Source organism: Triturus cristatus, chromosome 3_2, assembly GCF_964204655.1.
Source record: "Triturus cristatus chromosome 3_2, aTriCri1.1, whole genome shotgun sequence".
NCBI classification, from domain to species: Eukaryota; Metazoa; Chordata; class Amphibia; order Caudata; family Salamandridae; genus Triturus; species Triturus cristatus.
The window spans coordinates 546,664,148-546,808,326 of NC_140584.1; positions in this window are offsets into that span (position 1 = coordinate 546,664,148).

The following is a 144,179-nucleotide window of genomic DNA, read 5'->3' on the forward strand; positions in this document are numbered from 1 at the left end:
GGATGTACTGACAATCTTCCTTTGTGCATCTCTGTACTGCAGGGCACCACCTGTCCATCGTCCGTTCCCAGACCTTGCAACCATGCAGGAACACGACTGCATCAGACGGTACCGCTTCACCAGGCCACTGATTGCGGAGTTGGCGGAGCAGTTGGTGCCACATCTGCTACCTGGCCGCACATACCCTTACAGCACTGACCCCAGAGGTGAAGGTGATGGCAGCCCTGCACTTCTTTGCTACCGGTACCTTCCAGTACACTGTGGCTACTGCTGGTGGTATGTCGCAAACGATGTTTAGTCGGGTGCTACGCGATGTCTTGGAGGGGATGTTGCAATTCCTCGACCTGTATATCAAGTTCCAGAGCCCAGGTGAACTCCCTGAAATTAAGGATGCCTTTTATACACTGGGGAGGATGCCGAACGTCATTGGATCTATTGATGGGACACATGTTGCCCTGATACCACCACAGGCATATGAGCCGGCATACTGGAACAGGAAGCACTACCATTCCATCAATGCTCTGGTGGTCTGTCTTGCTGACATGTCGATCACACATGTGTGTGCATGGTTCCCTGGTTCAGCGCACGATGCCTACATTATGAGGAGTAGTCGCATTGTAACGCTGATGTCACAGATGCCAAGTCAGCGTGCCTGACTTGTCGGTGTGTACTGACTGTTTCTCATTGTGTGTGTTTGTCACTGTTGTATTCTGCACTCCTACAAAACTCAGCTACTTGTTCATTTTTGTGTGTGTAGGTGACTCTGGATACCCCAACATGCTGTGGTTGCTGACACCCCTCAAGAACGCTGTGACACCAGCCGAGCTGCGCTACAATGAGGCACATGGTCTGAGCAGGAGGGTGATTGAGCAGACATTCGGCCTCCTGAAAAGCCGGTTTTGCTGCCTGGACAAGACCGGAGGGGCCCTCCCATATGAGCCTGCAAATGTGTGCAAAATAATACTGGTCTGCTGCACGCTACACAACATGGCGGTGCTGAAGGAGGTGCCTCTCATCCAGGATGACGATAACGACGACTAACCTCCGGCACCTGTGGAGGATCCCAGCCTGGGCCAAGATGCCAGTGATGATGAAGATGATGGTGACGTCCGCTCCCAGCTCATCAACAACTTCTTCACCTGAATGTGAGTTTCCAGGGTTGTTATGTGAATGTATGGAGGTAGCCTGGAATGTGTTGCTGTCTGAGTGTGTCTGTGTGCCACTTGACTGGATGCGTGCTGTGATGTGTCCATTCAGCTGGTGTGTACTCCACAATAGGGTAGTACTGCTACTAGTGTTTGTGTAGGTGTTTTGCAACATGTTTTGTGCATGTGTATTGCATTTCTCTCCTGTTCTTCTGTGCTTTTGTCTGTATCTTGTCTGTCCTTCCCAGGGTACTTTGCCTGTTGTGTGGTCAACACTGACCCCCAATACCCAGAAGCCAACACCAGTGTTGAAGTTGAGAATTCCCATCAACTGATGTACCCCACATCCCTGGACTTCCATTCTCCAACACATTGTGAAAGTGTGTCCACTGTTACGTAGAATTACCGTGCAACTAGTGTGGAATAAACGTGTTGCTGATGTGTAATGAACCTGTGCTATGCTTTGTTATGTGTGTTGTCTGTCTTCCCACATCTGAGTGACATCTGCTTACCTCACCTGTGGACTTGTTACCACTGACTGGGCTTGGTGTTGTGTCTGTGCTTGTCAATGTGTTTCAGGTCAACATTATTGTGTGTGTGATTGTGTGTGATGAGTAACATGGCCATGGTGAGTATGTTTTGTGTTGCCATAGTGGTGTGTCTCCCTCACACGTGTCACATCCCCATGACTCACCTTACGTTGGTCACATTGTTGCAGTATTTGGCATGCACTGTGTTGTGTAGCAGATCGACATCTCCCTGAACATGACAGGTTGGAATCACAACAGAGGCAAGTAAGGTGTACTGGTGAGTTTATTTACAAACATGTGTGAGAGAAGTGAACAGGATGGTGGGTGCTGTACAGTGGTTTTGGAATCCAAAGTTCGCATTGCAGTTGGAAATGCTGGTAGATGAAATGTCCAGAGTAAAGTCCACAGTCATCTGATACATTGGCCCAACATGAACCTTCCATGTCATGTGGGCGAGTTGTGTGCGATTGGACAAGGTGAACGGGTTGCGCACAAAGAACATTGTCCAGAACATGTTTGGAGGCCCTGGGGGATGTGCTGGGACATCTGTCTCTCACATGTCCTTCTTAGGATGACCCCCCTTCTTCCGGGGGGAGGATCCTCATGTGCAGGCCTCTGCGGTGCAGGGGACTTTCTGCCAGAGTCCTCCTCCCTCCCTGTGGCGCTGGCAGATGGTGTTGCGACAGATGTTGTGGGCACACAGGGGGGTGTGGACAGGTTGGTGTTGATCTGGCAGGGCATTGTAGTATGTCCCGATGCACCGCAGTGATGTCATCCCACTTGGCCTCTATGCGGGCATGGTGGGAGACCTGCTCATGTTGCATGTCCTTGAGGATCCCCACTACCTGGCCAAATCCTCCGGTGCTATCCTGGTACGCATCTAAGATGCGTGCCAGTTGGGGGTCATAATGCAGTCCAGACCCCTCTGCAAGGCGCTCCCTATGTCTCCCACCCCTCCCAGCACCCCTCTCCACACGGGCAGGACCAGCGGCGGTACGCACAGGTGACACTGGGACCCGTTGGGTGGTGTTGCTGGTGGTGTTGGCTGTAGCTTCCGGGGGTCCTGTGTTCCTGTGCTGTGGGTGTTGATTGTCCTTGGTCTGTCTGTGTTGGTGGGGGTGCCCTGTCGGTGTCCAGATGCTGGAGGCATGGGTACAGGGGGGGGCAGATGTTGATGCTGCTGGTGCTGCATGATGGCTCACACCGGAGGGGCTAGGTTGGTCGTCAACATCCGAAGAGGACAGTGAGAGAGCTCAGTGTCCACCAGAGTCTGGGACTGGGTATCCTTGTCATTTGGTGCTGAGTGCCCAGCACCACCTGCGTTTGGAAGAGACACACAATGTGATTTATGTTTCTACATGCATCGTTGGTTCACAAACATGACATTTTCTACTTTTCAAACAGATGCTTGCCTGTACACTGCTTTTTCCCAGCTTGTCACGGACAGAGTTTGATATTGTTGTTGGCCATTTCCCTGCATGGCCTTGTGCTCCCCACAACAGAGCCCAGTGTCAGACATCTTGTCAGTCCCTTCCCACTCCCTGTGAGGCGAGTATGTTTCAGTTTGATCTTGCTGGGCCATGTGGGTGGGTGTAGGTTGTCTGTGACTGCGACTGCGACTCCCACCATACTCTTGGCTACACCCCCCTTCCCAGCATGCCCATGCTTCCTCCCTCTTGACTCTGCATCCCTGTGAGGGGGTGTGACAGCAATGGCAAGATGGCTGACTGTGTAGTCCTGATGTATGATGTTGGCCATTTCCCAGCATGGCCTTGTGCTCCCCACAACAGAGCCCAGTGTCAAACATCTTGTCAGTCCCTTCCCACTCCCTGTGAGGCGAGTATGTTTCAGTTTGATCTTGTTGGGCCATGTGGGTGGGTGTAGGTTGTCTGTGACTGCCACTCCCATCATACTCTTGGCTACACCCCCCTTCCCGGCATGCCCATGCTTCCTCCCTCTTGACTCTGCTTCCCTGTGAGGGGGTGTGACAGCAATGACAAGATGGCTGACTGTGTAGTCCTGATGTATGATGTTGGCCATTTCCCAGCATGGCCTTGTGCTCCCCACAACAGAGCCGAATGTCAGACATCTTGTCAGTCCCTTCCCACTCCCTGTGAAGCGAGTATGTTTCAGTTTGATCTTGCTGGGCCATGTGGGTGGGTGTAGGTTGTCTGTGACTGCGACTCCCATCATACTCTTGGCTACACCCCCCTTCCCAGCATGCCCATACTTCCTCCGTCTTGACTCTGCTTCCCTGTGAGGGGGTGTGACAGCAATGGCAAGATGGCTGACTGTGAAATCCTGGTGTTTGTTTGGCTACAAGTCCCAATTGAGCCCTTGTGCTCCCCACAGCAGGACCCAGTGTCAGCCATCTTGTCAGTCATTTTCCACTCCCTGTGATGTGGGCATGTTTCAGAGAGTTCTTGATGGGCCAATCAGGAGGGTGTGCATTATCTGTGACTACAGGCCCCATCATGCTTTTGTCTACACTCACTTCACCTGCATCCCCACTATTCCTTCCTGACAGTCAGCTGCACTGTGAGGTGGTGTGTTTGTGGTGGCAAACTGTCTGGCAGGGTGTATTTGGCTTAGTGCCACTCGCTTGCTCTATTGGTTTGTAGATTGGTGCATGTCATGACACAGTCCCCAGTCACTATGAGATGGCAGGTATTGTGTTTGTGTGACTGGCATACACATCTTGCGCTGATTATCCATTGGTTAGTGTAGCTTTGCTTGCGGTGCATGGTTTCAATGTCCCCTTGCCACACAATCTTGGGTATGTTGTTTGTGTACTCACCAGGCTCTGGGATGTCTGTTAGGCCATGGACGCTCTATAGTGGTAGGATGTCCCCACCTTCTCCTCCCAGGTCCTGAAGTAGACTGGTTTGGCATGAGGGCCACCGCTGGTGCACTGACTCAGGGCGTGATCTTTTTTGATGAGTTTCTTGACCCTCCTGCGCACGTCATACCACCTGTTCTGGATGTCCTTTGTGCGCCTTGCTGGTGCTTGTGCGTTCACCTTGTTCACAATCCTCGCCCACATCTTGGTTTTCTGTGAGATGGGGGTCCTTTGAACCAATGTACCAAATAAATGTGGCTCTACTCTGATGATCTTGTCTACCAGCACTTCTAACTCACTATCTGTGAACTTTGGATTCTTCTTTGGAGGCCTGGTGATGGGTGGTGGTGGTGAGTGATGTGTGTGTGAGGGTGCAAGTGATGGTGGGTTGGTGTTGGTTTTGCTGTGTGTATGTGTGTGTGCTTTTGTATGAGGTGCTGATGGTGTGTTAGTTGTGTAATGAGTGAGTTGTGTGTCTGTGGTTGCTATGTGTTGGTGTTTGCTGCTGGCTGTGTCTCCTGTTTGCAAGGGATGATGGTAGTGATTGTAGTCCTTTATATAGTTGGAGTTGTGGGTGTGTCTTTGTCCCATGTTTTTTTCTTTAGTATTTATTGGCTTTGTCATTGCGTGTTTGATCCTTTTTTTGTCTTTTTTCCTTTGTGTTTTGTAGGCATGAAGGAGACGTTCATGTGACGGAAACGGACGCTGCTGTTGTCTCGTGCGGGCTTCTCTGCCTCGTTCAAGCTGCCTGTCTTCTGTGTTTGGTACGCGTCGGTCGCAGCATTCTCTATTGCTTGTGTGCCCGGTTGTCTGTGCGTGTCGGTCGTGCGGCTTGGTCTCCGTGCGAGTCGGTCTGGTTTTACACGCATTGCATCGTACTGCGCTAATCGTACATCGCGTGTACGGGTCGTCGGGTTCATTCCGGGTTCGTGTTGGTCGGTGAAAATCGCGTCGGTTTTCCGGCCGGATCACTATTTCCCCTACGGCTCGGTCGTACGGCTTGTATTACGTACGTGTCAGTTGTAATTCACACGTGTTGCATCGTACTGCATGGGTCGTACGGCGCTGATCAGTGTCGGTCGGTATTCGGTCCGGGTCCGTGTCGGTCGGTTCGTTTTGTGGCCGGAATCGGAATCGGCCCCGAATTGTTTTGGGGATATGTTGTGGCAGCCTTTAACTACTGCAGGTTTGAGTGATTCATAAAAACTGTCATCTGATCATTAGCTTCATTTCTTTTATTTACGTTATTTGTAGAGAGCTCTGTGAACAGACTGGTGCCCTGGCGCTGAGGCATATGCTACCTAAGGGAAGAACAGAAGTGGTAAACTGCTGTGGGCACTTACTACTTGGGAAACAGCCAGGTCTTCAAGGCATTTCTAAATTTCAATAGGTCTGTGAGCTCTCTCAGGCTGGGCAGAGGTTTATTCCACATTTTAGCCGCTCTGATTGAGAAGGCTCCTCCGCCTTGTTTAACATTTTGAAGCCTAGGTACCTTGATAATTTTAGCCATGGCAGATCGCAAAGATCTCCCCGCAGCATAGCATTTTAATCTATGTTGCAGTATCACAGGGCCCCTATCTTGAAGGGCCATGAACACAATACACATGAACTTAAAGAATATCCTTTGCTCAACGGGTAGCCAAAGGAATTCCCTCAAAGCAGAAGAAGCTGAAGATCTTCTAGGTCTGTATAATGTTAACTTGACAGACGCTGTCTGACGGCTCTTAACCATATAATTCGGGAAACCAAGAAGCAGCGCACTGCAATAGTCGAATTGACTAAGTATAACGCTCCGTGCAATTGAAGTTCTGACATGCATAGGTAGCACCGCGATTACTTTTCTGAGGCCACAAAGCAGGGTAAACAGACACTCGCAACCATATGGGTGTGCTTCTCGAGAGAGAGAGCTGATCGTCAAAGGTGATGCCAAGATTACAAACCGCCACAGAAGGACACATCTCTGTCTCCAAAGGTAGTGGCCAAAAATTAAAAGGACGGGACATCGGAACTCTGTTTGCCGAACAGCAGAGGGATTCTGTATTACTCCCACTCAGTTTAAGGGAATTTGCATTCATCCATTTCACAATATCTGCCATACAGGACCGAAAAGTGTTCACCACATCCTGCTGATTATTGTTGAAAGACAGCATCAATTGTGTATCATAGGCATAGTTAATAACCGTAATATGATGTTGTTTTATTAAAGTGGTTAATGGCTTCAGATACACATTGCGCAATATCAGACTGAGTGCTGAACCTTGTGGCACTCCATGTTGAATACATCTAAAGTCAGATTGATAAGATGGCAATGCAACTTCCTGACATCAGTCCTGCAGATAAGATGTTATCCATTCTAACATGGTACCAACAACACCCAAAGACACAAGTCTCGCCAGCAGGGCGTGGTGGTTAACCTATCAAAAGCTGCTGATAAATCAAGCAGAATCACTACAGTAGATTGTCTGTTGTCTGCCCTCAGGCATATTTCATTTCAGCCACTCAGTATAGCTGTCTCCGTGCCATGGCCAGACCTAAAACCAAATTGTTCTTCTTCCAACAATGATTGTGTTTCTAAGTAGGAGGAAACCGTCTTACCAACATAGCACTCCAATATCTTAACAGGAAAAGGAAGTAGAGAAATTGGCCTAAGGTTGCTTAGAACTGCCGGGTCTGCAGAGGTCTTTTTCAATAATGGCATTACTATGGCCTTTTTCAGCAACAAGGTACCACCCCTAAATCCAGGGATTGATTGAAAAGTGGTCTCAGAGGTGGCTGTAACTTTTCGACTATCTAGAGGAAAGGGGATCTAAAAGGGGTCCAGACATAGTGGTCATTGCAATGCTGATTTTTGTTTCTCAGCAATATGTTCAAAACTGTCAAACTGACAATTACAGAGAATCTGTCTAGAGCCATTTTTTCGACCAAATGGCTCTGTGCCATTGTTAAGTAGAGAGGCACCAACCACATTAGACCTATCAGTCGGGGGCAGTCTGTCTCCATCTCAAGAGACAGCAGTATCATCTGAAATCTTGTTAACCTTCTCATCTAAAAAAACTATTAACTCATCACACAGTTTCTGTGAAGGAACTATCTTGCTTTTTTAGACAGTGAGAGTTAGAGAGACCTCGGAAAATATCAAAGATCTTTTTTGCACACTTAAATGCTATTAAAGATAGTACTCGTAAATGTGCTTTGGTAAATTCTCAAAGTCGTAAACTGAGATGTTTAGTGTAAGTCTTGACCAAACGTCTAAGTTTACCTTTGTGAATCGGGCTCTACTTCTTTTAGGAAATGAAAATTGTCACAGAGCATTTTTTGTGTCACCCACAAATCACGCCCTGGGCAGAGGAGAGGGTACAGCTCTCTCTACTCAGGGAATATTGCAAGAGGAGGGAGGCATGGATGGGATAGCGTGGCAGCTGCTCAGTTACTGTGTTTGCTTGACCACACCGCGAAGCGCAGTGAGTCTTGGTTGCTCACAGCATCAATTTCCCATCCTTCCCTCCTTGGTACAGAGAAGGCGCTTTTAGCAGTAGATGGTGAGGATTGCCATTTTGTAGATTATCGCTGGGAGCGACTGGCTCTAAAGAAGAGATTTGGCTAACAGGTAAAGAAAACAATAGAAAATGCAGGGGAGAGGGAAGGAAAAGCGATCTGGGTAGAATAGGGGTAGAAATCGTTTATGGTTGGGGAAGTGAACGTTATTTACTGTTAGATTGTTGCTTAGGGCATGTGACACATCTGAAGGATCGTACAACGTGAACCCATCTTCCTCCAGAATAAAGCGCCCTTTAATAGCACAATATGCAACTGCACGTCATTCCTCCCCTAAACCTTAGTTGACCAATTCCTAAACCGTCATGAGAGGATCTGTGCATGCTCGCTCCCCAACCTCCATGTAGGTTGGACTGAGTACGAAATCTGTGCCGGATTGCAGCTGGGGTACCTATTGTAAGCATACTGCAATGCACTAGTAGGTGGCTCTCTGTATCTATGCAGAGACTCTTCCTTTTTTTGTGTGCAGATTTATATAGCGCGAACTCGACCCGAAAGTATCGGAGCGCTTTACGTGAGCACCGGTTACGTTACACAAGGACACTTTCTGTTTTTTGTTTTGTTGAGCACGGGGAAATGAAGTGATTAGCACAGAATCACAGAATGTGGACGTGACCCCGAGTCTCGAACCTTGGTTTCCAGCACCAAAGTTGGCAGCGCAGCCCACGGACCACATCCTCTCCTCTTTTGCCACCGTAGACGTGTTGCATCAAGCTCCACAACACACCTTTGTGAGCTAAGCATGTCAACTGAGCACATCCTTACAGTTTTGCAAGGATTCGAAAACGCGGATGGAGGCAGCGCGCGCTGCACTCTGGAGCAGCCATTAGAAGCGCTCCTGCATGATTCAGCCGGCTATTACCCTGTCGGTCTGTCCGCAAACGCCCAGCCAAGTAATGAATGTCTCTAGAGTTTCCAATTATTCTGAGTGATGCCTCGGCAGGCATCGCCGAGATAAGTAAAGGATTGGCGACACATACAGTCTGAAGAGCATCCAAGTGATTTTCCGTTATTTCCCCCTGATAGTCAAGGAAAAAACACATACCTTTCTTTACGGAAGCAGAATCATTTGACAAACAATTAAATCAATATAGTTCAAAGGCCCGAGCGTGTCCAACGTCTCCTATGTAGCGTGCAATATCGGGAAAATAGGCCAACACTTTTGACTGTTTAAGAGGATTTGTTTAACAATTCAAATCTTGTTTACTCGTTCTGTGACTGTGGCTTACATTTCTGCGGTTATCATGTAAAATTATACTCACAGGAAGCAGTGAGTAGCTCTCTTCCTTCTTCCTAGCTCCTTTCGAAGGAGAATCCTTATTAGCTTACATCAGGGTTAGGACAGAAGCTAGAAATTCACCCTCATTATGCCAATTAAAATAGATACGTAGACACACAGGGGCACCCCATATCCCCCCCCCCACGCCACCGCCTTCTTTCCCGATTTCTCCTGCGTTTTGTGATTAAAATGTAATGACATCTGCATCTCCTACATTCAAAAAGCAGGCGAAGGCAATAAGAGAAAAAGCATGACTCTACGACAAAACACCAGTGAGGTCACTTTTGTTGCTGGACATTTCATTTCTGAGTCATGTGGCAATGAGGAATTTACCACTTGCTAGCATAATTGAAATCCACAATTTTACCCAGGTACATCTGGGCAGGTCAAACCTGGGGAAATCTACCAGGAGGAAAAAAGCTCAGTAAAGTATAGGCCTGCACCATGCATGGAGTGAAGGTGGTGTAATTGCGGCTACAGATATTGACCAAAGTGATCTCTTAAATTCAACACCCCAACTTCTAGATTGGCCCTTGGAAAGCCAGATGGCGCTTGACAGGCCGGATGGACCTTTGCCACCGTGGTGAGAATTGAGCTGGAACAAAACACAGGTCACGCAGATATCCTCAACTGCCAGATCTTCAACATTGAGTCAATGATGAGAGGTTGAAAAAGTTTTCAAAACCTTTATTTAGCTTTAAGATTTTGTAAGCTTGTTTATCTTTATTCAGATTAGTCACATTTATAGTAATATTGAGTAAAAGGTTGATTAGTGACAGTATAAATTAATACAGAGTGTTCGCTCAAGGAAATTGTCACTAACTAGCTAAAGAACTTAATCTACCCTAAGGTAGGAACCGTGAAGAGTCCCTTCCAGAAAAGAGCAATATTTTTGGAGCATGGATAAATACTTAGAACTTCTCATAAAGAGTCGCTCTGGAAACTCAGCCGAATTCCCACAGCTTCAGTAGCAACCGTCAAAAAATCAGTGATAGAGGAATGATTGTGCAGTATCATTGATCGGAGAAAGTCAGAATAAAGAAATAAAATAAAGTCACCTTTAGCAATACCTGTCAGTAACAAAGGATATAAAAGAGCGATTCTCCTGTAATAGAGCCATAAGGCGTCTCCATCTCCTAACTCCTAAATCACTACCTAGAAACACTTATTATAATATAAAAACACACAATAATGTAACAAAAATAAGTAGGTTTCTGAGTCTCTCGGTTAATGGAAACCGCTCATCCTATGGTGTCGTCAACATCCATTGCTTCTCCTCCAATTCCCATGGTAAACATTCACTATGGTATATAGTAAAACAGTGTTGTAAGTACTAAAATGTGGAGGAAAGTTCTCATGAGAACCTTCTTACCTAAGCTAAAAGCTGTGTTCAATATCCCATTGTGAAGGCAAAGGCTAGTCAGATGCACTGAAACAAATCTATCAATAATGATCTAGTTAAGCATACATATAAAATATATAAACATTATTGTTCATTCTAGCAGTCTATTCATTATGAATCCACAGCAAGGTTCATTGTTCACATGAGATGATTTAAAACGGTACGATGAGTCTAAGGGAACATCATTTTGAAGTCAGCACATTCTTTAGCCAGATACTGGTGCAATTTATCATGTCTATTACCGAAGACATAGGGGCCTCAGCTGCCAATTTTAACAACTGCATAAAGTCAGTGGCATTCTGGATGAAAAACAACTATCTTCAATTAAACGGGGTCAAAACGGAGGTTCTGATGTTTGGTAATAATCATCCCACATGGACCCATTCATGGTGGTCTGAAATGTTGGGATCATGTCCCTGTCCAGTTGATTCAGCAAGGGGTCTAGGTGTCATAGTTGACATTAACCTGTATTTTAATCTTCAGGTTATTAAGGTTGTGTCATCTTGCTTTTGGATGATAAGAACCCTTAGAAAGATATTTCATTTTCTTTCATTGGCCGCACGGGAGCAAGCTGTGGTAGCATTGATCCTATTTAATATGGACTACTGTAATACCTTTTATTTATACATAAATAGGGCCTCCATCAATAAACTACAACTGGTGCAGAATAGGACGGCAAGACTGGTCTTAGATATTCCAAAATATCATTCAATCTCGGCTGCCATCAAGAAATTACACTGGCTCCCATCAGAAAAAATAATTTTGCTTAAAGCCCTGTGCAATGTGCACAATGCATTACATAATTCCTGACCAGAGCGAATCAGGCATATCTTTCAACTATACGTCCCCACTAGACAGCTGTGATCGGCTAATAAAAATCGGCTGGTTGGTCGTAGGTATAGGAGGTCACGATGGGGAGGAAGGGCTTTTTCAGTCTAAGCGGCTAAGCTTCTGAATACTCTTCCTCCATCTATTTCCTGTGTAGAACTACATCTTACTTTTGGTAAGGCCTTGAAGACCTGGCTTTTTGCCTTGTAGAAATGGCATATGAAGATTCTTTGCTCCTATCAGATAGTAGAACTGTTTGAAGCACCTTGACGCCTTCGGGTATTTGTGAGCGCTATATAAAATGGTCATTCATTTATTCATTCTAGGCAAAAAATTCCTAATAAATGTTTATTTAGCGATGAGCAAGAGCCAAAAGAAAAGGCTTGGGCCGTGTTACAGGGGCACATTTAAGAATTATAGCCTAGTACAAAAAAAAATGATTTGCGTTATTTTTCATATAAGTTTAAAGCAAGCAAATTTTCCATACCGTGATTTACATATGCATTCTTTAATCAGAATTAAAATGCAGCCTAATGGATTCCTACTCATTATAAAGCAAGCACATTTTTACTACATGTTATTTTTCTATGTGAAAACATTTCTGCACGGTTTTAATGCATTTTACAGTGCAATTCTAACATGGTCTGCAAGTTGAAACTTGCTTTTAAAATGTATTCCTTGCAGTGTCTATGGTGTTTGTGCTCTGGTGGCCATCATGGCTCGCAGGTGGAGGGGCGGACAGGTCGCAGAGAGGGGGTCGCACATATTTAAAAAAAAACATACAAAAGAAAAATCTGCCTTTGAGCCTGCTCCCATATTTCTGCTCCTGCTCTTCTCCGTCTCGAACGGAAACACAGCCAGGCCCCACTGCCCAATCGCAACACTGCAAGGCAGCGTTGTGATTGGTAGGCACCCAGGCTCCCCTGACCAATCACAACGTTGCAATGCAGCATTGTGATTGGTTGTGAGCATCCTGGTTCGACGCTTAACCAGGGGATAGGGGCCTGGGCTTGTTCTCCACTTAGGCTGTAATGCAGCCTGCATGGAGAACAGGTAAAGTGCTCATAACTGGTTTGGGCAATCAAACAGTCATTGTGCACTTAGGAGTGCTCCCCTGCCCTGCTCCGAGAGTAGAGCACCCCGCCCAGTCCGTCTGCCCGCAAAGCAGCACGAAGCATAAAATGATAATAACTCAAAGTGATTATCATTTTATGCTTCTTCTTTGCACTGCTTAAAAGCAGTGGGGCGATGCCCCTCTGCCGTAGCGGAAGAGCCACCACTATGTTTGTGCTTTTATAAAAAGAGGGATTCTTTAATTATATGAGGAGCATTACAATTCCACTATGAGGTTCTCTGAGATTTGGCATGGGTAAAAAGAAGCATTATAAAAGACTTAAAAAGGGACAGAAAAGGAATACTAATCAAACAGAGAGGCATGATAGCACCATTAATCTCTTTGGTAGGAGGACCGACTTTTCACCAGGGTTTTCTAAATGCTGGTGAGCTACTGAAATTTAGGGACCTTCCCAGGTTCTGTCCGGTCATCTTGTGTGGTTGTTGGACTTGAAAACAGATGGCAGAGGAGAGCCTACTTGAGGGGATACAGGTGCTGGTTCTTCTACCAGCATTTGCCCTATGAGGAGACTGGTTGAAGTTGAATGCAACTCATATTTTCACTTTCAGTTTAGGTTTTCCTATGGCTTGAAGGACGACAGACATCAAATATTTCCCCCAAATCCATTTTAGGTCCAAGGTTAGTTTGCTGCTTACTACAAGTACTCTCTACTTTTAGCTTACTGCATGATGTGTTCACAAGGTTGATGCTGTCGGGTAGATAAGCAGTAATTGTAATGTGGGAGTTGACAGTCAGAGAGAATGCAGGCCACAACGTTACAAGGAGGGAGCTCAACATTAACCTCAATAAGATCTGGGATGGAAAGCTAGAGGCAAAGAACTAACGGACAAGGGAAAGATACAGAATACATTCAGAAAGTTAGTTTCCTAGATAAAAGCTTAGTAGACAAACACTGCTGCGTACTTAGGTAAAGAGAAAGGGGAGAGGCTGGAAGGGTCACTGCCTCTGCAGTGAGGACAGGCACAAAGCAATACAAAGTTAAGGAACTGAGATATATGTATCTATTGACAAATCAGTGTACAAGGAGAGATGAGTAAAAGGAACATGGGTAGAGAAATTATTGGGGTTACTCGGAAATACTGAAGACTCGAAGAGACTGTCACTGCCTCAAGGGAATAGACAGGAGAAAGCACACACACAACGCAAGAGCCATAGCATGAGTGCAAAGACAAGGGTAAAGCAAACAGGAGATGGTTCAACAACCCAGAAAGACAAGCAGGAGGCAAAAGCTCCTATTCAACACAGCTGACAGAACATTGACTGAAGGTGACAGGCAGTCAACAAACGTCTGTAGGACAATCACACACAGGAGGGTACATGCTTTAATACAGAGTACCTGAACTCAATCATTTGCTGCTGAGATTGCCCAAGATCTCCTACACTCAGCTGATACAAAGAAAGCAACTAAATATCAGAATGTAATTGAGGATATGATTCAAATCTTGGAATCGAACATGGAATGGTTTTAGCTATCATTCATAACATAAAATATGGAGCATGTGATAGGCTCTAAAGAAGTAAAAAAGGTCAAAAACATGACCTCACGGGTCCCCGGACAGTGCAGCCCAGTGGAGAGGTGACTAAATCCTAACCATTGTCAGTTAGTTAGGAGGGTTTTTGTGGTAATTTTTCAGAAGTGCCTGGGCAGTCAGGATTTACTGTGCTAAGACTGTGTCTACCGGAGTCATTTACCTCTGCTATCCTTGTGCTTAACCTTACTATTGGAGCCAAAACTGTACACACTTGGCTCTAATTGTAGCATAGTTGAGCAGTCTATGACTTACTTGGGGTGGAATTGTGTGGTTAGAGACTCATCACACAACAGTCTTTAGGTGACAAGTAGCAAATCACTGTCCATCCACTTTTATTTGAAGAAAAGTAAGTACTTTAATTTTATCACACACAATAAAGAAAATGGCTCACTGTACGCAAGTTAGGAAAGGGTGGTTAATCGGGCACTATACCGGGAGCAGTACACTCCCCTCTGTATGTTATGGTACAGTCTTTTCTGGTGCAGTACACTGACCCTTGGACGTGTGTGGAAGAGAGCACTATGGTGCCTGGAAGGGGGATATTGTCTGGTGCTCAGGGTATTTTCAGTCTGGCCAAATCTTTCAGTTAGCCCTACTCAAGAACAATTGTGTTTCCCCTACGGGAACAATGTCTGTTAGACCTGACAGCCTTTTATATGTGTTCCTCCAAACTTTTTGCCTTATCACCTGCTTTGTGCTGAAATTCGTTTGTGATGGCTTTAGGACTATGCACACTGTACCACGGCTAACCAGTTCTAAAGTGTGTGTACTCACTCCTTTAAACAAGGTAAAACTGTCTTACACCCAGTGGCACATTTAATTTGCTTATAAGTCCCTAGTTAAGTGGTACTACCTCCACCCAGGGTATATGAATTTAACGCCACTAGTGGGACTACAGCACGTATTGGGCCACTCACTTACCTAGCCCTTTAAAACATGCTTCAGGACTGCCATTGAAGCATGTGTGCAGTTTTTAACTGCCAATCTGACCTGTCAAAATAAACCTTTTGCCAGGCCTATACCTCCCTTTTTAATACATAGGTAACCCCTCAGGTAGACCATAAATAGCCCACAGGGCACAATGCAGTGTATTTAAAAAGTTGGAGATGCACTTTTAATTTTCATATGTCCTGATAGTGAAAAACTCCTAAATTCGTTTTTCACCAATGTATGGCCTACCTCTCCCATAGGATAACATTGGATTGCCTTATTACATTTAATAAGTTCTAATTTTTGGTTGGGAACAGGGAAAAATGTCATGTTTGGTCTGTAACCTGCACCTGGACACTTCCTGAAGTGACTTCTACCCTCCAAGTGGCGCCCATCTGTCCTAGACCCTTAGAAATGGTGCTAAAGATGCCCAAAAAGCCAAAAACCACATCTTAGGACTTAAAACACGTTTTCACTAAAAAGTGGTCTCAGAACCAGCAGGAGAACGGGATCTACATGCTCATTGATTCGACCATGGTGCATCAATGGACTTCACGGTTGTACCTGCTACGTTCTTCTTCTCAGCAGCAAATCCCGTTAAGTGGCTCCTCGCAGAAAGGTATCCTGCCTCGTGGAGCCCTCGTCGGCTACAACCTGCAGCTTTGTCCCACTGGAGATTTTTGACTTCCAAAATAGTGTCAAGTCTGAATATAGAAATCTTCACCGCAACTTCGTCCACCGGCTCCCTGACAATGATGCCTCCTCTTTGGACATATAAGTCTGAAGGTAAGCCAATATTGGGCCCATTCTGACTTGTGCATCCAAACCATGCTCCATTGTGGTTGGCCATAACTTTGACTTTTCTCGTGTCTCGCGTGACAAGATGCTAGTAGTTGGTGCTTTGAACTTTTAGGAGCTAGTTGTCTTTAAAAATTCATAACTCAGTTTCTTCTGAATGGATTTCATGTGTTTTGGTATCATATTATTTATTAAAACTTTTCCTATTTTTCTAAATTGGTGTTGTATTTTTCTTGTGTTGTATTTTCACTGTAACACTGTTTGAGTGTTGCAAAATTACTTTCCACATTGCCTCTACGTTAAGTATGACTTCTTTGTGCCAAGCTACCAGAGGGTTAAGTACAGGTTAATTTAGTAACGTTTATAGTTCACCCTGACAGGGATCGTGGTTGCTGCTTACGAAGGGTCTCCACTGGCCTTAATAAAAATAAAAATATATATTATATTATGTTTTATTTTATTTTAGGAATATTGTTAGTGCTGTCCAAGTAAATCACTTCATTAAAGTGCTTTACAAAAAAAGAAGACTGATAAATATATAAAATGTAGATGTCCCAATGAGCTAGGGACTTGTATAACCTATTACTAGGAATGTTAAAATATTTACATTAATGTATAATAAAAATTGGATAGAATATTGCTAAGTGCACAACGACTAACATAAATATAAACAATAAGACGAGAGGAGAACTTCAACATCTTGCTTTTTATGGTATTCTAATAACATGTGACCCTTGATCATCTAAATAGATTCATTTTTTCATCTTTCTTGTTGGGAAGACGTTCTCTTTATTGCTGAAAGTAGTAGTAGTATCCAGTAAGAGCACTTTCATTCCTTTCTTAATTGTCTAGTATAAAGGGTTTTCCCCTAAAATATCAAATCCTAAATATCATCTGACCATGATATCACGAATACAAAAATATTGTGCACCAAAATGTGGAAGGTAAGTATATAGTCTTTAAGTGCCTTACCATAACATTAAAGTTTAAATTATTGTTGACTTTAATATTGTTTATTATTAGGGTGTATTATTGTATTGCATATTTGTATTTTAATTGTTATGGCTTCATTTTTTTAAAATAACATTCTTGTAATGTATATTTGGCTTTGGGTTGATGGGTTTTCTGAGAGATTGTTGCATAGTGTTTTTTAAAGTTTTTAAAATTCTTTGTTGTTATGTCTTTTCATTGATACATATTTGCTTAAATGTTTAATAAATTATTATATGTATTTAATATTAATTGATTAATGTGTCAATTATGCTGCATATTCGAATTGTTAATAATTGTTTACATTGTTTAGTCATTTTTACATTTTGTATTTTATTTTAATTTTTAGCCGTTGAATTTATTGGGGCACTGCATGGGTAGTGTTTTTTTAATGTATAATAATTATTGTTGATTTATAGGTTATTTAAAAAATAAGTTGGTTTCCTATGTTAAAATATAATATATGTTTATAAATTATGTATTAAGATGTCAATTTGGCTTGTGGAGTATTGAACCCCACCGTCCCAACGGAACTAGAATTAGATGGAAAGGGGATAAAGCTGATATCTTGTCCAACTCCATTATTAACAAATGTGTTAATGATATTTCCGTTATCTTAGAGAGTAAAGAACCGACGGATGTAATTATTCCCAAGTTTATTAACATTAATATTACTATTGATGCAAAATTTACTATGCTTCTTAAGGGAAAGTCGTGTAGGCAAAGGGGATGGTTCAATCATGCCAGCACTATTGCACTTAAGCGTCTCAAAGAGGCACTTGCTGCAAAACCTAGGGATGTAACTTTGGTTAGGGAGCTTAGAGTGACCTATCAGGCTGCAGTCAACAATAGGAAGGCCGAACTAAGGCAAGACGCTTGGGACAAGTTAGACCAGGCGGCTGAAACTTCGGATTCCTCGCTTTTCTGGGCAACAGTTAATTGTCCCTTTCTTAAGAATGAGGAGATGCCTGAACTGACGGCAAACGTTAGTGCAGAATGTTGGGTCTCCCACTTCTCCATGATTTTCGATTCGGACAAATCTCTGGATGAAGGTCCAGGTGACTGGCCTGCTATTCCTCTAGATATATCCACTTCTGAGGTCCAGGATAGTATTTCTGCTAGCAAGGGAGGAAAGGCCCAGGGGCCAGACGGGGTGCCCATTGATGTCTATAAAAAAGAACCAGAGATCTGGGGCCCGTTATTAACAAACGTGTTTAACGCAGCGGTCTGCTTTGGTGTCCCACCCTCCTGGGAGGAATCTATTATTATACCTATCTATAAGAAGGGAGAAAGGAAGGATGCTAAAAACTACCGTCCAATCTCCCTTCTAGATTCCTCCGTGAAAATCATGAGCAGGGTGCTCCTGGTTAGACTTGAAGAATGGGCCGATTCTAATAACATATTGGCAAACTCCCAATATGGTTTCAGGAAGGGTCGAGGGACAGTAGAACAGTGCCTCAACCTTGAACTTCTTATTGGGAAGTATACGAAGGCCAAGAAAGGTTCTCTTTTTCTCTGTTTCGCAGACTTGAGCAGTGCCTTCGATATGGTGAATCATAAGATTTTATGGGAGAAACTACTAGAAATGGGGGCACCGGAGGGCATTGTTCATTTCTTGGCCCGGCTATACGCCAATCTTAGATCTAGTGTCCGCTACGGCCCGGGAGGGGAGTGCACCCCTAAGTTCCCTATTAGACGCGGTATTAGGCAAGGGTGTGTGCTCGCCCCCCTACTTTTTACACTCTTTATCAATGAGGTTGACTCTGTCTTAAAGACCGTAGTGGCTGACACCCCTAAAACCCTTGACTCCCACGTCCCTGTTCTACTTTATGCGGACGATGCCGTTATTTTATCTAGGACCCCTATCGGCCTTCAACGCCTAATGGACAGGTTTTCCCTGTTCATCAAGGACAGGAGGTTGAAGATCAATAAATCAAAAACTTTTGTCATGGAGTGTGGTAAGAGTTGTAATAAACCGCATTCGTATTTTATTGAAGGACATAAGGTTCAAACGGTGGACTCTTTCAACTACCTAGGTATTCATTTCTCCAAATCAGGTAGCTGGTCCAGCGAGATTAACTATGTCAGGGCTAGAATGGCGAAAAGTGCCCATGGGGTGTTTCAGTTTGCTTCTAAACTAGGGGATAAACGGCTCAAAGACATGTTGAAAATTTATCAAATGAGGTGTCTTTCTATTACCCTCTATGGTGCTGGTATTTGGGGGCACGCTCCGAGTGGAAGTTTACAAGTGGAGGAAAACCTCTTCCTTAAAAGACTTTTAAGCCTACCTACTTCGGCTTCTACCGATTTGGTGCATAGGGAGTTTGGAATCCAACATCTTTCAGACTCCGTTGCGCTTAGACCACTTATGTTGTGGCGCGCAATTTGGGTAAAGGAAGAGACCTCCCTAAATAGAGCTATCATTAAAGATTGTGGGCCCGATTCACAGAACTAACTTAAGACAAAATCCTAAACTTACTACCATTTTGGTATTCACAGAAGGCACTTACTCATTTTGGTATTCACAGAAGGCACTTACTCATTTCGGTATTCACAGAAGTTAGGAGTCCTAACTTTAGGACTCCTAAATGCCTTCTGTGAATACTGAAAGTCTTAAAATTAGGATTTTTCTCAGTTTAGTAGTAGTATAGTTAGGACTCCTAACTTTAGGACTCCTAAATGCCTTCTGTGAATACCGAAAGTCTTAAAATTAGGATTTTTCTCAATTTAGTAGTCCTAAGTCTAAACTTATTGTTTTTTAACTAATAATACTGTTTAATGATGTGTGATTATGTCTGCTATAAGTTGTTCATATTTTGTAATTATGCTGTATACATTGACAATTCATTATTTATATTTGAAGAAATGCTTCAATTTACAAATATTTCTTCATACAATTTAAAAAATAGTTTTAAAGATTGTGGGCATATTTCAATTTTGCTTGAAATTCAAAAATAGTTTTCAAATATGTAAACTGTCTATATGTTATTGTAAAAATAAAAAGATAGTCTGTAAATAATTATTCAATGCTAACCTATTTTTTAGGTGTCTGTTTTATGAATTTGTGATATGCCATTTCATTGATGCATTCAACTGATGTTTTATAATAACTTTTTAAATAAATTTAAAAAGAATTTAAATTTATGAGTGTAGAATATTTTACAAAGTCCTTCATGGACCTGAATTAGATTAGTAAATCTGTCCTTCCACTGATCTCACTGTATGCGCTTTTCTCAATGTTTGTTAGATTAAATATAGAATAGTAAATCTGATATCCCCACATCTTTCACTGTGCTGGGTTGCATGAAATGGACAGAGCAAAAACGCCCCATATCTACTAAGATATGGCACACTTCTGTTTCCTCCTTGCGCAGATGCACGTGAAGTTGACTAGCTCTAACCCAGGCACCCTTGCGCCTTGTGGAATGCATCATACATAGAAAATGAAAATAACGAGGAGAAATAAAAATATTTCTCCTCATTGCGCATCACTCTGGGAGGTGCACCATTCAAGCACAATCCCAGGTTGTGATAATCTGGGATTGCATCAAAGTCGATGGATGGATGCATGTGAAGGGCCATGCTCCAACCATAGAATGTCTCCTTGATGCAAAGAAATCCAAGGCAGTGCTATGTCTTGTGTTAAGTTACTTTGTATTTACTAAACCGTGAAAAGCTATACAAAGTGGCTTTGTATGGCTCAGTAAATCTTAGACGAGAACTTACATTGCCTTACGATGATTTGTGTCACTCAAGGACAATACAAATCCTTAGTGAATCAGGATCTATTGTGCTGACTTTTATCTTAAAACCGCCTTGTAGCTCTGAGAGAATATCCTCCTCATCCATCCAGTCTTGGAGTTTGTTTAGGATCGGCCTACAAAAAGCGTTTTGGAGATTGTCTGTGAGACTAATCGGTATATAGTTGCTTGGGTTGTGCCTAAGCCCCTTTTCAAAGATAGGGATCATTTTTGCCTCTGCCCATGTGGAAGGAATTTAAACTGCATTTGTGCTTGTGTTCACTTAAGGGTTCCTAATTTGCAACTCTGACAGAAAAAGATCTCCCACAGTTTTATCCGGACCAGGTGCCCAATTCGGGATGATACCTTTAATTGCTTGTAGTATATCTTTTTAAAGTGAATTCCAGGGGGTTGATAGTAAAAGCAAACAATCAGTTTGTGCCAGTTCAAAAGAACGCCGTTAAGGGAATACAAGCTGGTAAAGTGGTCATCGTAAGCTTGCAAACTAATAAACAAGTCTACTGCTGCCTGATTGTATCAGATACCATGTGCCACTATATGTCAAAACAACCTATTATCATTTAATGTTGATGCCTTCAACAAATCTAGCCACTTGTTGTCATCCCATTCCCTCTTTTCTGTCTGTCATCAAAGCTTGCTTATAAAGACACCTAGTACTTTTAATAGAGTTGCCTTCATTACTCCCAATAGCAGCAATCAGGGCACCCTTTGCAGTTCTACACTTCTTGTTAAAACAGGACGTTCTTTTGTGATAGAGGTATTTAGGTTTGTCTAGCTATAAAATAAGTTTTATAGGTAGGTGAAGATGTCTTCCTGTACCTTAACAACTGAGTTGTGACTAAATTGAAGTGGCAGTTTGTCCAATCCCTCTGTTACCTCTCAATACATGATAGAAAGTCTTTCCAGATGTTTGTTAAAGGATACCCACTTAATTATTTGTCTTTTATTTGAAATACCAAGGTCACTCCCAGATAATGTAGCTACTGGAGCTGTAGTGGGGAAAAGGGTGTCTTTCATGGTCAAATTGAGGACATTGCGATCAATATCATGTCATTCAGTGATATCCATATCTATCATGTCCTTCCTGAGCCTTAGATCCAGCATAATATAGTCTATCTGACTAGTGTGATTTGTCTATTATAAGTGTGTTTGCAATATAGATCGGAACGAGTTAGTATGTTGCACAACCTAGTCTCAACTGCAATATACAAGCATTTACCTGAATTGCAGTTGAATGCTATTGTATTGTGGTGGGCATTTGGAATTCAGGAATGGTCTACACTTCGTCCTCTTCTACAGTGATTGATGAATCTGCAGTGTTGCATAATTAATAAGTAGTGTTAATATTGCCAGCGATAATCAATGATGGTCCATCATAAAGATTATCAATCTATGTTTTTAGCTGGCAGATTATTTCTGAACCATTTTTATACCTAGCTGGACAACCGTATACATTATGAATGTGCATTACAGTATATGCTGTAGCAGATAAACCACAATATCTAACATAATGTGCTAAAACCAAAAGTTAAATAAGACAATATTACATACATAGCAGGTTGAGGGATTTGTGTATTTTAAGTTTAGAACTAAAAAGAAAGTAAAACGCGTTGTTTTTGTTTTTACTCTGGTAAGGCAGTTGTTGTATTGAATGCCAGGATTTTATCTTTCCCCAGATAGCATTCATTGTTCGCATTTAAAGAAAATGTTTAGTTGTTGCATTTCAAAGCAACAATATGGTTTCACTCACCTGAGTCAGAGGACAAGAGTTAAAATATTTATTGAGGACAGTCTCATGATAATGGAGCACAGCTGCTCAGAGGAGCTAATGCTCCCCCCTGAGTTTGCATCCCACACAGGCAACTTAGTCTCTTGCCTCTAAAGTAGACTATAGTTTGGGCTCCTATTGGTCTATGGTCACCTCATTCTTAAGGTTTCTGCTGCTCCCATTGGACACAGATCACCTGATTGTTAAGCTTGGGTTCCCACTGGACCCAGAGTGTACAGCTCCCCTTGGACCCAGGGTTTTTGGCTTTCATTGGACCCCCATTTTAGGGGCCCCATTATATCAAGCTCACTAGACCACTAGGAATTCCTCTCCTGCATAAACAGAGCCTTTAGGGCACCAAGCCTGGGCATTCAGATAATAGATTTCAGGTTAAGGGTGCCACCTATTCGGGGGCTGTTAGGGGCAGGAAAAGGTCTAGGGCCAGAATCTCGATGAAGTTCCCAAGAGGTATCACAATTTATTTTGAAGTATTCTAGTTTTTTTATCATGTTCCACTGGTAGTAATAGTACTTGGTGTACTGTAATCCCTTTACTATTGTGTGAGTCCCATCCAGTTGGAGCAGTAACAACACATGAGAAGTTAAAATTAGTAACTTTCTGAAGGTAAGCTGTTATAATGTTTCTAAGGAAACCTTTACCCGAACTAGCCTGGCTTGATATATATTGTAATATAGGCCGAAATTTCGAACACAAACATAAACCATGTTTATGTTTAAGGCCATGGTCAACAGTTGTTTTAATATGTTGAAATTTTTAAAGTTGTTCAGTATTTAATTTTGATATACGGCAATCAAAGTTCTCTCCATCCTTACGCATTTCACCCATAGCAGGTTCTATCTCACACATAGCGACAGTAGAGCCATTAGCAATATTTGGTTCTGCAAACGGTTCTGTAGGTGTAATATTAGAAATGTTATTACTACTTGCAATATTGCATAATATTTCAGATTGTATTTTCTTTTCCTCTAAAATTTCTTGGTCCAACATTTCAACATAAAAGTGTAACTCTGGTATCTTAGTTTAGGTTTTAGAGGCATAAAAAGCCTCCTCATATAAATAGTGATGTTCCGATCAATTTTCCTCTTTTTGCCATAGTTTAAAAAGCTGCAAAAGTGATCAAATATAAAACATTTTAGTAGCACTATTGTCATATGTAAGTTTGTGGTGCTTATTAGTGTAGGTTTGGAATAACGTATTGAGTAGCCATCTTTTCAAGGGACCGTTAGAGAGCCCAATGCAAGATGCCGCGCGCTAGTGCTGCTCTGCCGGCCGGAATGAATATCTGCGGATATGAGAGGCATCTGAAAGCAACGATGACAGATTCCAAAATCGGAATGTAAATGCAATCCATCGCTGTTGCTGGAAGCATGTAAAGCGGCATCTAAGTGATGAAACGGAGGCGAGACGTGAGACTCCCCGAGCAGACAAAATAGCGGTGCACAGGAAGGCAGTAACCATCCCGCTGGAATAGGCATCCTGAAATGAGCTGAATCCGCTATCCTGTCCGCTGTGCAGCTACAGCGAGCAAGGCACGAAGGACAGTGGCTAAATGAAAATACCGCAGGCAGGTGTTGCACGATGCAGGCGATGGATTCCTGAGTGCGATACGATAATGCTGACAAATGCTGGTAGCCGCGTGGTGTGGCTATAAGATGTCTGTAACCGCTGATGTAGCGCCTAAAGGTTTTGAAATTTGTAGGGGTGCATCATATTCACTATTAGTTGGCACCCGCATATAATCAATGTATATTTAGATGTGTCGTGCGAAATGTATTAAGAAATGTATCAGCTATATCGTAACATAGAAGTGTTAGAAATGTGAAATTACATTGCGAATGTATTCAATAAACTACATGATGATTAGTTTTCGGTCAATGCAATGTATTAGTTAAACGTGGGACATGATTAAAAATGTACTCATGTAGGTCGCCCATTCATGTATGTGAAAGTAAAAGTACTACTGCTTAGAATGTGATTTAATAGCGTGTTTAACCTAGTAGAGGCCCGAATACATATATATCGTTGAGAAGAAAGGCCTGGTATTTCTTTTGTTAGCTGAATGCGGTAGGCCGCCATGATTTATTCTGGTAGAGGTTTTAGGCTGCAGTAAATTGTAGAGTTAAAAGATGTGAAGTATTTATCCATCCCATGATCTCACCGCAGGTGCAAGGACAGTTGGTTCGTTAGTAAAAAGGTCTTTGTCTAAGAGTTGAATTATGGAGAAAGCCAGACATGGGAGTGTATTGGAATGTGCCAATCGCAACTCCTAGTGCCGATGGTGTCTGGGACACAAGGCCAAGCTGATGGACGATGGAAGATGGACAGAGCTGGATGGAAAATTACTGGAAGAAGGCCTGGTCGAGGCGGTGGGCCGGAGGGCGTGTTCTGTGATTTGGGGTTTCGTATTAAGGACAGCGCCCTGAGGGTTGGGCAGAACAGAGTAGCCCAGAGCAGAGAGAAGAGGTGGGCGAGGAGCTAGAAGGAATACTTAAGATCGAACTCTCACTAAGTGAAGACTTCTTAGGGAGTTTCACTTCTGACACCTTTTCATGATTTCTTGGGTCTCAAGGGAACGCTAAGTAGGGATGTCATCTAGCATAGAGTAGGGACAGAGATGCTTTTGTTTAATGATTCCTAATATCGACATTGGCTTGGCAGTTATCTACCTCATGCTTTTAGAGTTTGTACTTTTGTTCATATTTAGTCGTATGCGGATTCTCCGTAGAGTAGCATTTGTGTTAGTGCCTATTTACCTGTTGTGCCTTGTATTAAGGTGCCTATATCTGCAGATGTTTCTGTTGATAATAAAATCCCGAGAGCAATAGAGATTGAGTTTCGAGTCCTTAATTATGTAAAATTGTGGAAAGTATTCTCTGATAATTGTGTTTGCTCCCTCCACGCTATTGGGCAAGTAAAAAGGTCCATTCGACCAGAGTGGGTTCTTGAGATAAATGGACACAAGAAAATTGGGCCCCAGCAGTTGGTAGCAGAGTCGGATGGTTACTTCCGATAACGAGGGACGATTAGATTAAGATAAGTGATCCTAGAGACCCATAGACGATAAGTGATGGTGAATCATCAGATGGTGAGCAGCAGACTACAGCGGATGATGAACATAGATGGCGAGTAGAAGTGCGGCAGGAGGCAGCAGTTCGTGGAGTGAGTATGAACAGGATGAGATGTTGTAGATTGCGGTGTTGATTTGTTGTGTGATGTCTTGCAGAGTTGGAGTGAATGTTGAGTGATTGTGAGATCAGGCTGTGAGTGCGCGCAGCCCGGGAATTGTGGTGTAGAAGACACCCGTGGTAGATTTTGTTGACCACCCAAAGGAGATCGTGAGGTACCATCGATCACCTGGACCGAGATGGGGGAGCGAATGTGTGAGTGCATGACAACTCGACGCTGGTCGTGGGTTGTTGTATGCGGATTTGAGTATTTGTAACCTATCAAGAGGCGAACTTTCTGCCCAGACGGGGACAGACAGTTGCCAAACGAGGTCAACAATTTCGAGAGACTGTGGACGAACAGTCAGAGGCTGTGGACGGACAGCCAGAGAAGTAACTTGTTGGGACAAACGGTTATTTCACTGTATGAATGGGACGAGTGCAGGCGTGAGACGTAAACAGTAAGGAAAGGGAACTGCTGCAAACGAAGAAAGGTGACATCAGAGAGTGTCACGCTGTGATAGGCTGGTTGGTGTTAGTCGCGCTGTTATTGCAGGGTTCGACATCAAGAGGTAAACAGTGTGTGAGATCGAATTTTGTCAATCATGAAGTGTTTTAAGGTTTTTCGAGAACTGTGTAGAGGCCATAAACATGTGGTTACTCGAGAGGGAGAAGAAGCCCCTCCCGAGGATACTCCAGCACATTACATGGCAAAGAATGTGGGATTGCATACGATAATTTGGCTTGAGAATTGGCATAAAATGACTCAAAGTGAAGGGGAATTAGCATTCCCGAGGTATGGCTCGTTCAGGCTAGCAGTGTTGTACCAGTTGAAATCTGTGATGGCGGGTGTACGACTTTTGCCAAGGCCAACACAATTCGAAGCACTACATGCGTGGATTAGAGCAGCGCATGATAGGGACAGAGGAAGGAATCAGGAAAGGGTGAAAAAGTCGATCAGGGCTTTCCAGGATGCCAGATGGGATGCAGCGGAGAAAAGGTGGAGAGTACAGGCAATAGAGGGAGATGGACTGTATCCCTTATTGATCACATCGGAGGGGGTAAAGAACGTAAAGCCAGAAGAAGAGGATGATAGTGATATAGATGATGACCTATTGGAAAGATTGTTGTCAGAGAGACCACCTCCGTATAACCCAGAGGTCCCAGAAGGGACATTGGTTCAGATAGAAGAGACTAGAGGAGTAACAATCCACCCAGAGATGAGAGTAGAAGGAAGGCTCTCGATAGGAACAGAGACAACCTTGCCAGCCATGTCAGATTCATCTGGGGAACAAAGAGAGCAGAGACCAGAGAGGTCGAGGTCCCTGATGGAGTCGAGATCAGATTTACGATCATGGGTACCACCAGTGAGAAACCAAAGCCCAAGAGTGATGACAGCAGAGAGAGAACGGGTCGTTTTCAGGGATCGATCCGCTCCAATGGGTATACCAGAGGAGAATAGGTTGCAGGACCAAGAATGCGAGGACAGCGGTAGGGAAGGGGCAGCCTGCCGAGGAATACTGAGAGGAGCCCTGAAAGGGGGGATGATGATAGACGTAGTAAGGTTAAAAGCGGAAGTAGATGAGATAATAGGCGGAAGCTTACCCATTGAGAGAATATTAATATATGGGCCAGACGAATTACTCTTCGTAGTGAAGGATGTGACTCGGAAGGCACGAGTTGCGCATGAGAGACTGTCAGAATTGGCTAGGCGATATGAGGTGGACTTATCCAAAACGAAAACTTTGCAAGGAGGTTATAGGTTGCAGTACAGTGACCAGTAACTGGAGGAGAAAAGGGTTGCGGGATTGAGATCCCACATTAGAGATCTGATCACATCCATGCATGCGTGGATGATGCTTGATAAGTGGGAAGAAAGGTGGGCCAAGAAGAAAAGCTCTAGGGGAACGACAGTAGAGACCCCACCTCCGGGTGGAGGGGTGTTGGGGATAGGGAACTTCCCTTTGAGGGAAGTGCAGAATGGAGGATACGTGCATGTGCCCTGGAGCAGGGGTGATTTGGCGGCGTTTACCAATGATTTTCCCCGGCTTAGGGAGAAGCCCGCAGAGTGGTACAAGCAGGTTGACCGCTTTGTAAAGATTTCGAAGGTACTATGGATCGATCTGAATACCTTATTCAATATCGTAGTTCCGGGAGATTTGTGGGCAGCGTGCAAGATTGCCATTGATTGGCCGACTTATGAGCCTGATAGGAACACGATCACAAATGGTCCGGCGATGATAGTGATGAGGAAGTATGAGCAAGTGATTGCCTAGTTGAAGTCGAAGGTTTCACCACAGGACATCGATTGGGTGAAGATAGACAGGACAGTGCAGGAACCTAAGGAGACGGTACATGAATTCTATGAGAGACTCTTGCAGGCTTTTAAGCAGTATAGTGGCCTAGATGCGTTGGAGACGAAAGATATGGAACAGTTTGTTTCGAAGTTTGTGTTGGGATTGAGGCCAGAGGTTAGCCTCATGATACAGCAGCATTTGATTTGTTGGCAAAACAAGCCTGTTGATGAGATTTTACGGTACGCCCGATATTGCACGGATGAGATCGAATCCAAACACAGGAAGTTGAAAGATAACTTGATGCTTGTCCAGATGCAAACCGCTCAGGGACAGCCTAATGGGGGAGCGTTGGTAAGGAAATTATCAGGCGGGAAATCAGAATGTCCAGGGGCAGGGAAGGCCAAGACCAATAGATCCTAGAACAGGGATGGATGAGGCGATATTGAAAAAGACTACAGCATGTCATCAGTGTCACCAGGTTGGACACTGGAGACGCGAGTGTCCCCTGAACCCATGGAATCAGATACAGCCAGAAGAAGAAGTAGTTCAGGTCCCTGGGGTGGAGGCGGTACAGACAGTAACTAGACCCAGGACGATAAAAGGGGGGACTGGTGTCCCGCAGGTGCAGGTTCCCCAGCCACCCAAAAAACAGAATGTACAGCAGGGAGCTCGCACTTATTTGCAGACGCCGATGTTTGAAGTGAGTGAGGGAAACGACATAAGCCTGTTGGCACGATTAGGGTCAAAAAGAGACAAGGATTGCATGCTTAGAGCCATTCTAGAGGTAGATCAGACAGGACCCTTTGTAGAAGCAGACCTTGACGGTCACCCTACAACCTTTTTGGTTGATACGGGGGCTACCAGATCGACTATAAGATCGGCAGTGGTTCCAGGGTTAGCCCTTTCTGGACAAAGTATCCAGGTTGTTGGAGTGGCAAATAAGAAACTTATTAGTCCACTGACGGAGCCAATTCCAATCAGGATAGGAAATTTCAGTGATCAACACCAGTTCGTGGTGTGCGACTCTAGTCCGGTTTGCCTGTTAGGAAGAGATCTATTGTGCAAGCTCAACTGCACGATTTACTGTACCCCGAAGGGAGTGGAGGTACAGACGAGAGACGATGACGCGACCTTTAAGGTTGCAAATCAGCGTGTGTGTGTGGAAATGTACCCAGCATTGACAGTGGAGGAGCTTCCACTTGATTTGAGGGACTCAGTGTCTATTGACGTATGGGACCTTAGTGCAGAGGAGATTGGTTTAGTCAAGGGAGTAGACCCAGTGAAAATTCAGATTAAACCAAACGTAGAGTTTCCGAGGACACCCCAGTATAAGTTATCTCCTGAAACTATTGCAGGGATTAAACCTGTGATTGAGTCTATGATCAGGCAGGGAATACTAATGGAAATTATGGGTAGCCCATGTAATTCGCCTATCATGGGACTACAGAAACCAAGTGGGAAATTTAGGATTGTGCAAGATTTGCGAAAAATAAACGAAATAGTTGTTCCATGTTGTCTCGTGGTACCGAATCCATCTGTGATCCTATTTCAGATCCCATGTGAAGCTGAATGGTTCACAGTGATTGACTTGTGTCAAGCTTTTTTCTCGATTCCTTTACATGAAGAAAGCCGATTTCTTTTTGCATTTCGGCTGGAAAATCGCGTGTTAACGTGGTGTCGTATCCCACAGGGGTATACAGAGAGCCCATCTATCTTTAATCAGATCTTGAAGAAAAATCTTGAAGGTCTTGTGTTGCCACAAAATTCTGTTTTAGTGCAATACATTGATGATCTGCTCGTTGCGTCGGAGACGGAAGACGCCTGCAGAATTGATACAGTTGCTCTGTTGAATTACCTAGGAGAGAATGGTCACAAGGTGTCTCCAAATAAGCTGCAATACTGTTTGAGTGAGGTACAGTATTTGGGGCACCGAATTGAGAAAGGCAAGAGGAAGGTGTCACCAGATCGCATTGATGCGATTCTGAGAATGCCAGTTCCCTCGACTCAGAGGGAAGTCAGAATGTTTCTGGGAATGGTGGGCTATTGCCGCCAGTGGATCCCAAACTTTTCCTTTGAAGCGGAGCCCTTACAGCGGCTGACGCGAAAGGATGTGAATGATCCGGTACCAAGGGATGAAGACTGCTTAAGGTCATTTTTGAGGCTGAGGGAAGCTTTATGCAGTGCACCAGCTTTGGGAATGCCAGATTATAACAAGGCATTCGCTTTATTCTGTTGCGAAAAGGAAGGTTGCGCATTAGCAGTTTTGACTCAGAGTCACGGAGGTGTCCGTAGACCAGTTGCCTATTTCTCGGCTACTTTAGATCCAGTAGCTTCTGCGTTGCCCGGATGTCTCAGATCCGTTGCTGCAACAGGTGTCAGTATCGAAAGATGTGAGAGCATTGTGATGGGTCATCCGCTTACTGTTCATGTGCCACATTCTGTTGAGTTGTTGATGACTAGGACTAAAACACAGCACCTCACAAATAATAGGTTGACTCGTTATGAGCAAGTCATCCTTGCTGCAGACAATGTAACGCTGAAGAGGTGTTCTGTTTTAAATCCTGCTACACTGTTGCCTATTCCAAAGGTAGACGATGATGAAGATTGTGAGGACCATGATTGTCTCGATGTGACGGAACTATGCACCAAACCGAGACCTGTCATTGTCGATGAACCGCTCCCAGTTTCAGATGAGATTTTCTTTGTGGACGGTTCATGTTTAAGAGACAGGGTCGGTCGACTGAGAGCAGCGTTTGCTGTGTGTACCATCACAGGGGTGGTTGAAGCTGCTTGTCTAGAAGGAATACACTCCGCACAGGTGGCTGAGCTTATTGCCTTGACCCGTGCCTGTTTGGCCGCTGATAAGATCCGTGTAACGATTTACACAGATAGCCAATATGGGTTTGGTGTAGTTCATGATTTCGGACAGCTATGGTCCCAGAGAGGGTTTATGACATCTTCTGGTTCACCCATCAGAAATGGTTATTATGTACGACAATTGCTGGAAGCATTGCAAAGCCCAGATGAAATTGCTGTTGTTAAATGTTCTGCACACACTAAAGGAACCGATTTCGTGTCATTGGGTAATAATTACGCATAGGAAGTTGCTCGATTTTGTGCAGAGCAGGGATGTAATTATACTGAGAATCATGTTGTGGAAAGTGAAGAGAAAACAGATTACACTGTGATGTTAGCTATGGCAGACTCATGGGAGGAACTGAAGCAGTTGCAAGATGGAGTCTCCGATCAGGAGCGGGACAGCTGGATAAGAGCTGGATGTGAGAAGGGAGATGTAGATGTATGGGTTTCGAGTGATGGACGAGCTGTGTTACCGGAATATTTGCTGAACCCCATGGCGAGGCTGATACATGGTGCTGTGCATCTTGGCAGGGATGCAATGATGCGAGTGTTTCGGCAGACGTGGTACAATCCGAAGTTTCGGACGGTAGCTGAAGCTGTGTGCCAGAGGTGTGTCACATGTCAAGAGATGAATGTAGGAAAGAGGACCGCTGTGACGTTGAGTCACATAGGTAGGTCAGGTGGTCCTTTTAACAGAATGCAGCTGGATTTTATTGAAATGCCGAAGTGTAATGGGTTGAGGTACATATTAGTCATAGTATGTGTATTTTCCAGGTGGGTGGAGGCTTACCCGACACGTAGGTGTGACACACTCACTGTAGCTAAGTTACTATTGAGGGAACTAATCCCGAGGTACGGTTTCCCGACCTCTTTTGAATCAGATAGGGGAACGCACTTCCACAGTGAAATCATGAAGCTGCTTTGTGTTGCCTTGAATGTAGATCAAAGATTGCACTGTAGTTACCGACCAGAGGCTTCTGGGATTGTGGAGCAAGTTAATGGGACTCTGAAAGCCCGAAAGGCAAAAGTGTGTTCTTCGACATCTTTGAAGTGGCCAGATGCATTACCTTTGGTTCTCATGAGCCTCCGTAGTGTCCCTGATAGGAGGACTGGATTGTCACCCCACGAGATCCTTATGGGGAGGGCGATGCGCTTGCCAGCAATACCTGCTACTGCTTTGATTAGTATCACTGATGATATGATACTGGACTATTGTAAAGGCCTGGCTGACGTGGTCCGTTCTGTGTCTCAGCAGGTGCAGACAGCAACGGTTCCAGCCGTAAGTGACCTGTGCCACGACTTGTGCCCAGGGGACTGGGTATTGGTGCGCAAACACGTGAGGAAGAGTTGCCTGGATGCTCGCTGGCGTGGGCCGTATCAGGTCATATTAAATACGAATACAGCAGTGAAGTGTGGAGGACTTCAGAACTGGATACACGCCTCCCATACCCGTAGAGTTCCAGAACCCTTGGAAGAAACAGCCCCTCTCGAGAACGAAAACCCAGCTGAGGTGGCAGAGCCATCTGAGAGGGCAAGTCAAGCTGTAGGGTTTGCTGACGCAGCTGGTTGTGCACTAAACCAAGCCAAAAGGGAACGTGAAAGTAACACGGAAGCTGACTCGGAAGCAGAAGAAGAAAGAGCTGCAGTGGGCAGTGCCGAGTCAAATCCTGCTGAAGAAGAAAGCAGTGCACAGGGTACCAGTAGGGAGACTGGAGGTGCCACCGAAGCAGAAAGGGTTTGGCCCGTGAGTCAGAGACGGGTAAACTTGAGATCGGCACCAGGAACAGATCTTGCCCCAGTTTCCGAAGAATCAACCCCAAGGTGCTTTGAGGCGATCGAAAAGAACAAGAGTGCCGTGCCAGAAGTACGCCTCACCAGAGTGGGCATATTCAGTGACTGATGACAGGTTTACTGACCACGGGACGGCTGAGATGGATCACACTGGTCAGCAATTCTCCGTTTCCGAGAGTGGAAGTGTTGTTGAAGATCCCAGGATTGGAGATCGAAGGAATATTGACCATCAATATTCCGAATCCGCCACTTCTGAGCATCATCCGTGGTCTGATTTTGGAAATGCTGGACTTCCCAACTTTTGCAGTTATACCAGCTCCCCAAGAACTGACAACCCTTAAACTTGAATTTTGCAGGGGGTCCTACAGCTGTTGGGACCCACAGTTATTCTTGACTGATTGAAAATTTGATGTATATAACGTTTGAAAAGAAGATAACCTAGGCCCGAGTGGAAGAAGAATAAATTTAGGGATTTTCCGTTGGAGGGCGAAGAAGAGTTAGGGAAGCCTTCCAGACCAAAAAGATAAGAAATTGAACTTTGCTAAAGGTTCCCCTGGTTGAAGAGAGCAGCTGAACGGAACATTGCTGGATGAGAAAGAGACTTGTGTCAACGGAGACTGTACTGAACATTGAGAACGGTGCAAAGATGGCGGAACCTGGAAATACACACCGTAGAGCCAAAATAGTGATAGGCACACTGTTAGGGATAGTGATAGCTGTTATATTTGCAGTAGTAGTAACCTCATACATGGTGGCCCATAGACAGGAGGGGGAGGTTCAGGGAACACCCACACCTGCCACTTTAGGACAGGGAGGGGTCACTATTAGAGATCAGAGAGCTCAGATGCTTGAGGAGAGCCGTATGTTTCATATAGATTTGTCTCGAGCTGATTTCAAACTTAATGCTTATGCAAAGCTGTTGTATGAGAATGTTGATGCGATGGATGCGAAGGATTGTTATGTGTGCATGCAGTTGCCTGCTTCAGTAGACGAAGGTATTAGGTATCATCATCTTCCATTGACATATGGGATTTCTTGTAGCCTATTGCTTAGTTTGTTTTATGACAGGAGACAGTTTGAGTATTTCTTTTCAAATTACGATACAGTACTTCCTGAAGTTCCGGCATACAAGCATTTGAATAAGTATGATTATTACAAGTCAGAGGATAGGCTTCAGAAGTATTTTAGACCAAATGTGAAGCTAGATACAGCTTATGCTCATAGACATAATCTGACATGTTGGTTGTCCGAAACGGAAAAGAAGTTCATAGGTCAGATAGAGGATAGGTATAGAAAACTGACCCAGACACGGAATACAGGAGATAGTCCAGTGGACTGGACGGATGAGGAGAGATTGCATAAATCTAAGGGAAGTTATGGACCGATTGCATTAGATGAGGTACAGAAAGGGAAATTGTGTGTTGCCCGTCCTCAAACTCCCAAGGAGAAGGTTCTAGTGGGGCATAGTACGTGTGAACATACCTTTACCATCAAGGACTCCGCTAAGAATTTCTTGCAAGGTTCGGTACAGGTGATTCCGACGTATATGTGATATTGCCTGCGAATTGGTATAGTACGTGTTATTTGGCAATCATCTTCCCCAAGATTTCTCATACTGAAGATTTGAAGCTACTAGAGACGGGACGTCATTCCAAAGTGCGTAGAGCTGCAAATGCAGGAATGGTGATTGGTGATATATTCGGAGTGACAATACCTAGTTTGGGTGTGGTCCTGAATGATGTGAAAATAAGAAGGTTGGCGACTGTGGTGGATGAATTGTCAATGAATTCGGTGAGGTCATTGCTGTTGGTGAATGGAGAAATGTTGTCGATACGGAATATGGTTTTGCAGAATCGACTTGCGTTAGACGTATTATTGGCAAAAGAGGGCATAGTCTGTAAATTGCTGAAGGTCCAAGAATGTTGCACATATATTCCAGACAATAGTAAGGACCTGGAGAAATACATTGTCAACATTACTACGATCCATAAAGAAATAGTAGATTTGACAGAGGAGAATGTGTGGGAAAAGATTGGTCAAGGATTTGGTCGAGTGGGGACTTGGTTTGCGAACTTGGGAATGGGATTCCTTGGATCTGTGTTGAAGCCAATAATAATTACAGTGGTATGTGTGATCAGTTTGTGGGGACTCTTAAGAGCCTGGAAGTGGTATAGAGGGAATCGGGCCGAAAGAGCCCTCAGAGCGAATGAGCAGAGAATGGCGAGATTGCAGGACCGTCAATATCAGAATTTAAAAAGGATGGAAGAGATTCGACAGCGTGGAATGGTTGTAACTGCCGTTTAGATCCGCTTTTGATTCCAGGAGGGTGAGAAATGATGGTGTGATGACAGTTGTCATCAAAGGGGGGAACTGATGTAGCGCCTAATGGTTTTGAAATTTGTAGAGGTGCATCATATTCACTGTTAGTTGGAGCCCGCATATAATCAATGTATATTTAGATGTGTCGTGCGAAATGTATTAAGAAATGTATCAGCTATATCGTAACATAGAAGTGTTAGAAATGTGAAATTACATTGCGAATGTATTCAGTAAACTACATGATGATTAGTTTTCGGTCAATGCAATGTATTAGTTAAACGTGGGACATGATTAAAAATTTACTCATGTAGGTCGCCCATTCATGTATGTGAAAGTAAAAGTACTACTGCTTAGAATGTGATTTAATAGTGTGTTTAACCTAGTAGAGGCCCGAATACATATATATCGTTGAGAAGAAAGGCCTGGTATTTCTTTTGTTAGCTGAATGCGGTAGGCCACCATGATTTATTCTGGTAGAGGTTTTAGGCTGCAGTAAATTGTAGAGTGAAAAGACGCGAAGTATTTCTCCATCCCATGATCTCACCGCAGGTGCAAGGACAGTTGGTTTGTTAGTAAAAAGGTCTTTGTCTAAGAGTTGAATTATGGAGAAAGCTAGACAAGGGAGTGCATTGGAATGTGCCAATCGCAACTCCTAGTACCGACGGTGTCTGGGACTCAAGGCCAAGCTGATGGACGATGGAAGATGGACAGAGCTGGATGGAAAATTACTGGAAGAAGACCTGGTCGAGGAAGTGTGCCGGAGGGCGTGTTTTGTGATTTGGGGTTTCGTATTAGGGACAGCGCCCCGAGGGTTGGGCAGAACAGAGTAGCCCAGAGCAGAGAGAAGAGGTGGGCGAGGAGCTAGAAGGAATACTTAAGATCGAACTCTCACTAAGTGAAGACTTCTTAGGGAGTTTCATTTCTGACACCTTTTCATGATTTCTTGGGTCTCAAGGGAACGCTAAGTAGGGATGTCATCTAGCATAGAGTAGGGACAGAGATGCTTTTGTTTAATGATTCCTAATATCGACATTGGCTTGGTAGTTATCTACCTCATGCTTTTAGAGTTTGTACTTTTGTTTATATTTAGTCGTATGCGAATTCTCCGTAGAGTAGCATTTGTGTTAGTGCCTATTTACCTGTTGTGTCTTGTATTAAGGTGCCTATATCTGCAGATGTTTCTGTTGATAATAAAATCCCTAGAGCAATAGAGATTGAGTTTCGAGTCCTTAATTATGTCAAATTGCGGAAAGTATTCTCTGATACTTGTGTTTGCTCCCTCCACGCTATTGGGCATGTAAAAATGTCCATTCGACCAGAGTGGGTTCTTGAGATAAATGGACACAAGAAAATAGGGCCCCAGCACCGCGATCGTCCATGCGGCACTGTAATGACCCACTCTCTTGTTGGAGAAAAAGCCTGCATAAACGCTGCACCCAAGAAGTAATTAGCACCTGTTTTATTAACCTCCCTCACCCTACTAACGATATAACGTGTGGCTTTGCGAAGCGGATCAACTATACAAGCTCTGCTACGCAACAGTGACCCACACTGCATGACTACCTCTCGCGGAAAGGTGTGCTGCTGAATGTTAACGGCTGTGGCGGTATATGGAAAGATCATGAGTATATAGAATAAACTGCCTCTCCCACCAATATAACTCATGAACGTGCGCATGCAATTCCACAATTAAGAGCTTGTATTTGCAGCAGTGACATTCTTAGATAAAACAAATCATTGCTGGGTGGAATGAACTTTGGCCCATACTAAAATAACTAACATTGCAGAGGTGCGACCGAAAGTCCTCGGAGTGTATTGCCCAGCTGGGAGGCAAATGTACAGAGCTGAACGGAGCAATATATGCCCATACCCAACTGCTGGTATTAAATCACACACAAAGCATAACCCATCAATGCGGCGATTACAAGTGACATCCTCATTACGATCACCGGAGGCAGTTGAAGGCAGGAAGCCACCTAGGTTTGGAGAGCTGCTATTCGGTTTGCAGTGAGGCACAGGCCCTGCTTAGTAAAGAGCAGCACCAACACTGCACAGTAGCACTGCCCTATATGTGTAAACTAATCCTAGCGAATAACAGAGTCCACAAAGGGCACTGAAGAGCACATCAGTTGCATAAATCGCTAACCCCCTAACAGAGTGCAGGTTACGCCGCAGAACGCAAGGTAGGGCACAAGAAAAAGGCACCCCACTTGCGGCAGTGAACCGCAGATCTGGTGTGAAAGCTCATCAACAGGGGAAAATGGGCAAAACTGACAAACAGCAAGCAAAATTACCCTTCTAACCTCTCAGGACCCTTCGACTACCAGGTGCGAATGTTAACACCAAACCAGAGACAGAGTAAACTAACAAAGCCAAAATGGAAGCCGCATTGACTGCTATTCATCAAAGCCTGCAAACTATCGGAGGGAAAATTGACACGCTAACAGTCGGAATGGACAATATGTCCGCCAAACTAGATAAACAAGGCGAACGCCTAGGCAATGTGGAACAACAGGTTTTTCCGGTTGAAGATGAATCCAATGCAACAACATGAAAATGCAGTGAAATGGAAAAAATGTAGAGGTCATAAAAGCAAAGAATGAAGACCTAGAAGCCGAATCGCTCCGAAACAATCTACGTATAATGGGAATCTCTGAAAGTACCAACACGGGCCGCCTCGAAGATTACAACGAAAAAATGTTAAAATAATTATTTGGCACACAACACTTCTCTCCTATGTTTATAGTAGAAAGGGCGCACTGATCTCTCACCCCTAGGCCACCACCGAGTGCACTGCCAAGACCTATAGTGGCCAGCATTCTAAACTACAGAGACCGAGATACAGCACTTCGGCTGGCGAGGGAGAATCAACGGATCGAATATAATGGATGTGTGATATCGTTGTATCCAGACTTCACGATCTCGGTCCAAATGGCCCGTAAGGATTTTGGCCCTGTAAAGAGGAAACTGCACAAAATTAATATCACCTATGCAATGTTATATCCTGCAAGACTACGTGTCATGTATGAGGGTAAAATGAAGATTTTGGCAACACCAAAAGTGGCTCAGAACTTCCTCAAGCACATGAGATCAAAACAAGCAAACTCTGGAAGATCTCCATAACCTGCAAACTCGAGCTCATAGGCCAAGGATCATATCAATATGAGGGATACACTCCCTGTCACAGTACTTTGTTATATACGAAACTATGCCCCAGCAGGTAAAGACCTCACTATCGAAACTCTATTCAGTGGACTGAAAAGTTTTGCTCAAAAGCCGCCTATGAACAATGCGCTTATTTCATATGATACTCTATAATCACGCAGCTCAACGCACCCTTCAGCTAACTGCCCAGACATGGGGAATGCAGGTACCAATGGTGTTACACTTCTCATCACAGGGTTATGCTTTGGAATTATGTAATTAACAACAGAATCAACAACAAGTGAAATACGGCTAGGATTAAGCATGTTACCTCTCATATTATAAGATCTCCATAGATGCTATGGCACTCTGGCCCCATCTGCCTTGCGGATGGTAGAACGGGTATCTTAATGCCCCCCTAATGGGTACTCCCCAAAGAAGTTATGATGTTGTCAGCAGTTCAGTTATGGGTCTGTCTTTGGCATGTTTGGGATGCTAAAGTGGGTGAGGGGAAGTATGGGTTTTATGTTTTTTTTCCAGCATGTCATATTTCTGTGGTTATTGACACTCACACAAGTACACAGGTTACACCGTCCTATAAGCAGCCGGACGGTACTTAGAGACTATAGAGATGTAAATACAATATTAGCCAGAACTAACCAGCACAGAAGCCCTAATGTGCAATAGCAATAAAGCATCACCAATACGTTTACTCACTTGGAACGTTAGAGGGCTCAAAAACCCTAGAAATGTACAGCAATTACTAGCGTACCTAGATAGACATCAAATAGAAATAGCCCTGCTTCAAGAGACACACCTGACTAAACAAAAAGCAGACGGAATAGGGAAACATTGGGCAGAGCTAGTGGTCACATCTTCATACTCCTCAAATGCTAGAGGGGTCATGATCCTTATAAAAAGAGGGCTACATTTCAGAACAAATAATACAAGAGATACGGGATCATTACTGGCCTATTAAGAGGCTCAAAGATAGGGCTTATTAACACATATGGTCCAAATGTGGACGACCCCGAATTTCATGCATTCATATGAAGACAGCTAAGGAGACTACAAGAAATGGAACTGATATGGGGTGGTGACCTGAACGTTGCACTGAACGTAACCCAAGACAGATCACACGCAACAACAGAGCACCAACAGCGAGCAGCTGCAGTTATACTAAATGGTATGTCGGAATTTAGTATACATGATATATGGCGAATGTGAAATCCACGTATACATGAAAGCACTCGCACGTCTACAATACACGGGAGCTGGTCGAGACTTGACAATTGGTTAATGATGGGCGTAGCAAGTTCATGCTCTCTGGCTCAAAGTGAGCAAGATATTCCATTTCTGATAAACTATTTAAAACTCTTCTCCAAGAGGATGCTAATCCTAAACTAAGCCACGTAATGGTGATAGATTTAGCATATAAAATTGAAGAGCTTAGATGGTCACACACCTTATAACTGCTTACCTCTCTGTGAGATATCATTTGAAGGCTAAATCAATATAGCCTTTTAGTTAAAGATTGCTCAGAACTCAATAGGAGACTTTCCTTTAACAACTTGCCCATTAGGAGACATAATATTGTTGACTCTTCCTTGATTTAGAATTGGTATTGAAACCCAAAAGGATATTTTGTGTACTATTTAGATTTGGTTTTAAATTTCCATAAGCCGTATTTCCCGCATTTATGAGTTTGACATTTTATTACTTATTCAAACAGTTTATTAATATTATCTTTGTTTGGGATATCACAAGTAACTTATTGCTCAATACAATTAAGAACTGATTCCTCTGAGTCATAGCCAAAGTTTGGGGCATTTTTTATCAACAACAGATGTGAGGTGCACCTCTTGCTTGGCACTCTTTTCTCAACCAGCTCTCCTAGTGGATTTTGAGTTATATTTGTTAACAACTTAAGCATAGTCTGGAATTTGTGATTAAACATTCTACAAACATTTGCTGAATCTAAAAAAAAGTAATTCACCAGGTGTCTTAAAGCCAACATCTGTTATTATTTGCTTCAAGAAGGAAACTGTATAAATCATCCCATAGATATTCTGCACAACTCAAAGTGAGAAACTAAGTAGGTGGTCCCAAATTCCTCAACATCATCTCAGTTCTCCAGGTCTTCGGATCCAATATTAATTTGTACTCTGCTGACATGCCATAATATTTATTAAGTTATATTTGAGGTTTTTATCATGACTTTCCATTTTGGGCCTCATTACGATGGCGGGCGGACCGCCATCAACAGTCCGTCGTGGTGGTCTGCCCCACATCCAGGCCATCAGTCCAACCGCTAGATTACAATACCGGCGGTTGGAGCGCAGATGTCAGGGGAAAGACCGCCACTTCCGACAGGATTCAAAATCCCATCGGGCGGTGGTTCAAATCCTATCACTGTAATGGAGGCAATGCCTGCGCAGGCACCACTGTAGGGATTAGGATGTCCTTTTCCAACTGCCTTTTCATGGTGGCTGGACCGCCATGAAAATGCAGATGGAAACCGACTTTGTGAGCCCCAAGCAGGGCCCACGTCCCCCATGGGCCACTGCTAAGTGGCCGAGGGGGCACATGTAGTGGCCCCCACACATCTATGCACCGTGTACCAGGCACCATGTGGTGACTTGCACATGGTAAAGGGATGTGCACAATTTGCTTTTTATCACTGTGGTTTGTGCTGAAGCCCTTTTCCTGGGCTGCAGCACATGTGCCAGTGGTAAAAAGCACTTTCCAACTGCTCTGCTGGCAGTCTCATCATAACTGGGTGGGCGGGCCCCTGACATATTGTCAGATAGTCTCATGCCCGATACAACGACAGTCAGCGGTCTGACTGACCGCCATCATAATAAGGCCCTTCGTTTGGAAAATCTTTAGCTGATAAGTTATTAAATTCATTTACAGTTTGCATGACGTGCAACAGCATAAAAGGTCACAGATAGTACACTTTCATATAAAAGAGTGAAAATATAAGGGATGTTTTGTCTAAAACTAGGGTCTTCTAAACATAGCCTTGTGAAATGATATTCAGGAGCAGAAATTTGACTAGGATGATCATCTTATTGCCCGCCTGTTCCTGTTGGAAATAAATGTGGATAACATCTAGCCTCTAAAAACAAATTTCAGATACTAACTGAATCTCCTATAGCCCCTCCCATTTGATATAGGTCTAGTGCATCATCTATTATATCTTCAGAATCAAGTGGATGTATACTGTAGTGCTCATATATTTGTTCAGACTGTTCGCTAGTAATTTTCTCAAACTGGGCAAAGTCACTTTCATCTGTAAATAGCAGTTCAGTGGCATCTATGAAGTCATTAAGTTGCATATTTTTGCAGTGTTTGTTATTTTGTTACAGGTATGAAATAGCATCTTGTATTTTAAAAATCCTTATTAATTCTTGCCAATTTTTTTGTCTTTTGTTGGGACTCCATTAACTAATACAGCTAAAGATTGTTCTAATTTCCGATGTACTCCCACAGTTTCAATGTCCCACAGTGTCAATGTTTAAAAAAAAAATCTAATGGCAGAAAAACAACCCTCCTTTTTAGCGCATGGACTAATTCATGTGGTTGAAGTTTGCTAGATATAGATTGTATTCTGATAATAGTTGAAAATTCATGTAAAGTTTGAATTAATATACTTTCATATCAATTTAAATGTTGTCATTTTGAAGTTATAGGGAGAATCTCTAAATTATTGTGAATTGCACGTGAAGGCATAAAGTTGTGGTCCAGTTATCGAAGGAAATAATAGTATATGATTTGATCAGAACAAACATAATATCTGTTCTCGATAATAAGATAAATTGCATATTTTCGCCAAGTTACTCTATCTTCTTTTTGTGCTTTTTGTAGTACATCAATATATGTAGTTTGTTTGGCATAATGTGTCCATCTACAGCAAATGTGTACTTTGAATGGGATTTTAGAAATATTTTTGTTAAATTGCAAAATATCCAAGTCATAATGTTTGAAGTCCAATATTTCTGATTCCCCACCAAAGTATTGTGATTGTATTGAGTTCATAATTGAGTGAACCTTTTGTGGATTATTGTGTAGTAGGGCATAATTAATTTTGCTTCAATTGTATTGCTGGTGCTTTAACAAAGTATAACATTTGCACAAGTTGTGTTATATGTGAGTGATGAGTGGAAAGCATTTTAAAGTTATGGAAAGTTAAATCACACATTTCATTTTGAAGGCAGTCTAAAAAATGGCCTTGAGGCTGGGGAATACTTCTAAATGCGCGAATGTCCATTTTTTACAACATTTTGATTTTGCCTTGCAGATGTGTTTTCTTAAAACTAGTGATAAACTGTTGTAGTTTTTCAATGGATTTTGTCTGAATATTGCATATAGAACTACAATCCAATTGATAAACAGAATGTTTAGTTGCTTTCTCCACTGAATGTTGGGTTGCCTGGTCCGATATATTTTTGACTTTTTTTCATAACCCTACCACAGGCCCATGCATAACTTGAGTGCAACATCTTCATTATTCGCAAATAGGACCCAATTAGTATATGTATGGTAAGTCTCTTCATGAAAGTACTGGACTGTGTCTCCACCAACCTCCAAATATGTTAGAAAAGTTGAAACACATTAAAATGTTGTCCTAACATATATTTTGTATGTCAAGCTAACCTTGTCAGTGTTTTCATGTGATTTATATATAAAATAAATAATTTTTGTTTTACAGCAAACATTTTCTCCACCATATTCTTTATGTTTAAGTCTGGCAGTATTTTTTGTAGTACTGGGATACATTTGGGGGAAATCTGCAAGTACTCTATTTTTAATGTGTTTACATATAATATTTCTAATGCTTTCCCTTCTTGTATGACAGTACAACCTAAAATAAATCTCCAATTTTTGTTTCTACGTGTGTTTTGCACCCATCTTGACTCTGTTAGGAAGCTTTTTTACATGGATAACCATATTATCACCAGAAACTGGTTTGTGAGTCTTTAAATATGTACTAATAACCTTATCAATTTTCTTTTTACAATATCTACTTTCTCCTGTCGTAGGTGTGGGTAAGTTTTCTTTGATCTGCTTGGAGTACAATTTCATTTTTATTTTTTTCAGGTAATATTTTAAAGGCATCCTTCTCAAAGTAGCTAAAACGTATTTAAACTTTACAGAGACACACAGTCACTGGATGATGTCATCAGTGATGTCATTTGAGATGTCATCAGTGATGTCACTGACCATGTCACGAATGATGTAATATGTGACATCATCAGCAGTGCTTTGCGGGGCGCGAGTTATAGTCAGCTCAACTAACTTTAACGGCCAAAGTTCTCTGGTTTTTGTACGAGTGAAATGTCCAACTAACTATAACGCCCCTGAAACCTGTGGTTTTTTCAGTGAATTTCTAAGGTTTTTAAATGCTAATTTCTAACTATCACGTCCTTGAAACATATGGTTTTTTCAGTGAATTTCAAAGGTTTTTTAAAATGCTAATTTCTAACTATAACGTCCCTGAAACCTATGATTTTTTCAGTGAATTTCAAAGGTTTTTTCAATGTCAATTTCTAAGTATAACATCCCTAAAATCTATTGTTTTTTCAGTGAATTTCAAAGTTTTTTTAAATGCTAATTTCTAACTATGCCTACAGAGGTAGGACATGTGCAGAAAGAGGAAGAAAAGCGCACAGATGCAAGAGAAATGCTGAAAGAGGCAACAGAAGTCCAGAAAGGTGCAGAAAGAAGCAAGAGATATGCAGGAAGAACCTTCAGCGGTACAGAAAGAGGCCTTGTTGCAAAGTCATCCTGTGCCCCCAACTTTTTGCTGACTGGTACTGGTGGTAACTGACTCTGATTAACCAGGCCCGGAGCCAGTGCTATGCTGAAAGACACTTCGAATACAGTGAAAACACCTACATACACTAGGGTAGACTATGGGTTAGGGTACCCCTGTGATTGGCATGACCTCCCATGTAATGTCTTAGTACATAATAGGGCAGGTGGATTAAAACTACCTCTAAGGCAGATGTGCAGGAAGAGCCAAGAGAAGTGCAGAAAGAAGCAACAGGGGTGCCGAGAGAGGCAAGAGAGGTGCAGAAAGAAGAAAGTGAACTGCAGAAAGAGGCAACAGGGGTGCAGTAAGACACAAGAGGGGCGCATAAACAAGCAAGAAAAGTGCAGAAAGAGGCAAGAGAATTGCTGAAAGAAGCAAAAGAGGTGTAGAAAGAAGCAAGAGAAGTGCAGAAAGAGGCAGGTGAGGTGCAGAAAGAAGCAAGAGTAGTGCAGTAAGAATCAACAGAGGTGCAAAAAGAGGCAAGAGGGGTGCAGAAAGAGGTATGAGAGGTGCAGAAAGAGGCAAGAGAAGTACAGAAAGAGGCAGGAGCGGTGCAGAAAGAAGGAAGAGAAGTGCAGAAAGAGGCAAGAGAATTGCTGAAAGAAGCAACAGAGGTGTAGAAAGAAGCAAGAGAAGTGCAGAAAGAGGCAGGTGAGCTACAGAAAGACACAAGAGCAGTGCAGAAAGAACCAACAAAGGTGTAAAAAGAGGCAAGAGGTGGACAGAAAAAGGTAAGAGGGGTAAACAAAGAGGCAAGAGAGGTACAAAAAGAGGCAGGAGGGGTGCAGAAATAAGGAAGAGAAGTGCAGAAAGAAGCAACAGAGGTGCAAAAGAAATGACAGAGGTACAGAAAGAGGCAAGAGATGTGCAGAAACAGGCAGGAAATATGCAGAAAGAGGGAACAGGGGTGCAAAAAGAGACCAGATGGGTGCAGAAAGAGAAAGGTGGGGGGCAGAAAGAGGCAAGAGGGGTGCAGAAAGATGCAAGAGAGGTATAGAAACAAGCAAGAGAAGTGCAGAAAGAGGCAAGAGAATTGCTGAAAGAAACAACAGAGGTGTAGAAAGAAGCAAGAGAAGTGCAGAAGGAGGCAAATGAGGTGCAAAAAGAGGCAGGAGAGGTGCAGGAAATGGCAAGCGAACTGCCAAAAGAGGCAATAAAGAAGCAGAAAGAGAAAAAGGGATGCAGAAGGATGATAGAAAGGTGCAGAAACATACAAGAGAAGTGCAGAAAGAGGCAAGAGAATTGCTGAAAGAAGCAACATAAGTGTAGAAAGAAGAAAGAGAGAAGTAGAAAGAAGCAAGAGAAGTGCAGAAAGGAGGAAGAGAGGTGCAGAAAGAGGGAAGATGAGTGCAGAAAGAGACAACAGAGTTGCGGAAAGAAGCAAGAGAGGTGCAGAAAGAGGCAAAAGAACTGCAGAAATAAGCAACAGAAATGCAGAAAGAAACAACAGAGGTATAGAAATAGGCAAGAGAGGTGCATAAGGAGGAAGGAGTGGTACAGAAAGAGGCAAAGGGGGTGTAGAAACATTCAGGAAAGGTGCAGAAAGAGGGGAACAGGGGTGTAGAAAGAGGCAAGAGGTGTGCAGAAAGAGAACGGTGGGGTACAGTAAGAGGCAAGAGGGGTGCAGAAAGATGCAACAGAGGTATAGAAACAAGCAAGAGAAGTGCAGAAAGAGGCAAAAGAATTGCTGAAAGAAGCAACAGATGTGTAGAAAGAAGCAAGAGAAGTGCAGAAGGAGGCAAATGAGGTGTAAAAAGGCAGGAGGGGTGCAGAAAATGGCAAGAGAACTGCCAAAAGAGGCAAGAGGGAAGCAGAAAGAGAAAAAAGGGGTACAGAAAGAGGCAAGAGGGTTGCAGAAAGATGCAAGAAAGGTGCAGAAACAAGCAAGAGAAGTGCAGAAAGAGGCAAGAGCATTGCGGAAAGAAGCAACAGAGGTGTCAAAAGAAGCAGGAGAGGAGTAGAAAGAAGCAAGAGATGTGCAGAAAGAAGCAAGAGAGGTGCAGAAAGAGGGAGGACGTGCAGAATGAGACAGCAGAGGTGCGGAAAGAAGCAAGAGAGGTGCAGAAAGAGGCAAAGGAACTGCAGAAAGAAGCAACAGATTTGCAGAAAGAAGCAACAGATGTACATAAATAGGCAAGAGAGGTGCAGAAGGTGGGAGGAGGGGTGCAAAACGAGGCAAGAGGGGTACAGAAAGACGCAAGAAAGGTGCAGAAACAAGCAAGAGAAGTACAGAAAGAGGCAACAGAATTGCTGAAAGAAGCAACAGAGGTGTGGAAACAAGCAAGAGAAAGAAGCAAGAGAAGTGCAGAAAGAAGCAAGAGAGGTGCATAAAGAGGGAAGACAAGAGCAGAAAGAGACAACAGGGGTGCAGAAAGAAGCAAAAGAGGTGCAGAAAGAGGCAAAAGAAGTACAGAAAGAAGCAACAGAGGTACAAAAAGAGGCTAGAGAGGTGCAGAACGAGGGAGGAGGGGTACAAAAACAGGCCAGATGGGTGCATAAAGTAACAAGTGGATGTAGGAGAGTAGGATCTGCCTCTTATTGTTACCCCCACTTTTTGCTGCTGTAACACTGTTTTTCGACTTTAGTCCGGCTGGGGCCCTGCTATTCAGGACCCCAGCCTAGCTATTTCCTCTCTAAATTGATTCCATTTACCCTAGGTACATAAGAGATTGGATTCAGAGGTGCCCTTATAAGTCCCTAGTATATGGTATACTATGTACCCAGGGCATAGGTACCCCAGAGGCCTACCAGGGGCTGAGACATGTATTATGCCACCCCTGGAACGCTCTCCAAAATAACACCACAGGTCTGCTACTGCAGCCTTGGTAAGGTGGTGCATGCACCATTATAGAGGTTCACTATATCTCACCTCTCACTGCACATAGAAACCTACCAGTCTCCCCTATGGCAGGCCTTATCAATCCTGAAGGCAGGGTGCTTGGTTATATGTGAGAGGGTGCCCAGGCATGAGCTGAGCCCCTCTGCAGCCTTCAGAATCCATCCTCCGGGGTTGTCAGTAGGACAGCCTAACCGTATACTCTTAAGTGCATTATAACTAAAACGGTTAATACTAATTTTGGACTTGCTGCACGGAAACATGTTTGGTGTCAAACACCTTGGAATCATAACCCCACATCAATAACTGGTGTGAGAATATGATCCCACCCTTCTTGAGGGAGAGACATGACAGCACCGGTATACCCGGTACCAACTTAAAAGAGCCCTGGCATCACAAAATGGATGCTGCAGCCACAGACACGGGTCTGGCCTCCTGCTGCTAACCGAAACTCTGGCAGGGGAGGCCTAGACAATAGGTTTCCTGTCACAGGGAATTGTAACCACCTCCCAGACAGGCTGATGTGTATTGGGGCTGGGTGGGAGCACTCTCCAAGTGCTTTGAAGTCCTGAACTGGGGGCACATTTGGTGTCCCTGTGCATCGTCCAGCTCAAACCGGTTCAGGGGCTACCAGCCCCTGCTCTGGCATGAAACTAGACAAAGAAAATGGGTGTAGCCACCCCTCTTTCCAAACCCTCCCATAGGTGGGTCCCCTGAGTTAGTCCAACCCCTTTCTTAGGTATGAGTAAGGAACCCCTGGCAACAGGACTTTAGATATCCCTGGAAGAAACTCTGCAACTGAATCCTGGAACTTCGATGCTCTACTCAAGATTAGAGGATGGAAGAAATCTCCCTTAGGGTCAAGGAGCGACTCCCCTGTTTGACAGGCACCAATGAAGCAATTGCCGGTCTGCATCTCTGAAGCTCCAGATGGACTCTGAAGTATTTGCAGACCAGGAAGAGGCTTTACAGACTTCTCAGAGGCCGACCCAAGTCCCCAGCAAAGCTGAGACCCACAGCCCTTGTGAGTAACGTGGAACTGGAACTCCTGGTCACTGTGCACATTTGCAAGTGCTTTAACTTCTTAACATCTCTTGAAGTCGTGCTTTGGGTTACGTGTAGCCCAAGCCCCGAACACATTTTGCACTGAAGATTGTGGGCCTACATTCCACGAGTGTTTTGTGAGCCCGCTTCTTGCATTTCAGCTCAAGGCTCCTTTGTGATCCCTGGTCCGTCAACTGGTGGGTCCCTGTAAAAGCAACTCTGATTTTCCTTGGGCTTACCTGGTTGCTCCAGACGTGCCCTGACTCCCCACCATGTGGTGAGTCCCTCAGACCTTGCTGGTCTGCACCAAAGAATCTTTCTCCTTTCTGCGTGGGTTGCTGTTGCCAAGGCTTGTCTTGTCCAATCCGGGCATCGATACTACAGCACTCGACATCCTTTGTGGGACAGCTCAAATCCAGCTACTGGTCATCCTCGACACCTCCTGGTCCTCATGGCTGAAGAGTCAAGCTTCACCTTCTTCACCTGAAATCACCCGACATCGGTGGGCATCCGCCTATGGTGCCCTCGTCACTAGCTAGTGACCCAGACTCTGTCCCCTCTGCTTTCAGGTTCTTCTCATCTTCGATCCAGGCTTGGATCTCTTCGGACACTACGCATCTTCTCGGCAGCAGCACTTCTTCGCCAGCTTCCATTGATAACTAGACGCGACCTGACACCATTTGACACCTATGCACCCAGCTTCCCTGGGTGAGGTAACTCGAGTACTCCAGTGCTCCCATGGGTGTTGACCCTAGAACTTCCTAAGTCTAAAAGGGTTTGGTCCTAGCTCATCTCTAACGGTCCCTAATCTTTAAAAATCTAACCACAACTTTCCCCATAGAAGCAAACGGGAGCTCGCGGCTTTGTTCTCACCCTGCACACGGCCCCCGTGGGTCCCCTGTGTCACTAACTTGGGTGGTTCCTTGGGGTCCCAGCAATTCTACAGGCTCTAGGCCTTGTGTCTAGTTAAGTCGTGGTTCTTATACCACTATTTTAGTATACGGTTTGGCTCATCCCTAGGGCCTAACTTGTATTTGTGCTATTTTACTGTAATATTTGAAGTGTAACTTATGTGTTTGGACCTCTAGCCTCATAATGAGACTAGTAGGGTGTGTTTAGAAATAAATACATATATTTTATATATATACCTGGTGTGGTTGCCTTTCATTTAGCAATTCAAGAGATTATAGACTGGTAAAACAAGACTTAGCCTGAAAGCTGCTCTCCATAGCTACCACTAGGATAGCTTTCAATAAAGGTTGTCTTTAACCTATCATCAATAAGGGGTTGTTTGGACTGGTGCAAGGTGCCCACTATAACTAGTGGACAGCATATACCAGGCCAACTTCTCACAGTGGGGTACAGAAAGAAGCAAGAGAAGAGAAGAAAGAAGCAACAGGGGTGCAGAAAGAGGCAAGACAAGTGCAGAAAGAAGCAACAGAGCTGCAAGAGGAGGCAAAAGAACTGCAGAAAGAGCAAAGAGAGTTGGAGAAACGGACAATTGGTGCAGAAAGAGGGAACAGGTGTGCAGACAGAGGCAAGACAGGTACAAAAAGACAGAAAATTGGTGCTGAAAGAGGCAAGAGGGATGCATACATTTGCAACAGAGGTGTAGAAAGAAGCAAGAGCAGTGCAGAATGAACCAACATAGGTGCAAAAAGAGGCAAGAGTGGTACTGAAAGAGGCACAAGAAGTGCAAAAAGAAGTCAAAGAGGTGCAAAAGAGGCAAGAGAACAGCAGAAAAAGGCAAGAGAGGTGCAGAAAGAGGAAGGAGAGGTGCACAGAGAGGCAAGAGGGGTACAGAAAGAGGCAAGAGAGGTACAGAAAGAAACAAAAGAAGTGCAGAAAGAAGGAACAGATGTGCGGAAAGAGGCAAGAGAGTTGCAGAAAGAAACAATAGAAATGCAGAAAGAAGCAACGGAGGTGCAAAAAGAGGTAAGAGGAGTGCATGATGAGAGAAGAGGGGTGCAGAAAGAGGCACCATGGGTGCAGAAAGAAGCAAGAGAGGTGCAGAAAGAGGAAGTTGGGTGGAGAAAGATGCAAGAGGGATACAAAAAGAAACAAGAGGTGTGCAGAAAGAAACAAAAGAAGTGCAGTAAGAAGGAACAGAGGTGCAGAAAGAGGCAAGAGAGGTGCAGAAAGGGGAAGAGGGGTGTGAAAGAGACATGAGGGGTGCAGAAAGAAGCAAGAGGGGTACAGAAAGAAGCAGGAGAGTTGCAGAAAGAAACAAAAGAAGTACAGAAGGAAGGAAAAGAGTTGCAGAAAGAGGCAAGAGGGGTGCAGAAAGAAGGGACAGAGGTGCAGAAAGAAGCAAGAGAAGTACAGAAAGAAGCAACAGAGGTACAGAAAGAGAGATGAGGGGTGGAGAAAGAGGCAAGAAAAGTGCAGAAAGAAGCAACAGAGATGCAAAAAGGGGGAACAGGAATGAACAAAGTGGCAAGAGGGATGCAGAAAGAAGGAAGATAATTTCAGAAAGAAACAAAAGAAGAGCAGAAAAAAGGAACACAAGTGCAGAAAGAGACAAGAGGGGTGCAGAAAGAGGTAAAAGGGGTACAGAAAGAAGCGAGAGGTACATAAATAAAAGAAGTACAGAAAGAAGCAACTGAGGTGCAGAAAGAGGCAAGAGGGGTGCAGAAAGAAACAAAAGAAGTATAGAAAGAAGCAACAGAGGTGCAGAAACAGGCAAGAGGAGTGCGGAAAGAGGGATGAAGGGTGCAGAAAGAGGCCCAAGGGGTGCAGAAAGACGCAAGAGAGATGCAGAAAGTAGCAAGAGAAGTGCAGAAAGAAGCAACAGAGGTGCTGAAAGAGGCAAGAGAGGTAGATAAAGAGGCTCGAGAAGTACCGAAAGAGGCAAGAGAAGTGCAGAAAGAGGCAAGAGAGTTACAGAAAGAGGAAAGGGAAGTGTAGAAACAGGCAAGAGAAATGCACAAAGAGGCAAGAGAGGGGCAGAAAGTGGTAAAAGAGGTATAGAAAGAAGCAAGAGAAGTGCAGAAAGAGGCAAGTGAGGTACAGAAAGAGGCAAGAGAGGTTCAGAAAGGGGCAAGAGGGGTGCAGAAAGAGGAAAGAGGTCTGCAGAAAGAAGCAAAAAATGTGCAGAAAGAGGCAAGAGAACTGCTGAAAAAAGTAAGAGAGGTGCAAAAAGAGGAAGGAGAGGTGCACAAAGATGCAAGAGGGGTAAAGAAAGAGGCAAGAGGGATGCAGAAAGAAGCAACAGAAGTACAGAAAGAAGCAACAGAGGTGCTGAAAGAGGCAAGAAGGGTGCAGAAAGAGGCAAGAGAAATGCAGAAAGAAGTGACAGAGGTGCAGAAAGAAGCAAACGGGGTGCAGAAAGAGGCTAGAGGGGTGCAGAAAGAGGCAAAACAAGTGCAGAAAGAAGCAACAGAGGTGCAGAAGGAGGCAAAAGAACTGCAGAAAGAGGCAAGAGAGTTGCAGAAACATGCAAAAGGGGTGCAGAAAGAGGAAACAGGTGTGCAGACAGAGGCAAGCGATGTGCAGAAAGACAGAAGAGGGGTGCTGAAAGAGGCAAGAGGGTTGCATAAATTTGCAACAGAGGTGCAGAAAGAAGCAAGAGCAGTGCAGAATGAACCAACAGAGGTGCAAAAAGAGGCAAGAGTGGTACTGAAAGAGGCAAAAGAAGTGCAGGAAGAAGTCAAAGAGGTGTGGAAAGAGTCAAAAGAGCAGCAGAAAAAGGCAAGAGAGGTGCAGAAAGAGGAAGGAGAGATGCACAAAGAGGCAAGAGGGGTACAGAAAGAGGCAAGAGAGGTACAGAAAGAAGTAACAGAAGTACGGAGAGAAGCAACAGAGGTGCTGAAAGTGGCAAGAGTGGTAGAGAAAGAGGCTCAACAAGTGCAGAAAGAGGCAAGAAATGTGCAGAAAGAGGCATGAGAGGTACAGACCGAAGAGAGTGAGGTGCAGAAAGAGGCAAGTGAGGTGCAGAAATAGGCAAGAGAGGTACAGAAAGAGGCAAGGGAAGTGCAGAAACAGGCAAGAGAAATGCACAAAAAGGCAAGAGAGGAGCAGAAAGAGGCAATAAGGGTGTAGAAAGAAGCAAGAGAAGTACAGAAAGAGGCAGGTGAGGTACAGAAAGAGGCAAGAGAAGTCTAGAAAGAAGCAAGAGAAATGCAGAAAGAAGCAACAGAGGTGCTGAAAGAGGCAAGAGAGATAGATAAAGAGGCTCAAGAAGTGCAGAAAGAAGCAAAAGAGGTGCAGGAAGAGGCAAGAGAACTGCAGAAAAAGGCAAGAGCGGTGCAGAAAGAGGAAGGAGAGGTGCACATAGACGCAAGAGGAGTACAGAAAGAAGCATTAAAAGTGCAGAAAGAAGTAACAGAGGTACTGAAAGAAGCAAGAAGGGTGTAGAAAGAGGCAAGAGAAGTGAAGAAAGAAGCAACAGAGGTGCAGAAAGGCAAGAGAGGTACAGAAACAGGCAGGAAAGGTGCAGAAAGAGGGAACAGGGGTGCAGAAAGAGGCAAGAGGGATACAGAAATTTACAAAAGAGGTGCAGAAAGAAGCAAGAGCAGTACAGAAAGAACCACGAGAGGTGCAGAAATAAGCTAAAAGGGTGCAGAAAGAGGCAAGACAAGTGCAGAAAGAAGCAACAGAGGTACAGAATGAGACAAAAGTACTGCAGAAAGAGGCAAGAGAGTTGCAGTAACAGGCCAGAGGGGTGCGGAAAGAGGGAACAGGTGTGCAGACAGAGGCAAGAGAGGTGCAGAAAGATGGAGGAGGGGTGCTGAAAGAGGTAAGAGGGATGCATACATTTGCAACAGCGGTTCAGAAAGAAGCAAGAGCAGTGCAGAATGAACCAACTGAGGTGCAGAAAGAGGCAAGAGTGGCACTGAAAGAGGCAAGAGAAGTGCAGAAAGTGGCAAGTGAGGTGCAGAAAGAGGCAAGAGCGGTATGGAAAGAGGCAAGATAAGTGTAGAAAGAGGCAAGAGAGGTACAGAAAGAAGTTCAAGAAGTGCTGAAAGAGGCAACAGAGGGACAGAAAGAGGCAAGTAAGGTGCAGAAAGAGGCAAGAGAGGTACAGAAAGAAGCACAAGAGGTGCAGAAAGAGGCAAGTGAAGTGCAGAAAGAAGACAGTGATGTGCAGAAAGAGGAATAAAGGTACAGAAAGAAGCAAGAGAAAGCAGAAAGAGGCAAGAGATGCACAGAAAGGAGAGAGGCTTGTGCACCATTAGTACCAGTTTAACACCCACATTTTGTAATTAGTAACAAATGACCATTCCAGCTTTGCAAAGGGCCTTCCACCACGCTGTAACACGTGACGCTGCATTTTTGGGGACATTTGAGCCATTTGAGCAAGAAACAAGGCTTTTTTTTCAAATCTGCAGATTAGGCAGCAGATGATGGAATATTTGGCAAATGCGGAAAATGTTTCATTATGTGAAAATTGGTGCAGCCGAACAGTCACATAATTCCAGTGGCCCTGCTCATACCTCCAATTAGGTCCAGAAGTGCTCTTCAGTCTCAGTGGTTCTTTCTGTTTTTTTGTGTCTCATTGAGTTTATAGCTTAACTTCTATGGAAACGAGGAAGACTAAACCTGAGGTTACCACTCCACAACACAGACACAGACCACATAAAGACTCTCCAAAACACATAATCCCACTCCACATAATGCCTATACACTAAATACCACATATTTTCTATTCACATAATTTCACTGCACAAAATACCACATAATTTCACTACACACAACGTACATCCACTCTACACCAAAAAACATTAGTATAAATCTTTTACATTTACAATGTCAATAGCTCTAACTCTCGCAAATGCGAGACCTATTACATTACAAATGCTTCTTTAACTGGGTGTTGCATTTGCAGAGTGGTGCAGAAAGGGGACTAGGTCTCTGACCAGCGCTCAGGAATTCTGCTGCGTAGGACTTACAGGAAGTACCAGGAGGGCTTCTTGGCCCTCAAAGTCCCTCAGGAGTAAAGTGGAATTCATCCCCCAACCAGTACTGTGCCAGGAGGCGTGTTTACAGAGTGGTGGAGCAAGGGGGTGTGTGGCCTCCGAAGAACTCTTAGCAATCCCACTGTGTGGGACTTAGTGGAGATAATAGGAGGGGTAGTTGGCCCCCAAGGTCAACGTTGGGGGCCAAGTACCCCTCCTATTACCTCCAGTAAGTCCCAAACACAGCGTAATTGCTAAGATCTCATAGCAGGCCATCACCCTTTTCCCACCACTCTGCAAACCCACTCCCTGGTGCGCTCTTGGATGGGGATTAAAGTCTTCTTCATTGCTGGGGGTCCTTAGGGGACAACTAGCCTACCTGATACCTCCAGTATGCCCCAGATAGTGGGATTGCTGATGGGTGGGCACAGGCCACACCTCCTTTGTCCACCACTCTACAAACACGCCTCCTGGTGCACTCCTGATTGGGGGATGAAGTCCCCTTGCCTCCTTAGGGTCCCTGGGGGGCAACTAGCCCACCAGGTACCTCCAGTAAGCCCCACACAGCTGATTGCTGAGAGTGGTCTGAGGCCACACCCCTTCTTACACCACTTAGGAATGAAGGAGACTTAATCCCCCAACTTAGAATGCGCAAGGGGGCGCGTTTGCTGAGTGGTACAGAGAGGGGGAGGGGCCTCTGGCGAGATGCCGGCTTTTCTTTTTTGTAAAATATTTTTAGAAGGGTGCTGTGTGGCCCCCTTCTTTTAATATTTGTTGGGCCCTGGGGACCCTATCCACCAGGACCTTAGCATTTTTTCTCTTTTTAAACAGGAAGGGGCACGTGGCTTCCCTTCCCAGGACCACTATTGGCCCCTGTGACCCCTTCCCCCGGGGCCTGGCCTAATTTTTAAATGTATTTAAATGTCATCATCATTCACAAACTTTATTTGGATAAACATTGTATCCATAAAAGTGCAACAATGGTTGAAAATGACAAAAGTAACAATACATAGTAAGAATTACAGTTGTATAAGCACAGTATCATAAAATTTTGATAGCAAGTTGAGATAAAAATCATCAATAGTAAGTATTTAAATGTATTTTTCCTGGGAGGGGGGCTGCATGGGCCCCCCTCCCCTGGGACACTTCTGACCCCGTGGACCCCATCTCCCGGAGGCCTGGCGAGCCTGATCTTTTTGAGAAGGGGGCCATGTAACCCCCCTCCTGAGGCCAATTATGGCCTCGGGGACCCCATTGCCCGGAGCCAGCCTTCCGTTTAAAAAAATCAAATAATACATTTTCCCTGGAGGGGGCTGCATTGCCCCCTCCCCTGGCCACTTCTGGCCCCGGGGAGCCCATCCCCTGGGGCCGGCCCTCAAGTTGGGGGTCAGTGGGGGGAGCCCCAATGCCCCCACGGTGCCTGCCAGCTCCCCGCCTCCTGCGGGAGCCATCATTGCTTTTGGGCAAGGGGAGATGCTAACATGCAGCTCCCCTTGCCCAAAAGCTATTCTTCTTTGCTTCGAAGAATAGCAAACCAGTGTTTGCTATGGCAGGGCGGGAGCGGTTCTCCTGCCCTGCCATAGCAAACGGCAATGTCACGGGGGCGGGCACATTGCAGGAGCCGGCCCTGGGAAGTGGCAGTCCCCATGGCCATCGAGGGCACCAGGAGGAGGGCTGCACGGCCCCCCTCCCAGGCAATTTAAACCCCAGGGAGGTTGTGGTCACCGGGGCCCGGGGGTCAGCAACGGTCCCCTGCATTTTCATAGAGAGTGCCCTGGGGAGGTGGTGGTCCCTGGGGCAGTGTGGGGGGTCTCAGGCCCCCCCACTTTAATATTAAAAGTAGCCCCAGGGAGGTGGCGGTCCCCAGGGTGGCCTGGGGGGCTGCGTGTACCCCGCATATAATCAGCATGGCCCCAGGGAGGTGGCAGTCCCCGGGACTGACCTGAGCTGGTCATTAGTTTGGAAAATTTCGCGAAGATTTGTCAAACGGCGCAAAAGATATTGGCAAAAGAAAAAACGCTTTTTGAACAGAAACAAGGTCCTAACTAGACTGCCAGTAGGTAATATATATGTGTATATTCTGTTTTTACCAAAGTCTGCCAAAAACACTGTTCGCCTGCCAATTTAACGTTGATGCCAGCCGTGGCGGCAGTCAGTCACAATACATACAAAATTTAGTCCACGTTTCAGCCTTTGTCAAGTTTTACGGCTGAAACGCATTGTTGTTGGCGAATAAAGTATTCGACTGTGGAATGGCGTGCCGCCTCTTACCTTAAACCGTGGACTGAATTTTGTATATATATATATGCATATATTGCATATATATATATATATATATATCAAAAGCCAGTCCCGATAAAGACGAAGGCTGTCTGTTAGGACGGTCCGTGTGGGGGTAATCGGCAACCCCAATTATGAAACTCCTCACACTTCTTCTCCAGAAAGTATACACGGACACCAGGGAGATTTGCAGTTTTCAAAATCGGTTTAATGGACTGCACACACACAACGCGTTTCAGCTTTCGCCTTGTTCACGTTAGATCAACGTTTTTTTTGTGTAAAGTTAAATACGGAAAATAGACAACAGACTCTTCGCACCAAAAATTGTGTAGTGTAAAGGATTGGTAAAGTGGCGGCCATCTTAGCCTAGTGCAAAATTCACTCAGAGAGTATAAATTACCCAGTAGCATATCTAAGAATACAATACACGCATAGTAGTATGTATTAAAATGCATCAATTATCAAAATAACTATATATCCAGTACAATATTGGATAAAGGGTGCAGACTAAATCGCGCTGCCGTATTGGTAATCCTCAATACAAAACAAAGTGATATATAAACATTTGGCCCCAGTGGGCAAACCTACAATGATGTTCCAACTAATGTTATTAGTATACACCCCAACCAAATTAATCACCTTATCATAGATATGCCAGTGGGCATAATGAAAGAGTAAATTGATGTTGAAAATATAAATCGAAGTTCTGAAGGGCCACAGCATGATTCAATACCAATCTCTGAAAACGAAATGAAATAAGATAAGTTTTAGTATATCACAGATAGAACCACAATATATACATAATGGCAATTCCACATTTTACTTATGTAAGTGTACAGATAATTCTTCACTAGAATTCAACCCTTTAGGGAACATTGTATCGAAGTCCACGATGTATCTAGACTCCAATTGTCTAAGATGGAGCAATCTATTACCCCCACGTACAGTGTCAATGACAGCATCAATCACCACCATTTTCAACAATCCTTCATTTTGTGCATGTTGTTCAAAAAAATGTCGGGCAACAGGATATTGTTTGTTGTTGTGGCGTAAAGCCCTTATATGTTCTAACACTCTCCTTTTTGCGCGATGGATTGTGCTGCCAATGTATGCCTTATTGCATGGACAGGTTAACGCATAAACACAGTACATAGTATTACAAGTTAGGGCTTTCTTAATGATAAACTTGCTATTAATACTGGAAAATTGAACCTCCATGCAGTCCACACTGTTTCTACAAGCCTTGCAGTTTTTGCAACAGCGAAATCCTGGTCGGCCAACAATCTTTAGAGGTGTTACGCTAGTTATTATATTGGGACTTAGCTCATCTCTCAAAGAGTTACTTCTCTTAAATGTAACTTGCGGGTGGCTAGTCAAGTATTTTATATTTATATATCCAGCAGGGTGACCCTTGACTCCAACTGCGGTCACAAATCGAGGCGCACTCTGGCACTGATGTTTGTTTAAATTTATTATGCACACGAACACGGACAGACGCGTTTCGACATAACGCCTTCCTCAATGTCCTATATATATATATGTTCCAAAAGGTCGTTGCGAGATCACCGCTCTACCTCCTCTCGACGCCGGTGCCAGCAGCGGTCGCAGCTCCGCTAATCACGTTTTTCTACTTGGACGAGATCCGAGAATTCCCAGATAAAAATCCAGCGGCACACCAATGGACAGCACAATAAAGAAATTTATTGTGACACAATAAAATTCTTTGTTGTGCTGTCCATTGGTGTGCCGCTGGATTTTTATCTGGGAATTCTCGGATCTCGTCCAAGTAGAAAAAAAAACAAAAAAATATATATATATATATATATATATATATATATAAAATTCACTGAAAAAAACACAGGTTTTTAGGGAAAGTGATGTCATCAGTTGTGTCACTGACCATGTAATGAGTGATGTAATATGTAACATTATCAGCAGTGCATTGCTGGGGCACGAGTTATACTTAGCTCTACTAACTATAACGTCCCTTAAACCTGTGTTTTTTTCTGTAAATTGCAAAGGTTTTTTAAATGCTAATTCCTAACTATAATGTCCCTGAAACCTCTTGTTTTTACAGTGAATTACTAAGGTTTTTTAAATGCTAATTTCTAAATACTCCTACATAGGTAGGACATGTGCAAAAAGATGAAGAAAGGCGCAGAAAGAAACAAGAGAAGTACAGAAAGAGGCAACAGAAGTCCAGAAAGAGGAAGAAAGGTGCAGAAAGAAGCAAGAGAAGTGCAGAAAGAGCCAACAGAGGTGCAGAAAGAGGCCTACTTTGACTGTACCTTACAACAGACTCATGCAAAGTAGCCTAATCACTAATCCTTCTCCCAATATGTCTTAAACCTCACTTTTCCCTTGAAGATTCACTATTAATCGACAGCTCAGAATGTTAGGCCTACCTACCAAATATAAAACAGCAATCCTAAGCATTTCACTATTGTAATTCTGACCAAGTTTGTGAAGGTATGCATGCATGTTTCTGCTTTTACTGACTGACATGTCACATAAAAATAAACATAGAAATACTTGAATACCTGTGTTTCAAACAGTATACTCTGTAAATATGTGTACAAAAAGGTGTATGTATTTCTTACTGCTCATAAAAAAGGGCACATGGGTATACAATAGTATATTTGAGGGGCTCTATAACACCTATATACATAAAAAATGTCTGCCTGTGCAACTGAATGACACAGCAGAACTGAGAACATTTAACCATCTATAGAAGAAGCTACCTACTTTTTAAATTACCATGTTCAGATGCATAACACATGTGAGAATACGTATACAATTAGACATATACCTCAGTCACATGAGCACGCAGACCTTTAGACTTGACAGCTTGCGATTCTAATTTGAGTACAGAAAGAGGCGAGATGAGTACAGAAAGAAGCAAGAGATGTGCAGAAAGAAACAAAAGAAGTGCAGAAAGAAGTAAGAGAGGTGCAGAAAGAGGCAACAGGGGTGCATAAAGAGGGAAGAGGGGTGGATAAAGGGACAAGGGGCTGCAAAAAGAAGCAAGAGAGCTACAGAAAAAAACAAAATAAGTGTAGAAAGAAGGAACAAAGGTGCCAAAAGATGCAAGAGGAGTGTAGAAAGAGGGAAGAGGGGTACAGAAAGAGATAAAATGGGTGCAGAAAAAAGCATGAGAGCTGCTGAAAGAAACAAAAGAAGTACAAAAAGAAGGAACAGAGGTGCAGAAAGAGGTAAGAGGGGTACAGAAAGAGGGAAGAGAGGTGCAAAAAGATGCATGAGGGGTACAGAAATTAGCAAGAGAGGTGCAGAAATAAGCAAGAGAAGTGCAGAAAGAAGCAGCAGAGGTGCAGAGAGACGGATCAGGTGCAGAGAAATAGGCAAGAGAAGTGCAGAAAGATGTAACAGAGATCAAAAGAGGGGGAAGAGGGGTGGAGAAAGAGGCAAGAGGGGTGCAGAAAGAAGCAAGACAGGTACAGAAAGAAACAAAAGAAGTGCAGAAAGAAGCAACATAAGTGCAGAAAGAGGCAAGAGGGGAGCATGAAGAGGGAAAAGCGGTGCAGAAAGAGGCACAATGGTTGCAGAAAGAAGGGACAGAGGAGCAGAAAGGAGCAAGAGAAGTGCAGAAAGAAGCAACAGAGGAGCAGAAAGAGGGATTAGGGGTTGAGAAAGAGGCACGAGATGTGCAGAAAGAAGCAACAGAGATGCAAAAATGAGGAACAGGAGTGGGGAAATTGGCAAGAGGGGTGCAGAAAGAGGTAAGAGAGGTGGAGAAAGAAACAAAAGAAGAGCAGAAAGAAGGAACAGAGGTGCAGAAAGAGGGGTGCAGAAAGAGGGAAGAAAGGTGCGGAAAGAAGCACAAGTGCTAAATAAAGAAGAAAGAGAGGTGCAGAAAGAAGCAAGAGTAGTGCAGACAGAAGCAACAGAGGTAAGGAAAGAGGCAAGAGTGGTTCAAAAAGAGGAAAGAGGGGTACAGAAAGAGGCACGAGGGATGGAGAAAGAAGCAAGAGATGTGCAGCAAGAAACAAAAGAAGTACAAAAGAGGCAACAGGGGTGAAGAAGGAGGGAAAAGGGGTGGAGCAAGAGGCAAGGGGGTGCAGAAAGAAGCATGAGAGCTGCAGAAAGAAACAAAAGAAGTACAGGAAGAAGGAATAGAGGTGCAGAAAGAGGCACAAGGGGAACGGAAAGAGGTAAAAGGGGTGCAGAAAGAAGCGAGAGGTGCAGAAAGAAACAAAAGAAGTGCAGAACGTAGGAATAGAGGTGCAAAAAGAGGCAAGAGGAGTACACAAAGAGCAAAGAGGGGTGTGATAGAGGCACAAAGAGTGCAGAAAGAAGCAAGAGGATTTCAGAAAGAGGGCAGAGGGGTGCAGAAAGAGGCAAGGGTGTGCAGAAAGAAGCAAGAGAGCATCAGAAAGAAACAAAAGAAGTGTAGAAAGAAGGAACAGAGGTGAGGGAAAATACATGAGGGGTGCAGAAAGAAACAAAAGAAGTGCAGAATGAAGGAACAGAGGTGCACAAAGAGGCAAGAGGGGTGCAGAAAGAAACAAAACAAGTGCAGAAAGAAGCAACAGAGGTGCAGAAAGAGGGGTGCAAAAAGATAGAAGAAAGATGCAGAAAGAGGCAAAAGGGGTGCAGAATGAGGCACGAGTTGTGCTGAAAGAAACAAAAGAAGTGCAGAAAGAAGGAACAGCGGTGCAGAAAGAGGCAACAGGGGTGAAGAAAGAGGGAAAAAGAGTGGAGCATGAGTCAAGGGGTGCAGAAAGAAGCGAGAGGTGCAGAAAGAAACAAAAGAAGTGCAGAAAGTAGGAATAGAGGTGCAGAAAGAGGCAAGAGGGGTGCAGAAAGAAGCAAGACAGGTACAGAAAGAAACAAAAGAAGTGCAGAAAGAAGCAACATAAGTGCAGAAAGAGGCAAGAGGGGAGCATGAAGAGGGAAAAGCGGTGCAGAAAGAGGCACAATGGTTGCAGAAAGAAGGGACAGAGGAGCAGAAAGGAGCAAGAGAAGTGCAGAAAGAAGCAACAGAGGAGCAGAAAGAGGGATTAGGGGTTGAGAAAGAAGCACGAGAAGTGCAGAAAGAAGCAACAGAGATGCAAAAATGAGGAACAGGGGTGGGGAAATTGGCAAGAGGGGTGCAGAAAGAGGTAAGAGAGGTGGAGAAAGAAACAAAAGAAGAGCAGAAAGAAGAAACAGAGGTGCAGAAAGAGGGGTGCAGAAAGAGGGAAGAAGGGTGCGGAAAGAAGTACAAGTGCTAAATAAAGAAGAAAGAGAGGTGCAGAAAGAAGCAAGAGTAGTGCAGACAGAAGCAACAGAGGTAAGGGAAGATGCAAGAGTGGTTCAAAAAGAGGAAAGAGGGGTACAGAAAGAGGCACGAGGGATGGAGAAAGAAGCAAGAGATGTGCAGCAAGAAACAAAAGAAGTACAAAAGAGGCAACATGGGTGAAGAAGGAGGGAAAAGGGGTGGAGCAAGAGGCAAGGGGGTGTAGAAAGAAGCATGAGAGCTGCAGAAAGAAACAAAAGAAGAAGTGCAGAACGTAGGAATAGAGGTGCAAAAAGAGGCAAGAGGGGTGCGCAAAGAGGGGTGTGATAGAGGCACAAAGAGTTCAGAAAGAAGCAAGAGGATTTCAGAAAGAGGGCAGAGGGGTGCAGAAAGAGGCAAGGGTGTGCAGAAAGAAGCAAGAGAGCTTCAGAAAGAAACAAAAGAAGTGTAGAAAGAAGGAACAGAGGTGAGGGAAAATACATGAGGGGTGCAGAAAGAGGGAAGAGGGGTGCAGAAAGAAACAAAAGAAGTGCAGAATGAAGGAACAGAGGTTCACAAAGAGGCAAGAGGGGTGCAGAAAGAAACAAAACAAGTGCAGAAAGAAGCAACAGAGGTGCAGAAAGAGGGGTGCAAAAAGATAGAAGAGGGATGCAGAAAGAGGCAAAAGGGGTGCAGAATGAGGCAAGAGTTGTGCTGAAAGAAACAAAAGAAGTGCAGAAAGAAGGAACAGCGGTGCAGAAAGAGGCAACAGGGGTGAAGAAAGAGGGAAAAAGAGTGGTGCATGAGTCAAGGGGTGCAGAAAGAAGCGAGAGGTGCAGAAAGAAACAAAAGAAGTGCAGAAAGTAGGAATAGAGGTGCAGAAAGAGGCAAGAGGGGTGCACAAAGAGCAAAGAGGGTGTGATAGAGGCACAAGGAGTGCAGAAAGAAGCAAGAGGAGTACAGAAAGAGGGAAGAGGGGTGCAGAAAGAGGCAGAATGGTTGCAGATTGAAGGGACAGAGATACAGAAAGAAGCAAGAGAAGTGCAGAAAGAAGCAACAGAGATGCAGAAAGAAAGAAAACAAGGGCAGAAAAAAGGAACAGATGTGCAGACAGAGGCAAGAGGGTGCAGAAAGAGGGAAGAGGGGTGCATAAAGAAGCACGAGTGGTGCAGAAGGAAGCAAAGAGGTACATAAAGAAGGAAGAATGATGCAGAAAGAAGGAACGGAGGTACAGAAAGAGGTAACAGGGGTGAAGAAAAGGGCAGAGGGGTGAAGAAAGTGGCAAGGGCTGCAGAAAGAAGCTGCAGAAAGAAACAAAAGAAGTGCAGAAAGAACGAACAGAGGTGCAGAAAGAGGCAAGAGGGGTGCAGAAAGAGGCCTACTTTGACTGTACCTTACAACAGACTCATGCAAAGTAGCCTAATCACTAATCCTTCTCCCAATATGTCTTAAACCTCACTTTTCCCTTGAAGATTCACTATTAATCGACAGCTCAGAATGTTAGGCCTACCTACCAAATATAAAACAGCAATCCTAAGCATTTCACTGTTGTAATTCTGACCAAGTTTGTGAAGGTATGCATGCATGTTTCTGCTTTTACTGACTGACATGTCACATAAAAATAAACATAGAAATACTTGAATACCTGTGTTTCAAACAGTATACTCTGTAAATATGTGTACAAAAAGGTGTATGTATTTCTTACTGCTCATAAAAAAGGGCACATGGGTATACAATAGTATATTTGAGGGGCTCTATAACACCTATATACATAAAAAATGTCTGCCTGTGCAACTGAATGACACAGCAGAACTGAGAACATTTAACCATCTATAGAAGAAGCTACCTACTTTTTAAATTACCATGTTCAGATGCATAACACATGTGAGAATACGTATACAATTAGACATATACCTCAGTCACATGAGCACGCAGACCTTTAGACTTGACAGCTTGCGATTCTAATTTGAGTACAGAAAGAGGCGAGATGAGTACAGAAAGAAGCAAGAGATGTGCAGAAAGAAACAAAAGAAGTGCAGAAAGAAGTAAGAGAGGTGCAGAAAGAGGCAACAGGGGTGCATAAAGAGGGAAGAGGGGTGGATAAAGGGACAAGGGGCTGCAAAAAGAAGCAAGAGAGCTACAGAAAAAAACAAAATAAGTGTAGAAAGAAGGAACAAAGGTGCCAAAAGATGCAAGAGGAGTGTAGAAAGAGGGAAGAGGGGTACAGAAAGAGATAAAATGGGTGCAGAAAAAAGCATGAGAGCTGCTGAAAGAAACAAAAGAAGTACAAAAAGAAGGAACAGAGGTGCAGAAAGAGGTAAGAGGGGTACAGAAAGAGGGAAGAGAGGTGCAAAAAGATGCATGAGGGGTACAGAAATTAGCAAGAGAGGTGCAGAAATAAGCAAGAGAAGTGCAGAAAGAAGCAGCAGAGGTGCAGAGAGACGGATCAGGTGCAGAGAAATAGGCAAGAGAAGTGCAGAAAGATGTAACAGAGATCAAAAGAGGGGGAAGAGGGGTGGAGAAAGAGGCAAGAGGGGTGCAGAAAGAAGCAAGACAGGTACAGAAAGAAACAAAAGAAGTGCAGAAAGAAGCAACATAAGTGCAGAAAGAGGCAAGAGGGGAGCATGAAGAGGGAAAAGCGGTGCAGAAAGAGGCACAATGGTTGCAGAAAGAAGGGACAGAGGAGCAGAAAGGAGCAAGAGAAGTGCAGAAAGAAGCAACAGAGGAGCAGAAAGAGGGATTAGGGGTTGAGAAAGAGGCACGAGATGTGCAGAAAGAAGCAACAGAGATGCAAAAATGAGGAACAGGAGTTGGGAAATTGGCAAGAGGGGTGCAGAAAGAGGTAAGAGAGGTGGAGAAAGAAACAAAAGAAGAGCAGAAAGAAGGAACAGAGGTGCAGAAAGAGGGGTGCAGAAAGAGGGAAGAAAGGTGCGGAAAGAAGCACAAGTGCTAAATAAAGAAGAAAGAGAGGTGCAGAAAGAAGCAAGAGTAGTGCAGACAGAAGCAACAGAGGTAAGGAAAGAGGCAAGAGTGGTTCAAAAAGAGGAAAGAGGGGTACAGAAAGAGGCACGAGGGATGGAGAAAGAAGCAAGAGATGTGCAGCAAGAAACAAAAGAAGTACAAAAGAGGCAACAGGGGTGAAGAAGGAGGGAAAAGGGGTGGAGCAAGAGGCAAGGGGGTGCAGAAAGAAGCATGAGAGCTGCAGAAAGAAACAAAAGAAGTACAGGAAGAAGGAATAGAGGTGCAGAAAGAGGCACAAGGGGAACGGAAAGAGGTAAAAGGGGTGCAGAAAGAAGCGAGAGGTGCAGAAAGAAACAAAAGAAGTGCAGAACGTAGGAATAGAGGTGCAAAAAGAGGCAAGAGGAGTACACAAAGAGCAAAGAGGGGTGTGATAGAGGCACAAAGAGTGCAGAAAGAAGCAAGAGGATTTCAGAAAGAGGGCAGAGGGGTGCAGAAAGAGGCAAGGGTGTGCAGAAAGAAGCAAGAGAGCATCAGAAAGAAACAAAAGAAGTGTAGAAAGAAGGAACAGAGGTGAGGGAAAATACATGAGGGGTGCAGAAAGAAACAAAAGAAGTGCAGAATGAAGGAACAGAGGTGCACAAAGAGGCAAGAGGGGTGCAGAAAGAAACAAAACAAGTGCAGAAAGAAGCAACAGAGGTGCAGAAAGAGGGGTGCAAAAAGATAGAAGAAAGATGCAGAAAGAGGCAAAAGGGGTGCAGAATGAGGCACGAGTTGTGCTGAAAGAAACAAAAGAAGTGCAGAAAGAAGGAACAGCGGTGCAGAAAGAGGCAACAGGGGTGAAGAAAGAGGGAAAAAGAGTGGAGCATGAGTCAAGGGGTGCAGAAAGAAGCGAGAGGTGCAGAAAGAAACAAAAGAAGTGCAGAAAGTAGGAATAGAGGTGCAGAAAGAGGCAAGAGGGGTGCAGAAAGAAGCAAGACAGGTACAGAAAGAAACAAAAGAAGTGCAGAAAGAAGCAACATAAGTGCAGAAAGAGGCAAGAGGGGAGCATGAAGAGGGAAAAGCGGTGCAGAAAGAGGCACAATGGTTGCAGAAAGAAGGGACAGAGGAGCAGAAAGGAGCAAGAGAAGTGCAGAAAGAAGCAACAGAGGAGCAGAAAGAGGGATTAGGGGTTGAGAAAGAAGCACGAGAAGTGCAGAAAGAAGCAACAGAGATGCAAAAATGAGGAACAGGGGTGGGGAAATTGGCAAGAGGGGTGCAGAAAGAGGTAAGAGAGGTGGAGAAAGAAACAAAAGAAGAGCAGAAAGAAGAAACAGAGGTGCAGAAAGAGGGGTGCAGAAAGAGGGAAGAAGGGTGCGGAAAGAAGCACAAGTGCTAAATAAAGAAGAAAGAGAGGTGCAGAAAGAAGCAAGAGTAGTGCAGACAGAAGCAACAGAGGTAAGGGAAGATGCAAGAGTGGTTCAAAAAGAGGAAAGAGGGGTACAGAAAGAGGCACGAGGGATGGAGAAAGAAGCAAGAGATGTGCAGCAAGAAACAAAAGAAGTACAAAAGAGGCAACATGGGTGAAGAAGGAGGGAAAAGGGGTGGAGCAAGAGGCAAGGGGGTGTAGAAAGAAGCATGAGAGCTGCAGAAAGAAACAAAAGAAGAAGTGCAGAACGTAGGAATAGAGGTGCAAAAAGAGGCAAGAGGGGTGCGCAAAGAGGGGTGTGATAGAGGCACAAAGAGTTCAGAAAGAAGCAAGAGGATTTCAGAAAGAGGGCAGAGGGGTGCAGAAAGAGGCAAGGGTGTGCAGAAAGAAGCAAGAGAGCTTCAGAAAGAAACAAAAGAAGTGTAGAAAGAAGGAACAGAGGTGAGGGAAAATACATGAGGGGTGCAGAAAGAGGGAAGAGGGGTGCAGAAAGAAACAAAAGAAGTGCAGAATGAAGGAACAGAGGTTCACAAAGAGGCAAGAGGGGTGCAGAAAGAAACAAAACAAGTGCAGAAAGAAGCAACAGAGGTGCAGAAAGAGGGGTGCAAAAAGATAGAAGAGGGATGCAGAAAGAGGCAAAAGGGGTGCAGAATGAGGCAAGAGTTGTGCTGAAAGAAACAAAAGAAGTGCAGAAAGAAGGAACAGCGGTGCAGAAAGAGGCAACAGGGGTGAAGAAAGAGGGAAAAAGAGTGGTGCATGAGTCAAGGGGTGCAGAAAGAAGCGAGAGGTGCAGAAAGAAACAAAAGAAGTGCAGAAAGTAGGAATAGAGGTGCAGAAAGAGGCAAGAGGGGTGCACAAAGAGCAAAGAGGGTGTGATAGAGGCACAAGGAGTGCAGAAAGAAGCAAGAGGAGTACAGAAAGAGGGAAGAGGGGTGCAGAAAGAGGCAGAATGGTTGCAGATTGAAGGGACAGAGATACAGAAAGAAGCAAGAGAAGTGCAGAAAGAAGCAACAGAGATGCAGAAAGAAAGAAAACAAGGGCAGAAAAAAGGAACAGATGTGCAGACAGAGGCAAGAGGGTGCAGAAAGAGGGAAGAGGGGTGCATAAAGAAGCACGAGTGGTGCAGAAGGAAGCAAAGAGGTACATAAAGAAGCAAGAATGATGCAGAAAGAAGGAACGGAGGTACAGAAAGAGGTAACAGGGGTGAAGAAAAGGGCAGAGGGGTGAAGAAAGTGGCAAGGGCTGCAGAAAGAAGCTGCAGAAAGAAACAAAAGAAGTGCAGAAAGAACGAACAGAGGTGCAGAAAGAGGCAAGAGGGGTGCAGAAAGATAGAAGAGTTATGCAGAAACAGGCACAAAGGGTGCAGAATGAAGCAAGAGATGTGCCGAAAGAAACAAAAGAAGTGCAGAAAGAAGGAACAGAGGTGCAGAAAGAGGAAACAGGGGTGAAGGAAGAGGGAAAAGGGGTGGAGCAAGAGGCAAGGGGGTGCAGAAGTAAGCAAGAGAGCTGCAGAAAGAAACAAATGAAGTGCAGGAAGAAGGAACAGAGGTGCAGAAAGAGGCACGAGGGGTACAGAAAGAGGTAAAAGGGATGCAGAAAGGAGCGTGAGGTGCAGAAAGAAACAAAAGAAGTTCAGAAAGTAGAGAGAGTGGTGCAGAAAGAGGCAAGAGGGGTGCACAAAGAGCAAAGAGGGGTGTGATAGAGGCACAAGGAGTGCAGAAAGAAGCAAGAGGAGTACAGAAAGAAGCAACAGAATTGCAGAAAGAGGCAAGAGGGGTGCAAAAAGAGGGAAGATGGGTGCAGAAAGAGTAAGAGATATGCATAAAGAAACAAAAGAAGTGTAGAAAGAAGGAACAGAGGTGCAGAAAGAAGCAAGAGGGGTGTAGAAAGAGGGAAGAGAAGTGCAGAAAAAGGCACGCGCGTTGCAGAATGAAGAAACAGAGGTGCACAAAGAGGCAACAGGGGTGCAGAAAGAAACATAAGAAGTGCATATAGAAGCAACAGACGTGCAGAAAGAGGCAAGAGGGGTGCAAAAAGATAGAAGAGGGATGCAGAAAGAGGCACAAGGGGTGCAGAATGAGGCAAGAGTTGTGCAGAAAGAAACAAAAGAAGTGCAGAAAGAAGGAACAGCGGTGCAGAAAGAGGCAACAGGGGTGAAGAAAGAGGGAAAAAGAGTGGAGCAAAAGTCAAGGGGGTACAGCAAGAAGCAAGAGAGCTGCAGAAAGAAACAAAGGAAGTGCAGGAAGAAGTAACAAAGGTGCAGAAAGAGGCACGAGGGGAAATAAAAGAGGTAAAAGGGGTGCACAAAGAAGCGAGAGGAGCAGTAAGAAACAAAAGAAATGCAGAAAGTAGGAATAGAGGTGCAGAAAGAGGCAAGAGGGGTGCACAAAGAGCAAAGAGGGTGTGATAGAAGCACAAGGAGTGCAGAAAAAAGCAAGAGGAGTACAGAAAGAGGGAAGGGGGTGCAGAAAGAGGCAAAATGGTTGAAGATTGAAGGGACAGAGGTGCAGAAAGAAGCATGAGAAGTGCAGAAAGAAAGAAAACAAGGGCAGAAAAAAGGAACAGATGTGCAGACAGAGGCAAGAGGGTGCAGAAAGAGGGAAGAGGGGTGCACAAAGAGCAAAGAGGGGTGTTATAGAGGCACAAGGAGTGCAGAAAGAAGCAAGAGGAGTGCAGAAAGAAGCAACAGAATTGCAGAAAGAGGCAAGAGGGGTGCAAAAAGAGGGAAGATGGGTGCAGAAAGAGTAAGAGATATGCATAAAGAAACAAAAGAAGTGTAGAAAGAAGGAACAGAGGTGCAGAAAGAAGCAAGAGGGGTGTAGAAAGAGGGAAGAGAAGTACAGAAAAAGGCACATGCATTGGAGAATGAAGAAACAGAGGTGCACAAAGAGGAAAGAGGGGTGCAGAAAGAAACAAAAGAAGTGCAGATAGACGCAACAGAGGTGCAGAAAGAGGCAAGAGGGGTGCAAAAAGATAGAAGAGGGATGCAGAAAGAGGCACGAGGGGTGCAGAATGAGGCAAGAGTTGTGCAGAAAGAAACAAAAGAAGTGCAGAAAGAAGGAACAGCGGTGCAGAAAGAGGCAACAGGGGTGAAGAAAGAGGGAAAAAGAGTGGAGCAAGAGTCAAGGGGGTGCAGCAAGAAGCAAGAGAGCTGCAGAAAGAACCAAAAGAAGTGCAGGAAGAAGGAACAGAGGTGAAGAAAGAGGCACGAGGGGAACAGGAAGAGGTAAAAGGGGTGCAGAAAGAAGCGAGAGGTGCAGAAAGAAACAAAAGAAGTGCAGAAAGTAGGAATAGAGGTGCATAAAGATGCAATAGGGGTGCACAAAGAGCAAAGAGGGTGTGATAGAAGCACAAGGAGTGCAGAAAGAAGCAAGAGGAGTACAGAAAGAGGGAAGGGGGTGCAGAAAGAGGCACAATGGTTGCAGATTGAAGGGACAGAGGTACAGAAAGAAGCAAGAAAAGTGCAGAAAGAAAGAAAACAAGGGCAGAAAAAAGGAACAGATGTGCAGACAGAGGCAAGAGGTTGCAGAAAGAGGGAAGAGGGGTGCACAAAGAGCAAAGAGGGGTGTGATAGAGGCACAAGGAGTGCAGAAAGAAGCAAGAGGAGTACAGAAAGAAGCAACAGAATTGCAGAAAGAGGCAAGAGGGGTACAAAAAGAGGGAAGATGGGTGCAGAAAGAGTAAGAGATATGCATAAAGAAACAAATGAAGTGTAGAAAGAAGGAACAGAGGTGCCGAAAGAAGCAAGAGGGGTGTAGAAAGAGGGAAGAGAAGTGCAGAAAAAGGCACATGCGTTGCAGAATGAAGAAACAGAAGTGCACAAAGAGGCAAGAGGGGTGCAGAAAGAAACAAAAGAAGTGCAGATAGAAGCAACAGAGGTGCAGAAAGAGGCAAGAGGGGTGCAAAAAGATAGAAGAGGGATGGATGCAGAAAGAGGCACGAGGGGTGCAGAATGAGGCAAGAGTTGTGCAGAAAGAAACAAAAGAAGTGCAGAAAGAAGGAACAGCGGTGCAGAAAGAGGCAACAGGGGTGAAGAAAGAGGGAAAAAGAGTGGAGCAAGAGTCAAGGGGGTGCAGCAAGAAGCAAGAGAGCTGCAGAAAGAAACAAAAGAAGTGCAGGAAGAAGGAACAGAGGTGCAGAAAGAGGCACGAGGGGAACAGGAAGAGGTAAAAGGGGTGCAGAAAGAAGCGAGAGGTGCAGAAAGAAACAAAAGAAGTGCAGAAAGTAGGAATAGAGGTGCAGAAAGAGGCAAGAGGGGTGCACAAAGAGCAAAGAGGGTGTGATAGAGGCACAAGGAGTGCAGAAAGAAGCAAGAGGAGTACAGAAAGAAGCAACAGAATTGCAGAAAGAGGCAAGAGGGGTTCATAAAGAGGGAAGATGGGTGCAGAAAGAGTAAGAGATATGCATAAAGAAACAAAAGAAGTGTAGAAAGAAGGAACAGAGGTGCAGAAAGAAGCAAGAGGGGTGTTGAAAGAGGTAAGAGAAGTGCAGAAAAAGGCACAAGCGTTGCAAAAAGAAGGGACAGAGGTGCAGAAAGGAGCAAGAGAAGTGCAGACAGATGCAAAAGAGGTGCAGAAAGAGAGATGAGGGGTAGAGAAAGAGGCAAGAGAAGTGCAGAAAGAAGCAACAGAGATGCAAAAAGGGGGAACAGGGGTGGAGAAAGTGGCATGAGGGGTGCAGAAAGAAGCAAGAGAGGTCAGAAAGAAACAATAGAAGTGCATAAAGAAGGAAAAGAGATGCAGAAAGAGGCAGAAGGGGTGCAGAAAGAGGGAAGAAGGGTGCAGAAAGAGGCAAGAGAGGTGCAGAAAGAGGTAAGATGAGTGCACAAAGAAGCAAGTGGGATGTAGAAAGAGGAACTAAGAGGTACAGAAAGTAGAAGATATTTGCAAAAAGAGGCAAGAGAAATACAGAAAAAAAGAAAGGTGCAGAAAGAAGCAACAGAAATGCAGAGAGGAAAGAGAGGCACAGAGAGAAGCAAGAGTGGCTTGCACACCATTAGTAACAATTTAACACCCACATTTAGCAATAAGTAAGAGGTGGCCATTCTAGGTTTGCAAAGGACCTTCCACCACGCTGTAACATTTGTCGCTGCGTTTTTGGTAACTTTTGAGCTAGAAACAAGGCTTTTTGTACAAATCTACAGATTAGACAGCAGATGATGGATTATGTGGCTAATGCGGAAAATGTATAATTGTGCGGATGTCGGTGCAGCCAAGCAGTCGCATAATTCCAGTGGCCCTACTCATACCTCTGACTAGGCCCAGAAGTGCTCCTCAGTGAGTCCTTCTTTTTTTTGTCTCATTAAGTTTATAGTTTAGCTTCTATGGAAACGAGGAAGACTAAACCTGAGGTTACCACTTCACAACACAGACTACTATTCCACATAATTACTCTTCAGAACACATAATCCCACTCTACATAATTCCTATACACTAAATACCACATACTTTCTAATTACCTAATTCCACTACCCACAACGTACATCCACTCCACTCCAAAAAACATTAGTAAAAAACCTTTACATTTACAATGCCAATGGCTCTAACTCTTGCAAATGCTGGACCTATTACATTACAAATGCTTCTTTAACTGGTAGTCACGTTTGCAGAGTGGTGGAAAAAGGGGGCTTGGCCTCCAACCAACACTCAGGAATTCCACTGCGTAGGACTTACAGCAGGTACCAGGAGGGTTTCTTGGCCCCCAAAGTCCCTCAGGAGTAAAGTGGACTTCATCCCCGAACCCGTAGAGTGACCAGGAGGCACATTTGCAGTGTGGTGGAGAAAATGGGGGTTGCATGGCTTCCGAAGACCTCTTAGCAATCCCACCGTGTGGGACTTACTGGAGGTAACAAGAGGGTAGTTGGCCCCCAAAGACAACCTTGGGGGCCAACTACCCCTCCTATTAACTCCAGTAAGTCCCACACAGCAGCATTGGTAAGTACTCATAGCAGGCCATGCCCCATTTGACCACCAGCTGCAAACGTGCCTCCCGGCGTGCACTTGGATGGGGATTAAAGTCCCCTTCACTGCTGGGGCCCCTTAGGGGCCAACTAGCCTACCTGATACATCCAGTATGCCCCAGATAGTGGAATTCCTGACAGGTGGACACAGACTATGCCCCCTTTCTCCACCACTCTGAAAATGCGCCTCCCTCCCAACGTGAAAATAGCCCCGGGGAGGTGGTGGTCTGCGCAACGGATCCCTGCAATTCAATATTTAGTGTCCTGGGGAAGTGGTGGTCCCCGGGGCAGTGTGGGCGGGCTCATGCCCTCCCACATGTATTATTAATAATAGCCCAGGGGAGGGGGCCTCACAGGTGACCACCAGTATGTTATACCTACAGAAATATATTTATTTAAACATATATATTCACTGAAGAAACCATAGGTTTCAGGGGCGTTATAGTTAGCTGGACTTTTCACTCGTACAAAGCCATTGAAATTCCCCCGTTATAGTTAGTTCAGCTAACTATAACTCGCGCGCCCGCAATGCACTGCTGATGACGTCACATATTACATAACTCATGACATGGTCAGTGACATCACTGATGACATCACTGATGACATCTCAAATGACATCACTGATGACATCACTGATGACATCATCCAGTGAATGTGTGTTTTTCTGAAAATTACATATGTTTTATATATGTATATCTCAAGGTCGATGAAAGAATAAATGGGTATATAAGTGTCTAAATGGATGATTTGTTTTTGAAAAATTGATTGTATAACTGACTGATTAAGTGTATCTTAGTGAATACATGGCTTAGTGAGTAATGTTTAAATATGTAAATATCTGTATCAGTCTCTCACTTTGTGTATAAGTGGCTGCATGGGTTGGTGAGTAGCTACATGAGTGTCTATATAGGTTATTAGTTGGTTTTTGAGTATCAGTATGAGTGTCTGAGTGTCTGTATGGTTCAGTGGGGGGTATTACGTAGTGCATAGGTACATGAATGAGTGACTCACTGTTTGTATGTGTTGAAGACAGCATGTGTGCAGGACTGTATTGGTGGATGAGTGTGTGCATGGGTGTGTTAGTGAGTGAATGACTGTCTCAATAGTGTCTTTATGAGTAACTACATATGTTTTAAACTATTATATGTGACTATTGGTGTATATAAGTGAGTATATGTGAGAGTGAGAGATTGGAAGAGTTCCTGTATGAATAAGTATGTGTTTCTATAAGTGATTGTTTAAAAGGCTAAGTATGTGTAAGTTTCTGTAAAAATAAGTGTGGTGGTGTGTGTAACTGTATATGCAAGTAAATGGATGTTTGATTCTTTATTAGCATGAGTGACTGTGTGTGAGTAAATCTATGGATGAGTGGCGTTGTGTAACAGGATGTATAGGTGCATGAGTACATATGATGAGTGAGTACATGTATGAGTGACTGTATAGGACTGTTGGTGAATGAGTGGATGTGTATGTGGATCTTAGAATTACTGAATAGGTTGTTGTAACTGGTATTGGTATGTCCATTGTTTTGAAAATTGTAGTTTCTATTTTTGAATGTGTGTATCAAAGGTTATATTAGGGGGAGAGGAGGTCTGCCACTCTATCACAATGATGATGTCATCAGTGATGTCATCAGTGATGTTATTTAAGATGTCATCAGTGATGTCATGAGTGATGTCACTGACCATGTCATGAGTGATGTAATATGTGACATCATCAGCAGTGCATTGCGGGCGCGCGAGTTATAGTTAGCTGAACTAACTATAACGGGGGAATTTCAATGGTTTTGTACGAGTGAAAAGTCCAGTTAACTGTAATGCCCCTGAAACCTATTGTTTCTTCAGTGAATTTCTAAGGTTTTTTAAATGCTAATTCCTAATTATAACGTGCCTGAAACCTATGTTTTTTTTCAGTGAATTTCAAAGGTTTTTTAAATGCTAATTTCTAACCTTGCCTACAGAGATAGAACATGTGAAGAAAGAAGAAAAAACGCACTGAAAGAAAAAAAAGAAATGCAGAAAGAAGCAACAGAAGTCCTCAAAGACGAAGAAAAGTACAGGAAGAAGGATAACGTGCAGAAAGAACAAACAGAAGAGCAGAAAGAAGCCTTTTTGTTAAATCATCCTGTACCCTCAACTTTTTCAGACGGATACTGGTGGTAACTGAGTCTGACTAACCAGTCCTAGAGCCAGTGCTATGTTAAAAGACACTCAGAATACAGTGAAAACACCTACATACACTAGGGAACACTATGCGTTGGGGTACCCCTGTGATTAGCATGACCTCCTCTGGAAGCCACTAGTATAAAATAGGGCAAGGGGATTAAAACTACCTCTTAAAACGCACCACAGGGCGTGTTTCCACATGTCACCTCAGGCCCCGTCCCCTCCCTTCCCCACTGTGTAAACACGCCCTGTGGCCATTTTAAGTTGGGAGATTAAGTCCCCCTGAATCCTGAGGGTCCCTAGGGTCCCTAGGGTCCAACTAGACTACTAGGTACCTCCACTAAGCGCCACAGAGCTGCGTTGCAGAGAGATGTAAAAAGGGGCACGGCCTAGACCACCTCTCTGCAACGCAGCGCAGTGGCACTTACTGGAAGCACCTGATGGGTTAGTTGGCCCCCAGGGTCCCTCAGGATTGAAGGGGAATTATTTCCCCAACTTAAAATGCGCCACAGGGCGTGTTTGCACACGTTAACTCAGGCCCCGTCCCCTTCCTTCAACACTGTGTAAACATGCCCTGTGGCCGTTTTTAGTTGGGAGATTAAGTTCATTTGAATCCTAAGGGTCCCTAGGGTCGAACCAGCCCAATAGGTACCTCCAGTAAGCGCCACAGAGCTGCGTTGCAGAGAGGTGTAAAAAGTGGCATGGCCCGGACCACCTCTCTGCAATGCAGCTCAGTGGTGCTTACTGGAAGCACCTGGTGGGCTAGTTGGCCCCCAGGGTCCCTCAGGATTGAAAGAGAATTATTTCCCCAACTTAAAACGCGCCACAGGGCGTGTTTGCACACGTCACCTCAGGCCCTGTCCCCTCTCTTCACCACTGTAAACGCGCCCTGTGGCCGTTCTAAGTTGAGAGATTAAGTCCCCTTGAATCCTAAGGGTCCCTAGGGTCAAACTAGCCCACTAGGTACTTCCAGTAAGCGCCACAGAGCTGCATTGCATAGAGGTGTAAAAAGGGGCGTGGCCTCAGAACACCTGTCTACAACGCAGCTCCCTGGTGCATACTGAAGATACCTGTTGGGCTAGTTGGCCCTCAGGGACCCTCAGTATTGAAGGGGAATTAATTCCCCAACTTACAATTGGCCAGGGGGTGCGTTTGCAGAGTGCTGCAAGGAGGGGACGTGGCCTCCGGCGTGATGCCGGTCTTTAATTTTATTTTTTTAAGAAGGAGGGCTGTGTGGCCCCCCTTTTTTTTCTAATCTATTGGCCCTGGGGACCCCATCCCCCAGGGCCTGCACCCTAATTTTTTTTGTTGAAAAAAATTAATTTGGAAGTGGGCCGCGTGGCCCCCTTCCCAAGGCCTTAATCGGCCCCGGGGACCCCAACCCCTGGGTCTTTAGGAGGGGGGATGTGTTGCCCCCCTCCTCGGGCCACTTATGGCCCCAGGGACCCCATCCCCATCCCCCGGGGCTGGCCTTTGTTTTTTATTTTTAAAAAATATATATTTATAGAAACACCTAGGACTTGCTGGACAAACCGTATGTACCTATCACCATGTCTATTTGCGTGATATTCATTAAAAGGCGACTATGCATACAATGAATCCATGTGGAATGTATTTACACCGCTAGTGAAGCTCTGACGTGTCTGACGCCCTACCATGCCTAATCCCGGCACCCCCGCCGGTGGGTACTCTCCCTTGTCGTTTATTTATACAAACATGGGTAGGTATTGACGGGCACATTTAATAGACACGCACACCAAGCCATTCAAAGGGGATTCGACAAAAATTCGACCCAACTATGGAAGAAACCCCCCTCACGGTTAATAAAACACACATCCACCGCTGGATGTATAATACTTTTTATTTTACTCTCTGGAAAGGAGACAAACCTCACTTGTGTGTCACAGCGTGCTCCTGGCTGAGCCCAATGCTGTGTTACACCCACCAGTGCCTGCTTCTAGTGCCCATCCTGCCTGACCTCCATGGTCATCTTGCTGCTCCTGTGCTGCCCCCTTGCCCCCAGCCCTCTGTTTCCATGTGCAGACCCCTATTCCCTCCCTCCTTGCTTGTCTGTTCCATTGTAATGCCCCTGATCCGTCCCTCCTGCCCAAATGACGTGCAACAGGGTATTTTTGGTCATTGTTAGTAATAGCTCTCAGATGCTCCATCACCCTCTTTTTGGCAGGACATGTAGTGCTCCCAATATACCAGAGTCTGCACGTACACTCAATGGCATAGATCACAAAACAGGTGCTACACGTAAGAAATTGTGTAATTTTCTTAGACACCCCTCCAATACTAACGACATGAGCTATTTCATTCTTGAACACATACCTAGGAATCCCAGAGGTGGGGACAGAACTCTTAACCTCGGACAGCGGGAATCTAGGTACATTATAGATTTTCAAACAAAAAGCCCAGGTGGGTTGAACATGGACGAAGAAATGCCAATCCACCTTAAATAAAATAATGGGATTGCAGCAGGCTTGTATTATTTTCTTAGTTGCTGCTATCATTTCCTTGCATATTGTGTATTCATACTTACCTGCCCTAAGTAATTTTAGCATTTTTGCTTTTCTGTATTTTAACTATTCCGTCTCTTGTTCCATGAGTTTGTGTTGTATTTCACCACTTTGCTAATTTTCATGAGCTATGTTATTCGTTTGTACTGACATGTATATCTTTCTTGTGTATTTTTTACAGGAGAGAAGGAAGGAGCCCTTCACTTAGACTCACCAGCACGGGCATCCTACCCTTTTCCTCCATGGTATCACTCTTCACTAGCTCATCACTTCATCTTCTCCACTGACGGTCCCTTGTTAAAGCATACGAGCACGTTTTTTGGTTTAAGATAAGTCCTTTTGACCTATGGTCATTACATGTACTTTACATTTAAAGTCTGTGAGTAGTTCTACTTTAGTATTATCTTGACCGTTTTCACTACATTAGCCCAGCCTGAGACTTAAGCATACTAGTAGGTTGCCTGGGCACTTGCCCGTAGACTTTAAGTACCATGACCTTTTCGTGATATTTACCGTGTGGCATTTTCACTTATAATATGCTTTCACTATGGATGTTAGCCCTTTATGTCTCAGTTGTAATCTCAGAGGTACTACTCACTAGCCTAGTATTGCACGCATTGTATTCTAAGGGATGTCTCCCTCGCTTGCCTTTGTGAACCCCCTTTTGACTATTTGGGTTGGCGGTTTACATTGCTTCATTTACTACAACATGTATCTTTGTTTATCTGCTTTATTTTGAGCATGCAATGTTTACGTTTCAATTGATGCTTTTTCTTTACTTTTTGTGATTTGACCATTCCAAGATGGCTGCTACTAGTTGATGCATGTAGTCCCTTCTTGATTGTGATGACCTCGAACTTTCAATGCTTTATTAAGGACTGCTTGGAGCGCACACTTTCACACGTGATCAAGGCTTGTCGCCGAAACGCGTAGTGTGAATTAAACACTTGGATTACTTACCTCGCTGTTTACCTGTTTCTTACTGAGAGCGCACCACTCAACTTGCTTTTCGTGTAGATATTATCTTCACCGGCGTGCTCCGCCGGCGCGTGCGCCACCTCTCTTGGGTCCCAGCAGATCCGGAAGGAGCTTCTTACTTTGTGGATATATATATATATATATATATATATATATATATATATATATATATATATATATATATATATATATATATATATATATATATATATATATATTCACTGAAAAAAACATAGGTTTCACACATGTTATAGTTAGCGGAAATTTTACTGATAAAAAACCAGTGAAATTCCCCCGTTATAGTTAGCGCAGGCAACTATAACTCACGCGACCGCAATACTCTGCTGATGCTAATACTGTATTTAGACACTTATTTGCCCATGTCTTCTTCCATACATTTTTAGCTATACATATATTACAAATATTTTTTTTTCATAAAGACACATATGTCATCAGCAGAAGATTGCAGTCGCGTGAGTTATAGTTGCCTGCGCTAACTATAACGGGGGAATTTCACTGGTTTTTTATCAGTAAAATTTCCGCTAACTATAACATGTGTGAAACCTATGGTTTTTTCAGTGAATTTGCAAGGTTTTTTAAATGCTAATTCCTAACTATAACGTGTGTGAAACCTATGGTTTTTTCAGTGAATTAGTACGGTTTTTTAAATGCTAAGTTTATTTCCCTTATAATAAGCCCTGTACATTTGGTGGCCTTCGGCCACCAAAAGCACAGGGGGTGGGGTAAGTGTGGATATTTTTTTTTGCCCTTAACATAAGCCCTGTACATTTGGTGGCCTTCGGCCACCAAAAGCACAGGGGGTGGGGTAAGTGTGGATAGTGTTTTTTTTATTTTTATTTTTTTACCGTACGCTTACGGTAAGCGTACGGTAAGCGTACCCCGCGAAATTGCCGAAAAAAAAATAAAACCGTTTTTGCACTTGGGGGATGTTTGGGGACTCCCTCAACATGACTATGTGGGAGGGAGTTGTCAAAACAGCCCCTTTACATGTTTTTGGGCTTGATATTTTAAAAATCACTCTCAGTGCGAGAGACAAAATGGCGGCCGCCGCTTCCTGGTTTCGGCCGATTCGAATGTTTACTAAGATCTAAGAGCCAATCAGAATCGCGCTCGCGCACGCCACCGTACGCTTACCGTAAGCGTACGGTAAGCGTACCGTAAGCTGGCTCAGATATATATATTGATTTAAAGGCTATTTTCTCAGAATCTACTGAACAGATTTACACCAAACCTACAAAAGGCACTTCCTTGACCTAGGGACTACCTCTCTGCCAAATTTTGAGTAATTCTGTTCAGCCGTTCGGGCTGTAGCTCGTTCTAAAGGTCCTATGGAAAAATGCATGGGAAAAACACGTTTTGGGACCCCCCTTTTATCTCAGCCCCCGCTTGACGGATCCCCCCGAGACTTTCAGGGTAGGAGCGGAGCGTAGCGCCCCACCTATTTTGAAAAATTTGCGAGGATTCGTCGACCGGCGCCAAAGTTATTCAAAATAGAATGTTGAGGTTTTCCTATGGAAACGTGGTCCTAACTATAACTACCTACTGGCTATCGCCAGTAGGTAATATATATATATATATATATATATATATATATATGTGTATATGTATATACATATGCACTCTGTAATTATAGTATATTGTTAGGTAGGGTAGTGCATTTATTTATTAGCTGTAATAATTCTATGGAGGGATTATTGCCCTTTTCAATTTGTTTTATATAAAAGGCTCCTTTTTCATTTATTAAAGGGGTTGTATATTTGGACAATGCTATTTTGTAATTGTCTTTTTCTAAGTCATTATACTGCGACCTCCATCATCTCTCTAGTCTCCTACAGTTTTGTTTTTCCAATCTCAGTGCCTCCGGGAACCAAGGCGCAGAGGATGCCTTCCTATTGATGATCACCTTGTGCCTGGAGATGCGTTTGAAGAGTGGTGGAGAAAGGGGGCATGGCCTCTGACAACTTTCCAGCTATCCTGCTGTGTGGCACTTACTGGAGGTAACAGGAGGGGTAGTTGGCCCATTCTTTTGCCTATAGTACGTCCCACACAGCAGGATTGCTAAGAGGTCTTCGGAGGCCACACCCCCTTTCTCCACCAATCTGCAAATGCAGCTCCTGGTGCACTTCTGGTTGTGGGATGATGTCCTAAGGGACCTTGGGGGCTAATAGGCCCTTCTGGTACCTCCTGAAAGTTCTACACAGCGGAATTCCTGGGAGCTGGTCAGAGGCCCCACTCCCTTTCTCCACCACTCTGCAAACATGACTACTACTTTAAAAACTATAGAAATGCGCAAAAAAAATCAAAGGTTAAAGGGACGTTATAGTTAGGAATTAGCATTTAAAAAAACCTTTGAAATTCACTGAAAAAAACAAAGGTTAAGGGATGTTATAGTTAGGTTATAGAATTAAGAAAACCTTGGGAATTCACAGAAAAAACAAAGGTTACAGGGACATTATAGTTAATATGACATTTCCTTCATACAAAGCTAGAGAAATTCATCAGTTATAGTTAGTTGAGCTAACTATAACTCGCGCTCCCGCAATGCACTGCTTATGACCTCACATATTACATCACTCATGACATGGTCAGCGACATCACGGATGACATCACTGATAACATCTCAAATGACATCACTGATTACATTATCCACAGTGTTGCCATGTCTGCAAACTTTGTTAATTTATACTCTTCTTACCCTATGACCGTCTCTTGTATTTCAGGACGTTTCCTTGTAGCATTGGTTAAGGGCTCTAGGGTAAGCATGAAAAAGGGAGAGGGAGAAAATGGGCAACCCGGTCTCTTTCCCCTTTCAATCTTAAATAGGTCTGATGTCTGTATCTATTAATCCATGTACATGTTCTGTTGGATTTGTTACTTGCCAGGGACCAAATCAGGGATCTGGCACCAAAACCTAGTTTCCCCAGTACTTTCCCCATTCAACTCCAACATCCCTGATCAAATGCTTTCTCTGCATCTAGCTTGGAGGAAAAGCCTCTTTTTGCATGTTCACCACCACATTTTTGGCCTGATGCTTTTGGTTTTTTGACTCTGAGAATGCACTGAGGCCTGCTAACCAGACCTCGGTGCAGTGTTCTAACCTTATGCAAAAGGTATGTTAAATTGGATATACCAAATTGGCAAGTACTGACTTACTTAAAAGTCCCTAGTATGTGGTACCCTGGGCATGTAAGGCACAGTCTTTTCCCAGGGCTGAGGCACTGTTTGTGACACCCGGCACATGACAAGAACAAAATGGACCCCAGCCTGCCACTGCAGACGGGCAGAATTTACACTGCTAGTTCGACTTTGCCATTACACCTAATGGCAAAGTCACCACTTCCCTTATGGATATATGTAAGTCTCCCCTAAGGAAGACCTTTGGAACCCAATGGCAGGGAGCTGTATATTATTAAGTGGGACGTATGATTTTTGAAATGTCTTAATAGCAACACTTTCAAATTGTCATTTTGCTGTGGAAAGGTTAGTAGCCCCATTGGCTAAAACAGGGTTACCGGCTGGCATCCAAGCCTGGCTAACCTCTAACTGGGACTACCCAACAAGGTGGAGTAAGGTACCAAATTATTCATGGGATTAAATCCAATCTGATGCCCAGGCCAGGTTTAAAGTCAATATATTAGTTGCAACTTTTAGAAAGTTGCCATTCTGCACTCCAGCTAGTCCAGTGGCTTCACAAAGGCCCTGACACACTAACAGAATTCCTGGGAAGGATTGTGAATGACTCCCAGGCCCAGGTACAAAGGCAGTTGCCACAGAGCGAGGTGAGACCTACTCTCCCAGGATGGGCACTCACGGCGTTAGCCCAAAAGGCAAGCTTCAAAGTGGAAGCCACCTTTGATGGGTTGGCAACACCGCTGAGCATGATGCCTTTTGTTCCTGCAGACAATTAGAGACAGAGCCCCCAAGCCGTTTATCCCATGAGCTGGTAGCCCACTTGTAGCTACACCTCTAGAGTGGGCTACCGTGCTCCTGGTGACCAAGGAAGGGTAATGCCATTTTGAAAGGGGCAAGAATGGGGCACTCTGGGATAGCTAGATGCAACACATTGCAGGAAGCATGTCACTAGGTAGGAGGGGGCTCAGTAGCCCATTGGTTAGTGACCACGTGCCCCTCAGATCATCTTGGAATCAAAGAGGGGACTTAAGACAGACTGCCCTGCTACCCCACACCTGCACGTTTGGGCTAGTGGGATTGGGACTGTGGCTCCTGACATGGGGAAAATATGATTTTCTACCTTCACCTACAGCAGTGACTCAAAGGATCAGTCAGTTGATTCCCTGGAACAAGCGCCAGGGACACAAAAGCTGAGAGAGCCTAAAACAACAAGTTGGTAGCCCCTGCAGATGTTTTGCCCCTACCAGTCGCCAGGCACACAAAAGGTCAAATCCAAGATAGCCAAAAGTTGCACCTCTGTCTGCCAGTGCCAGAAGTGCTATCAAAGTCTGGATTTGTCATACCCAAGGGGCACCAACCCCCAACCATGGTGCAAGGAAACCAGTAGTGAGGCATAGGCTGACTGACTACTGCAACATAGCGGACTTTCAGGACACCGATCTCAGTAGCCAGAGTTGCCCCTCATCACCCGTGGACCGAGGGACCACCACAAAGACACTTCCATCAACTGCACCACAACCAGAGCATCCTTTATGCATCCTTTGCCTGTATCCTCAGCATCAGGACCACTCCATTGATCTCTATAGTGGTCGTCCTGTAATGTTTGGAACCTGCTTGAAAAATGCTCTGGTGGCCAGGTAACTGTCTCCTCTCTGGCCCACTAAACCTCTTTCTTGCCGGATTTGGTCATCCAATCCGGGCCAGAGTACTTGCACTAACTCTTTTAAACTTTTTGTTAAACAATGCTCATTTGCGGTTGCATTTGAAAGTGATAAAAGCTTTCCAAATCTGTATCTCCAGTGGATTTTGATGATCAAGGTCTCTAAAAGTTCATTAAAATGTGGTCTCTTTTTCAAATTGTTGTTGTGTCTCTTTATTGGTCTGTGATTTTCTTATTAGGTTGTTTGATGCTGTTAAATGCTTTACACTAAGTACCTTTGCCAAGGCTTAAGGCTCGCAGCCACAGCTGCCCAGGGTTGAGCTATGGTTAAGTAAACAATACTGAATGGACCAAGAATGGTATTTGCGAGTGTACTCCAGGGTGAGGCCCCACAGCCATTTCATATAGTACACCCAAATCCTCACACTAGAAAAGAAAAAGCAATTTTTTATGTCCCCTCTGATGTAGGGCAGCTTCTAGGTATTGTCACCACATTGCCAATCGTAGATTAAACCAGATCAGTCAGCCTATATCAGGCTGTCATGAGTTGGCCACGTTGTAGCCAAAATGTGGAAAAGAGTTTGACATCAACACTCAGAAAGGAGATTGGCCTATGAGATGAGCACAAAGTTTTATATTTGCCTGGTTTTGGCACAAGGGTAATAACTGCATCCTTCATTAATTTTGTAAGTTCACCCACGATCCAGAAGTCATTAAATAGCATGGCAAGACTGGGCGCCACAGTGGACCAGAATATTTTATAAAACATTGTAGTAAGTCCGTCGGGTCTGGCCCTTTGCCTAATTTTACTTTATGAATTGCTGACACCAACTCGGCAGCATCTATTGGCTCATCTCGTTGTTGTTGCCATGCTTCTGGGAGTGTTTCTTGTAGGTTTTCCTGTACATATTTATCTATGTATAGATGAGTAGAATTGTTCAAATGCTAAGCTAATGTCTGTATATTCCATTAGCAATGTTCCTTTCTGTGCTAACCTGTTTTCTGGCTGAAGTTAGGTGTGCTTTTAACTGAGCTGCTGAGAGTTTTCTGGCTTTGTTGCCAACTGTATAAAATCGATGTTTAATGTGCAGTAATGAATTTTCCAATTTTTCATGCTCATATGCTTTAACCTGAGCTCGTTGGGTTGTAATCTGGCACTAGAGTTTATTTGAGCTTGAGAAATTGTGTTGTTTTGTAATTCCATTAGTTTGGTTTTAAATCCTCCTTGTTCTCAGGTCTATTGCGTTGTCTACCGTTATCTTCTAGTGTCAGGCAGCTTTAATGAGACACTGTGCTCCTATATAATGCTGCTCACCAGTGGTTACTGTGTCTCAGACGAGTGACAATAAGGGTCCAGGGTTCAAACTTGACTCTGCTCCTGCCTCTCTCCTACATCATATGATACCAACACTCTCATAGACGTATTGCCCCTGCTCCCATAGCTATTCGTGATATCCTTTAACCTGGCTATATGTAGCTATGTTTTCACCAGCAGCACTTTGAAAACTCGTGCGTCATCGCGATCACTTTCGCTTTCAGAGCGATCGCGATCACGATGACGCACGCGCACACACAACTCCCGCTTCTCCTTCTCCCCCACCACATATTGCGTCTGCAGCCGCTCACACGCGGCCAACGCTTGTTGATACTGTCACTTAGCCCGAACTGCAGCAAAATTGGCATTCCAACTTCCATTCATACTGTTACTTTCTCAATGTATTCGCCTTGTCTAAAAACTAGGCCTGGGCAAAAATTTCGTTCCGTTCGCGGAAATTGCGATATTTTGACATTTTTGCGTTCCGCGGAGAGCGCGAAAATGTCAAAAATTCCGGTTTCCGCAGCTTGGCGATAATTTGTTTCTTGCTCGCGCTGTAAAATGATACATTCTCGCGCGCGCGCGATCGCCTTACCTGAATCCCTGCGTTCGCCGACAAGTTTTCTTGATCCGGTCGCGTTCTCCATGAGATGTTGTATTGTTTTTAGCCATTTGCGCTGTCTCGCGACAGTTCGCGCCCGCAGTGACGTCATGCGTCGCGCGATCACGTCTTTCTTCTCGCGATCATGCACCGCGAGAACAACTCAAAACAAGATGGCCGCGCCCGCAAGCAGCCACATGGGTAAGTTGGCGACCCGCAACCATGCAGAAAATCGCGCGAACATGCCGGAAAAAAACTTCCGCATCTTCGCGATATTTCTGCTTGTTTGCGATAATTTTAAACATTCTCGCGATAATTTGCGAAGGTTAATTCCGCAAATTCCGCCCACCCCTACTAAAAACTACACACCATTCACTTGACATGAATGCTTTCTCACATGTACCCTTCCTGCTGTACTTTTAAATAGAACATCCCCTTCCACAGTCCTTTTCTCATCTCCTCTCATGTCAACCTCTGCCCATCCCTGCAATACATCGTTCTACATGTACCAACATGCCAGCTCTAGCTGGTGAAGTATTCTTTCAGTGGTGGCAGCCCGCTCTGTGCATAATTTCATAGTCATGATGTCTATTTTTGCAATTAGAAGATAAGCCCTTTGATATGTAAATATTTCCCATTATTTGGCCTGATACCAGTTCGTGTTAAGTCCTATCTATTTCTGTGTTGTCAAGTCTGTTAAAATCATTACAGTTCAACTTCTATGATAACCTGTGGGTGGAGCATGCTATGGACATGATTGTGCAGCGTTTGCACTTTTCACATAAATATGAATTTACTGCACTCGTTACCCAAATCACCGTTACGTATTTTGCTGATTTTTAAGAAATGTTAATAAGTCGAGCAGATCAAACATTTTTAAAGTTATGGTAAATGTTGTGCAAAGCAGCTCTGGGCACTTTCCAAAGTCATTATCACGTAGTGATTTCTAGTGTCATTTCTGCCCCTGTGGTGTAAATATCTGAAGGGCGTTTCTCGGAAACTGAAACTAAAAGCTTAAAAGCCTAAATGCTTTTCAAACTGGGTGAATGAATTGGTTCCTTCTTTACCGTTTGTTTCACTGTTAATACAAATTGGTGTTTACATTACAAATGTTTTGCAAAGCTGTAGTTACTTCAAGAGGGCACTCAGGTTTCTGAAGAATCACAATGCAGTATCTCCTTTTGAGGTTGCATCTTTATTCTAGAAATGTACATGATGGATACGAAATGCGCTACGCTGTTCTGCAGAGCTGTTTTTGTTCTAGTTAGAAGGGCAGCATAATTGCCTTATAATTTGACTTTCCTTTCTGCTTAATTTTGTCTACCGAGCATTATGTTTTGGTTCATTACGGCTACATAATAATTCCAATGGCTCCACTTATATTTTGATTGCCCAAAAATTCCACCTGTGTTTTTATTTTTATTTTTTAACCCTTTACCCACCCAAAAGCCACACATGCACTTTAAAGTACATAGAAGTGGTTCACTTGGCAATGTTACACTTTGCAGGCGCTCATTTTTCAGAATTACAAAGTGCATTTTTTTCTTTAAGTATCTTGGTGAAATACTGCGGTGACTGCTTTGCCCTCAAAATAGTTTAGTAATAGTAATCAACATAATTGCTAAGTTTGGGAATCCCTTTATTTCCAGAGTCTAAAATTCCTTATCTGTTAGGTGCACAATTCTCAAGCAAAGAGGTCCGATGAAAAATATTAGTGTCACCTGTCCTAGTAGCATGGCTACTAAGGTGTGCACAATTTGAGTAGTTGATAACGTATGTCTGTGTTAAGAGAGGGGAACAGTCCGCCACATTGTAGCTATGGTTGTGTATTTTTAATGTGAGCATAGCAACATTATTGATGATTGGATGCACGTTAAAAATAGATTTTTGCTGTCCAGCCATTTTTTGTAGGAATGTGATGATAGTTGTGTTGGTATTGGAATTGGCAATGCTGGCAGGGGTAATGGATGGTGCCAGCTGCAGGCACTTGGCCCGTTCCGCTATTAAATGCTCTTTTTGGTTCAACACTTCTGTTGTGGGCCTTGTCCTTGGCAATAGCCTGACTTTCATGTTCCTACAACATTAATTGGTGTATATAAATGTGGGCTGCTTATCGGTCATTAGTCTGTGTTTGAGGCCATCGTACTGCTTGTTATTCAGCACTAGAGTAGGAAGATCTTTTAAAGTAACTTGTTAGCTAATGTATTTCCTAGAATCAGTACTATTTCACTGTTAAAATAGCATTGTAAATAACTGTCCATACAAATACTTAAGTGTTAACTGCAGCAAACTGTGAAACCATAGCAAACCTTTACCCATGCCTTGTTGCCACATTTGTTTGCTCTTATGAATCTAAACCTTTTTTTTTTATTGTCCTAAAGCATTTGATTTGTGAACCCAATACAGTTTCTTTATGAACACACTCTGCTACCACCAATGAAAAAACAGACTTGATTTGTCCTCTTGTAGATTGCATTATTCCTTGCTGTTAATGTGAGCTTAGTTCATGCATGCCATGTTGGCCATCTCACCAGAGCGCTGTCTTGAGGATGGTGTACGGCCTCCAGCCAAACTTCACAGCAAAGCAGACTACCGCATAGTTTCCTGTGGACTGGGTCGTCTACACGTGAAACAGCTTGTTAGGGAGACTCGAGAGCAGGGATTTGATATTCAGATGTAGACTTTCAAGAACTGCAGTAGTATTGTACACTTCTGTATAAGAGAAGGGACTGACAAGTGCAGCTATGATTGAAAGAAACTGGTGATCTTAATGGAATAAATGGCGCAGTCTGCCTCTTCGCGGCTTTAAACTGCAGGGTTTTCATGTCTTTTCACTGGCCCAAAGTCACGAGTGAGTCGCCCATTAAGTTAAACAAGCATTGGCATAGCCAATAGGTCTCGCCTTTGGGACCTTATAAGTGTTCAGTTATCCAACACAATATCCTTGGTGCAATAAAATCATGTGTTGCATGGCTAAACACTTATAAGGTCCCAAAGGCGAGACCTATTGGCTATGCCAATGCTTGTTTTCATTGGCTTGAGGCTTGTGTGCCTGGTCGATTCTGGGAGATCCCAGTCTAGCAAGGCCTCCTGTAGGCCTACTTCTGACCTTCTATGGGGCATATCAACAAGGGCTTTATCTCTGCTTTTTTGGCTTTAAAAGCCAAGTAAGCAGAGCTAAAACTAGCGCCCTATCAACAACAGGGTGCTAACACGCAAATTTGCATGTTAGCACCCTTTTACTCTACGCTTCCCCTTGCATCTCTAATGAGATGCAAAGGGGGCGTTCCAGAGTAAAATAATAGGAGAAATGTCGCTAAGCGACATTTCTCCTATTATCAAGAATGTCGCTAACCCTGTTAGAGACAAAAAAAGCAGCGCTAACCACGGTTAACGCTGCTTTTTTACGTCTGCTAATTTTCAGACTTAGCCATGATATCCTATGGAAGGAGGATATCATGGCTAAGTTTGCCTGTCCCTATCAACAAGGTAACGTGTGATTATCGCTGGGTTTCCAGCGATAATCTCACGTTAGCCTGTTAGCGTGTAGATTTTTATCGCTATTGAGATAAGCGTTGTTAATAGCACGCTATCTCAGCGATAAAAATTCACGCTAGCCGGCGATAATTATCCTCACGCTAAGAGCGCTGAGCGATAATTATCGCCGGTTGTTGTTGATATGCCCCAAAATTCGCTAATTCTCGCTCGTTAAAGCTGGGAGGCAAGGTCTCCCCAGATACTCACCGAGTCCACCAGGCTCGGGCCGCTGCACTACTTCCTCTCAGCTGTGTCTCCACAGGTTGTTCACTCAGCCCTCCTCATCGATGTGTCTGGAGTCCCCACCAGTGGGGTGGTTGCTCTCCTACGAGTCACCGCTGCAACCTGCCCCAGGTGTGGATGACACTTTACTCTCCCAATAAGATGACGGCTGTTTTTTGAGCACCTCATATTGTATTTGTTGCAGCTGTCTTGATACTGGCTGTACCTGGATGATTGGGCTGCTCTAACCTTAGACTCAATCATCCAGGCACTATGTTTTGCAGTAAATGGCATCAGAGAAGCCCCGTCGCAGGCGGAGTTACTCCCTCCTGGTGAGATGGCAGCAGGCTCCTGAGCTGCCCACTGTGTCTGCTCTTATTTCACCCCTCGACAGTTCGCAGGGTTATTACTCATCACCAAATTCCCCTCAACAGTGTCAGGGGGCACCACAATGCCGGACCCCCAGAATTGGGGGCAAAGTGTTGGTTGCTCAGGAATCACTGTGAATAGAGCCCGAAGCAGAGCAACAGTGAAATGGTCTATTCCATCGATTCACTGACCACGCCCCCCCCACTGTGCAAATTATAGCAAAAGTGGTAGTTGCTGCTCTTTTTTTAGGTTTGGTGCTAGCCAAAACCTTTTGATTAAAAAAAAAACATATGCACAATATACTTATTTAAAGAGGCTTTCAGACAGCTTTCTACATGCATCGGTCTGTTAGCGTGTATTTCATGTGCTGCTACCACCCACTACAGCATGCAGAATAGAGCAGAGGGTCAGCCATCTTCAGCCAATAGATAAGTTTACTTTGAGTGACTGCATTTTGCTCTTTCACAAGGAGCACATCCACACACAGACTAGTTCCCTTCTGTGTCACTGTTTTTCGTAGAATTTATTATTTTGATGGCGCCTTTATGCTTAGAGTCTGATATGATAGCAAGATGCTATACCAGATGTGAGCAAGGGACACATTCCACAATTTATCAGTTCCTGTCTTCTGCAAATGCTATTACAAGTTCCTTCTGAAGTGTTCTTTGTTTACAGTTTGACTGCTGGTATTTCACAGCATAACAGATTGTATCCATTTGGAACTGTTCTGAATTAAGCTATCAAAAGCTCAAATATTGTACATGTGAATTCATAAGTGGACATTCTTTATAACACATTTATTCTGGACTCTATTTCACCAATGGTTTTTCAATAAGCTTTGCCCAGGAATAAAACCAGCCTTTACAGTATTTAATTTGCATAATTTGTGACACTTTTGTATTGCCTTCTTTTCTTTCTTTCTAGCTACCTTCTTTCTTTGTGTCTTTATTTCCGCCTTTCTTGCTTTCTTTCTTTCCTTATTTCATTCCTTCATTCTTTTCTTTCACTCTTTCATTCCTTCTTTCCTCTTTTCTTTTCATTTTTTCAGTCATATTTATTTCTTTCACTCCTAATTTCCTTCTCTACGACTTTCCCTTTTTCTTTAATTCCTTCTTCCATTCTCCTTTCATCCCTTCTTTTCATTTTTTCTTGTTTACTATCATTCTTTCAGCCCTTTGTTTCTCTTTTTTTTTTCTTTCTTTCTTTCTTTAATTCCTACTTTCCTTCTTCTTGCTTTCTGTTTTCTTTAAGTCCTCTCTTGCTTTTCTTTTGTCTTTCCTTCCTTCTTCCTTCTTTCTTGCTTTCTGTCCATCTTTCTTGTTTTATTCCTTTCTTATTGTTTTAATTCCTTCTTTCTTGTTTTAATTCCTTCTTTCTTTCATGCTTTCCTTCCTTTTCTTTTGTCTTTGTTTGTGTGTTTCTTTTTCTTTATTCCTTTCTCTCCTTTATTATTTTTTTATTTATTTACTTGAGTTTTATATAGCGCTGGCTAGACCCGGAGGTATCAGAGCGCTTTACATGAGGAGAGTTACATAGGTTACAAGTTACAACATTGTTACAGAAAGGTACATTAATTACAAGTTACATCCCTTGGTTCATGGCGTGTAGACGGGTAAGGGGGTAATGTAAAAGGACGATGGGGAGGGAGATTAAGCGGAGCATAGGCACAAGGATAAACAAAGCAGACAGGGGAAGAGAGATTCAGGGGAGAGAGGAAAGGAATAGGGGAGGCAAGCAAGAATGAAGGAGGGAAGAGGTGGGGGAGGGGGTAGGAGACACAACGAGGAGACGAGGAAGAAACTGTGTCGGAAGTCCGGCTGTTTGGGAGATGGCTCCCCGCGGTAAAGGGATCATTCCCAGTCTTCCATTATGTGTGATTGCCTTGTCGCGGTGGACTCTCTCAGCGGGGTCGCTGAGACTCCAGGGCATAGATGCTGGATCCCTTCCCAACAAGGGGAGAGGAGTGCTTTGGTCACGGGCACACTTAGAAGAATGAAGGAGGGAAGAGGAGGGGAGGGGGTAGAAAACCTAGGGTGAACACAGAGTCCGACAACCGGCAGGGTAGGAGATGGTTCCCAGTGGTAAGAGGAAAAATCCCACTGCTCCACTATGTGTGACAAAAACAATGTTCCGTGAGTTCGTAGGAGGGGGGAGGAGCCGTAGCAGGGAGACGAGGAAACACTGTGCCCAATGACCAGCTGGGTAGGTGACGGTCAAGGGAGAAACCAGGGCCAATCTCCTCAATAACTTCTGACATGCTCTTCATAGAGCACAGGCAGACAAGGAAATCAGCAATTACGCAGGAGACAGAATATTGCGGTGAGTTGCAGGCAGACGTGGATCGAAGAGCATACTTGGTCGCCATTTTAAGATCAGACAGGTACAGGTAGTGTCTCAGGAGCGATCGTCGCAAGGGGCGACAACAGCGCAACAAAGGTAAAACTAAGGAAATGGGGGGGTACCATGAGTGGAGGGCCACAAATGGCTTTCTCCAACGGGTAAACAGCCGTTCCTTGAAGAGTACAGAAGTGCCTCAAGGCGCTGTGGTCGGGAGTGTCGGCCATTTTGGAGCCTATGTGATGTGCCAAAATTGCATTTGTCTTCCCCTCATGGCCTCCTCGGGCTCTGGTCGAACACTGGCAAAGATATTTAATTTCCGTGGCAAAAGGGGAACAGGCGCCGGTTCCGGAAAAACCCTCTATGTGCTGCGGCTGTGGGGAGGGTATTCCCGCTGTACTGCCCCCGACTCACTCATAAGAGCTGCCAGTTTCACGCCGGGCCCGGAGCTAATCCAGTTGGTGCGCTTGCTCCATCCCTTTTCTGCTCCGCGGGTCGGTCCGCATCGTGTCTCTCTCCAAAGAGATCTGCAGCCACTCTTGCTTTCAACCCTTCGTTTCATCTATCTTGCTATCATTCCTTCTTTCTTACTTTCTGTCTTCTATCATTCCTTTCCTTTCTGTCTGTTGTCCTATCTTTCGTTTTTGCCTTCTTTCTTTCATTATTTCTTGTCTTCCTGCTTTCTTTCCTTCTTTTAATCTTGTGTCCTTTCTTTTCTTCTCTTTTGCCTCCTTTCTTTCTTACCTTTATTATTTTTTACCTTCTCTTTTTACCTTCTTTATTTCCGTCGTACATTCTTTGTTTCCTTCTTGCTTCCTTCCAAACTTTTTTCTGTCCTTCTCCATTTCTTTCTTTCTCAAATGTAAGAGGCTGCCATCCAATGGCACAACAATTAGCTTTTTAGGTCTGTGTTAGCCAAGACCTTATGATTTTACTAAAATGATGTGTATGGCCATACCAAAAACCTCACCTCTCTGCCGCCATTACCGCCAGCACCGCCAGCACCGCCGGCACTGGGGACAATATCTCCCAAGAGCCTTTGCGCCGGGGAGGCACTGACATGAGAGTACAGTGCCCAGAGGCGCATAAAATCACCCATACCGAAAGCCTCACCTCTCTGCCACCAGTACTGCTAGCACCGAGGACCACATTCCCCAAGAGCTTTTGCGCCTGGAAGGCGCCAACGTGGGAATGCAGCGCCCGGAGTCACATAAAATCACCACATCTGAGGGATCCCATACGGAAAGCCTCACCTTTCTGCCGCCAGTACCGCCAGCATTGGGGACCACATCCCCCAAGAGCCTTTGGATCGGGGAGGCGCCGACCTGGCAGTGCAGCACCCAGAGGTACATAAAATCACTGCAGGGCTCCCACAGCGCGGGTCTGCCCGGGCAAAGCCCGGGCCAAGGGCGGGCCTGTCCATGCCTGTCAGAGCCCGGAAGAGGCTGGGCTGGGCCTACCCTCTTGGGTTTGGATACTGGGAATTGGAACCCCTGGTACTATTACCACAATGAAGTATCCTAGGACCTTTGGACCTCTGCCTAAATACAGTACTACTAGTACCACAATGAGAAAAGCAGATGGGGTGTGAGCTGGACATAGAATAACTTGATAACTTGGAGCCGTTTCTCGTTGCTGCCACTCGCCGCCACTTGCGCCAGAACTGCAGCGGGGGGACCGGACCACAAGTCCCAGCCAGCAAAGGGGCTGCCACGCTGCCAATGTCAATGTGATGTGCCAGGAGGCACCCAAGTTGCCCCCAGGGCAGCTGTAGCCCGCCTGTCCCGTCTGCACCCATCAGAGCCCAGAGAAGACTGGCTTTTTCCACCCGGAACTGTGAGCATCTGGTAGCAAGAGGTAGCTCTGCAAAACCACGGGAAGGTAGAACATTTTCTGTTTTCCCTAGTTGTTCGTAGGTAAGACAAATTCCATTATGGGAAAACGGATACCTACCCGTATACCAAAGACAATGGACACAACTCTGGATGGTTACCTCCAAAAAGTGGTAGGGGTGATAACTAAAGAGATAGAACTTGCTGAGCAAAGACTCTAATTAGCCCCTTGCCCGGTCCCACCTGCTCCAACTGACTCTCATGTAATTACACCAGAAGTAGTTGGCGTTCAGAGGCCGCAACCCCCACTATCACCCACTGTAATTATCGCGAGTCAGGGTGTTCAACATGTTCCCAATGAAGGAGCTGATTCTATCCCTTGCCCAGCCACGAAAACTACTGCAACGCAAGGCACAACAGGAGGAAAGAGGAAACAAACTGACCTGGCAGGGGTTGATTGTAAATTAAAAGGTCACTCACCGAGGGTCAAGAGAACTAAGCAAACCCACTTAACTGGAAATATATCCAGAACTCGGTTGGGAGGGGGGAGAAACAGTGCATCAAATGATACGGATACCTCTGTTGATAAATTCAGTAAAATTGTACAAGAGGCTCTGACAGTCCCTGTAACCTTTGGTTTTTTAGTGTGTGTATATATATATATATATGAGTAGTGGCCAAGTGGCAATTAGATCAGACTTGAATATATATGCAACTGTCCACACACCGTTTAAACCTAAATCTGTTTTTAATCCACTACTGCCTAGAGACAAAACCGATATCTTTTCCGAAAATGTGACTAAAGATCTCAAAGAATTGACAATCGACAGCAGTAACAATTTCAACAATTGTAGGCATAACCAAATAATGAAATACTCTAGAGTCATGCAGAAAATAAAAGAACGTTCCGATATAGTTGTACGGTGGTCGGATAAAGGTGGTATTGTTGTGCTTTGGCCACTCGAAATGTACAACAAGGAGGCCATGACACAATTATTGGATAAAGATTGCTACACTCGCATCAGTGCTACCAATATCATCAGTGTAAAAGAAAGATATCACATATGCCTATATGAATGGAGAGGGAATGGTCTTATCACAAGATATGGGTTGGACTTTATGAAAAATGATTATCCTGTGACACCACAACTCTATCTTCTCCTGAAAGTTCATAAAAATGAAAGTGTCCACCAGGCAGGCCTATTATATCTGCCATTGGCAGTCTGTTTGAAAATACCAGTAAATTCATTGATTTTTTCCTTCAACCGTTTGTGCAAGCTCTACTTGCATATGCAAAAGATACTGGGGACTTTTTAATGAAAATCTTTGATTGTAATTGGCATGAAGACTATGTGTTTGTGACATTGGATGTACAAAGTTTATATACAAGTATCAGGCACTGAGATGGCCTGAATGCGGTGAAACACTACTTAAACACATGATTGAATGGTGTTTAGAGAATAACATCTTCATGTTTGACAGGCTTCTGTAAAAACAGACACAGGGTACAGCCATGGGTACTTGCTTCACCCCCAGCTATGCGAATTTACATATGGGCTGGTGGGAGGAGCAAGTACTCATGAAAACATACAACACACAGTTGTCTGAAAATGTAGTACTGTACCAGCGCTACATAGACGATATTTTCATTCTGTGGAAAGGCACTGAACAGAAAGCAATTGATTTTGCTGACAAACTCAATGACAATGATTTAAACCTTAAGTTCACCTGCACTACCAGTATGAAGTCTATTGTATTTCTTGATTTGGAACTGTACATCAGTAACAACAAAGTACATTCACGCACATTTAGAAAGCCAACATCTGGAAATGCCATTCTGCATGCCCAAAGTTTTCACCCCATCAATCTCATTGAAAGTATCCCCTATGCCGAGTGTTTGCGGATGAAACGAAACTGCAGCACCCAAGAGAGTCTAAAAGATTCCACAGAGAATCTGTGCATGAGACTCAACAATAGAGGATATAAGACACAAATTTTGGAGAAAGCAAAACAAAAATTTTATTGAAATGTATGTTTTTAGGTACTACGTTTGTGTCTTTTATGATTGTATTTTTAAATCGAATAAAGACTGATTGATTGATTAAGCAAAACAAGTGTGCAGCCACCACTAGAGAAGACCTCATTTTCAAAACCAATGAGGGAAAGACGGGCCAAAGGAAATCTGTAGAACAGACACCCAGGTTGATGACAGTGTATAATACATACCATGCTAACCTGCGTAAAATCCTACATAGGCGTTGGCCGATAGTGCGCTGTGACCCCATCATAGGCCCCTCCTGTGCCAAGCTTCCTCAATTAACTTTCAGAAGAGCCAAATCCATGAAACAGGAACTGGTATCTAGTGCTCCTGTGCAAGATAAGGGTGTCAGCTGGCTCAAGTCTCAAAAAGATTTTTCAAATGCACCAGGTGTAAAGCCTGTAAATATGGAATAAACACCAAAACAGTCTCCACTCCCTTAAGAAAAACTCCGCTCGAGATCAGAGAGAATTACACCTGCAAAACTGATTATGTGTTACGCTGTACGTATAATAAAATGTACGTGGGAAGTACTATCCATCCCGTACACATCAGGATACTGCAACATCTAAGGGCCATCAGCAATGATGACCCTACGTATCCTGTGGCCCGCCATATAAACACATCACATGGCGGTAAAGCGGAGGACTTAACCTATTTTGTTATTGATAGTGTGAAAAAGAACATTAGGGGAGGTAATAGACAATTGGCACTTCGGAGATTAGAATCCAAATATATAATTTTGTTGGATTGCAAAATTCCAAATGGCATGAATGCTGATGAGGCAATGAGCGTACACCGTGAACTTCCTGCCAGTGTAGAAATTTGAATAATTGCAAAATTATGAATTAAAAATCACTAAATTAAGATAATGGTAACTGCCTACTTTAGACCCTTGAACCAATAATAACCCCTCCCCCCTTTTCTGACTCACTCTTTTCTTTAATTATGTTTCTGTACATCTCAATATTGACACATGTAATTTATTATTTTTTTATTTTTTGTGTTCTGACACTCCCCTTTTTTTAAAACACCTTGAGGTTATCAACAGACCCACTAAACTAATGAAATTTAATTGAGAGAGCGTATGACCATCAGATAGAAACTCCAAACTCCTGCCCACTAGGGCATAAATACATTTATAAATTGATTAGCGCGCACCATTTCAAATCCATCCACATTCCCATAAATTATCTCACGCACATGTGTGGTACCTTGAGGCAATTAGCATCACCTTCTCACTGATATTAATGGTATAGGCTTTTTTGATGGCTGAACATCTGTGTAGCCCGCAACTTATCTAAAATAGATAATGTATTGTATTTTATTTTTATTTTTCCTTGGGAATGTTTTGGGAGTTTCCGAAAAATCTTGTTGTATCCGATTGTGGTAAAGATGTAATTTACATCTTATATTGTTTGATTTTTGCAATAAGTGGCAAGTGGGGTCTGTTTTTTCCCGGTATTGTGGGTCAGAATATGCACTGTTTACGAAAACTTTTCTATATCTTTCACTAATCTTTTGGTTGCCATGGCAACCCCTTTGGTTTGCGTCACGAGTGTTTGAAACTTTATAAGAACTTACTTGAGTGATGCCGGACACAGTGAGCAAGGCGGACTTATCCGCCGAAACGCGTCTGGGCTTCAGCATATGGAATAAAAAATCTCTTTGATTAATGGTATCCCACGGAGTCAGTGCCTGCTTTGTATCAACGAAACCAGGATTGGATAGAATATATATATATATATATATATATATATATATATATATATATATATATATATATATATATATATATAAGTCCATTCAAATTGCTGGCTAACGCGGTGCAGCCTGATCGAGAGGGCGTGTCAGACACGCCCTCTCGATCAGGCTGCACCGCGTTAGCCAGCAATTTGAATGGACTTTGTGTATGCAAAACGCGGCGCCCCCTCGCGCAGGCTGAAGCACCACAGGGTGAAAGCAACACTGCGTGGGGAGAGAGGAGCAGCATTGACTGCAGGGAGCGTTAAGGGGTTTCAGTGAGGTTTTTCAACTTTGCAGACAGCTGTGGTTGGGTGCAGTCCGGAGGCCACATCGTTGGGACGCCACTGGGCGAGCGGATCCTCTACTTACTTAAGAAAGATCCACAGAAGGACTGCAAGTACCAGCATGCACCTGTCTGAATCTACAACGCGATTTGCAGTATTCCTTTAAGAACTAAGGAGGAGCCCCAAGCAAAATGGTAGGAGTGGCCACGAGAACATCTAAATGGCCACCAGGTGCGAGGCTCCAAACATCGTAACAGGCACTGATGAAAGCTGAACCGCTGAAACGCGTCTGCCAAATGTTACATTCAGCGTTGTAACCTACCATGCAATAAATCCTCTTTATGCGTCCTGGCTGTGTCAGACCCTTCTTCTTTCTGTTTGGAGTGGGGATTTGGACTTCATATATATATATATATATATATATATATATATATATATATATATATAGATTCCGGCCCGCCCCGCAACGCAGACCGAACCATGGGCGGCTGTCTTGTGCAGCTCGTGACTTCACGAGTAATCAGGTTTACTGAAACCTTGATTTACGGCCCGGCTGGACTTTGCATATGGGGCTTGAGCGTTTGGGGAGCAGAGGAAGCCTGACAGCTGATACTTCATTAGGGACTTTTAATCAGACACTCCGCACTTTGTGTTGACATCAACGCCCACAGGAGCTAACATCGTGAAAAGCTCGCCCCAGGCAACATTTACCTGATCCAGCTTCCTTCTGGGAACTGTAGTCTGCGGTGAAGTTGTTACCATGTGACCTGTGGTCAAGCGGACTACCGCCTATGGGAGAGGCATGTACTATTCAAATGTGGGGTGGAGCAGTACCCTAAACATGGCGGCATCTGAAGAAGGCTCGTAAGCCGAAATGCATTATGCCCAATTTATCTGCTACATTAAAGGTCTTCCAAACGTTCCCCTGTGAGGTCTCTGCTTCTTCGTTTGGAGGAGGATGTCTTTCATATATATATATCTATCTATATCTATATCTATATCTATATATATATATATATATATATATATATATATATATATATATATATATATATATATATATATAGATATAGATATAGATAGATATATAGATATATAGATATATAGATATATAGATATATATATAATATTTAATATTCCAAACGTTATTCTTTTTTGGGGGTCATACCCCCCTAAACCATCCTTTTTGATGTTTCTCCTGACCTTAGACTCCCATCCATAAACCCTAAATAACCCTTTACCAACCTATACCCATACTCAACCCTAAGCACTAAAATTATCCTTACCACCCTTTACCACTACTCACTCCTAAACCCTATACCCTAAACCCTATACACAAACACACATACACAGCGCCAAGACACCTCCGGGTATACGTGCGCTTTATAAATCACAGTAACATTAACATTAACATTAACATATACTTTACCAATATTTACCATGTGTGGTAAAGGAACAAATACTTACCTGTGTGGTAAAGGTAGCGTTGTAAAGGCTATTTTCCCCACATACTAGGAACTAATAAGTAAAGTAAAGGTGCTGATCAGGTGTATACTAATTTTATCATGTTTGGAAGGGAGAGCACAAGCACTTTACCACTGCTTACAGTAGTAAAGTGTGCAGAGTCCTAATCTGAACCTTTCTATAACAGTCCCTGTAACCTTTGGTTTTTTAGCGTTCCATTGAATTGCATTACCACTTTAAGTACAACACCTACTATAAGTGGCCAGGTCCCCCGTAAAGGTTCTCCTTTTAATAATTTTAGCAATGATCCCCTGGTCCCAACACCACAGGACCCCGAGTTGGATGGGAACTCCCATAGGTACAATAAAAAGCTGGGTCAGGGGGCCACAAATCAATCAAGTTCTAACATGATAATTAAGGGTAGATCACCACGAGGAGATGTAAATGTAAAACCAAATGGCCCAGTGTGTGATCTAAAGAGTGGGTGGGGTGCAAAGGATGTGTTAAAACTACCCCCTGAATGTACACCATATACTATGATCTTGAAGGGGGTTCCCCCTTTGGCCCTTGACCAGCAAGAAACCTGTCAAAGCCTTGTCAACAAATCAGCTTACCAGTGTTTTAGGAGAATTCCATCGAAGATAAATAGGTTTGAAAAAATTATAATGGCAAAGCAGGTGAGTTAGTTGGGTCACACGGCCAGACGTGGGGATGGGGATTGTGTTGTGCTAAATTTAAACACTTTCCTCTAACGTACTCTAGAGATTCACCTGGTGATTTGATGGAGGTCCGCCCTTTGTGTTTTTTTTTATCCACTGCACCATGAATATGTTTCGAGAAATCAGTCTTCGAGGTTGGGTTCAGGTATACATCCCCCTATACAGCCTTCTCCATTTAGTCATCCTAACCGTTTTGATGTCCTCTCTGGGTTGTCTGAAGTTGATTGACTAACTGGGTGCTTTAGACAACTAGTTGTCATGAGGAAAATGGATTTGCAACACAGTGCCCAAGGGAGAGAAACTTACTTGGGCGAACTTGGTATTAGGAATCCTATGGATCCATCTGATACAATCTTGTCCAAATTAAACATCAGGAGGATGAGCCGAGACAAACCTGAAAATTGTTCTTTGTGTCTTAACTTAATTCTAAATGACATCTCGGGCAGGGTCTGCCAGCCACTGTAGTAAAGCATGCTATTGATCATGCATCAGTGGGATTGGTTAACCAGGGTCACACCAAGTCTCCACCTAATTTTATTTCATGGAACATAGCAGGAATTTGCCCCAAGTTGACAGATGAGGCATGGCTAAAATACATCAGGGGCTTTGACATCATTTGTCTCCAGGAGATGTGGTATGAGGAAGATATCATGTTAGACTGTTACTGTTTCTAGACGGTCCACTTCACACCCTCATTATCAGGGAAGGCGAAAGAAGGCTTGGTATTGTTAATCTCAGTCAAATACGAGGCCATAAAAACATTTTTGTTGGTACATCTCCCTGGTATCAACTAATTATGTTTTCTAATATGTTGCAGGTTAAGCTACATGTGGTGAACTGGTACTACAATATTTTTCACCAAAATATGCGTCAGGTTATTGAGGCTCTACTGGTGGAAATTAACAATATCTCTGGGAAATGGCAACCATGGTGCATCCTTTGGGTGGGTGATTTTAATTGCTCTTCCTGCCCACATAGCTCCAATCAAGTTTTTGGGTTGCTAGATACAGAGGGTCAGCTACAGCTGCACTTTATTCACACCTCACAGGGTGCGGCCCTAAATTCTATTATTATTGAGAACAATTTGGGCCTCATTAATGATTTAGCTAGTAACTCCACAACACAGTATCCTACTTATGTTGGATGTGGTAGTAAAAGTTTTATTGATTTCATGTTTATTTCACAGACGTTTCTGCTGCTTGTTGGAGACTTTGAGGTAGAACCAAATAATGCTAGCAACCATAATCCCCTTAAAGCGTCCCTTAGTATAATAGCTCAGATAGGGAAAGGAGACAGTCGCTTCATTGAATTAAATCCCAATAAAGGGGTAAGACTAAATTGGAATAAAATAAACCCCTCTGCATTCGAGGTAAAAACTGTTACAGCTAATTATGATTCCATCATGAGGTCTTTACATCATGACTCTCTCCCAGATGAGATCATTCGCAAATTCAAACTGATTTGTTCGGACGTAGCTAAAAATTTGACCAAATCAATCAAGATCAGGGATCTCCCGGAGACAAGGCAGTTTAATGCAGAATGTTCAAGAGCCCAAAAGATTTTATAATCGGCACTCCATGCTAACCCTCGCGACAGGATTCAAATTAAAATCGCTAGGAAGGCTTATAAAATCACAGTTAAGAAGAACTAAGGAGTTTAGCTTAGGACAATTTGGAGAGAGCCAGTTCCCTTAAGGACACTAAACGTTTCTGGGATATTATAAATCGTCCTCTATTCACCGAAGAGACAAGGAAGTTGGATTGCCTGATTCTGGGGGATGTTTGGTAAAATCACTTTGCAGCTATATTTAACCCAAACGGCCTCCAGCCAGAGGCATATAGTGGGGATTTGCCCTTGGACTTAATCTCGGCTTCTCTTCTAAGTGCATCAATCTTAGTTACTGAGGTTGAGGAAGCCATAGCAAAAAGAATTAGCATGAAAGCTCCCGGCCCGGATGAAGTGCCACTAGATCTATTTAAAAGTAATGCCAAGCTGTGGGCTCCTTTATTGACTAATGTTTTTAGAGCTGTGGTAATTGGCCCCATCCCAGCAACTTGGAAGGAGGCCATTGTGGTTCCAGTGTTTAAAAAAGGTAAAAGGAGCTACCCTGCCTATTACAGGACAATTTCCCTCATTGACACCACAGCAAAGTTGTTGGGGAGGGTTGTACTTGCCCGACTTGAAACCTGGGCGACTGATACAGGGGTGATGGCAAGAACACAGTATGGCTTTAAGAGAGGGATGGGCTCTACAGAGCAGTGCCTCAACTTGCCTCTAATTATGGGCAAGTACATGAAGGCCAGGAAGGGCTCTATATACCTGGCCTTCATGGACTTGTCCAGTGCTTTTGATACCGTAAATAGGGACAAGTTGTGGGCACTCATGGGGAAAATGGGTGTCGAGGAAGCACTGATCTCTCTCCTCCGTAGGTTCCACGCTTCCACCTCTGTTACCATAAGATATGGTCTACAAGAGGAAAAAAACAGGCCCATAGTTTCTACAGAATATGTCCGGCAGGGATGTATTTTAGCCCCCTTTCTTTTTTTAAACTATACCAATGATCTAGAGGCTTTTTTATCAGACAAGGAAATTGACTGTCCACGCATAGGGGGCACACCAGTCCCTCTACTTTCATGTGTGGATGACACTGTGTTAATGGCCCTGACAGCAAATGGCCTCCTAAAGTTACTTGATGCATTTACAGATTTTATGTTGGCACTTGATTTAAAGGTCAATTTTATTAAAATATATATTATGGTGTCTGGCCCTAAAATGACAAAAACTAGATAATATACTGTAAGGGATAAGAGAATTGTTAAACTGAATAATTTTACTTAGGGAATATTTTTAACAATAGGATGAACTGGGAATCACTTGTTACTGCAAGGTTGCAACATGCGGGCAGGGTTGTTGAGGGGCTTTTTCGCTTCGCCTGTAAATTGGGCCATGAACCAGTGACTGAGCTGGTTACACTTTATAAAGCAGAATGTGGGCCTGTTGCAACATACGGAGCAGGAGTGTGGGGTTACCATAGTAGCTGCCATATACAGATCATGGAAAATAAATATATAAAAAGGCTATTGATGATCCCAAATAGTGCCCCCACACTCTTTTGTCACTATGAGATGGGGCTTGACTTTGCTATTATGGGCTAAAATCTGGTTTTCTGAGGAGCTAGTGTTCTCAAGCGAGGTCATTCAAGACTGTATCAATTTGGATGGAGCATTATCTTTCCCTTGGCTCCGATTTGTAAGAGATAACCTTCACAAGCTAGGGTTGGGGCACTACTTTGATAACCCAGCTGGTATCAATGAAAATGCAAAGGACATCATAAAAGAGGCACACTATACTGGGGCGATAATACTAGGGGTGGGCGGAATTTGCGGAATTAACCTTCGCAAATTATCGCGAGAATGTTTAAAATTATCGCAAACAAGCAGAAATATCGCGAAGATGCGGAAGTTTTTTTCCGGCATGTTCGCGAGATTTTCTGCATGGTTGCGGGTCGCCAACTTACCCATGTGGTTGCTTGCGGGCGCGGCCATCTTGTTTTGAGTTGTTCTCGCGGTGCATGATCGCGAGAAGAAAGACGTGATCGCGCGACGCATGACGTCACTGCGGGCGCGAACTGTCGCGAGACAGCGCAAATGGCTAAAAACAATACAACATCTCATGGAGAACGCGACCGGATCAAGAAAACTTGTCGGCGAACGCAGGGATTCAGGTAAGGCGATCGCGCGCGCGCGAGAATGTATCATTTTACAGCGCGAGCAAGAAACAAATTATCGCCAAGCTGCGGAAACCGGAATTTTTGACATTTTCGCGCTCTCCGCGGAACGCAAAAATGTCAAATTATCGCAATTTCCGCGAACGGAACGAAATTTTTGCCCAGGCCTAGATAATACATCGCTCTCAACCGGAGGTGACAGGCCTCCCTTGTTCATTGCCTCCCCAGCAGCAATTTTAACTAGAATTCACCATAAATGTACAGACTCGATTTTATTTAACAAGGTTTCGTTTACTTACCCTGCATTGTTTAGTGGCTTTCCTGAAACAATCGGGATGGGCAGATGAATTGGTGCATTGCCCTTGTGATAATTTGCCAGTTCAGAGCACATTGCACTTTCTGCTATTTTGCACCCTCTATAAAGAGCCAAGGAAAAAAATGTATTCCAATTTTAAAAGAAATTAGGCCATGCTCCTATATTGAAGTTTTAATTATCTGCATTCTTTGGCGACTCATGCTATATGCATCAGGTTTTCTAACTACATTAAAGTCGCAATGGCTATTAGGAAACAGTACTAGATATAGTAGACAAACTCAAATACTGCAATTGTGTTAGACACGATTCAAACATTGATGTATTCTTTAGGCGGGGTTATACATTATTATGGTATCAAGAGCTTTGTAATACTGATTGCAGTTTTTATCAAAGATTGAACTTTAAGAATTATAGATTTTTTAAATAATCGATTTGTATGAATTCCCTCCAAACCTGATTTTTAAATAGGCCACTGGAATGTTAATTTGTAATGTTGGTTTTATAAACTTTTATGGCTTTCTTCTGAAACTGAATAAAGTTATCTTGACTTGACTTGACTTGTGTATGACATCATTATTTATAGGGACTTTCACCCACCTTCATCCATCATGAATCAGCACAGGAATTGATATCACAGGATCTCCCATCATTCACCTGCATATAGAGAAACAACATTGAATTTCTCATGATCCATTGGGACAGAAAGTGTCATTACTGTTTTTCACGCCAAAATCATCATTAAAAGAGGCCAATCAAGAGGACTTCGATTTCCATCACCCATCAGCATAAGAAGTGATATTACTGGATCTCCCATCATCCACCTATACAGGAACGCACATATCTGAATGGCCCATCATCCATCTGGACAGGAAGTGACATTAGTGGTTTTGCCACCAAAACCTCCTTTTAAAGGAAAAGCCAAGCAAGAGGACTTAATTTCCCATCATCCATCAGCACAGATAATGACATCTGGCACCCTGGACTCCACCCCTTCCCTGGACCTACTTAATGACAGCTGCGCCTGTCCGCCCGTGGAACTCACGAACGCCAGAAACCCTAGTCAAATCACCACTCAGCGATACTCTGCAGCACTCATTATGTCTCTTTCACCAGTAGTCACTCCCAGCACTACAGCAATCACCCACACCCACACACAAACACTAACAACGTCCTCAACACCCTCTCCAAACACACACAAGCACCAACAAGGACAGCACTCCCACTCTACTCCATATGCCATAGCAAACCCTACTTCCACTCGCATACATTCTTCTCGACACACAATCACACACACAACCAAAATATAGGACCTTCTGAGCAGCGACACACCCAACATCATCTTTGTCACAGAGACCTGACTCATCCCATGATTGGCTTCCAACATCACTACAGCAATCCCAGCTGCCTACAAGATTGCTTGACAGGACTTCCTTCACAAGCCAGGAGGAGGACTCGCTATCATCTACATGGAGTACATCAAATACACAACATCCACAGAGAACACCATCCCATTCATGGAACACCTGCACTTCAAGCTGAAAATCTCCCGAAAATTCACACTTGATGGAACCCTCGCCTACAGAGCAGCCGGTCCCCAAGCCACCTTTACCAACCTCATCATCAACGTTGTAGCTCCACTTACCATCAACTCCAGAGCCTATTTTCCTCAGTGACCTCAACTTTCACAAGAAAGATTAAACCGGCCCCTGTGCAACATCGCACTCACCCAACTCATCAGCGAACCAACACACCACAGGACACATACTGGACCCCATCTTCACCACAAGCAACAGTATCAAATGCAACACCTTTATCAGATTCAGCACTCGCAGCTGGAGAAAAATCACAGAAGCAGACTGGCTCAGCACCATCAGCACTGATTAGCCTAGCCCCACAGACAACATTAACTAGGACTTCAACAACTTCAACAACTTCAATGTGCAGACTTCCTCACACCCATCAAACCCACCAAGCATAGTAGATCAAACAAGCAGGGCAGCTGGTACAAAGGTGACCTTGGAGACCCCAAGCATCATTTCAAACAGCTAGAAAGGAAATGGCACCACTGACAGAACTACTTGCAAGGAACGTTGCACTCAGACGCTTTCACCAGCAATTTAGAGACACCAAGAAAAAAGCACTAGGAAGCTTCAACAACTGCAAGGAGATCTTCTTGATAGTCAAGGGTTTTACCTCACCCTCAACTACTCTCAACAAAATTGTTGCCTCCCAACAACTCTGCAGCAATCTATCCAATGTCATCCACAGCAATATCGCAAACATCCAGTGCTTAATTTGAGCCTGTGCTTTCCAGTGCTCAGCACCAGCACCCAATCCTCAGCACCAGGGCTTATAGCACCAATTAGGGACACACTCATTTGGAAGGCCTGTGATTTTCCCCAGAATCACAGGATGTTGAGCCACTCCGAGACTCGTACCCAGTTTCCAAGCTCCGAAATCGGCAGCTCTAGCCATTAGGCTAAGTCCTCTCCAGAATAATAAGTGCCGGGCTCTAGACAGGAGGCAGTTTGCACCAGCACATTTCCCCTGTTAGCGCTACCTCCTGAGGAGAGCCGCTGCACTTTTTATTTTCCAAAATAACCAATGCAAACATCTACATTAACTTCATATACCAACCTACCCCCAGAGAACTCATCGCTAACCTATTTTATTTATTTATTTATTTATTTATTTGAGTATTTTGTAAAGCGCGCAGCGGCCCCAACGGGGCGTCCCGGCGCTGAGAACTCTGAAAAATAGAGGTCAGGGGTCAGAATTCCACTGTTTAAGAGGAGAATAGATGTGTTTTCAGGGATTTACGGAAGGCTGATTCTGACTGACAAGTGCGTAAGGCTAGTGGGAGCTTGTTCCAGCGCTGAGAGGTACAGACCTCAAAGGTTTTTCCACCTGCCCGAGAGCGTTTAAATCGGGGAGTTTCCAGGAAGTGGAGGGTATTGGATCGTAAAGTCCTGGAGTTGGTATAGGGTCGCAGAGTGTTTTTCAGGTGTGCCGATCCACTGCCTTTTGATGCTCGGTAGGCCAATGTCATGGCCTTGAACACACATCTTTTGGCTATGGGCAGCCAATGGAGTTTGCGGAGGTGTGGAGTGATATGGTGTCTAGCAGGAATGCTCTCCACCAGCCGGGCGGCGGCATTTTGGACCGTCTGAAGTTTATGGCAGAGGCCTGCTGTGATACCAAGGTAGAGGGCATTGGCATAATCAAGGTGTGAAATGATCAATGCCTGGATCACAGTTTTACGGCAGTCCGCCGGCAAGAAGTTAATGAGGCGTTTTATGGTGCGGATCTTAGCAAAGCAGGAGGATGCAACTGTTTGCACCTGATTGTTAAAGCTAAGTTGATTGTCCCAGCGAACTCCGAGATTTCTCACCGAATCTTTGGGGGTGGGGGCTAGGCTCAGGTCTTCTGGCCACCATATACTGGAGTCCAGAGGGGATGGTGTGTTGAAAAAGAGGATCTCTGTTTTTCCAGCATTGAGTCGGAGGGAATTAGCATCCATCCAGCTCGAAATGTCCCTAAGGCAGGATTTGAGTGGATCAAAAGCTGAGGCGGAGGGGGAGTCAAAGGTGAAAAGAAGCTGGATGTCATCAGCGTAGGAGGTAGATTTAATCCCCGTCTGTGCAATCAGCTTGGCCAGGGGGGTGAAATACACATTAAAAAGGAGCGGGCTTAGGGAAGAACCCTGAGGGACTCCCCATTTGAGTGGTCTGGCAGAAGAGGTGAATGGAGGAGTGAAGACCTGCTGTGTGCGGTCCGAAAGGTAAGATGAGAGCCATTTCAGAGCAGCGCCACCCAGCCCAAGGTCCTCCAGTCTTTCCAGCAGGATTTTATGAGAGACGGTGTTGAATGCTGCCGAGAGATCCAGCAGCACCAACACCGCCCTCAATCCTTGGTCAAGCGTCCACCTCACCGAGTCAGCCATTTCAATTAGGGCCGACTCGGTGCTGTGGCCCGACCTGAAACCGTGCTGGGAGTCATGGAGAAGCCCATTGGTTTCAATGTAATTCGACAACTGCGAGTGTACCAGTTTTTCCAGGATCTTGGCTGGAGCAGGCAGGAGAGAAATAGGCCTGTAGTTACTGGGGTTGTTATGTTATGTTATGTACATTTATTACGCGCACAGATACTCAAAGAGTGTCCCGGCGCGGTCAAGGAAGAACCAAAAGAAAAGAGGGAATTAAGAGAAGAGATACGTTTTTAACCGTTTTTTAAAGACCACCAGATCTTCAATAGAACGTAGTGATAGGGGGAGCGTGTTCCAAGCGCGGCCAGCAGCCACGACCAGAGAGGCGCCGCCTAACCGGTGCCGCTGAAAGACAGGAATCTTCATTAGCCTAAGTGCCGAGGACCTCAAAGAGCGACCCGGCACGTAGAACGAGAAGCGTTTCTGTAGGTAACCAGGACCTTGTCCATGCAGCGCACGATGGGCTATGGTGAGGGTTTTAAAGGCAACACGAGCTTTCACTGGAAGCCAATGGAGGGAACGACGATAGCCATGAACGTTCTGCCTAGGACCCAGCCCACCCAGCAAGCGAACAGCCGCATTCTGGGTCACTTGCAGCTTGTTAAGGGCATAGGCTGGAATCCCAGCATAGAGGGCATTAGCGTAGTCTAAACGGGACAGAATAAGTGCCCGAACCACCGATTCCCTGGCCGCTTGCGGAAGCAGCGGCAAAAATCTTCTCAACACTCTGAGTAGGCCAAAACAGCAACCTGACAAGCGTTTGACCTGACTAGAGAAGGAGAGATTACAGTCGAAATAAACTCCCAGATTCTTCACGGTCTGGCTGCTAGAAGCCGGAGGTGGGAACTCGGGAGGCCAAATTAACTCTCTAAACCCTGAGGGGAAATTACCAAACATCAAAACCTCCGATTTATCCTCGTTGCATTTTAAATGAGCAGAAGCCATCCAAGCAAAAAACCGAGGAGAGACAACTCTGCACAAGGGCCACCGAGGATCCCTGCTTATCCCAAGTGAACAGAAGTTGAGTGTCATCGGCATAAGCAATAACCTTAGCCCCCAACCCCTCCGCTAGGTAAACCAGAGGCGTGAGGTAGATATTAAACAGGAGGGGGCTAAGGGAGGAACCCTGGGGGACCCCCGTGCCAACCTGTCTAGGTGAGGAGGCCACCGGTGGTATCCAAACTTGCTGAAGACGGCCATCCAAAAAGGATTTAATCCAGCCCCAGGCGAGGCCAGATACCCCAATCTCCGTCAATCTATCAAGCAACAGAGAATGGGGGACAGTGTCAAAGGCTGCTGACAGGTCAAGCAGCACTAAGGCTGCCTTCCCGCCGGCGTCCAGACACTCTCGGATAGATTCAGAGACCTCCACAAGAGTGAACAATAGCGAAGATCTCCTTGGCATTGTTCTGAGCCAGATCAATCCGGGTGGTAAAGAACGCTCTTTTAGCAGAGGAGATAGCTTTATAATACCTCTTCTGAGCCTGCCTGAGCTGCGCCTTAGCAGCCGGGCAATAGTTGCTGAGGCGCCAAGAGCGCTCTAGTTTCTTGCAACCCTGTTTAAGATGTCGCAGATCCTCCGAGAACCACGGTTTAGAAGGTGATTCCCGTGACTGTCTAGCAGAGGTTGGTATGGCAATTGCCACCACAGAACACAGAATCCAGTTGGAGAAAGCAACCAGACACTGATCGAGGTCTTGAGGCAGGACTGGCCTGTTGTCCTCCAGCGCCCTGGCAAGAAGGATAGGTTGTCTGGATCCAAGTTGGGTTTTTTAAGGATGGGGACTAAGGAGGCATGTTTCCATTTGGCAGGGAAACAGCCCGTTCTGAGGGAGTTATTCCAGATAGAGTTGAGGTGGGGGTTGAGGAGGGATGCAAGATTTTTATATTGCTTAGCAGGCCAAGGGTCTTTGGGTGAGCCTGATTTGCATTTGATAAGTTCAGCCATGGAATCTGTTTCTGATATGGATGCAAATTCGAGTAGGATAGGCTGCAGAAGCGGGGAAGTCACGAGTTCCTTTTGTCGCCCTTCTGTGTTAGGAATAGGGAAGGAAGAGTAGATGGCTTCGATTTTATCCTCAAAAAATTGTGAAAGTTTGTCGCAAAGCGACAAAGAGGCGGGCTGAGTACGGGTCAGCGCATTGGGGTTTGTAAAGGATCTTACTATATTAAAAATTTCCCTAGCGCCATTGCTGGCAGGTTTGATTCTGGAGGCTAGAAAATCTTGTTTGTGTTTTTCGATCATTCTCCGGTATTCTTTAAGGGCCGATTTATAAATGGTTTTGCTGTCCAAGGAGTAGTTTTGTCTCCAGAGGCGTTCGAGGGATTTACAGGAGGCCTTTTTCTGCCGGAGCTCATCTGAGTACCATGGTGCGGAGGGTGCCGCCCTGTAGGTTTTAGTGGGTTTAATGGGAGCCAGGGCGTCTATGGCCTGGCTAATCCATGCGTCCAGATGGTCAATCTGTGAGTCCGGATCGGACGATGGACGGGGTAGAGTGTTTTTTAAATATCCCAGGAGCGATTCAGGGGTGATACGACTCCAGTTTCTGCCTGATGATTTAGGGGTGATGGCGGGTCTGACATGACAGGAAATGTCGATTTCAAAAGGGATGAGGAAGTGGTCGGACCATATAACCGGGATAGGAGATGTGGCCCGGATAGATGGTAAGTTGGAGCAGATCAGATCGAGCGTGTGACCTGCTTTATGCGTAGGTAGGGTAATTATTTGGACTAAATTGCATACTGCTAGCGTTGAAATGAAGTTGCTGCTGTGCAAGCAAAATTCATTATTAACGTGGAGATTGAAGTCTCCTAGTGCAGTAAAGTTAGCGTATCGTGTGCTAAGCTGAGTGAGATAGTCCGCCAGAGCGAGTAAGTGAGAGGTATTGGAATGTGGGGGACGGTAAATAAGGATTCCAGAACAGGAGGAGGATGGGGAGATTTGAACACTGAAGGGGAGGCCTTCAATACAGTCGATTGGGTCGTAAGGGGGGAGGGTAACCGTCCATTTGGATTTATGGATTAACGCAACACCACCCCCAGATTTACCATTGGGTCTGTTTGCACAGATGATGTTATAACCTTCCGGCAGTGCGAGGGCGATTGCAGGATTTGTGGTGTCATTCAACCATGTTTCGGTTAAAAATAGTAGGTCCCAGTCGTTGTCCCGTAGGGACTGCCAGATGTCGATAGCATGTTTACTCAAAGATCTGCAGTTGATTAAGGCGGCTGGGAGGGTCAGGGGGGATTGGGTTCCGCGCGAGGAGGCGGAGTTCAGGGCATGGGTCGTCCTGATAGTATGGCCTGGGACGGGCAGGGAGAAGTTGCAGGCAGTGCAAACAAAGGCTTTGCTCTGAGCGTCAGAGGAGGGAGAAGGGCAGGTCGTGCATTGGGGGTTTTTTAGAGCCAACAGCTCATTTCGAGTGTAAGTAGCGGTGGTATGGCTGGTTGGTCGGAGATAGAGGCCGGCCCCGGTCGCGTCCTGATCGCGGACGAGCGCAGACGAGCTTGCCTTAAGCGCGCCTTCGGCGCGCAATCGTCGCGCCCGCTGCGCTCGTCCGCTGCGCTTCCGGTACATGCACATTATTATGAGGATGTGAAGAGGGGGGGTGTGGCCTCGTAGTGGGCGTGGTCCAGTCAGGGCGTGGGTAATGGCGGTTTAGTGAGAGATCAGCGATTTTCAGCCTTTCCAGCGCTCGTTTTGCTGGAAGAAGGGGTGTCTGCACACAGCAATCGTGTGACAGGCAGGGTAAGTGCAGTTTTAAAAGTAGCTTTCTAATTACAATTTAAAATAAACAATGTGAAATACACGATCTTTCTATCTTCTCCCGGCTGTGCCTCAGGAGATTAGCAAGGTTCTCTGCGCACTAGCGATTCAGCGCGCTTTTTAAGAGCGAGGGGGCGTGGCCTCGTAGTGGGCGTGGTCCAGTCAGGGCATGGGTAATGGCGGTTTAGTGAGAGATCAGCGATTTTCAGCCTTTCCAGCGCTCGTTTTGCTGGAAGAAGGGGTGTCTGCACACAGCAATCGTGTGACAGGCAGGGTAAGTGCAGTTTTAAAAGTAGCTTTCTAATTACAATTTAAAATAAACAATGTGAAATACACGATCTTTCTATCTTCTCCCGGCTGTGCCTCAGGAGATTAGCAAGGTTCTCCACCACCCTACCTACCCACCACCAACCAAGATGGCCACCTAACAAAATGGATAACCCCCACCGGAAACCACACAGTGGCAATCATGTGGACCATTCACTCAGGCTCCCCAACTGACCCATGCCCCCATCACATCTACAACCTGGGAACATCACCAATCAGTAACACCCTGACCCACATCATGAACACCTCCATCACTTTTGCCACTTTGCTGGATGAATGGAAACTTGCAGAATTCAATCCTCTCCTCAAGAAGGCCCCAGTCAACCTAAATCAACTGAGCAACATCCAACCCATGTCTCTTCTCCCCTATCCAGCCAAAGTGATTAGGAAGGCCATTTACAAGCAACTCACAACCTACCTTGAACTTCACCCAAAAAGCATTGATTGCAGCCACAATGACATTTGAAGCATTCTGGGCTGAGGAAAACAGCAGCCTTCATCCTGCTTGATCTCCCTGCGGCACTATCTTCCACAAGACCCTTAGCAGAAGACTCCATGAGATTGGCATATAAGGATCAACTCTCAAATGGATCTGTTCCTTCCTCACGGGCAGAACATAAAGGGTCAGGCTGCAACCCGTCACATCAGAGACCAAGAAACTGATATGCTGTGTCCGACAGGGATCGTCCCTCAGCTCCACTCTCTTCAACATATACATGACTCTGCATGCCAACCTCATCCGATCACAAGACATCACCATCATATCCTACTCCGATAACACCCAACTCATCTTCTCCCTGATGGACAAGACAAACATAACCAGAACCAACTTCACCAACTGCATAACTATGGTAGCAGATAAGATCCAAGCCAACGGCCTGAAGCTCAACTCCAAAAAGACGGAAGTACTGGTTTTTGGAAACAAGACGTCCCCATGGGACAACCTACCTTGAACTTTACCATCTTCTAGACAACACACTATCAGAATGAACCGCAGCACCCAAAAAGCATTGATTGCAGCCACAATGACATTTGAAACATTCTGGACTGAGGACAACAGCAGCCTTCATCCTGCTTGATCTCCCTGCGGCACTATCTTCCACAAGACCCTTAACAGAAGACTCCATGAGATTGGCATATCAGGATCAACTCTCAAATGGTTCTGGTCCTTCCTCACAGGCAGAACATAAAGGGTCAGGCTGCCACCCGCCACATCAGAGACCAAGAAACTGATATGCTGTGTTCGACAGGGATCGACCTTTAGCTCCACTCTCTTCAACATATACATGACTCCGCATGCCAACCTCCTCCGATCACAAGACATCACCGTCATATCCTACTCCGATAACACTCAACTCATCTTCTCCCTGATGGACAAAACAAACATCACCAGAACCAACTTCACCAACTGCATAACTATGGTAGCAGATAAGATACAAGCCAACGGCCTGAAGCTCAACTCCAACCAGACGGAAGTACTGGTTTTCGGCAACAAGACGTCCCCATGGGATTCCACCTAGTGGCTGCTGGAGCTCGGACTAAAACTCACAGACCATACAAGAAATCTAGGCTCATCCTAGATGACAATCTCAACATGACAGCTCAAGTCAACACAGTGGGCATCTCCTGCTTCCATATCCTACGAAAGATCTTCAAATGGTTGCCTCAGAACACCAGACAGACTGTTACATAAGCACTTATCACCAGCAGGATGAACTATGGCAACAGTCTAGACCTTGGAATCTCCAAACAACTCCTACATAGACTCCAGGTCATCCAAACCCATACTCGACCTCCCATGCCACACCATAATCACACCGCACCTCAGGAAGCTTCACTCACTCCCCATTCGCAAGTACAGTTCACTCAAACTTCTCATGCACACATACAAAGCCCTACACAACACAGAACCAGAATACCTGAACAGCCGCATACACTTTCACTAACCCAATAGCAACGTGAAATAACAACTCTACCAACGTGTTTTTGTCCAAGCCTGGCCCATTATTGAATGTAAAGAAATATTCAAGGAAGCAAAGTCTAATTTTATTTCCGGTTTTCCTCCGTGAGCCAAGGAAAGCTCTGCTGGTTAGAGAACATGGAACCCATTTTCCTGGCCTAAGGGAGGAAGTAGACAGGCTTTATCTGGCATTCGACATGCTTACTAACTCGCACGATCAGTTGTTTGGATGGTATCCCGTTATATTATTAAAACTAATGGGCAATCAAGTGATTACTTTATGACTTCCCCGAAGCATCCCTGAGTACGCTTGTTAAAAATCAATTTCATATCATAACAAAAGCTTCATTCTAGGCCTCATTAAATATAGCGAGATTCCAACATCTTACCCATTATTCTTACGTTTTTGTTTCCCTTTCCCGCTGTCACAAACAGTGAAAAATCGGAGTCTGAAGATGTCCTTCACTTTATTATTATGCATTCACATGAGGTTGTGTAGGCACTTCAAATTAGCACATTGTGGCATTTGTTAATGAGAAGTCAGTTTACATTTTAAACAACCTTTTCTGTTTGCAAAAGTAAATATCCCTTAATTTCGCCGCAATTTCAATATAATGGAAATTGTCAGAAAATGTAATTTCTCACAGTTTAGCTCACTCACAATGGCTGTCAAACAGTCAAGTGATATGACGTAAAGTACCGCTAATCGTTGCAGCAGAAGACAGTGCTTCAAAGGTAAGGCATAGGATGTGCAGACACTAATGAAATTTTATTATCAGAACATATAATTAAGAGTGTGACAGGAGACAATGGTGGCAGTGACATGCCGTTCGAATGGTATGCTTCCGAAGTTTTATAGTCTTGAAGACAAAAATGGAGAGAACAACCACAGGCTTTTGAATAAACTTCAGACACAATAGATGTGGTCAAAATACCAAAAGGAACCCAAAAACAAGACTTTCAAAAGAGATCTGTATTTCGCAATCAAATGATCCAGCGGAATGTTAATTTCAACATGGTGGAGGGATGCTGGGAGATGTGTCACAGGAAGGATCATGTTATATGTTACTTTTTGTTGGGGGGAGGACCATTAGGCCGTGCAAGGTAGTATCATTTCTGCTTACTGCAGTGCTGCACTCAGTTCAGACTACCTTTTCACCATCATCCTATGAGTAGTCGTTCCTCAGACTAAGCCTTTCATTCTTAGGTCTGGCCTTGTGAGAGCTTTGCTGTGTGAATAAACTCATCTGAAAAAAAGAGCTCTTTGGGTCAGCCACCTCGGCCACTGGTTATTTAATTTAGCCTCATTCAGCCAGTGCTTGCGGAAAATATGATTCCTATTTTGGATAAACCTGCAGGACTATTTCCTCTTTAATACCATGCTATTAAAGATTAGGCGAATCACCCCACCCATCCCTACTCATTCGATTACCATTATACTTTCTCCCACTCACACAGCTACCCCTTCTCACACTCATACCACTTCTCCGATCCAACTCCCATTCTGTGGTGTTGTGAGCCCTGGGCCCGCATGCTAGTTGAGTTACAACACAGACACCATATGTGTAGTTGGTTAACTGGCCACGTGCACGTGCACCCGGGCCCTTTTATTAGCAGGGTCACATCACTCATGATGCCTGTGATGGATGGGTGTGGGGTGCATGCGTGTCCACTCCCACGAGGGAGTAGCTGACTAACCAAGTGTTTGCTGAGACACTAGCATGACACTACACTCCTCCCAAACTTTATTCAAAATAAAACAAAGTCGAACTTCTGGAGACAAACTATTCACATAGGACACTGCAGAGTCTCTTGGTCCTGAGAGGCAGTCCGCAGGACAATAATGGACAGGTGCAGGTGGGAGCACCCGAGCATCTAGGCCCATGCCCAGGATTTAACCAGAGTCTACTGGACACGAACGATGTGTCGATGGAGTCCGGACTCCTTGGCAACCAGTCCGTCTCATCAATGTCCTCTTGCACACTGCTGGAGAACTTATGTGCTCTGGCGGTAATGCTGTTGGTGTCTGTCAACTAAACGATGGTGCATCAGATCCATTGGTGAAGTCCGGCTGCAAAGTCTTTGCTTGAGGTGTCTGGACACTAAGATGACCTATGGCCATGGCTGTAATGGCGATGAGGCTCAGGACGTTATTCAGTGGGGCCGCAGTGCCTCCCGGTACCTTGTCGGTGGAGCCGCTTCTCGACCATCTCTTGTGTGATGATCCCTGGGTGCAGGAATGTTCTTGAGGCCCTAGTGCGGGGCTGCCACGATACTGCGTGGGCTGTGCAGGGCTGCTTGTGGGACGCCTGTGGGCCACTGCAGGAACACTGACAGGATCCGACAAAGTTGTTTGGGCAGGCGCCCGGGTGTGTGACTTAATGGTCAGTGGGCTTGCCAACAAGACACGGGGGCACATGGACTGCCGGATAGCCCCTTAACACTTGGGGCGATTTTGATCTCGTCAGAAAACTCGTCCGATTGAATCGGTTTTCGAATCACTTCCAAATAATCGGGTTCTGCAATTCTGACCGACCGCTTACGATGCTTCCGTACATCGTTCGGTCGGACTCCCATTGACTTCAATGGGATCCTGTGTTATGAACGAGAACACAGCCTCCCATTGAAAAAAGGGGTTGTTGGGGAAAACCATGCACCCTGTGACGGGCAACCCATGGTGCCTGCCACACCTTGCATGTAGGTAAAGAGAGGTCCCATTGATACCACCACGGGCCCACAACCGGAGGCCTCTGGGTGACCTCGCTTCCATCAATGAGAATCTATTGTCCAAACTTCAGGTGGTCGAAAACACTGCTGCACTCCTTGTCTGCAACGTCCCTCCACGGTCGGCTACAACCCCACTTCCGCAGAGGCTCTACACTGGCTTCCGGTGAAAAAGAGAATCATTTTAAAATTATGCAGCCTAACCCACTGTGCCTTTTATAGCCAAGGGCCTTTTTTTCTAGCTGCTAAGTTTCTGCCCTACACTCCAGTAAGACTCCTTAGATCCTGCGATAAAGCCTTGCTTAAAGCCCCCAGGTTTAAGAAGGAGGGCTGCAGATCTTTCTCTTTCCTTGCCCCCATCTTTGGAATAATCTGCCCACACAACTTTGTCTCTGTGAAAACCATTGTCTTTTTAGGCAGGCAGTTAAGACCCCCCTATTTTAGGTCAATCCAAGCCTGTCCTCTGCCCTTGTCTCACGCCGAGATAGCCTTTTGGGGCTGATTGGAGCTCGTAATAAATTAAAAGAAAATAAAAGAAAGAAAAAAAGGGGGCTGCTACAGGCCCCCAAAGTCATATTCCGACAGCCCTATTGTATCGGAATGCACTAAAGACACACATATTTTAGTTCAATTCTAGCCTGTCCTTTGCCCTTGTCTCGCATCGAGATAGCCTTTCGGGGCTAATTCGAGCGCATAATACATTAAAAGAAAAATAAGGGGGGCCTTGTAACGGGTCCCCAAAGTCATATTCTGACAGCTGTTTTGTATCAGGTAGACCGAATAGGAATGGCTGTCCGAATAGGGCATCATAATCGCTAGTTCAGAAATCATGTACATAGAGCTGTACGATTCGGCTCCCAACAACTCAGGCTGTCCGAATGCCGTTCTGAACCGATTCGAACAGCCCGAATGGTTTCCTTGAATTGTAATCAATCGTTGGGAAATGTGTCCCATTAGGTCAGAAACATAGGTTCCGAATCATATTTACTTAATATGAATCCCGTTTGGAGTCTTTCCTGATGGCATCGTAATCTGCCCCTAGATCATTCATTTTGATGGGTGTGCCTCTGTCTCGGTCTCTTAGTTCTTCTGCAGGTGCAAGGCTCCACCTCAGTGACGATGACGCTCCTTGGTTGGATGCGGTGATGCAAATGGCAGTGATGTTGTGGTTGCCATTGAACCTGGGCGACAGGTGATGGTGACTTGCTGGGAGAGAGGTTGTCAAGAGGGACTTCGCAGCCATGCATCTTCATCTTGCTGAGGCTGTTCTTTACCCGTGGCATCTGCGGTCAGGAGCAGCGATGCCGTCTGACTCAGACTGCCAACGCTCAGGACTGGACGGTCACTCTGGGAAGCGTTGGAGAGAGACGTGGTTCTCCCATTTAGCTGTCTCCAGGGACGTTGGTCCACCTTGGTGGCTGTCTGGTGTCTATGGGTGTCCTCTTGTCTTGTGGTGTTGCGAGTTCTCATTCTTCTCCCCTCGGTCTCTCCAGCGCACCTGTGGTTGTCCGGTTCCTCACGATGACGGGATTGTCACTTTTCTTTGAGTGGACCTCTGCTGGTCCTTTCCATCCTTATGGGTCTTCGCCGGTGCTCCTCTACCAGGATGGCGGGTCACCTTCTGCACTCAAGGGCATCGTGCTTGCGCCTTGAGCCTGCACTGTTGTGGCGCTTCCTTCTGCCTCCACTTAGGCATTCTTGATGGGGTCGGTCACTTCCTGTGACATGTTCCTTGCTTGCAGTGCGATGTGGTGTCCGGCCACGTGTCGCGTGTCTTTGGAGCACATGTTGCAGTAGCAGCTTGCCATGGGAAGTGTGCGACTCTTCTTTTGCCTGCCTTGGGCTACTGGTGACTCTGTCTTGAGGCAGCGTGAGGGAGGACCATCTTTGCTGTCTTTGGCCCACTGCGGGGCTTCGCTGGAACAGTGGAGATGTGGATGCTTTCATTGCTGCCTTCAGCATTGCTTCTTCTCTGTGGAGATGTCTCTATCTCCCAGGCGCCTGCCCGTGCTGTCAGGTTCGCTGGTGCGGTCTTCTGTGCACCTCTGACCTCGTGCTCTCTGTCCTCTTCTTGGAAGCCCTCTTCTTGCAATTGGTGTGCCCATGTTGTAGGGGTGAGTTGTGAAATTTCCTCACTGGCGGTGGCATCGGGGAGCCACTAGTGTTGTGTGATCTACACCCGTCTTTCTTGTGCTTCAAGTGGGGATAACTAACTTGAGCCTTTGCTGTCTCGTTGCTCTTCTTTCCTTGCTGGTGGTGGCTATCTTTGTCGTTGCTGCTTGTCTGGAAGTTCCTCCTTTTCCGTTACTGTCTGCAAGAGTTGATGTCTATTCTGCTGATAGTGGATGACTCTCAGCCTACCTTGCTGCAGGCCATGGGCAGGATGAGGGAACCTACTGGTGCCTTGCCATGAGCACCACGCAGCTTAGCAGAAGTGCGGTTGCACCAGCTCCTTGTGGTGGCAGTGCTGTCAGTGTGGCATCTTCTTCCAGCATGACGAATGGCACGGACCCTCATGTTCTTTCACTGTGGCACTTGGAACTTGCTTGCTGTCCCTCCTGCCATGCGATTCAGAGGAAGTGTATCCATTGAATGAGTGATCCCGGTTGGGGTCACTTTAGGCACTGGCTGGCTACTTGCAGTGCTGATATGTTCTCCTTGGGGATCCTTATGGAGTTGCCTTTGGCTTTACTCTCTTGGTTTCACAGAACATGGCAGCATTCTTGGATGAGGCAGTGTTTTCTTTTTTCTTAGGTGTGGTGAAGCCAGTGACCTTCAGGTGGTGCTGTCCGTACTTTCACTTTAGGCCAATGTAGCCGTGGCAATGCAAGTGGCAGTTTCTGCTAGCCCTTTTTTGCAAACTTAGTCAGCCTTTTCTTTTAGGTACCTCTCAATGGCTAATAGGTGTAGCTGTGGTTACTCTCATTGCAGGGTGCGGGAATGGAAAGAAACCTGGAGGCACGCGGGCCTTCTCAGGAGCTGGCAGCGTTAAGAGGAAGGTCCATTTACTAATGTGGAGACGCGCAGTGCCAGCTGACTGCCAGGAAACATCACGGCTCCCTTGCTGTTTCTCTTCTTCCTTATGTGGCAGGGTGCAATTGCAGGCATTTGGGGAGAGGTTACAGCAGTTTTCCTCATGCTACCGGGCTACTCCACCTGAAGGATCTCCTCATGCACCGTGCGGTGCACAACATGCAAGGTGAGTTGGAGGGTGCGGGAACTGTGCTGGCTGGTGCGAACCTCGTGCTCCTGACAAATTCTATGGTGTGGCTTCACAGGGGCTGGCAGCGTTCAGGGAGGGGGAGGCATGGCGCAGTGATTATAGGTCTTTATTTTAGTCCCCAGTGTTGATGTTGTTGCCTAGTGCGGTGCGGTGAACCAGCAGGTAGGTGGTGCTGCCATTGCAATAGGAGGCTGTTGCAGCTTTGCTGATGCTGCAGAACCTCGTGTGTGTCGGGCATGCAGGTGCAGGGTTTCGCTCAGCGCAGTAGTGGCCACTCCTGTTCCTGCAGGTAGGCCACTGTCAGAGACCTCTGCACTTGCTGGCTGGTAGTTAATGAGGCATCAGCTGTTGCAGCACTCAACAGGTGGGGGAACGGTATTGCTGGGATTTTATTAGCTGGGGGCAGAACCGGCTTACAGTTTTCCCTCAGTGTACCATTGGGAAGGCTTGGTATGACTACAGATGGGTGCAATTCCGTGAGCCATGGTCAGGTGGTGCTGTGAACACTTCTCTTTGGCAGGTATTCTTATGCTGCGGGTTGGCGGCATGGTAGCAGTGTACGCATAATGGGGACCTGTACTTGGTCCACCAGATAATCGGTATGTGGCACTGCGGCCACGGGTAGGGGTGCCACAGGAGCTTACTCTGTGTTTAGCCAGCAGGACAGGCCGGCGCTCTTCTTCCCTGCGGCTCCAAGGCTACTGCCCCGTGTGCCCACTCTTCACAACACAGTGTGCGCTACAGAACACAGACGCAGACTTGCGGGGAGCAGGGTCACACAACGAGATGTTTCTCCTTGGGCCGCTGCACTTCCCCAAGCCAGCTGAAGCCTCACAGTGCCGACACATCTGGGCCTCAAAGTGGCACAGGCTCCTCTTCGGCATATCAGGGCCTCTCGCTCTCCTCTGTATCAGGCATCTGCTGCAACACGCCACATTGGGGGTGCTCGTTCTTTCTTAACTTTTTCTGCTCACTTGGTCACTGCAGGGATAGGTGAGGCTTTGTGCAGTCGGCAGCGATGAGGTGCCTTGAGCGCAGCACTGGCTGCAACCCTTCCCCCATGTCACAGCTCATTGCCTGGCAGAAGGTGCGGGGTGCCCTAGCCATGGGCTACACTTCTTACAGGATAATCAATACGCCTGACGAGGAGCTTAGTAACGGCTCTGTCTGACAGCAGGAACCAAAGCAGAGACAAGAGGTGGATGACAGAGCATACTATGCAAGGGGAAACAGTTGGTGAGTGAAGGCGGCAGCAACCGGTGGTCCTTAGAAGGGGCGCAGAGGCCCTTGGTCCATGGAGATGCCAGAGTTTGCTGGCAGCATGCACGCAGGGCAATTACCGCTCATCACCATTGTGGTGTTGTGGGCCCTGGGCCCGCTTGCTAGTTGAATCACGACACAGACACCATATGTATAGTTCTTAAACTGGCCACAAGCACGTGCTCCCGTGCCCTTTTATTAGCAGGGTCATGTCACTAGTGATGCCTGTGATGGATGGGTGTGGGGTGTATGTGTGTTCACTCCCACGAGGGAGTGGCTGACTAACCAAGTGTTTGCTGAGAACTAGTCTGTGTCCGGCATGACACTACACATCACTCCCCTCCCCTATTCATACTCATGCACCCACTCCCTATTCTTACTCCTATCCCTCCTCCCACAGAGACCCCCTACTCCTATTATACACACGCCTACTCAATGTGGCCCGTACACAAAAATACATTTTCACATCTAGACGTACTTGCATGCAAATCTATTCCAGCAACTTTGGTGCGTATTTACACGTTTGTGATATTCACCATTTCCTAGTACAACTGTGCACCTAGGTGTAGACTTACATGCCTTCACCCCTTCAGTTCAAGGAACCCAGATATTTAAGACTGAATTTATGAGTGTTAAATTACTACTCATAGTTTTTTACGCTTAGGTGGTAATCTCCACAGCTGTGGTGGAGATCACCTTGTGAAAAACTGTAGGGGAAAATTATTAGTTTGTTATTTTTAAAATAAAATATTACAATTATTTAATGTAAAATATGAATGTTTACATAGAACAAATGCAGCACAAAAACTGATTAAAATGAGGTGTGTATTACATATTTAACGTATTTGGATATATTTATTTAATTTATGAATATTATTTTAAACAATAATTAGAAAAACTCCCATCCACACTAACATTTTTATTATTAATATAAATTACATTTTGCTAAATGTTATGTTGAATTCATTTAAATTATTTGAATTTTTTAACAAAAGTTTTAACATTTATTTTAATTTAATTTTTAATTTAGGATTATACATTTTAAATACATTATTTAATAATTTAATATCATTTTAACATGAAACAAACTATATAAATAGATTAATAATCACACTGATTGTATTTATTTAACATTATTTTCTGTTGGTTGATTTTTAAGTCCCTGCCTCCAATATTTTCTATGGGAGTGTGTTGCAGTACTGTGGGTGGCCATGTGTGGTGCTTGGCTTACTCCAAGGCTGGACTGCAGCACATTTACTATTGTTTTGTCACCTTTAGGGCTGTAGTAACGTTAGAAGTGTAGTTTGTGAATGGCAATGTACTAACTCCTTTGTTGGTGGGAGTTCATAGTAGCCTGTCCCTTCAATAAAAAGCTCACATCTTGTAGTCGATATTCCCAGTTTCCTTACCTCTCCCCCTTCTCCATCCCACATTTACTACTAAATACTAATAGTTCATGTGTGGAGCTCATCCCACTGAAAAAATACCAGAAGCGGAGGTGGAGATTTCTATTCTTAGGTATGTGAATTGCATTTTGTAGTAAGTACTACTAAAGTAGTGTTATTTTTGTACTACAAAATGCAGTGTGTGAATGGTGCCCTTTGTCTCCTACTCTTGCTCCTACTTGCTCCTAAACTTACTCATATATGTACTCCAACATGTATTCCTACTTCAGCCTATACTTACTTGTACTCATTCATACTCTTATTCGTACTATTACTCATGATGATCATAATACATAATCCTACCCTGACTTATACTAATTACCACACTTAATACTTTTACTCCTACACTTCCGTCAGTAACTATGCATATACCTACTTCAATTTAGGCCTACTCTTACTTATACTCTTACCTCTATCTGTTCCTACTATTGCTCATACTCTTACTCACACTCACTCCTACTTTAAATCCTACAAGTACTTCTTGCAGCTATTGTTTCAGCTATTCATACTTTTATTTATTCCAACTGTTCCTTCTACTTTTACTATGCTTATTTCTACTTTTATTTCTACTGGCACACCTCCTACTCATCACAGTTGATTGACATGGTCACCTGTTGTTTGTTATTATAGAAAACGATGCATACATCAATGACAATGGAATATCATCTTTATTAACAGATTCGCCCGTTGTGAACTCTAAATCAGCCTTGACTCACAAATGTGTAGTGTAGGCCTGGGAATTGTTGATTGATAGTTCACAGGTGGGAGGGTGCGTAGCGAGCAGGCAAACACTTGGGCAGGAAACTCTTGATCAATCCCACAGACAGGAGCAGCAACATTACAATGTTCAGGGGAGCTTGCCCCAATAAAGCGCTCCTGAAAACACCATACAGTCAAATGCCAAATGAGTTAGGAACACAGCCAATCAGAACATAGCACACAGAGTGATCACGCACTCCCCATGCCAGACTTCTGGACACGTTCACCACTCATCACACTGTCCACGTGATGTTGAGCCCTACCTGTAGTAACCATTTGACGATTAATTTATGACTCCAAAGGCAGCAACCAACATTCCTCACCATATATGGTACACCAGAAACTTTTATGACTTGTCATATTTTTGTATAATAAAAGTGCATCTACCAAATGCAATTGAGACAGTCCTCAGACATTGTTCCTGTAACTGTTCTCCCAGTCGCTATGTTTAATTGAACAAATTGTTCCTGTTATGTAAAATGCCTTTTTGCTTCAGTTTTTTTAAGGATTTCAACTGAAGCAACATTTTGGTGAGCCAGATAAGAGGACTAGGACCTTGTACCGGACTGCAGCCGAAGGAAGGTGACCTTGCTCGGATCGATTCACGTTTACCCTACAAGAAAGGTGGGCAAATGCCACAATTGATAGGAAGTTTTGCTGAATCCCCAGGGCGGAGGTCCCACCTGAAGCAGCCATCACAGAGGGTAAAACCTATATCCGAACCTAAAACATAGTTTAAAGCATTTGGCATTTGATAAACTAGAGAGAAGCATAAAAAGGTAACCTGAGCACTCAGACACTGACAGGGTCTGGCATATTACCTATTTTATATGTCCTAACTGTATCAGTCGTAAGGCTGCCTCAGAGGCATTCCTGCAGAAGTCACCTTTGTTTGATAGATGACCGCTAGCTAAGGTGAATATAGTGTATACAGTGAATAGTCCTTGATAACTCCTGAGATGCTGATTCTTGTGACAGAGGTACCCTGATTGGGCGGATTTGACACCTCAGTCTCAGTTTTTTAGCTCAACATTTTCCCAGTGCTACAGTTTCCTAACACCCATGGTATCTGGAAGGAGTATGGGAGGTGCATCTGGCTTGACCCTGGGTGTCAAAGGGCAGAATTTGGGTAAGGGAACAATTGGAACCGGGAAATTGGGTGTACCTTGTGTGTGGCCAAGAGGGGCTGGTCTTTCCAGAGTGTTGGAGTGGTTCCTATGATTACCACTTTTGTCTAGGAGCGGATAGTGGCATACTACCCTGTTCACTTAGGAATGTATTCCATGCTAGCGGATAATATGAATGAAACATATTTGTTAAGCGCAGCTGTCACTCCAATGAGTATCATGGCGCTATGCTAGAAAACTGCTACAGATCCAGAAAGGAATGCAGGCATCCCTAAATTTGAGAATGGCACAGAGTCTGAGGCTGTAAATAACCAAGTTTTCAAATCCTTTCTCAAGTTTGCTTCAGACTTAATAAAGTGCATGCTGTGAGGAAAAAGATTCCACGTTTTCATATGTGATGAATTTACTATTTATGTTTGACAAAGTTATTTTTCCTGTCAATCATTATTGAAATATATTATTGTAAGTGATGATATTGCATTGATTGTCTTTGAAAACTATATTGTGTGAAAATTTGTGATCGTGCAGATGCTATTTTAATACGTCAAATTTTCGCCCTACGTTGCAATTCTATATATGCAGTCTTAACTTATTTTATTGAAATGCTCATTCGAACTGTTTGATGTAAAAAATTGTAAGTGCTGAGCTTATGGTACATAATTTTCAAGAGTGAACCAGGTACATTTGCCCTTACGATTAAAAAAACAAAAATAGGAAAATATAATTTGAATTGTGTTTTTCCAAATGACGTACATTTCTATGGATTCCCCATTAAAGCATATATGTATCAATGGTTTTCCCGTTTGCAAACTGGAAAAAGCCTTTTGGGATGTATCATACCAAAAGGCCCTCGCAAAATAGGAAATTGCTAAATTGGCGATTCCCTATTTTGTGAATGCATTTAAGGAATCGCAAATTCCGATTCCTTAAATGCAATTCTGGAAGCACCCAAGTTGTGCGATTTTGCCTTAAGAAATCACAAATTACCACCAACTTCAAGTTGGTGGTAAGTTGTGATTTCTTTGAAAAATTCACTTTTTTGCATATTTCAAAGTGCCGTGTGGCGCACATGCTTATTTCAGGGGTGCAACAGGGTGTCCTTCTGGCACTCTTGCACCCTTGAAATTGCATTCGCAATTTACCTATTGGGTACTCGCAAATTGCTAATGTCTTCCCATTCATTCCAATGGATCTCCAGGCCCATAGGAGTGAATGGGAAGGTATTCCTTAATTGTGAATTGCAATTTGTGATTAGCAATTAAGGAATATGTAGGAATCACAATTATTATTGTGAATCCTACATACATTGCATTTTGCGATTCCTCAATAGCGAATAGCTAATATTCGCTATTAAGGAATCGCAAACTGCAAAAATAATACATCTGCCCCATAGAAACTAGGTTCCCAAAACAGATAAAAAGAATTATTAAGTTTTGCTAAGAGTGGCATTTACACACACAGGCACACATATTTCCCTAGGCTAAGGAGGGAGCATTTGACACAAAAATAATTGAACATACTAAAACACATATAAAAACTAAATAGGCATCTCGCTCCACCATTCATCCCCATAATCGACCATATTTATTCATAATAATCAGACTTTTCTGACATGGAGCAGAGTCCAAAGGTCCGGCAGAACCCTGGGGGGCTGCGGAAGCACTGATCGCACTCTGAAAGTGCCTGTGTGAGCGCCGAAGGCAAGCGACGCAAAGAGGCCAGAAGGGGACGGTTCGGGCTGGACCTGCGAGATGCCTGATGCATGGCTATGGCTGGAGGAGACTGAAAGGACAGGACTGCAGTAGGCGCTACGCTGCCGGAGGCCGGTGAGAAGCACGTGGGAGGCCGAAATCTACACTCTCGGGAAAGCAGAGAAGGCAGGCGGTGCTGCATACGGGTGAACTCCGACGTGGCCCTGGCGGTCGTGAATCGACTGACTGACCTGGCTCCACAGTGAAGGAAATGGCTGCTAAGGCGGTGAGACAGCAGGCGGAAGACGAGGGCTGCTTGAAAGGGGAAATGCGGCCCCCGGGGGTAGAGAAGGTCGCAGACCAGTCTTTCCCCGGGGTATTCGCGCAATAGTGGAAGGACAAGGTGGGGGTGGGACTAAAGGGGTTAAAGGAAGGGGTGGGATTGGGAGGGCATATAAGGTGTCAGGAGAGGAAGATCCGGCCTCTTCCTGACACCTGAGCACCACCTGAAAGTTTAGAAAGTTTGTTAGGAAGTTTGTAGGTTGGAGGGTGGCTGTGGGCAGGAGGCCGATTGGTCGATCGACTGGTGGTCAGGGATTAGCAATATGTCCCGGCTGGTTGTGATGTCCCTAGGGAAAAATACGGTGCGGCGGCTGGCTTGGCCGTAATGTGTGCGCGAGTCCGATCGGGCCGTGTGAGGTGGTTGCGGCCAGGCGTGTCCAGCAGGCACAGGCCTGGAGTGTCGTGCTGATGGTGGCGCACATGCGAGGGACGGATCATCTGCTGCGGCGGTGGTGGCTTGTGAGGAGGAGCTACCACCGGGAACGTTGGATGTGTCAGGTAGGGAGGGGGCATCCTGATCGGGGGAGGGGGAGCGGGCAGCAGAGCCCTGGCACACTCCCGCCGGCTGGTGCTGTTGAATGCTGCCCTCGCCCGTGGGGGGGGGGTGCTGGAGCCAGTGCGTGCGGCTGCTGTGGGCCCCGTAGAGGTGGCAGGAAGGGGGGGGTTTGAGTCGGGGTGCCAGCGGGGAAGGCGAGATCGGCTGCGCTGCCGCCTCTGATGCAGAGAACCAGGGTTCGAGGTCGCATCCACATCCTGTGATTCTGGGCAAATCTCTTAACCCCCCCATGCCTGAATGTGTAATGTAAATAAAAGCGCTCCAATACCTTCGGGTCGAGTTCACGCTATATAAATATGCACCAAAAAAACCAGCTTTGCGGCGGTTCCTCGCTTTAGGTGACATTCCATTCCATAAGGGGCACATTATGTTTGTAGCAGGCATCGTGTAAATTTAGGCAGGCAGGAGTTTGTGAGTATCTTTTATTGACGATGTGCGGAGCCGGCAGTAGAGCCCACATGTGTTTATCCATTCCCAGCGGCGAGGTGGAGGTATGGGCCCATCAATTCTTGGACCTGCACCATTTATTTGGTTCATGGTGCACTGGAGCCACCCGCAGGTTTTCGGCATAGGAGGGAGGTGGGGGGTCGGGCGTCGGGTTGCCGTCTGAGTGTGTAGGTGATGCTGCGAGGGGTATCTGGGTCAGGGGCGAGGGACTGCCAGCACGGCATGAGGCCCGGTGGTGCTTGGGCCCACCTGGTTGTGGCTACCCGGTGGGGGGGGGGACCAAGGCCGGTGGTTGATCCCGGCGGTAAGGGGATGCCAGCGGGGCGCACAACGGCCTCAGAGCGCTGGCCAGAAGCAGTAGGGGGGTCCGCGGCGGCCTGCCCTCCGTCGGGGGATCGCGCAGCGACCAATACAGCTGTCTTAGTCGGACAATGTTACAAATATAGGGCGTGAGAGATGCATGGATGTTGAAGAAAAGTGGGGGTCGGTTGACAAGGTTGTGAAAGTCGAAGTGGGCTCTGGGATGGTGTGCGATGGTTGACGTGTGGAATGGACGTTGTAGTGAAAAAGGCTGTGGCTGAGTGGATTGCTGCGGGGGGAGAGGGGGTGCATGGTAACCGGACTGTTTCTTTGTGGTTGCAGGGGTCAAGTACGGCCATGGAATGACCAGCGGCCACGGCCACTGAGAGAGCTGCAGCTCTGAACAAATGGAAGATGTACTGGATTAACCCTCAGGTACGGGATTACGGCTGGGCCTGGGGTAGCAGAAAGCTGCTTGGGGGGACATCGACTGGTCGGCTGAGGCGTGCTATGTGGGTGGGGGGATGTTGCAGTGTTACAACTACTGCTGCTGCAGGAGAAATGATTGGAAACCAATGTTGAGCATGGGTCAGGGAGGACGATATAGTGACCAAGGGGGCCGGTCGGCTCGCAAGCGGTCGTTGGTGGCTGAGCATTAGGGATTCATATGATGGTTGGGCTCAAGGGTTGGTCACTCGCCCCGGCAGTGGGGGGCCATTACCGCAAGATGCAGACAGTACCCACAGCCAGGTGTGCTGGCGAGTTTGGCAGCATTATGTGGGGCGCAAGGCAGGAGCGGAGAGGGGGACGGAGCAGAGTGGGTGGGGTGTAGGTTTCCGCAGTACATATTATGGCAGACAAGTCCCTCTGGGGTCAAGGGGGGCAGATCCCAGTGACGTGACGTAGGCAGTTGCGGGGGGAGGGAGGTTAGGGGCCAGGGGGTCCTTCCTGGCTAACTGGAGGCCATGGGTTCATGGCACTCGATGTCTCTTGAGAGGACGCCAGGTTTTTTGGTGCACGTCGTAGGAGGCGGCATGCTTCACGTCATGGCTCGTCGTACGTGGGGGTGGGGGCTTGGCAGATAGGCTGTCCACACCAGGGGTGAGCCGGTTGTGACGTGCTATAAGGGAAGTTACAAGGGTTTAGTATCTGGGATTTGTTGCATTGCATTTTCCTAAGGGCGGGGGGTCACTTGAGCAGAGTGCATGATGGAAGGCACAGTCTACGACAGAACACGGGTTTGGCGGTGCTACGCAAGGGGTACGTGGGGTGAAAGTATTAAGGTGAAGGGCGTCTGACGCATCGGCATGGACAGGGGAATTTTTGCGGTATTATAGGGGGTGGTGTTGTTCAGCGGGGAATGAGGAGATTCTGAAGGCCCGAGGCAGGGGTGCAGGTTGAGGCTCGGGGTGGCCATTGTTTGGACAAGTGCGCATGATCTGACAAGGGCGCGAAACATGGGGTTTGTGCGGGGATGGCCGAAGTGTGGGGGGGCAGGAGGATGGAACGCTGTGGTAGAGGGATAGAGCCACTGTGTTATATTGTCTTCGAGTTTTTCATAACTGGGTGTTGGGTACTGCGCGCCCTGGAGGCGGGAGTTATGGGGCAGGAGGAGCTGCAGATAAGGGGATGGTTAGTGAAGGACAGGTTGGGTAGTGCCGGGCGTTTGGGGGTGCCATATGGGGCACATGCATTTCGAGCAGAGCAGCGGCGGTGCGGTACAGAGGTGAAACGTGTGCCCGGACGTTGGGCAGTTGGGGCCGGGGGTAGTGGCATTGTTGATGACGGTTTGTTCGGGGCGGGGGGTGTGTGTCAAAATTACAGGGCTTTGGCAGTGACAGACATTTGGGGGGGGTCGTTGTTTTTCCGAGTGGGAGAGGCATTTCTACTGGTCTTTATTGGCCTCGTGCGTAGGCAGGGTGTTTTGTGGCAGGGCTATCTTGCGGAGGCGTATGGTCATTGGGGACTCGGGCAGTAGAGGCTGTGGTGTCTGGGGGGGCTGCTGACTGGGGACGACGGGAGTACGGTACGGTGTCTGTGGCAACGTAGGTCCTAGGTATGGGTTTTTCTGAGTGGTTTAGGACGACTGCCGTAAGAGGGCTGGGGGACAACGATGCATTTCTTTCAGCACTAACTTTTCTTTTTCTGCCATAGGACCTGGAAGTAGAGCGGGAGCCAGGGCAGTCGCCTGGATGGGGTTGTCATTCTCCCGGCTTTTTTGGACAGCACAAGAGGCGCACTAGCAAATGTACAGACATCAATGGGCGGAAGCCACACTCATCGGACTGTTAGATGATGGGGGATTCAGTCAAATGAAATTTGGGCGGGGTGTTTGTGGCCATTACGGCTGACATTGGATTGCAGGGAATCTGAGGTTGCTCCGAGCTGAGGATACAGGCGGGGGAAAAAGTTTACTGGGATATGTCAGGTCTTGCGTTATCCTAGTATGCTTGGCCCGGGGATATGGTTCAAGGGAACGGAGCGTGGGGGCAATCTAGTCACGTGCATGAATTGTGCTTTGCAGAAAATGGGTTGAGGGGTTATGGATTTGAAGAGCCAGGTCAGGGCACACTGGTGATGACTGTTTAGAGGTGAAATAGGAGGGGAGTCTTGTTCGGGGGGGCACCTGTCACGGTCAAAGAATTGTCGGTTACTGTTCATCACTTACATTGGGACACAGGTGCAGGTGGTGGATGGTCATCCACGGGGGGCACCTCTCATGGATGAAGATTGGCCCCAGAATGTTCTGTGTACAGGAGGCAGGCCCAGGTGGCGAGTGGTCGTTCGCTGCGCTGAGGGGACACCTTTTTACGGGCCAGGAGAGGTCAAAAATCTTATTTTTAACAAGGGATGCAAGGGATGCAGGTACAAGGGGTGGATGGTTGTTCACCTCGACAGGGAGGGGGGCACCTTGCGTGACCAATAGGTTGGCCCAGAAAGGTTGCTTGTGTTGCTGGGACAGGGGTCCGGGTGGCGTATGGGGGGCACTGCATTGGGGGCACCTTTGTGGTGGACCGGGATTGGCCCGCAGATGTTGCTTGCTTCCACGGGACACGGGTAAAAGTGGTGGATGGTCGTTCGCCGCGAGGGTGGCAATTGTCTCTTGGTCAAGGATTGGGCCTGAAAAATGTTGCATGTACATGGGACCCAGGTCCAGGTGGTGACTGGTTGTTCACTGTGAGGGAGGCGCCTTTTTTGCGGACAGAGATTGGCCCTGAAAAGTTACCGGTTTCCGCCGGATGCAGGCCAGGGGGCACCTTTTTTCGGTCAAGTGATTGGCCCGAACATGTTGCTAATTTATAAGGGCATTGGTCCAGGTGGTGGATGGTCGTTCACCGCATTGGGGGGTGCCGTTTACGACAGGGAGTGGCCCCCAAGGGATGTTGTTTATTAGGCACGCAGGCACAGGTGGGTGATGGACTATCACAGCGTTGAGAGCATCTTTCCTTGTTGGGGTTTGGCCCGGGAACGTTCCTGACTTGCAGGGGAAGCATGTTTAGGTGGATGGTCATGCACCAGGTGCTGCAGAATGGGGCAGATTTAGGCGCATAGGACTGAAGGGCACGTGGGCCTGCGTCGGATGGGCACCTTTCGCGATTAACGTTTGTCCCAAGAATGGTACTTTTGCTACAGGACACAGGGTGAGGTGGTGGATGGTCGTCCACTAGGGGGCCGCAGGGTCAGCTGGCAGCAGGCGAAAGGTGCTCAGGACCATGGGGGGGTGGGGCAGGTAACCGCCCTACGGGGGTTCCCTGGTTGGCGGTACTTTGGAGGGGTGAGGAGTCACATATGGGCAGATCCACCCATCAGGGGGGGAGAACGGTACACAGGTGACTGATAGCGGGGCGCGGGAGGCAATGAGCAATGAAGGCAAAGTCAACAGAGGATGCTTGGAGGGCAAGTGAAGGTGAGAATGGGGAAAGGAAGGAGGTTATCGAGTGAATGGGGAAGAGTCAAACAGGTGAGATGGTTTTGAGAAGGCAGAATGGAGAATGCGTGGGTATGGGATGGGAACGTATATTTCTTGCATTGATGTACTGTTAATAAAATTTAGATGATTGCAACCTTGTCCTAATTAAATGGCCTTTTACGCTTCAAGAAACAGGGTGGAGTGTAGTCATTGCGTGATGCGGCCCCCGGGGGAAGTGAAGGTCGCAGACCGGTCTTCCCCCGGGGTATTCGCGCAATAGCGGAAGGACAAGGTGGGGGTGGGACTAAAGGGGTTAAAGGAAGGGGTGGGATTGGGAGGGCATATAAGGTGTCAGGAGAGGAAGATCCGGCCTCTTCCTGACACCTGAGCACCACCGGGAAGTTTAGAAAGTTTGTCCACCCGCCCACCCTACAGGTTTTCAACGACGGGCTAGGGGTGGTTTTTGGGTCTGAGAGGGCCAGTTTAGGGCAGGTTGCGGAGCAGAGGCGTTACGGTACATTGGAGGGGTGGGGAGTCACATATGGGTGGATCCACCCCTCGGGGGGGGAGAACGGTACACAGGTGACTGATAGCGGGGCGCGGGAGGCAATGAGCAATGAAGGCAAAGTCAACAGAGGATGCTTGGAGGGCAAGTGAAGGTGAGAATGGGGAAAGGAAGGAGGTTATCGAGTGAATGGGGAAGAGTCAAACAGGTGAGATGGTTATGAGAAGGCAGAATGGAGAATGCGTGGGTATGGGATGGGAACGTATATTTCTTGCATTGATATACTGTTAATAAAATTTAGATGATTGCAACCTTGTCCTAATAAAATGGCCTTTTACGCTTCAAGAAACAGCGTGGAGTGTAGTCATTGCGCGAACGCCACTGGTCAGAGATCAATTTGGGAGGAGCGGACAAAGCCTGGGTGCGTCCTTCTGTGGAGGCTGGACAGCAGGTTTGGCTGAGGTGCGGAGCATGGTGGAAGCAGGGACGGGTCTACTTGGCAACCGTCCGGAACATATTTGGCGCTGAATACAACAACACTCAGCCGGAGCAGAGGTGGGAGTCATCAACTGCCGGAAACAGCCTTCGAGGGTGGAGGAGTTTCATGCTGGCCGGCCCTACCGGAGCAGGAGAGGGCCTCAACAAAAAGTGTACTGTGTGGCGCTCTAGCAGCAGGAACCAGAGCAGAGACAAGAGGTGATTGACAGAGCATGGTGAGTGAACGTGGCAGCAACCGATGGGCCTTGGAGGGGGCGGGGAGGCCTTAGGTACATGGAGATGCCAGAGCTTGTCAGATGGATGGAAGGGGCACACTGGAGGGCAGCATGGTGAGTTTAGCTTGCTGAGGAGCGGCTCAAAGGCACTGAATTTACGGCGCAAGATTATTGGAATTGGGACAGTTTGTAGGTGTTGGACCACGCACATTGCCAGTCGGACAGACAAGGAAACTGCGTCACAGGTCGAGAGATGCTTGCATTATTGTGTTTCTGAACCCAGGCTGCACCAGGTACTGCTGGAGATTGTGCCCCTATACATAACACTAACGGGGTGGCCCGCAAGCCTGGAGGTAGTGCAACAACCTGCCCTGCTTAACACATCGAGATCCCAGCAGTGAGTCAGAGGGGTCAGCTGAACTGATGGGACACACCAAAGGAACTGGATCGAGGGCCTCCTCGCAGGCCGCTGGCATGAACAAAGCAGATCAAACGCAACCAGTGGAGAGGCCTAAGTCCCCGGATGATCGATTTGATGCTAGCCTGAATGCAATAGAACGGTCTAGAGAATTATTGGAAGCCAAATTGGATAAAGTTGCTTTAGACCTTACACACGCTGCCCACCAGAAACTAAAGGACCGTGTTTCTATTGTGGAGCAAGACGTAGCAGAACTGAAACCTGCCACAGAGTTTCAGGAGAAGCAACAAAATGCTCATGAGGTCAGAATTCGTATCTTCAGGAACGGGTGGAGGATGCGGAAGGCCGCTCCAGGAGGAATAATGTACGGCTGTCTTGCAAACAGATAATTTTTTCTTTTAGGTGATTTTAATTTTCATTTTGACACTGCTACCAATATTGATACAGTTGATCTGCTAGCAGCCATGGAAACGTTAGATCTCTTTCCGAGAGTATTTAATCCGACACATAGCAGGTCATACACTTGATAATATTTTTACCAATATTTGCAGTCTTGTAACAGAACCACCTCAAGCAGTAAGTTGGTCGAACCACATGGCCTTGAGCTTTTCCTTTTCTGCCCCTAAATGCCTAGGTCTGCCGCAAGGGCGGGAAGTTACGTGCAGACAATGGAGGAAAATATTTGGTACAGTATTTTCTCCTCCGCTACTTAGTGATTGTAATATTATCAATGAAGCTCTAAGCAAAGTGGAGTCAGAGATAATAAGGGCTTTTGATGCTATTGCCCCAAACAAAACAACGATAATCCATGATAAAACTACTCCGGCTCCTTGGTACTCTGACAGCTTCAAGGTGGAGAAAGCTTCTTGCAGAGTTAGAGAACGCAAATGGAGGAAATCAAAACTAGGGGGAAGACAGACTGGCCTATAACATAGAACATAGGATGTACCCTAAGAATTGTAATATAGCAAGACAAACATTTCTAGCCACCTGAATAGATGAGGCAAAGTGCTCTTCCGAAGAACTCTTTAGGATTCTCAAAGAGTTCACCACTCCAATAGCCAGCAATCTCGCTTGCCCTCCCACGCAGAAATTCTGCGATGAGCTTGCCAAGTATTTCAAAAGTGAGATAGACAATATCTATGACTCCTTTGATCAGGAATCAGAGAATACGGAAGAAATCCTAATCCCAGATAATCCCTCCCTACCAAGATTAGAGACCTTTGCAGCTATTACTATAGAGTAAGTCCTACCACTGTTGAAACATATTAAATCAGGCTCCCCGTCTGATGTGGCTCCTCCCCCACATCATTTCCGACCTAGCAATGGAGTTGGTAAATCCAATTAGGGAAATCTGCAATCTGTCTTTAGTAACCTCCTCCTTTTCATCGAAATGGAAGAAGGCATTTATTAAAACTCTGCCCAAGAAACCATCAGCAGATTGCGCTGACCTATAAAACTATAGACCCATTTCTCTTCTTCCCGGCTGCTCAAAAATAATGGAGACCCTGGTCAACCGTCAACTCTCAGACTATCTGGAACATTACAATCTTTTGGACCCCTTGCAGTCTGGCTTCCGTGCTGGATACAGCACGGAGTCTGCCTTAACAGAGGTAACAGATACAATCAGGCTACTGCTAGACAAAGGAACCCCTACAATGCTGGTCCTCTTAGATCTGTCAGCAGCCTTTGACACCATCTCTCACATAATCTTGTTAGATAAACGGCGAGAGATTGGTGTCACAGGGATGGCATTAGAATGGCTGCATAGTTTTCTATCGGATAGATCTCAATGTGTACAACTGGACACCCTTGTTTCCCAGACTACAACTGTGGACAAGGGTATACCTCAAGGCTCCATACTAAGCCCCACCCTGTTCAATATCTATGTGTCATCTCTGGCCACCGTTATCAAATCCTGTGGGTTCCAATCCATCTCCTATGTGGACGATACTCAGGTGATAGTCCCCATAGAGAAGGACCCCGCGGTGACCAGAGATAGATTTAAGCTCTGTATGCTAAAAATAGCCACATGGATGATAAAGAACTTCTTGCAACTTAATTCCAACAAAAAAAAACAGAGATCTTATTGTTTGGGAAAGCTGAGGACTTGTGGACAGAGGAGTGGTGGCCTGGGGAACTTGGAGATGCTCCCACCCCAAAAAAATGTGCAAAAAATCTGGGCATTTTAATGGATAATAACCTATACATGGAGGAGCATGTTAAGAATCTATCAGGCAAGTGTTTTGGACTGATGCGCACATTAAAAAAGATTTTCCCTTGGATTCCTCTCTCCACCAGAAGGGTCCTGATACAGGCACTTCTAGTCAGTAGACTAGATTACGGAAACGCTCTGCTGGTGGGAATGAGGGAGGACCTGCTCTCTAGGCTACAAGTTGTTCAAAATACGGCAGCACGCCTAGCATTAAACAAGCCAGCGCATACTCCATCTTTACCGCTATTCAGAGAGTTACATTGGCTTCCTATTAGGAAAAGAGCAGTTTTCAAACTTTTGTGCCTAGTTTTCAAAACACTTTACGGACGGGGACCTAGATACCTAACTAAGAAATTAGAATGGTATACCCCGGTCCGGCAGCTAAGATCCAGTGGCCAAAGGCTCCTTCAAATGCGGAGAATTAAAAAAGTTAAGATGGGTGGCCGTGCCTTTTCCTACTTGGCCCCCAAATATTGGAATGCGTTGCCAGAAGACCTGCGGGCATGTCCCTCCTTGATTATCTTTAAGAAACACCTAAAAACCTGGCTATTTTAATTGAATAATTCTGCATGAAGATGCCTGCTTCACGGGCGCCGAGAGATCCCCTGGGAGATGATTCGTGCGCCATATAACTAATAATAATAATAATAGGGCTTCCCAAAGGAGCGGAGGGTCATGATGCGGTAACATTCATGGAGCGATAGCTCAAGACCATATTACCACATACCGCGTTCTCCCGTTTTTTACCATTGAAAGAGCGCACTGTGTCCCGGGCAGGATGCCAGCTCCGGAGTCCAGAGCACAACCGCTCATCTTTAAACTGCTGCATTTTAAGAAGTGGGATATGATCCTGCGGGAGACTAGGAAACTAGATGAGGTCAAGTTTGAGAACACTAGGGTCCTGTTCTTCCTTGATTACACAATGAAGGTCCAACGACAACGAGGGTCTTTCCTGCCAGTTAAGCAAAAGCTTAGACAATTGAACATTTCTTACTCCCTGCGTTTTTTCTGCCAGACTCCGAGTGGTTTTTGAGGGGAAGTCTAGAGTTTACGATACACCTCAGGACGCTTGGGACTGGCTTGAGAATTCAGGTCAGTATTCAGGCCTGCGACCCATGGGCATTTCAGATGCATGGAATGGGGAAGCAAGTGGAAAAGGACTCCGACAGCGATGGCCCAGGAAGTGACTCCTTGGTATGTCAGCAGCACCTGGCCAGGATCAGATTCACCGAGAGAGGCAGGCAGTGGTCTGCATCGTGGAACAGCTGGCAGAAACTACAGAGCTTGATGACAAAGCTGACAATTCACTTAATTCCTCGGAAGATGGGGGCTCGTCGGCGGCGGATATGTCGGTCAAGGTTTTGTTACGAATGCCTGACGTCACGGTATTGTATGACATAGACTGAGATTGACGCCTGTTTCAAGAACTATCTCATGAACTGCCTTGGATACTGTGTCTTTACATTGTCATACTGCATAGCGATGCCTGCCCCTATGGTAGTACACTGGGTACTGCACTATGCCCCTGTGGGTTATTCCTCGCTACACATATCTTCCGAGACATAATTAGAAGACACTTGGGGATTCATAAAGGTATGCCCTGCGTGGTTACTCATCCCTCCACTCCTCTCGTCTATTGGGAACCAGTTGGACACATGGTTGTGCTGCTGATTGTCAGGTTTGGGCAGCACCTCGGGGATATGAGGGCTGCTCTTATAATGTTTATCCCTTACCCTTTTGGTCTATTCCTTTTCCTCCTAATTGCAGGAGCCACTTTGGGGGATATAGAAGATGTCGCAGTGCATATCTGATTTATACTCAAAGGTATATGCATGCTCTGAAGTACACTTAGTTGTTTATATAAAATAGTGCTAGGATGACTCACACAATAATCACATGGAATGTGCGGAATCTCCGAACGCCATCCCGTAGATATACGGTATACTCATATCTTAAGAGGCACAATGAGTGTAAGTTAAGGTATATGACACGGATTACTCTTTATTTGCCAGAGGGACCATAATCTGAATTCGCCCAGGTACCCCTTTTGCCATAGATGATGTCCTTACCGACAAAGACGACAGATATGTGCTCCTGAGGGCAGATTAGATGGTCATCATATTCTGATAGGAAACGTGTACGCCGCTAATATAGATCAAGGTCAGTTCTTTAGCCTGTTGTCCCAAGAGATGAAGAAATGGTGTGAGGTTCCATGGTTGATTGGCGGGAACTTTAATAGTGTAATGGACACTGATGTGGATAGATCCTTCCCCCTTAGAGGTACAAAGGCCTTGGCCAACTCTACGGTGCTGAATGGATGGGTGAATGGATGGAACTTAATTGATGTCTGGAGACAGTGCAATCCCGCTGTGAGGATGTACTCCTTCTCAGTGCCTCATAATTTGCATGTTTACTTAGATAGGTTTTTTGGATCTCCCTCCTTACTTCCTTACATAACAGGCTCAGAGTATTGGGGTCGTAAACACTCTGATCACAATCCACACTGTACCAAGCTGACCTGGGATGGCGGGATTCCTAGTGCACCGACGTGGAGGCTACAACCGACGATTCTCGAGAATCGGTAGGGGAGGCTATAGGTGAGTGCTTTGCACTTAACTCTGGGTGTGCTTTGTCCTCTCTGGTGGAATGGACGGCCATGAAGGTCACGTTCCGAGGGAAGTGTCTGGGATTGGGCTGTGGGCTGTGAAGGCAGATAGAGTAAGTAGAAAGGGAGCTGTTGGCACTAGAATCTCGAGCGGTTGCAGATATTGCGGAAGCTGCCCCCCCTGTCAGAGGCACAAAAGAAACTTGCTGAACTCCTAGAACAGCAGCGCTGTCTAAATTCAGCGTCTGCTCATGCTAGGTCCTCTTTTGGCCTAGCTGGTCAAACAGGAACAGTCGTTCGAACCCATCATCGCTCTCCGGTCTCAGAAGGGGGGGCTTAAACTTACACAACATGAAATACATAGCGAACTGACCATACATTTAAAGCAATTGTATAGATCTGCCCTGAGTGTCCCCGAGGTAGTGATACAGGAGTTCCTAGACGGCCTTTCTTTTCCAGTCCTAACCCCGGAGCAGCGGTTGGAAGTGGACGACCCGCTCACAATGCAGGCTTTGCCATCTGGTAAAGTGCCGGCTTCCCCCACGAATTTTATAAAACGTACGCTGATCTTTTAAGTCCGCACCTAGTGAAGGTATATACGGAAGCACTGGAAGGCCTTTCCCTCCTGACCTCCATGACAGAAGCCACCTTGATCACATTTCCCAAGCCAGGCAGAGATCCTACACATACAGGTACTTACTGGCCCCTGGCGCTACTGAACGGGGACTGTAAAATCTTAGCAGTGGTCCTGGCGGGCAGACTGGCACCCGTTATCCCCCAATTGGTCTACCAAGACAAAAACGGATTTGTGCCAGCTCGAAGCACATCGCTTAATATTCGCAGGTTGTTTCGGGTGATGTGCTGTGCTGCACTGAATTGACCAACAGCTGGTTGTGTTGTATTGGACTTAGAGATAGCGTTCGATACGGTTGAGTGGCCATTCATGTTTGAAGTACTCCGCCACTTTGGTTTTGGGCCGTACGTGCTGAGCTTAATTAAACTATTATACGGATCACCTGCAGTTGGGGTCCGTCTGGGGGCTTTGTTCTCCAGGCCCATATTGATAGAAAGGGGAACTAGACTGGGGTGCTCCCTTTTCCCCACTGATCTTTTCCTTGGCTATAGAGCCACTGGCAATAGCGCTGTGGCAAACAGCAACAGACTGGGAGATAGACCTAGGGGGTGATCGGCATGCAGTCTTAATGTATGCGGATGAAATTCGGCTTTATGTTAAAGATCTACAGGTAATGCCTCGGGTCATTCTGGACACGCTTAAACTATTTGCTTCAGTATCTGGGCTGGGTGTGCACTGGGGTAAGTCTTGTCTATTCCCATTTACCACTGGGACAGAGGCTCCACATCTGGTGGTAGATGGGACTTTGGTAACATGGCAACCGGTGGCGTTTCGGTATCTGGGTCTATGTATTTACCATAATGAACTGGATCTCTTGGACGGTAATATATCTATACCAGTCACAACTCTAAAGTCCCAAATTAAGTTTTGGAAAACACTTAATCTTTCAGTTATAGGCAGGGTGAAGTTGATAAAGATGGTGATGCTGCCACGCCATCTTTATTACTTTGCTAACCATCCGATATATATCTACCAGCTTCCTTCTTCTGATCATTGGAGGGTAATATGAGAGACTTTATTTGGAACAACACTCAGTGCAGAGTAGCACTGGCAAGTTGTATTTACCTCAGTCACAAGGAAGGGTAGCTCTGCCCAATGTGGAGCATTACTATCTAGCATCCCCGATACTCTGTGTGGAAAAATGGGTGGAGGAGCTCCATCTGGCAGACACAGCGGAACACGAGTCCCTGTATTCAGTGATAGGATTGTCTTTCTCTTTCACCCCTGCAATAGATTGCACAAGTCGCTTCCTCTTCTGGTGCAGATAGCTCAAAAATGCTTTTGTAGGGCAATGCGCCTTACTAGACATGTTACGCCATATGCGCCAGCCATTCCATTATTAGGTATGCTGAAAGTGAGAGGCTGAGTCAGTGTAACGGACCTTGCGGATTGGCGGGGGCGGATATATCTACTCTAGTAGATCTGAATATGGAGGGCGTGCTGCGGCCATTCCTCTCTTTGTCTGAGGAAGAGGGAATCCCTCCAAGGCAATTTTTGAACCATGCCTCCTGGATGGCCATGTTGAAACGAAACTGGAGAGACATCTCGCAAAAACCCCCAACACATCTTCTAATGCAATACGTGCATGTGATGGGTACGGGGTGCCATCTTGTAAAATGGTTTCGGAATCGATTCAGGAACACACCATGTTGGATTTGACACCACTGCGAAATAAATGGGAAACAGACATGGCGCGATCATACACAGCTAAATAATGGTCCATATTGTTGGAAAGCCCCAACCAGATCCCCAGAAATGCGCGTTTTAGATTGATTCAATTTTATGTTGTGCACAGAGCGTCCCTGTCCCCGGATACGATTAACAGATATTTTAATAGGATAGATGCATGTTGCCCATGATGCAAATTGATAGATGCTGATCTAATAGATATGCTCTGGTCCTGCCCCAACTGGCAAAAGTACTGGGAGGAGGTGATCCGTGTATTGGATACCAGCACGGATAGGGAGTTGTCGCAGACATGGGAGGCGTGTATAATGGGGATATTCCCTAGAAGTAAAAAGCATAAAGCCTCTTCTAGATTTTTAGATCTGGGTCTGGTCATGGCTGAAAGGCTTATCACACGCTGATGGAAGGCAGAAGATTCCCCACCGACGAAAGCATGGTTCCACTCTATGATCAACTGAGTTAAGGCTGAAGCAGTCTCATTAGTAAGGGAGGACATGTTCGGTCTTTTTAAATACCCCATTTTCATGGCATGGAACACAATGCTGTTCATGCCTCAAGGGTTGTTAACTTCGGATGATCCGTCAGGCATTCCTCATACTGACTAAAACTGTTCAATACAGGTGTTGTAATGTGACTCAAAATTTGGATTGGGCTGTGTAGTATGTTTCATTTACCTCAAGCCACCATGTATTAATATTATGATAATAATATATGCATGTGTACAATTGTATGAACCGCAGCTTTACAATGGTCAAGGACCGTGTTCTCCCCCTTCCATATAGGGTTCCTGCTTTATTTCTTTGTCCCTCCATTTGGTTGTGTTATTGTTTCAATGTTATCTATATGGTTGTTTGATCGATTAGTTGGTTGCAGTGACATAGGAAGTAGAGCCGTTTGAGCTGTATATGTGACGCTAATATGTACACGTATAGTACGTTTGCTCTGTGTTACAGTAAGGAAATGTTGATATATTGGATTGTTTTCATTTCCATGTTAGACCAAGGGTAAGATAATTTACGTTAAGGAGACAAATCGATGCTATTTATATGCTCATATTGTTGCTTTACTGTGTTACATACTCTGTGTTGGAGATGTCTACTGGTTCTGTTTGGCAATGTATAAGCCTGTCATTTATATAACTTATGTACAAACCTAATAAACAGATCAAACAAAAAAAGGAATGTACTCACACCAGCTCCCCCTCAATTAGAAAATTCAAACCCAATAATAGTAGAAGCTAATGACCCCCCTCCCACTGAAATAAGGTCAGCCTTATAAATAAGCACAGACGCCTCCAACACAGCCCAACTTCCTAGGAAATGACCCCAAAAGCTCAACTCCCCTTCTACCCCACATTCGAAACATTACACCTCAAAGGCGGGTTAAACACACATTTCCACTGGGTCGGGTGAGCATAAACGGGTGTCAGGAAAGTGTGTGGCGGTTCTCAATAGCTACTCGGTGAGCTTGGAAGATGAAGGGAGCTTGAGGCTCCCTGGAACCGATGACGAGGGAAGTCTACAAGGTTTGCCCAGGTAGCTGAGGAGGAAGCAAAGAGGTAAGTTGAGGGTCAAGACAAGCTAAGGAAAGCAGCGCATAGCTCTGAACAAAAGGGACAGGCCAGTAGGTGCGAGGAAGAGAGGCATGAATGGATACTCTAGAGAAAAAGGTTTGCAACCAGGATTTAGAACGAGCGTACAGTACTTTACACACTCCTCATGACGGAAGTAAAGCCAGGTACAGGGCTCTGCACGGGGAAGAGTCAGATGTTGATAAAAGGCTACTAGCAGGGCCTAGAGCCACATTGTTCGGTTGACATAGGAGAGAGGCTAGCCAAGAGATAATGGAAGAAGGCAGCCTGATACTTACTCATCCATGATCCAGGAAAAACAAAATGGCATCAGTACGTGCATGCAAGGGAAGCAGAAACGAAGATACGCGTTGTTCCTCCTGGGTGCACAACACAGATAGACAAACCCGAGGGGGATAATAGCTAAAAGGCAAGGCAAGACCTTTTTGTACTTGCGACCTATTAGCAGATTGGACTGAGGAAAGGGACCAATATGACAGGTCTTGGCCAAGGGAAGTATAATTTGACCCAGAGGCCTTGGCAATAGTGGAGGATTGCATCAGGCATTAAGGAGGAAATCCTAGTTGGAACTTCTGCTACATGCAGTGTTTAGGAGAACCTCGTAGAGTCACCTAGAGTGAGAATGTGTTCGCTATTACATACAGGGTTGGCATTATATATGTGCTATGGGCCCAGATGGATAAAGAAGGGTTGAGAACAAAGTTACCGTCATTGCTGGATTGGGCAGGAAAACAGATTAAATGCTTCGAGAAAACATCGCTGGTATTAATGTAGCTGTTGGAGACATTAAGAGTCTGCTAAGCAGTCTAATTGAGGAGCAGACTAACACAGTGTTTGCCCAAGCCCGCATTCCAGCAATCACGCTAACAGATATCCAGCATGACGGGTGTGAGAAGTTGGCCTGGTATATGCTGTCCACTAGTTATAGTGGGCACCCTGTACCAGTCCAAACAACCCCTTATTGGTTATAAGTTAAAGACAACCTTTATTGAAAGCTATCCTAGTGGTAGTTATGGACAGCAGCCTTCAGGCTAAGTCTTGAAGGAATGTAAAGCAGCTTGTTTTACCAGTCTATAATCTCTTGCGTGCCTAAATGAAAGATATCCACACCAGGTATATATATAAAATATATGTATTTATTACTAAACACACCCTCCTAGTCTCTTTATGAGACTAGAGGTCAAAACACATAAGTTACACTTCAATTATTACAGTAAAATAGCACAAATACACGTCAGGCCCTAGGGGCGAGCCAAACCATATACTAAAATAGTGGTATAAGAACCATGACTTAACTAGACACAAGGCCTAGAGCCTGAAGAATTGCTGGTACCCCAAGGAACCACCCAAGGTAGTGACACAGGGGACCCCCCGGGGCCGTGTGCAGTGTGTGAACTCAGCCGAGAGCTCCCGTTAGCTTCTATGGGGAAAGTCACGGTTACATTTTTAAAGATTAGGGACACTTAGAACTGAGTCAGGACTAAACCCTATTGGACTTAGGAAGGTCTAGGGCTAACACCCACGGGAGCACCGGAATACTCGTGTTACCTCACCCAGGGAAGCCGGGTGCATAGGTGTCTTTTGGTGTTGGGTTTCGTTGTCGATTTCAATGGGAGCTGGCGAAGAAGTGCTGCTGCCGGCAAGATGCGAAGTGTCCGAAGAGATCCAAGCCTGGATTGAAGACGAGAAGAACCTGAAAGCAGAGGGAACAGAGTCTCGGTCACTAGCCAGTGACCAGGAAGGCGATAGGCAGATGCCCACCGATGTCGGGTGATTTCAGGTGAAGAAGGTGAAGCTTAACTCTTCAGCCACGAGGACCAGGAGGCGTTGAGGATGACCAGGAGCTGAATTCGAGCTGCCCACGAAGGGCGTCGAGTGCTGCAGCGTCGGTGCCTGGATTGGACACAACAAGCCTTGGCAACAGCTACCCACGCAGAAAGGAGAAAGATGCTTCGGTGCAGACCAGCAAAGTCTGTGGGACTCACCACTTGGTAGAGAGTCGGGGCACTTCTAGAGCAACCAGGGAAGCCCAAAGAAATTCAAAGTTACCCCCTTAGGGACCCACCAGTCAACAGACCAGGGATCGCAAAGGGACCTCAATACGAAACACAAAATGGTGGCCCGCGGGTCAGTCGGGGAGACTAGGCTGACAGTCTTCGGTGGATTCAGTTCCCTAGGTGGGGGCTACAAGTGAGCCCAAGCACGACTTCAAGAGATGTCGAGAAGTCAATGCACTTGCAGAAATGCACTGTGACCAGGAGTTCCGGTTCCACGCTACTCTCGAGGGCTGCGGGTCTCAGCTTTGCTGGAGACTCGGGTCGGCCTCTGAGACACCTGGAAATCCTCTTCGTGGGCTGCAAATGCTTCAGAATCCAACGGGAGGTTCGATAATGCAGACTGGCAAATAGCTTCATTGGTGCCTTCCAAGCAGGAGAGTCACTCCTTGACCCCAAGGGAGATTTCTTCAGTCCTCTAGTCTTGAGTAGAGCATCGAAGTTCCAGGATTCAGCTTCAGAGTTTCATCCATGGATATCTAAAGTTCTGGTTACAGAGGTTCCTTACTTATACCTAAGGAAGGGGTTGGACTAGCTCTGGGAACCCAACTATGGGAGGGTTTGGAAAGAGGGGTGGCTACACCCATTTCCTTTGTCCAGTTTCGCACCAGAGCAGGGGCTGGAAGCCCCTGAACCGGTTTGAGCTGGACTATGCACAGAGACACCAAATGTGCCCCCAGTGAAGGACTTCAAAGCACTCAGAGAGTGCTCCCACCCAGCCTCAATACACATAAGCCTGTCTGGGAGGTGGTTTCACCTCCCTGTGACAGGAAACCTATTGTCCAGGCCTCCCCTGCCGGATTTTCAATCAGCAGCAGGAGGCCAGACCCGTGTCTGTGGCTGCAGCATCAATTTTGTGATGCCAGGACTCAGTTAAGTTTCTACCGGGTAACCCAGTACTGTCATGTCTTTCCCTCTAGAAAGGTGGAATTCTATCCCCGCTGCCAGAACTGGTGGGAGGTAGGATTCCAAAGCGTTTGACACCAAGCACGACATGTTTCTGTGCAGCCATCCCAAAGTTAGCATTTACCGCGAGGTTATAATGCACTTAAGAGTATATGGTCAGGCTGCATTACAAACAGCATCAGAGAAGGGTCTCCGAAAGCTGCAGAGGGGCTCTGCTCATGCAGGGGCACCCTGCACCAGTCCAAACAACCCCTTATTGGTTATAGGTAAAAGACAACCTTTATTGAAAGCTATCCTAGTGGTAGCTATGGAGAGCATCCTTCAGGCTAAGTCTTGAAGGAATTTAAAGCAGCTTGTTTTACCTGTCTATAATCTCTTGAGTGCCTAAATGAAAGATATCCACACCAGGTATATATATAAAATATATGTATTTATTACTAAACACACCCTCCTAGTCTCTTTATGAGACTAGAGGTCAAAACACATAAGTTACACTTCAATTATTACAGTAAAATAGCACAAATACACGTCAGGCCCTGGGGC